Here is a 144,179-nt window from a genome sequence, read left to right on the forward strand (position 1 = left end):
ACTTTCCAATGCTCAGCCTGTATTTGCTATCGTCTATCCCGTAAAGGTTTAATTTCTATGTGCTGGCCCTAAAGCTCGAAACCTAGTTACAATACTGCAACTCTTTTTTTAGTCTCAAATCTTCTTTTATGTAATTTATCTGCCATTTCAGGTTAGCTGCAATTAATAGCTCATTTAAGGTACTTGGATAAATTATAAGTTGAATCCTCAATGTGTTTACATCAATCGCTAGATAGAAAATGATTTCATTGTAATCTGTCTTATTAACTTACCAAGCAGAGGTGTATTTCTAATAAATTGTTGGTTCTCTTTTACTATTGTATATAACATCATGTGTGATGATGAAATCAAGTTGTCACTGTAATTAACCACATACAACACACTAAATAGTTGTTTTTCTTTATTCTATATAAAATTCACGTATTTGCAATGGCCGCAGCACACACCAGGACCAATTTAAAATGTAAAATGTCTGCAACTTACATTTTCTTAAAGAATATTGTCAGTTCTGAATTAAGATATATAAAAAGTCGGGGTCATGTTTGATGCAGGAAAATATTTTCAGTCAAACACTCAAACTACAAAATTAGCTAACAATGATCGAGACTCCAGATTGTAGAGGTGGTGTATGATCTAAGTATACATGGCAAATTCTGTAATGTTATTATTTCATTATGAAAAGGCTACCTACAGATCAAGCATAGATCTGTCATGTGATTTCAGCAAGAATTGAAAAGAAAATAATGAAACAAAACCTGAGGACTATTTGAATCCGCCATTATGCAACTATCATCTATTTCGCGCCATTTTTCTATTTAGTGAAAACAGAACTGTAAACAATTTCAATGTAATTTTTCTCAAAAACATGATTATCAGATAGGAAATGATCCTACTAAGAAAGATGGGAAATGATCCTACTAAGAAAACAAATAATTGTACTCATACATGTTTTGTTAATTAATAAGGAAGTTTTGTAACCGCTGCTTAACGACAATTTCTACTGCTGAATGACTCAAAAAGTTTGTCTGTATACTTCACTATTGCCCCGTATTGAATCTTCTGGCAGTATGTTATCCATCTTAAGCTGCATATAACAATAATCAACTTATTGTATGTAAAAGCAATGATATGGGACAATTTGACATAAAATCAATGATAATTCTGGTTTAAATGTCAATTTTTATGGCGGCCATATTGGATTTAGGACGCCATCTTGCTTTTTACAAAATTTCTAATTAATTTATATTTTGTACAATATAGTAATCTAATGTTGTGCCAAATTTGGATCTCTTAAGATGCATAATTCTGGTGCTATGGGTCGATTCCAGAAATCCACAGTTTCATTTATTTTTTTAACATTTTTACCCCAAAATAGACATTTTGCATCATGATACTCTCCTATACTTTTAATATGTTGTTACATACATCCTGTAAAATACTTACACAAAAAATCAATTCTTTGCGAGTTTTTTCTTTTATTTGGCATTTCGGCCATAAATGGCCTTTACTAAAATTGTACATTCTTAGCTCAACTATTCTAAGAGTAGGTAGAGCTATTGGTCTCGCCCAGGCATCAGTGTCCGCGTTTGCGTCCCTTTTTGCTTAAGTTTTTGTAATATATAAGCTGTATCTCAGTAACTACTTGTGGGAATGGATTGAAACCTCACACACTTATTCACTGAAAACTGACTTACATTGCACAGGGTCCATAACACTGTTTTACTTTTTTACAAAATTATGCCCCTTTTTGACTTTAATATTCATTCAATTGACAAGGCTGTGGAATAGTCAGGTGTTGCTGTCCTCAGACTCCTTGTACATTCTTATGATAACAAAAGGACAATGAATGCCAGCTGGCAGCATGCACTTCAGATTTTTTTTACTTTCTTTGAGGTTTAAGCAATGTGTATTTTGACTATGCATTTCCTTTTGCTGGGATGAAGTTAAAACTATGTTTATTTTGACCAGCATTTCCACTTGTCCATTAGTTCAGATAAATGATACAAGGCCTACATGGCCCCTTGTTTTTAGCTCACTTGAGCACAAAGTGCTCAAGGTTAGCTATTGTCATAATTGTGTCCATTGTCTGCCGTGTCGATATGGTCAACAATTTGATTATAAACACTAGTGGTCACAAATTTTGTCTAATTTTAATTAAACTTGGTCAAAATATTACCCTAAATGAAATCTTGAATGACTTTGTTACTAGGTCACATGGGATCATAAACTAGGTCACTATGTTAATTAATATGAAAATTTTGATAACACTTGGTTTCCAGATGTTAAAAACTAGGTCAATAGATCAAATCACATGAAAACCTAGTTAACACTCTAGAGGCCAATTTTTCTGGTTGATTTTTTTAAAACATGTCAGATCAGAATGTCTCTATGAAGTCTAGGTCAAGATCAAAACTGCTTTACCTTTGGTCAAAAACTAGGTCACTATGTCAAATCATGGAAAACATTGTTAACACTCGAGAGGCGACAATTTTTGTTTGATCTTCTTAAGACTGTCAGAATGTTTGTCTCTTTATATCTAAGTTCCCCTCAGCCACCTCTTTGCCCTTGTATTTTATTATAGTGGACGCAACTTGACCCCGATGGTTGACCTTTGTATTATAATACATAATGAGACACAACCTATTATTGAAAAGGAGTGTACGTAAAACGCGAGCTGCACGAGAAAAAGGAAATATTAATTTGTGTAAATATAAATTAGTGTATTGGAAAGCTTTAATGATCAAATATAAGTATATGTACTTTGATAATGCTCTGTAAACAAACTAATACCATATAAATATATACGGCTACCCTAAGCACCCTTGATTTCTAAAATGAAATAATCGATATGAATAATCAGCCTAAGGTCAACCATCGCGGTCAAGTTGCGACTACTATAACTACTGGTTACTACCCTATTGTTTACTGCCCACTCCCATTCTGCTTGCGCACGTGCGTATTATGTCCCGTTAGGCGGAGCTCTTGTTAAATCAATATCTCATTATCTGCAGCACTATTGGGCCTTCTGACTGTCATCAAACTCCATTGATTGGTTGACTGCGGTCTGTATATGACCCGTGGGCCTCTGTGACCGAGTGAGTGAAGTCGCTGACTTCGAATCACTTGCCCTCACCACTGTGGTAACAACTGGCTTGTGGAAACTCGGCGGTTCTAACCAATGCTAGTCGAGTCTAAAGTAAGGACCGGAGGGGTAACCGGGTCTTCCTTGGAAAGTCGCCTTATGACCTAAGTTCAAGTTGAGCCAAATATACAGACAGAAGACGATACCTTTTTTGGGGGTCAAGTCATGAGAAATGACCCGAGATCGTTTGATCCATCATTGGATGATTGCATGTGGTCAACAGCTGGCCATCCTTTGCAGATTATTATAGAAATCATGGTCATTTTTATCGTCTGCTTGTGGAAACGCGTAACATGAATGGAAATGACATATTTAGGCATTAAGATTACTATTTTGAGCATTTAGATTCTGTTCGGCTTTCTATTTCTAATTATAGCCAAAGACGTATTTAACATATCTATGCAAGGCATTAATGACAGGTTAAGTATTATACTTAATATATACTTTAATATAATGGTTTCAGGTTTATTTTACTTCTTCTATGGAATATAAAATTTATAACAAAAAATGTAATTCTGATATTATTGTAAACTCGGGCATGTTCGGAAGGATGGGACAAGACGAGAAGTTGATATTTGATACTGTATTTGTACATGTAGGATTTCATTCAGCCTTAGGTACAAAACTATGCATGCTAATTGCCAAATATTAAATGCCAAATAGCTAGAATTAAATGCTACATAGCATTAAGTTTAGCATTATGTACTTGTAATTTAGCATTACATGTTTGTCATTAAGCATTTGGCAATTTAAACTAGATTTAGACCTGTACGTTCCTAAGATACTTGCAAAACCGGGATCAGAAGAGTAAAACGTATAGACTTTTAACCCTAGTCAACCGACGAGAAAATTCATTGTTTGACGATGGCGATATGATATTATTCAAAGCATCAGATTCTAAAATTCAAGAAAATGCAATGCGCGCGCTGTGCTCCTTTCTCCCAAGTTTCTCAACTTTGAAGATACTTTGTTTACTTCTTTTTCCGATTTGAATGATATGTATGAATTAGACTTCGTACACATTTGAGCCGTGCCATGAGAAAACCAACATAGTGGGTTTGCGACCAGCATGGATCCAGACCAGCCTGCGCATCCGCGCAGTCTGGTCAGGCTCCATGCTGTTCGCTTTTAAAGCCTATTGGAATTGGAGAAACTGTTAGCGAACAGCATGGAGCCTGACCAGACTGCGCGGATGCGCAGGCTGGTCTGGATCCATGCTGGTCGCAAACCCACTATGTTGGTTTTCTCATGGCACGGCTCATTTGATTTGGTTTGATCGATATTTGAAACGTTCGTCTTCTTGACAAATGAATGATGAATGTACTAATGGAAACATTTTTTCTCACTTTTTCATGTAGTATAATAAACGTTAATAAGTCCATTTTACTGACTATGTTGCAAGAGCTTCAGACCAAAGATATACTTGTGATGCCGTCAAAATTTGTAGCTTATTTCAGCCGCTTCGTTTACGTAAGAAAAACTGATTAAGAACAGCAGTGATGCGCGACTGATGTCCACATTTTACTTATAGGAACAACTTTTCTGTCACTTAGCTGTGTACTTACAGGTCATAAATAAATCATTCCTCCGCAATGCTAATGGTCAAAGGATTACAGTGGACTATGGCAGATCGTTTATTCTGTCTTTGTTATTTCCAATGAACATGATAAACATAATGTAAAAAAGGCCTTGCTTTTGTTTTGGTTTGTTTTTAAGACGTAAGCTAGATAGATTTTTACAAATAGTCTACTTGGGGAAAATATGGTGGCTTAAAATGAAGTTAGAAAAAAATGTTTCTACACATCTGCCGTTTTTTATAAATGAAGGGAGATAAGTAGGTCTTATCATGCTTTCACGTTTTGTTGATTGCCCCTGTTTAGTTTTTGAAATCTAATTGCGGAAGAAATAGATTAGTGTTTTCGATAATTTCATACTTTTATCATTTGTAGAAGTTTTATTATCTTTTAGTCTACTCTGAATCAATCGAAGTGATCTTGAATACTTAAATGAGTCTGCAGGTCAAACCTCCAATTAAGTTCCAAGATTGTGAGAGAACTATTATCAAAAATAAATTAAAATACTTAAAACGTTACTGTTAAACTTCTTGGTTTGTATATCTGCTTAATACAATACGTCTTTAATTGAACATCAAGCATCATAAAGTAATGGAAATTTGCAACGTTGTGACGTATGCATATGCATGTGCTGCCCTGGAAGTGGGGTTGGATGATGGTTGCAGTGAAGACATTAGTTTCTAAATTACACGGCACCATCTGACTTTTTTTTATAAAGTTTCGATTAAAGGGTTCAATGATTAAGGACATGGTTCTTTGTTGGTTTTCTTTTTTTCTGGAAACATGATTGCAGAAACTAATATCGATAAACAGACTGGTCTTGTCAGAAATTCTCCAGTCTATTACGTAAATACTGACCACAGTTACTATAAGCGTATAAATATGTGGACAAAAGTGGACTTAACTCCACCAGGAAACACAAGTATTGACAATTACACAATTCACTACCGCAAGTACACTCTCTTTAGTCGCCTGATTAGCTATTACTCAAAGTTTGCGGACATTTTAATTATGAGATTGTGTTTCTATCTCAGAATGTTATCTGAATAAATATATGTGATTCACATGTATTTGTATATTTATCAAAAGATAATCATGCATGCACGTTTACCAGCTGATAGCGGTTGTAACATGTTTTATATTGGATAACATGCGGATTATACTGCACTGAACCGACATTTGGAATATGATAGGTGGTAAATATTATTATTTTATATTTGATGTTAAACCGTAAATAGTTATTCAAATTTTCAGAAAACATATGAGCTGTTCCTATGATCTGAATCGGTTTCACTAAAACACCTGCGTTCATCTCCTTCCTTCTTCTGTCGCTTGATGAAGGTGGGGTTCTCTTCTATCTCAGTTTCACGACTCGATCAATTCCTTTGATTGACTCGATCATTTCCCTTGATTAGCTCAATTATTCCCTTCAGTTGACTCGGTCTTTTCCTTCAAAGTGGAATTATGCGCATTTTTCAATTAAAAATACAGCCAAAATAGATGTGTGAAGAATGGAGAAAATTATAGCTTTTAACCCAATATACCAAACTCTTCCTGTTTCCAGTACGAAATAATAACTTTCAAAATATGATTTTTCTTATTTTAACTGGGGCAGTCTTTTTAAGAAAAGTCACACTGCACGCAGGAATTGCTTCCCTTCAACTTCAATCACTACCTATCATTTCCTTTAATTGGCTCGATTTTCATGGTACTTTGATTGACTCGATTGTACCTTGTAGTTGGTCAATTCTTTTAAGTGACCCGATTTTTTCTCTCACAAAAATTGCTTTGCTGTCCTTTCTATACGATACGTATGTCCCGATCTTGCCTTTTACTTGCCTCAGCCATGTCTTCTCCGCTTGACTCGATCGTTTCCTTTCAGTTTTACGTACATGTGCTTACTTGACCAATCGGTCTTTCATTGATAAGCAACACAGTGACCTAATAGAAACATTTTCGGTTCTAAATCTCATTAGAATCGAGCATGTGATTAAACACATCTGCGTAGACACCATATGGAAAAGGGCATTAAAGTTTGGAAATTAGTCAGTTAACGTTCTCGATGATTTAGACTTTGTAAAAAAAGAACCAATCACATCCCTTTCCTCAACAATGATTTGTAAGGGATTCTAAGGATACATGGGTACATGTTCTGTTTCATATGATAAAGAAGTCGCGGGTTCGAGTCCTATACCTGCAAGGAAATTTTGCCAGCTAGCTTTCAAAAATCCCCATTTGTGTAGTTGTTTTGAGTACTAATCAATATACAGTTATGTCATTGAAAGCAAGTGAGTGACAGTACATTGTATGTAGATAAATATATTAATCCTTAATGTAGGTGAACAAACATGTTTGGAGTGAGATAACATAGCGTGTAACATTTATACCAGCCATTTCTATTATTTGTGGTACCGTATATATTACAAATATCAATCAACAAAAGTTTTGGACAAGTTTCAGTAATTTGTTTAAAAATTCATTATGAAAAAATCATTTGAATGTCTGAATATATCAATTTATGGGGAAGACCACTGAAAAATCGGTTTATATACTTTTCATCTCTTGTTTTTAATCAAAGAAGACATTTCTCACCTGACCTGTAAAGTTCTATCTTGGGTCAATCAAATGGTCGTATCTCAGTGACCATCTGTATAAACGTGACTGGACACAATCATGAAATAGCTAAATAATGTTTCAAAAAATTTATGCTTAGTTCCCAAGGGCGACTTCGGGCTATATATACTAGTCCATGTTATAAGGTATATATTTTATTTCTACATTTTTTTTATAATTGGACAAATATTCGTCTAATTACTTTAATACAAGAAATGAATCCTGAAAAATTATACTATGTTAAACATTTTTCCGACTGATACTACGGTTTAATCAAACATCATATTCATTCCGGTTTCTACGAGAAAAGTGTCTCAGGAGTGTCTTTTTCTGTGCCCTTTTAGCACACCTTGTAAGATATATTTCACGTGCTTTCTCCATGTGTCTAGCTGACTGAATATGTGTCTTTTGCCACGACACATTTCACTTAGTATCGTGTTTCTGGAGACAGTAGCATTGTCATTCATGAATAATTTGTTTTTCTCTGCGTGTTTTGATATGTATTTTGTCTGGGTTTTGTTGTTGTTGTTGTTGCAACTTTGAGTGGTTGTATAGTTTCTGTTCTTGTTCTTGAGTCTGTATTTCGCTGCGACTTTTAAGTGACTGTACCTTTCATGTTCCTGTGTCAACTGCTGTTTTGCAGCGACTTCTGAGTGGCTGAGTCTTTTGTTTGCTTCTTCCTGAATTCCCACCTGTCACAGAAGGTGGTATATACGTATTTATGTACGTCTTCTTGTTTGTGTCGAAATTATTTAAAGTCAGAAGAATGCTAGTCATTTTAGATTTTATCTGTTTGATACACAGTCATATTCTAAATACTATTTGTATATATGCAGCCTCTCATTCTGCTACTGAGAAGGACTGTGGAGGACTGCTTTTTTCTTTGTATGTGTCCCCTAATTCTTGAACGTTTTGTTGAGTTTCATTAATACATCTCTCTGAATTTTGTGTAATGTAAGACATATCTAAATGAGGATTAATACGACTCTTCCACGTGTTCTGATTGTCTTTTTTTATTTCAGTGTCTCGGTGTGTTACATTCTACATGTCTATACGACTTTTTTTCTCTCTTGTATTTCGGTCCATGTGTTTGTATGTAACATTTCATGTATCATTCGTCGCCAGTGTAGTCAGTACGGCTGCTGACGTGTGTTCAATATGCCTTCGACTTCCAGCTTTATTCGTTCAAAACTGTGCAATATTGGCCGAGGACTAACTGACTTTTGGGAAAACGTTAGATAACCCTTTTAAAACCAAGTTTATTTTTATGATACGTGAGCAATCAAGAGTAACCTTGAGCGATATCTTAAGTGTTTTCCGTATAAAACATGCGCAGTATACATTTTATATCAAACAATATCAAAGTATGAGATACATTTCTATATATGGCTAAATATTGTACGCTAGGCGGTTATAAAACAATGGATCAAATAAAACAAACTTCCTCATGATGATAACTTGTAGAAAATGTTAGGCCAACTATATTCTGTTTCTTGTTTCTGACAAAACTGAAACAGATTTTATAGCTTTTTCCCCCTTTTTTCAAATAAAGAAAACCATCGCTATATAGTTTACTGAAGTGTGTTTTTATTATATCACGTTTGTATCACTCTTTTTATGCATAAACTGGTTCGAAGAGATAATACACTCACTATTTTGCTGTTGTTTTTGTTGTTGTTGTTGTAAAAAAGGAAGTCCTCTCACATTTTGTTAAGAATTGTATATTGTAACAGTGATCTTTGTTATCAGCTTCTTGACATATGCATTGTTTTGCAAAGTACCCAATGCTACAAAATAAGTATAGGATATCTTAGATGTTTTTGCAATGATAAACAAATTTAATTGAGCAAACGTCTGAAAAGGAGCTAGAAACAGGTAAATATAAACTATTCTCAGGGACAAGGGATCTCACAAACCATTATAATCAAGTTATTTTTATGGAAAGAGTATCTCTCAAGACAAATACATAAACATAGCCTTTTTGCACGAACAAAGATGCCAACAATGGATTCACAACAGACAACACTAAGCATAGGCGTTAAATCTCACAAGAGATAATATGCAAACGGACAAAGAATCTCATCCAAAGTAAATATGCTGTTTTCTCACGAACAAAGAATTTGATCCAAAGAAAACGTACTGTTTTCTCACGGACAAAGAATCTCATCCAGAGTAAACATACTGTTTTCTCACGGACAAATACTCTCATCCAAAGTAAAGTTTTCTCACGGAAAAAGAATCTGATCCAAAGTAAACGTACTGTTTTCTCACGGACAAAGAATCTCATCCAGAGTAAACATACTGTTTTCTCACGGACAAATACTCTCATCCAAAGTAAAGTTTTCTCACGGACAAAGAATCTGATCCAAACAAAATATACTGTTTTCTCACGAACAAATAATTTGATCCAAAGAAAACGTACTGTTTTCTCACGGACAAAGAATCTCATCCAGAGTAAACATACTGTTTTCTCACGGACAAATACTCTCATCCAAAGTAAAGTTTTCTCACGGACAAAAAATCTGATCCAAAGTAAACGTACTGTTTTCTCACGGACAAAGAATCTCATCCGGAGTAAACATACTGTTTTCTCACGGACAAATACTCTCATCCAAAGTAAAGTTTTCTCACGGACAAAGAATCTCATCCAGAGTAAACATACTGTTTTCTCACGGACAAATACTCTCATCCAAAGTAAATATACTGTTTTCTCACGAACAAAGAATTTGATCCAAAGAAAATGTACTGTTTTCTCACGGACAAAGAATCCGATCCAAAGTAAACATACTGTTTTCTCACGGACAAAGAATCTGATCCAAAGTAAATATACTGTTTTCTCACGGACAAAGAATTTGATCCAAAGAAAACGTACTGTTTTCTCTAGGACTGTTTTCTCACGGACAAAGAATCCGATCCAAAGTAAACGTACTGTTTTCTCACGGACAAAGAATCTGACCCAAAGTAAACATACTGTTTTCTCACAGACAAATACTCTCATCCAAAGTAAAGTTTTCTCACAGACAAAGAAACTGATCCAAAGTAAATGTACTGTTTTCTCACGGACAAAGAATTTGTTCCAAAGTAAACGTACTGTTTTTTCACGGACAAAGAATCCGATCCAAAGTAAACGTACTGTTTTCTCACGGACAAAGAATCCGATCCAAAGTAAACGTACTGTTTTCTCACGGACAAAGAATCTGATCAAAGTAAACATACTGTTTTCTCACGGACAAAGAATCTCATCCAAAGTAAACATGCTGTTTTCTTATGGACAAAGAATCTGTCACGAGACAATACATTGTAAGCCTTTTTCCTCGCAAACAGTGCGTCTCTTAAAAGACAGCACGTAAGCAGAGTCTTTTCTCGCGAAAACAAAGCTCTCATAAGAGATAATACGTATAAATATAGCCTTTCCGAAGAACATAGGATCTCAGAAGAAACAATACGTAAGTAAAACTTTTCTCACGAGCAAAGAATCTCGTAAACAAGCAATACCATAGCTTTTTTTCTCACGAACAAAGAGAAAACACGTATTTTTTTCTCACGGATTAATATAACGCACAAATAATTACGGATTACTTTTTCTCAAGAAGCAATGCGTAAGGAAAGTGTCTTACTTATGCACAAAATACCAAGACGTATGCATGGGTTTCTCGTCGTGGGGACAATAAACTATAGATCTAGCATTTCTTTCTTTCGAAGTGAAGGTGTCACACATTGCTAAACAAATACTTGATTTGTATTTAAAGAATGGAACAGTTTAATTTACCTTTTCATGTTGTATCTGTTACCAACCAGGCACCGTCTTAACATGAAATAAACCTGTTAACATGATTTTGTTAACATTACACCAGTACAGTTAATGTAAAAAGAAACCATTGAGAGAAGAAAAAACACGAAATATCTATTCTTTAACACATGGACATCAATTTAGTTGAAAGAAATACATATTAAAGTAATCTTTAATGGATATATATTGTTTTAGTATGAAAGTATGTGATGTAGATTCGTTTTTCCTTTTTTTTAATGGACTTAACTCATGATGTTTTTTCATCATCTTCGTCATCATTATTATCATCATCATCATCATCATCATCATTGTCGTCATTGTATCAAACATGTTCTAGATTGATTCCCGTTCGGAAAGCAAAGTCACTGTTTTTATTTTTTTTTTCAGTAGGCTCGTTGCACAAGAATATAGATCGTACAGTTAAACGAAATACACTACTGTGAACCTGAAACATTTTTTTCTAAATTTGTACAGTTCAAAATTGTTTTAATTGTCCTAACACATTGTATTAAGAAAAAATTTCAAAGCTTTCCGAAGTGGAAACTTATTTCCCAATTGAGAAACTGAGATATACAATTTAAGCCGGTTCTAGGGGGCATGAGAGGTGTTGCAAACTTCATTACCTCTCATGAACAGACTCAATCAAACCGAGTCTGCTATCATTCTCCTTGGTTGCATTCTTTGCTTCCAAAGGATCTTTTTACAGATTTTATTATAAGGATGGGACCGAATATTCCAATATTTGAATATTCGTATTTCTGAGTATTCAACTGCGATTTTCGAGTGTAAATATTCAAGTTATTTATTCTCGTTTTTTTTCTCCGTCCTTTTTGCACTTTCAGTTTTATTAAATCTGCCTGTCAAGAAATTAATTGCCTAATATTCATCTGTGTCGGTCAGACATAAAAAACCTACGGTATAATAGTCTGTACGAATATTCAAATACTAGTTTTAGTATTCTTTCCCAGCTATAATAATTTACATTAAAATGCATGCAAATTCCCAGTTCAGAAAGTAGGGAAAACCCCTTACATTGTTTCCGGAACGGGAATATTTTCGTACTCACTGAACAAAATTACCGTATTTGACTAAAATGAGTTTATCCGTGACCATACTGTTTGTTTACAATTACTTCGCGTGACATATTGCTCTATACTATACATTTTGGGTCAGTAGTTCAAAGTGCACTAACCTTTATCTGATATGTATACTCACGTCAAAAATGTCCCTCCTTTAATAAATGTGTGAATGTACCCGGTTCGCAATGGCATGGCTGCTTACATTTAAAGGAGCCATTAAGTATTGTATTATATACATGCCGTTAAGTTTATCCGCATTGTATTCAGATATTGTTTCAAAATTCATGTTTATTTTGTATTTAAGTTAACTAATTTTATCTACATATCATATGTTACAATTTCGTCACTAAATAATATTATTCTAAAACACCCTGACTGTCCATAAAGCCCAGAATGCTACTTTTAGTATTGCACATGAAGTTGTACAATTAGAACCATAAAGGGAGGTAATCAAAACAATGGACTGAATACATTCTACTTTTTGATTTTATATTCAAACCTTAGTTAATTTAACGACGAAATAATTATCGAAAATAGATCGAAAATGAAATTAATGTATTTCATGTTTATATTAAAAACATGTGGCAGTCCTATTATAATCAAAGGCGTCATGGGCAATATTACAATATAACTTTAAAGGGCTGGCCTCCAGGACGTTCGAAAATAACAAATTGTTTTTTTAGATATCTGGAAATTAATGCTTTATTTCTTAAGACTGTTTTGAAACTTAATTACTGACAGACTATATGTTACGGAAACACCTGAGAATTTGCTGTTTTTACTACTTTTTACGATGAAAATCGAAAAGCGTTTGTAACGCTTTTTTCAATTGTAAGTATCTATATTTCAACTAATTCCGCTATAGCGCTATTGGTTACGACGACGGGAAATTGCCTTTATTGCCGCGGCGGTCCGGGGTTCGATTCCCGACGCGGTCATCTTTTTTTTCTTGATTTGGAATTTTTAAAATATTTAAAAAACAAAAACTCATATTCTAATGTTCATGATATGACCAAAATTCAATTTAAAAGAAAGATCATTTTTAGCCAAGTCTGGAGGTCAGTGCCTTTAAATTACAATATAATTTTAAATATAAACACGCGAGGTGAAGTATGTTTGTAGTGCAGTGTAAGTCACAAGTGTTATGATACGTTTGATATAAACACTACCCTGTGAAACTGTGTCAATTAAATAGTATAAGTTTGTGATACTGTGTTAAAATATTAACCACACAATGTCTGACACTACAGGAATGATTTCACCCACCAAGGAGCACAAGGGGCCGGGGTTCGGGAGCAAGCAGCTACACAAGATCCAGAGTATGCTACATCATCGCCCGCGAGCCGGATCTCTGGGGAAAAAGGACAAACCCGAGAATATTCCCGGTAAGACATTTCTTGTTTAATGCCATGCGTCCGTGCCGCACGACAGCCGCGTACAAGATTTTACTCTGATCCTTTCTAACAGTTATTAGTACATGTGTAATTGTGATATTTTGATTTCGTGGGAAAACATGTATGACTGGTAAAACTATTGATTATTGTTACCACTGCAGTCGCTGTGACGTGTATATTAAATAGATTTAAATAGATGTTTAATTAAACAACTTCCGCGTGACTTGCACTCACGACACTTAGAATTGTTATATGAGCTTGAATTTTTGCCCATATCGACGCATCTTTATTTTCTCGGAATACATCCACAGTTCCAGTATACAAAGTAAACATTTATACAACAACGTAAAATTATGTATACATACGTAGATACGTGGTATATGTTTAACAAGGCCAAAGCAAAGTTTTAAAAGATACTTAAAAATGAATTGATATAACTACATGCAGTTAAAGCCGTATTAAGATGAAAAAATATGGCTGATCATAGTCTGCACTGTTCGCCATTCAGTCAGTATCTTTTTGGTAAGCACCCCTTTTAACTGTTAATGGTACTGTCCAAATTGAAAGATGGACAACTTCATTATAGAAATTTAGCAGGGTTAGGGTTAATCATAGTTTGCAATCCTGTTCTAATCGCAAAGAAATCATTTTAGTTTATTGAAAGCTTTCTGCGATATTTTTAGTTCTTGGTCCAGCTTTTTATGTATTATTTGTATACACATCATGATAAAATGATTAACACACATACTGTTTTAGTAGTTGCCTACTTATCTATTAATAAAATATGTATATCACCAATGTAAACATGTGTTATCAGCGTTAGTCTATGTTTAACATGTTTTAATATTAACGTGACTTAAAACACATAAGGTCAAATATATGGGTGTCTTGGAAACAAAAATGTGACAGACGTGTATGTTGACCTGACGTAAAATGCCGCATGATACAAGTAACCGAAATTGAGCCTGGTAGGTAGTCACAGAAAAATGTGTAAGAGATATATTGTTTATGAAAAAAAAAATCCAAAAAATAAAAAATAAACAAAATGTGATAGATTGACCTGAGACTGATAAGGCGTAAAAAAATGTTTGTTTGTGGTATCCCGACCTACCCTAAGTTTTTGGCCCGACCCTAAATGTTTTTATGGCCTTGGAGAATATTTTTTCAACTTTTTGTTTTGCAAAACTGCACTTTTTATGCTTTAAACATGGTCAGTGATGTTAGAAATCAACTTACTGATGCCCCAAAGGCATAACCCCTTATTTGTATTCATTTTTTGACACAAAATTAATTTCCCAAAAGTCTCACTTAATAAAAAAAAACAAAACGTTCCGACCTTTTTTTAGCATGTTACCGGAAACAAAGATTTTTTTCAGGCCTAAGTGAAATCGATACTGCCAGATAGTCACAGAAAAATGTGTTAGAAAATGGGGTTTGTATACTAACAAGTCTATATATTTTAAACAAAATGTGACGGTCGTGTAATGTTGACCTGAAGTAAAATGATACTGGTGAGAGTTATTTTGACAGGATGTCACAGAAAAATTGTGTAGGAGATATTTATGGTGGCTGATTTCTGCCATTTCGCGTTTTCGCCCCGCGACCCCGCCGAGCGAAAACACGAGAATTAACAAGTTAAAATGGCGGGGGCGCGGGGCGAAAACTCGCTATTTAGCGTGGGCGCGGAGCGAAAACTCACTGTTTAGCGGGGTCGCGGGGCGAGATTTAGTATCTGGTATGTCGGGGGCGCGAGACGAAAACACGATAATTAGCGCTGCTTAAACGTCGAGTTTTCGCACCGCGTCCCGACATCCAGTTACTAAATCTCGCCCCGCTCCCCCGCTAATTATCGTGTTTTCGCTTCGCGCCCCCGCTAAATAGCGTGTTTTCGCCTGGCGCCCCCGCCATTTTATCTTGTTAATTTTCGTGTTTTCGCTCGGCGGGGTCGCGGGGCGAAAACTCGCTATTTAGTAGGGGCGCGAAGCGAAAACACGATAAATAGCGGTGTCGAGGGGCGAGATTTAGGAACTGGAATGTCGGGGGTGCGGTGCGAAAACTCGGCGTTTAAGCAGCGCTAATTATTGTGTTTTCGCCACGCGCCCCCGACATACCAGTTACTAACTCTCGCCCCGCGACCCCGCTAATTATCGTGTTTTCGCTCCGCGCCCCCGCTTAATAGTGAGTTTTCGCCCCGCGCCCCCGCCATTTTAACTTGTAAATTCTCGTCTTTTCGCTTGGCGGGGTCGCGGGGCGAAAACGCGAAATGGCAGAAATCAGCCACCATAGATATTGTTTATAAAAGAACTCCATAAAAACTGTTAAACAATGCTTATATTTAAGCATGAATGTATTCAAAATGTTTGACCGCTGGTTTATTTCATAGATATCAAATTCGTTTTGCAATAAACAGATGTCCGTGTCTATATACCATACTTTGAACCAACAGAAAACATTTTAAACGCACGAGAATGAAGTCACATACTCCCATGTCAGACATTTATTTTTAGCTATAGAAGTCCGAGCTATTGTACTCACCCTGGCGTTGGCGTCAAACCTTGGTTAAAGTTTTGCATGCATGTATGTATAGCTATCATTTAAAGGCATTTAGCTTGGAAACTTTTTTTTTTCTTTTTCTAGGTCAATAACTAACCTCACAGGATAAAGTCACATAACTCTGACATGTATTTTAGGGTTAAAGTTTTGCACGTAAGTTACTATCTCTAAAACTAATGTAGCTATTGATTTGAAACTTCACATGTTTCTTCAGGGTTATAAAACCAGGTGATATCGCCAAGTCCCATAACTCTGACATGCATTTTGGCTAAATTATGCCCCATTTTGGACTTAGAAAATCCTGGTTAACGTTTTGCATGCAAGTAAATTTAGCTATTATATGAAGGCATACTGAGTATAGCTTTAAAACTTTTTTTCTTTTTTTTTTAGGTCAATAACCAACCTCGTATGATCAAGTCTCATAACTCTGACATGTATTTTGGGCAAATTATGCCCCTTTTTGGACTTAAAGTTTTGCATGTAAGTTGCTATCTCCAAAACTAATGCACATATGGGAAAATTAGACCAATCGTGAAAATCACCACAAAAGCCGATAATACGTTTGGCCAGGTAAATCGGCTGTCGAGACTGTTCGCTAGTTTTCGGCCTACTCCGTATTTCACCTTCTTCGCCAATGTACCGTTACATTAATACTTTTGATCATATGGATTTAGGGATATTGTTAAGTCTAATTTACAGTGATTGCAAAGATAGATTAGAAAATAGAAACCTAAATGGCTGTTGGTGGTTTAATCAGAATACCATTTATAACGGTATTCTCAACAAACATATTATTATAAAACCAAACAATGACTTTCCAAAAGTAATTTCTACTTTCTTACAATCAGATGGAAACTCGCTTTTATAATACTTTCTTTGATGTTCATGATTATGAAATAAAGATTTTAAGTAGTTTTTTATGTAATCAAATAACTGCACATTTATTATTATGTCGTGAGCGGTGTCCAACTAGCTTAGAATCTTATGCCAGCTCGAAGATCGAAATTCAACTTCATAATTTATCGAATTTTGATCCTAAGCTACACCTGAATATCGAAAAACGTCAAATTGCAAAATAGCTTTTAATTTCGGGCCAGCTCTATGATCGAAATGTATAATATTCCAAAAGCCAACTTGATTTCGATCTCGTATTGAATGAACAGCCTGTTCCAAGATTGATATTGAAACGAAAAAGTCAAATATCGAGCAAGCAATTAGTGTCGAGCCATCTCGAAAATCGTACTTCAAATTTTGAAAAGCTGAATTTCAGTATAATACTGAAACTGCGATCTGCTCAAGATTCAAAGATTAAAAATCGTGCAAGATCGGATATATCGAAATTCAAGTTTTTATGCCCCCGGCGTCCGTCCGTCCGTCCGTCCATCCGTACGAGGTTAACCAAATGGGACCGTTTCGTCTAGCATCCATACCCCTTACTAAAATGACTTGATACTAATGCAGATGTAACCTGTGACCATTCCTCATCTTCAGACATCACCTGACCTCAGTTTGACCTTGACCTTGACCTTGAACTTGACCTCGTTTTGGACTTAGGTTGCTTTGTATCGACAAGGATGCCACCGGGGGCATCAAGCGTTTATTGAACACAGCTCCTTGTTAAAAATCTAAATAGATTATTCTCGGTATTATATTTCAAGCATGCTCGAATTTTCAAAGCAATCGAATTTAAAACTGGTATTGAATGTGAAACTATCTTTTAAACAGCCAGCTTCCGGAAAAACCCAGTACTGGTGTCATATGAGAAGTCATGGTCGTAACCCCTTTCACGGATGCTCGAGCCCACGACCCCTAGGTTGAGCGGCCGACATATTATTCACTGGACGACCACTCCCCTCAGAATATTTGAATTTCGGTCATCCTGCTGGATCTAATTTCAATTCTGCCTCGAAATTCGACGTATTCTTTTTATTTTAATTTCGATTTCCGAGTCTGTGCGAAATTCAATGTAAGCGAAATTCAACATCATCCTTTCAAAATTTGAATTTTGAATTTGATTTTCTACTTCGAACTTGCCCATAATATGCCGCCTAAAATTTCAACGTTTCTTTTTTAAATTTTGAACTTCGATCCTCAAGCTGTTTAAAATTGACTATTGGCTGTAAACAAATCATATTATGGAGCGTCCACTAATTCAAGTTATAAATCCGTACGTGTGTGCTGTTTAGCGGGTGAGAAGATATCAGTCTTTACCGTTAAGAAGCTTAAATTCCGTAAGAATTGACGGAAACATACGAGAATGTTCGCGTCTTGCCGATAAGGAAAAAAGACCTATACTCATCTGCAAAATGCTTAAAAAAAGACCATTTTCTTCTTCACCTAGAAAACTGAAATTAGTATGAAACAATAGCTAAATGAATATAGATTACTAAGTCGTTTGCAAAGGTCTTTAAGCGCACATAAGAATCTATTTTTCTTTGTTAAACAGAAGAAATTTCAGCAAATTATCCATATTTTACTATATTTCTAATTGTAGATAGACAGACATAAAGTATACGCAAAGAAGACCATTTTCTTTTAAATTCATTTTTAAAATAAAATATTCATAAGAAAGACAATGCATTGAATATTATCACATCGTTTGCAAAGCTAAAATACCTATAATACTTTTTCCATGATTTTAAATAAAGTAATGGGCTCCTTCTTTGCGCTATATAAAATATTTTCACTTGTGTGAAAAATCGATGGGTCTAATTTTCCCATATGAGATACTGATTTGAAACTTCACACGTGTCTTCGGGGTTATAAAACTAGGTGATAGCATCAAGTCCCATATCTCTGACATTTGTTTTGCAAAAGTATGCCCCGTTTCGAACTTAAAAACTTCTTGTTAAAGTATTACGTCCAAAACTAATGCAGATACTGGATTGAAACTCTATGGATATTTTAACATTTAGGGTAATATTCCTGCTTCTGGGACAACAATTTGAATAGTCGAGTATTGGCTGTCTTACGAACAGCTCTTGTTTTATCTGCACTGGAACAGAAGTGATGAAACCAAGGGATGGTTGGGGCGGACAGCCAATGCTGCCCATATTCTCTAAACAACAACAAAACAACAACAACAACCTTCTTTGACAACAGGCGTACAAAATCCTTACCAGTACGTCAAAACATTATTTTCATGCATTTATTAGTATTTAGTGTTATTTCTGTGTAAAAAATCCGTTTTTCCAAAACGTTTGAAGGCCAAAGATGTACTTCCTCACTCTCAAAGTTAGTGGTGGGTGGGCAGTCTCTGGCCTCTTGTTCCTGCACCTATTATCTGACGAGAAATGGATGGAGCGGCTAGTGGAGTCCAGTCGAAATAGGTAAACTACAAATCGTGCTATGGGCAGAAGACTGGCAGATTCCATAAACACAACGGTTATTGTTAGAATTAAACTTCTTGACTAAGACTTGCACAATTTTCCTAGAAAGGAGAAGAAGTTAGCGGATTTGCATCCGCGCACTCTGGTCAGGATCCATGCTGTTCGCTTTCAAAGCCTATTGCAATTAGAGAAACCGTTAGCGAACAGCATGGATCATGCATCCGCGCAGTCTAGTCTGGATCCATGCTGGTCGCAAATACACTATGTTGTTTTTCTTATGGTGCGGCTCATTTGGTTTCAAAAACAAAACCAGCAGCAAGGAACGAACATCTCTAAAACCAAACAGGCTCAATTAATATAGGCTAGCGACAGTAGGCACGGTCAGTTGCGGACCAGTCTCGCTTTTTTTCAGGCATAATAAAAACTTATTGCTTTGTTGTCAACCTTTGCGCAAGGATACTGTCACGGCAAAGACATTTTTTTTTCAAAATATATTTTTATTCAAAAACTAATATAAACACGATATGTATATACGTTCTGTATTGAATCCGTAATAACATTTAACAGCTAGATATATAGGCACATCGTACTAGAGCCGTTTCACGCAGTAAATATATTCATAAAACGTAATGATTGTATATCTCAGTATTTATCATATAAAGAGAATTGAATAAATGTTTTATAGGCATACAGACACTAAATAGAAAAATGGCGCGAAAAAAAAAATGGCGGACACAAATAGTCCTCAGTTTTTTTGCTGTGTAGAGCTATTTTCCTGATTTTCTTTGCAACTTTTTGGTAAAATCACATGACAGATCTATGCTTGACATGTAGATAGCATTTTGATCATGAAATAACAACATGACAAAATTTTTCATGTAAACTTAGATCATACACCACCAGTATAATTTGGGGTCTCATTGTTTAGCTGATTTTGCTGTTTGTGTGTTTGACTGAAATTATTTTTCTTGCATCAAACATGACCCCCACTTTTCTTTTGATTTTTATTTAGCACTGACAATATTCTTCAAGAAAATGTAGTTTACAGACATTTAAAATGGGTCCTGATGTGTGCTGCGGCCATTGGAAATAGGTCAATTTTATATAGAATAAAGAACAACAACTATTTAGTGTGTTATATATATATAGAACATTGCTTTTTCTCCGTCTCTGAATTGATAAGGGAAATAACTAGTACTGTGTTAAGTAACCATTTGGTTACACGGTTATCTTCCCTTTACACAATACTGATGACAGAACATTAAGGTTGAAAACAAAAATTGTTATATCATGCAATTAGATCATATATAACAATATGTACCTTTAAATTCCATTTTTTTTTAATTCTTTAAAGTAGGTACAATGCCTAAGATATAAACTTCTTGTCTTGTACTTCTTTGATTCATATTTCAAATAAAAACAGTTTGATCCGAATAATAACTTCTTATTTTGACAACTTTCATAAACAATAACTGTGCTGATAATGTAGATACATTAGATATATCGGACAAAATGAGCTATCAGTGGTGTAGCCAGCCACAGATAGATGTTCAGGGACAAAGTAGGGGTTCGGGGACGCGCTGACTCAGAAAACAACAACTCTGGTGCATTTTGACCTATATGTGGAAATATTACCGTCCATACCTCTTTTTGAATTATTAAAATAATGGAATATATTCGGGGTTTTTTTTGTCTGCATTTGGGCCAAATAGGTTGCTATGTTAATGACTATCCTATACACATTTGTATGGCTAATCAGAGGTAAAATGCAAACATTTGATATAAGTTCACCTATAATTTTCATTAACTGCATAAATCTATCTAGAGCAGTCTTTTCTAACAAAGTGAAATCAGAGTGTATGGGCAGAAGCAAACGATGTTAGTAGAATACATGCAGTTTTTTTCAGTTCAGCTGTTCGTGTATATCGTAAGGCATATATATAATCAGACAACAGTTATGTCGTCCGGTCCCTTTTATATTATGTATACTACCACATGTAATACCTTGTTTTGCGGGCGAAGCTAGCAGAAAAAATCTTTTAGAATGATCTGAGGTCTGAATTTTAGGCTATCAAAAGTGTACGCTCGTCGGTTATTAGGGGTGTGTAGGTGCACCCCAGATTCAGCTAGTGGATATTCAGTATTATTTAATTTCAGTTTGATTAAAGTACTCGATCTTCCTAAAAGTAAGATCTGGTGACGACCCATTTGTATAATCGGATTTCCAATATTGCTATTTTTATTTTCACCAATATGTATTTTATTTCTTCGCGAGATGTTGTCGTCACAAGAATCATATACCCACGGTAATCACATCGAAAACTGGAAATATAGAATTATATTGTAGGGATAGGCCTAACGCATGTTTTTTTTTTTTCATGTTATAACATCTGCAGAATCCCGAGCACGGTAGGGCGAGGATACTAATGTATTCAGAGAGATTCTGAAGATGTTATGACACGAAATTACATGCGTCAACGCTGTTCTAGCATAAAACGTGTAAAAACTGATAAATGAATACATTGTCCCTCAACGTCATTGAATTTCTACAAAATGCGCGGGAATGTCGTTTTTTTTTTCACGTTAACGTCATTTCCTTTTGAATTATCCGTTTTAGAGCCGTAAAACGTTTACGCTTTCCCACGGAACGCGCATTTATAAAAAGATGTTTTAACAACACGTTACGCTGTTTTATCAGCGTTGAGAAAACACTGCCGTTACTTCACACCGCTGCTCGATTAACCGTAAAATAGTGATATTGGATATATGAAAATGTATTGTAATATTTGACCGAAGCGTGGGAGAGTAACAACACGTGAGCGCGAGAATCTCCCGTTAACGCACGTTTTCTCTTCTGTTAAAACAGCCCCCCAAAATGACAAGAACAGCAATTTTATGCTAGAATAAATATCACATATAGATTTTTTAACACAAAATGTTGAAAGCAAGGCTCTACTGAATTGGCTAGCAGAAAGGTCGTTTGAATGTGACCCCCTAACGGTTGACATCAGATCCTATGCGTAGCATGCATTTTTCCAAATGTATGGGGGGAAGAGAACCACTTTCTGCAGTTTTTACGGTGGTCCTCCCCGGAAAACTTTGATTTTTGAAACGTTAAATCCTGCATTCTTAAGAGTTATGAGGGAAAAAATCGCTATAATAAACTGAAATTGTAGCCTACAATGTTAAATGTTATTTTCACCTTAAAAAATGGTTATATTCTAAACAAGTATCTTACACTCATACACAGAATGTTCTGTTCTTTTCTGTTCTAACCCTTGACACCGTCCACATGTATGCGTCATATTCTACGGGTGAATCAACACTGTTGTCTTCTTAATAGTTGAAGACATGAGATCACCTAGTGTTAGTTACCTTTGGTAAAGTTATACGATCACCAGTCGTTGACGTTCTGTTATAATAACAGGATGAAAGAGAATATTAGGACCTCATATTTCATATGACTGGAAATTAATACAAAACATAATATCATTTAGCTAATTAAGGTACTGGAGTGTCTTGGAGAAAGTGGGAAATAAGCTATAAAACCAAACAAAGCATAAAAATATGTAATGTAATTATTATTATTTATTTTGCAATCACATAGATCACAAACATTAGCACATATTATATAGTATAACAAAATGAAATACTTTCAACAAATAAAATAGATTAGATAGACATTTATATAAAAGCACGAAAGCTTATTTCCAATGGGGTTCAGTTTACCAAAAAAGAATAAGATGGAAACAAAACTAATTTAGTAATTCATAAATCATATACGTATGACAATAACAGTCATATGAAACTAAAAACTTAATATATAAAAAAAATACGCTCTCTAGGTATGAGATGTTTAAATACTACAGACTAGTAACACTATCACAAAATGTTTATATTATATCACAATTAAGTTAAAAAGCAAGTGTCAAACAGCCATAAAATTAGAAATAAAAAAAGCAATCTTCAGTTTGTGTTTTCCATTTGGTTGCAAGGTGGCTTTTGACAGAAGATTTAAACAAGGTCGGAGTTCTAATACACTTTACACTTTCTGGCAAATTATTCCAGTCTTTTGCGCCATTGACAAAGACAGTATCAGTACAAGAACTATTGCAGTGTGTGAAGAAAATATTAAACCTATTTGATCTAATGCCATAGTTAAGAACATCAGATAGACGAACAAAATTTGTTTCATATACATAGGACACTTGTTGTAAAAAGATTTATGCATGTGATTTAGTCTTAATTGTTTAACTCTGTTTTTCCATATTTAGCATATTAACATCTAAAAGAATCTGAAGGAGTTAAACTAGTTCTTGGATGATACTCTTTAATAAATCTCACAACTTTGTTCTGAGTTACTTGCAGTTTTTTTTTCAGGCTTTTGTTTAAACTTTCATAGAATCTACAAAGAAGAGCAAGAATAGTCAAAGTGACACATATATATATATTGTATATTATCATAAAAGCGATTCACAAGGAATACTGAAAGTTAGCAATAATGAGAATGTAAACTGAAAAAGTTCGAACTCAACGAATATTTTGCTACCTTATGTATGGTGCGCGATGTATACAAAATAACAAGCAGCAAATATAATCGCAACTGCTGTACTATTAAATACGTCTAGACTGTGCCACCCCTACAATTTGGCAAGCTACGTTACTGAATAGGCAAAAGCAATCCAAATAGCAATTAGTTTCCTGTATCCGAAGTTACCGCGTAGGAAATATTGGGATGAAAGCGGGAACCAAGTGTCGGTTACGTCATTGAAAATTCTCAATAGCCATAGTGCGCCATTTTGAATCCTAGGAACTGAATTAGGTTGGGTAAATCCGTTTTCATCGCGGGTAATAAAGATGTAACTATCTCAGTCCATAGTACATACTTTGGTCCAGCTTATTTTTGGTTAGTTGAGAGGTTATACGTTTCCGGAATGGCGGGTAAGAGCAAATTTCATACTCTTGGATATTTTGCCCGTTTTACTATTTTTTTTTTAGCCTGTAAACTATGTCAGTGAAATATTCTTGATTTCTTTTTAGGCAGTGGTGGAGAAATTCAGTGGTGCTTCTCGCAAGTTAAAGGAACAATAGAAGAGGATATAACGGAGGGTAAGTTTGTACGCTATTATCGGCTCGACCCTGCAGACAAACGGCGGAAACGGTCAAACGTCCTTCCAAACTAGGACGGTGGGTGTTGTTACAGTTGTTAGGTCAGTTCAGGTTAGGCACTGTGCTCATTACAGAAGTATTGATCCTTATAAATTTATTACTATCTGTGTATATTTTTATCTATACATAATTTCTACTTTAATTACTGCATATATTTTTAAGTTTAACAATTTATTCACTACAGTATCAGTTTTGGCAGTGGCTACGATTACGGTACCGTAATCCTAGCCTCCGGTTCTAGGATTACGGGAGTTCAGTATTCCTAGACAACCCTATGAGAATAGGCTAGGATTACGGAAGTATTTAAGAGGCATCAAATTTATGTTAGGACATGCATAAATGACATTGTAAACTTACTCATTTCACTTAATTTCACTAAATATTTCGTGCTATCGATCGGGCGTTTTGGGTTAGTATAATCTTAATGGCGGTGGGCAGAAATATGGAATTATCTATGTTTCGTATATACCTGCATTTTTTTCATCAAGTCACCACAAATGGTCTTTAATAACATATTATATGGTTATAAATCATAAAATTCAAAGTATAGAATTTTTTTTTAAATCTAACTTTGACACTCATATTTCTAATATATTTCCGCGCGCCACCATTAAGATTATACTTACCCAAAACGGCGGATAGAAAACGCGAAATAATAAGGCAAGCATGAAACATTAAGTGAAATAAGTTAGTTTACAACATCATTTATGCGTATCCTAACATATACTTTATGCCTCTTAAAATACTTCCGTAATCCTAGCCTATCCTCATAGGGTTGTCTAGGAATACGGAACTTCCGTAATCCTAGAACCGGAGGCTAGGATTACGGTACCGTAATCGTAGCCACTGCCATCAGTTTTATAGTTTTACATTAAGAAGTTGAATTCTCTTGCAATGTACATGGTCTTACAAAAGTTTTTCAATGCAAAAAGTAGTTTTTGAAAGACCTCAGACAATGAAAGCTCTTGAATTATAATTCAATACTTGTTGGGTGCCATTATGTGTTTTATGTCATAGCATTAGGAAAGGTAACTCTTGCAACAGTGTACGAAATTCAGATTTGAATCCAATAGCCCGTTCGGGCTACCAGATTAAAAAATTTCCAAGCCCGGCACCAATTTCACTAGCCCGAACTTTAACACCTTAAAATACATAATTTTTGCACCATATAACATTTTGTTTTACAGACATCTCTATATGCATGTTTGAAGTAATAAAAAAGACATACAGCCAGTACATGTTTGCCATGTTTTTGAAAAATTTTAACTCGAAATACTCCAGTCCAGATCAGCATCGTCAGAGTCCAAAAGCATCGGACATGACACTCCTTGCCAAAACAAAATCTAAACTGTTATGCCCGATTTTTTAGGACCCGCACTCGCCAATTACTGCAACTCGGACTGTTGACAATTTTAAAGATGTAATACCGAGTGCTGAATACACATTACACACATGCTGATAGCATAATTTAAGCTCCACCTACTGCAGGTACTTGTGAGATTTTCGCGAGAAGTGTGAAAGCTAATCAAATTATCCGTTACGCTAGAGATGATTGTATTCAGCCAATTAGCGCTGCGGTTACGTCTTTGACACTGTGTTTGATTGTCAACCGCAAGAGTGCAAAAACCAATAATTCCATAAGCGTTTCTCAGTCTGGAAAATCACGATGCAGTACTCGTTTAATTAGCATGTTTTTTTTAAACAAATGAGAAAAATTCGGTAGCCCAGTCGGGCTTGTACCTGTGGAAAATCGGTAGCCCGAGCTGAAATTTGGTAGCCACGGGCTGTCGGACTACCGTGAATTTCGAACACTGTTGCAAACCGGCTGCCTGCAAACCCTTTATTCAGGATTTCAAAACCTGATTCCAACCTGTCGGACCAACATTAGGAAAGAGTCCTTCTACCCACGCATCATCAGGGAATGGAACACCTTACCTAATAGCACCATTTCAGCATTGAGTCTTGAGGCCTTCAGTGTGAACATCAAAACGCTGTTTGTTTTTAGATTAAGACACTGTAAATTTGTAAAGCACAAGTGTTAATGAAGAGTTTTTAACTTTTGGACTTCTATCTTTCGCTTACACCCTAAACATGGCAGAATAGTCAACTTATTCATGGAGGCCGTTAACTGGTAGAAGTAGAAGTAGAAATGTCTACCCCAAAAAAAAAAAAAAATGGAATCCACAAAATTGTATTTAAATTGGGGGCTCAAGCTGTTGAACCTTTTGGTGAATTTGCAATAATTTTTGCTGTGGCGAATAAAAATCTCAAGTGGTGAAAATGGAACATTCTACATAATTGTGTGTTCTAAATCGCAGTCTTTGAAAATTGACTGCTTCTGGTAATTAACCTACGATTTGGATTATAAAAACCAATTTTAGTTTAATCATATTTTATTGTATATATATACATATTCAATACGCACACATACAACAAGCATACATAAATACATCAATGTAAATATACAAAAAGGTTGGGCCAGAAGTTGTAACATTATTGGGGCCCTCCCCTGACAAAGCAGACTATATGTTATTTAGAAATACTGTCATTATGTGATATATGTGAACAATCGCTTATCAAATCAAGAATTGAAAAGAGAAAAAAAAAGAAAATATAGTATCATACTGAAAAAAACAACAGCAAAAAACATTTATATATTAAAGAAAAGCGATTGTCCAACAGGGAAAGCCACATTCCAAAAACCCAGTTTTCCAAAGCGGTAACCCACATGACATCACACACAGGCAAACCTGCTTTGTGTGACAAAAATAATTGAACTGAAATTCACACACATTTTGACACCTACATAAGATACTATGGTTGAATGTAGTGCTGATAGTTCTGTTTTATCCTTGGAACAGTGTTGAATACCAGTAGACTGGAAGGAGCAGTTTGTTTTCCTATATTTGACATGCGGAATTGAACATTAAAGAATCCTGTTTGAAAATACTTCCAGGCAATAAGTAGGTGATACCGGAAAATAGGAATAAGTAGAAAATTATGAACTGCTCCTATTAGATATTTAAAAATTAACCTTGAGAATGAAAATAATGTTGATGTTGCAAATGGACACATTAATGGCATTTATGCTTTCTACAGTTTTGGCTTGTCTGGGCAGAGATGTTGGTTGACACTGCTGATGGACCAGGCCACAAAGTTTCATGCTTGGCCCTTGGCTAAGTGTTAATTCATATCCCAGTTTCTGAGATGTTTATTGTCAATGTAGTTTTATTTAAGGAGAGGATATATTTATTCCGCTTCTGTATGTCCTTCCTTTATATAATTGTCTTGTGTTGTGTTGATTACAAAAAAGTTACTAATCATTTTGTGTTTAATCGTTTTTTTCCCCCTCTTTTTTGGATTGGTTCTGTTGCAGGACCTATTCCCATTTGCAAAACAAAAAGAACAAAATTCACAGACACAGTGCATGTTTTCTGCGAATTGCATTTTTTCAAGACTGAATTTTAGTATCATATTCTCCCAGAAGGGTTGTAAGAAAGACTGTGTGTTCATACTTGGTATCCTTTTTCCTTCAGCTGATATAATTTCTTGTGTGGAGTTCAACAGTAATGGACAGTTGCTAGCCACAGGAGATAAAGGAGGACGTGTTGTGATATTTCAACGCGATGGCAAGGTACTCTTTGAATTTAATATGCACAAACTTTGGCCTTACAAAAGCTGTCTTGAATATAAACTTGCTTGTTTGTGAAAATTGTACTTAATTGGAATGTTGATGCATTTTTAGCTCGACTATTCGTAGAATAGTAGAGCTATTGGACTCGCCCATGCGTCCGCGTCCCGATTTGGTTAAGTTTTTGTATGTAATCTGGTATCTCAGCAACCACTTGTGGGAATGGATTGAAACTTCACACACTTATTCACTGTGATAAACTGACTTACATTGCACAGGTTCCATAACTCTGTTTTGCTTTTTTACAAAATTATGCCCCTTTTTAGCTCGACTATTCGAAGAATAGTCTAGCTATTCTACTCACCCTGGCGTCGGCGTCGGCGTCACACCTTGGTTAAGTTTTTGCATGCAAGTACATACAGCTATCATTTAAAGGCATATAGCTTTGAAACTTATTTATTCTTTTTCTAGGACAATTACCAACCTCACTGGGTCAAGTCCCATAACTCTGACATGTATTTTGAGCAAATTATGCCCCCTTTTGGACTTAGAAAATCCTGGTTAAAGTTTTACATGCAAGTTACTATCTCCAAAACTAATGCAGATATTGAATTGAAACTTTACATGTGTCTTCGGGGTTATAAAACTAGTTGATAGCACCAAGTCCCATAACTCTGACCTTCATTTTGGCCAAATTATGCCCCCTTTTGGACTTAGAAAATTCTGGTTAAAGTTTTGCGTGCAAGTACATACAGCTATTACTAAAAGGCATATAGATTTGAAACTTATTTTTTCTTTTTCTAGATCAATTACCTACCTCACTGGGACAAGTCCCATAACTCTGACATGTATTTTGGGCAAATTATGCCCCCTTTTGGACTTATAAAATCCTGGTTAAAGTTTTACATGCAAGTTACTATCTCCAAAACTAATATAGATATTAAATTGAAACTTCACATGTGTCTTCGGGGTTATAAAACTAGTTGATAGAATCAAGTCCCATAACTCTGACATGTATTTGGGCAAATTATGCCCCCTTTTGGACTTAGAAAATTCTGGTTAAAGTTTTGCGTGCAAGTACATACAGCTATTACCAAAAGGCATATAGCTTTGAATCTTATTTATTCCTTTTCTAGGTCAATTACCAGCCTCACTAGGTCAAGTTCCATAACTCTTAACATGTATTTTGAACAAATTATGCCCCCTTTTGGACTTAGAAAATTCTGGTTAAAGTTTACATGCAAGTTACTATCTCCAAAACTAATGCAGATATTGAATTTAAACCTAACATGTTTCTTCGGGGTTATAAAACTAGTTGATAGCATCAAGTCCCATAACTTTGATATGTATTTTGGTCAAATTATGTCCCCTTTCGAACTTAAACTCTTTTGATATTTAACATTTTGGGTAATAATTTCCTGCTTCTGTGACAATATTTCGAATAGTCGAGCTTGGCTGTCTTACGGACAGCTCTTGTTTGACTTAGAAATTTTTGTAAGCTGGTATCTCAGTAACCACTTGTGGGAATGGATTGAAACTCCGCACACTTATTTACTGTGATAAAATGACTTACATTGCACAGGTTCCATAACTCTATTTTGCTCTTTTACAAAATTATGCCCCTTTTTCGACTTAGAATTTTTTGGTTAAGGTTTAGTATGTAAGCTGGTATCTCAGTACTCACTAATGGGAATGGATTGAAACTTCACACACTTGTTCACTGTCATGATCTGACATGCACAAAGCAGGTCCCATAACTTTATTTTGCTTTTTTACAAAATTATGCCCCTTTTTCAACATAGAAATTTTTGGTTAAGTTTTTGTATGTAAGCTGGTATCTCAGTATCCACTAACGGGAAAGGATTGAAACTTCACACACTAGTTCACTGTCATGATATGACGTGCAGTGCAAAGGGTCAATAACTCAACTTCGCATTTTACAAAATTATGTCCCTTTTTCAACTTAGGAGTTTTGGGTTAAATTCTTATATGTAAGCTGATATCTCAGTACCCACTAATGGGAATGGATTGAAACTTCATACATTTGTCCACTGTCATGAGCCGATAAGCACTATGCAGGTTCCATAACTCTGTTTTACTTTTTAGCTCGACTTTTCAAAGAATAGTCTAGCTATTCTACTCACCCTGGCGTCGGCGTCACACCTTGGTTAAGTTTTTGCATGCAAGTACATACAGCCATCAATTAAAGGCATATAGCTTTGAAACTAATTTTTTCTTTTTCTAGGTCAATTACCAACCTCTCTGGGTCAAGTCCCATAACTCTGACATGTATTTTGAGCAAATATTGCCCTCTTTTGGACTTAAAGTTTTACATGCAAGTTTCTATCTCCAAAACTAATGCAGATATTGAATTGAAACTTCACATGTGCCTTCGAGGTTATAAAACTAGGTAAGAGCAGCAAGTCCCATAACTGATATGCATTTTGGTCAAATTATTCCCCCTTTTGAACTTAAAACTCTTGATATATAAGGCCTAAAAAAAAAATATGTTTGTTTCCTGTAACCCGACCGACCGTAAGTTTTTACCGCCGACCGCAATTTTTTTATGGGCTGAAATTCGAGATTCTGATCATATCTTTATTGATTATAGGGATAATTTAGTTGTACCCGACCTCGTCGCGCATAGTCACGAACGTTCCCGGTTCTGTCGACATGAAACAACGTGGCGAAAAGCCTGTTTGTCGGTAGACTCGAGGTTCCGGGTTTTCACCCGCGAAAATCGAGAAGTTTTCTTTGATGCATATCGAGTTCAAAAGTTCTGCCACTTGTCAATCAAAATCTCGGTGAATTTCAATACTGTTCGCCGCCACAAGCGGAAGTATGGCAGTAGGCGGAGCGTCATATACTAATAAGCTACTGACAGATGTCAATCACGCCACGCGCCGACTGACACGTGGTTATCTCGCGGTTTGTATCTAGTACTTCATTATGAAAGGTGTTTATTGATCAAGGTGTAAACGTTAATTGCTAAACAATTCGTAGAAGAGCAGTCTATTATCATGTTTGTACCACTTGTTCAGGGGTCACGCTGTCGGTTGCACTTGAGCCATTGGCGACAAAAGATTAATTGTGGCCCCGAAAATCTCTAATTGGCAAAAACGGCCCGAAGCTATGTCTGTCTGCAAAACTATGAACTTTGCCTGTTACACAATGTTTACTGTAGAAAGGGAATCAGTGTAGAAAAAAAACTTGTATGAACAACATCTGTTATTGAAAGGCGGGAGCAAATTTTCAACAATTTTATTTGATTAGTAATTTAAACAGGCCTCGACCTTAGCGGTGGACCGTTGGACCGACGCAACCAAAAATATTGGCAGGTCCACTATCAAAAGTTGGGTAGACCGACGGTCAACCAATTTTCAGTCACGGTCTGCAAATAAAATAAAACCCTTAAAAGTGAAAAAATAGGGGTGGTGGGGGTGGGGGATCGTATCCATATCGGCGAATTCACAAAACGAAAGTTGATTTTGCCTTAGTACGGCATTCTACAGTTATAAGCATTGGCGAGTTGAAGTCAGGATAGCACGAATGGACTACTCCACCGATCGGGTGAGTGGTTTTTACGTGGTAACTTTACCAAATTGAGTAATTACATCAGGCAAAATTACATGGATTGACTGGAATTTACCCGCGAATCGTAAAACTATCAAAACGTCATGCTGGTAATTTTCCATTCCACAGCACGTGCGCCCTATCGTAATACTTAATTTACTTTTGACACAAAAAACGCGCGTAGTGCATTCATTTTTTAATATAATTGCTTCAGATATTCAACACCGCTTGAGAACTAATACAGTTTGAATTCTATAACAATTTTGATAAGATACCGACAGGAATGTAGGCAAAATTCTTTTAAAACGATCAAATTTTCATATAATGTTTTGTAAAATTTCAAACAGCGCGATCTTGATTATTTATTTCCTTTTTAAAGTAAATAAACGGTACATACTATGGTAATAAAATTCAGACTTTTGACCAGAAAATACAAAAAACACAATTAAAAAATCTTAAATAATGAAAAAGCGGCAGCAATTTAAATACATGGAGTAAAACGATTTTTTGGCAAACAGATTTCTGTTAGCACGGCAGAATAGGTTACGTGACCTCATGAACGTAAATAGAAATGTGGTTTTAAAATGAGGCAATATGATGTCGTTGCGATTTTTAATAAGTTTTAAATGAGTCTTCGTACATATATTTTTTGACACAACACTTTGTTAGATATTCTTCTCAAACAATAATGTAAATTTCTTGAGGCAAATAGGTCAGCATCGTTCACGTCTGACACCTTTACATGTCAGTTTATTCGGGATATTGCACATTCGCTTTTAAAAATTAAAGAAAAACTTTTTTACTGATTTCTTCTCAACAATTAAAGGAATCGAGAAAGTACGATCAGACAGCGATGTGTCACATGGCGTGAAAACATGACGTAATGCAATGACAATCTCGTGGAAACTATACCGCTTTGATCTCCACTGCAGATGCCACAATAACCGACATACTTCTTTTAGCTCTTTGAGGGGGTGTTAATTGATGATGAAAACGAGGCCAATTACTTAGTTTATCATCAGAATGATTACCGATTATTGTTGATGTTTTGTTTTTTTTTTCACTTTCAACACTGGTGCTGATTGTGTCCATATTTTGGGACACTTTTCAAAATAATTATTTTTCGGGATAACAGATTGCTACAGTCTTCCATTTTTAATTATTTAGAAATAAGTCCTGTTTCTTTGAGTCATATGAAGTTATGACGTCTACAGCATCACAATTTATGAGATAAAATTGGAGGTCCACTAAAGTCTGAGCAGGTCAACTAGATTTTAGCAGTTGGTGAACCTGCTGGCAACTGTTGAAAAAAGTTGAGGTTGAGGCCTGATTAGGCAGTTAATTGGCGATAATAAGGTTACTAAACACTGAAATGTTCTGACACCTACTAAAAAAAAAATTAAAAAAAAAAAAAAATTCCCTACCTACCGACCCCCATTTTTAGCTCATCTGATGTTTTGAAAAAAAATGATGAGTTATTGTCATCACTTGAGCGGTTGTCGGCGTCGGCGTCGGCGTTGCCTGGTTAAGTTTTATGTTTAGGTCAGCTTTTCTCCTAAACTATCAAAGCTATTGCTTTGAAACTTGGAATACTTGTTCACCATCATAAGCTGACCCTGTATAGCAAGAAACATAACTCCATCTTGATTTTTGCAAGATTTATGGCCCCTTTTGTACTTAGAAAATATCAGATTTCTTGGTTAAGTTTTATGTTTAGGTCAACTTTTCTCCTAAACTATCAAAGCTATTGCTTTGAAACTTGGAATACTTGTTCACCATCATAAGCAGACCCTGTACATCAAGAAACATAACTCCATCTTGCTTTTTGCAAGATTATTGCCCCTTTTGGACTTAGAAAATCAGTTTTCTTGGTTAAGTTTTATGTTTAGGTCAGCTTTTCTCCTAAACTGTCAAAGCTATTGCTTTAAAACTTGCAACACTTGTTCACCATCATAAGTTGACCCTGTAACAGCAAGAAACATGACTCCATCCTGATTTTTGCAAGATTTATGGCCCCTTTTGGACTTAGAAAATATCAGATTTCTTGGTTAAGTTTTATGTTTAGGTCAACTTTTTCTCTTAAACTATCAAAGCTATTGCTTTGAAACTTGCAACACTTGTTCACCATCATAAGCTGACCCTGTACAGCAAGCAACATAACTCCATCCTGCTTTTTGCAATAATTATTGCCCCTTTTGGACTTAGAAAATCATTTTCTTGGTTGAGTATTATGTTTAAGTCAACTTTTCTCATAAACTATCAAAGCTATTGCTTTAAAACTTGCAACAGTTTTTCACCATCATAAGTGGACACTGAACATCAAGAAACATAACTCTATCCTGCTTTTTGCAAGAATGATGGCCCTTTTTAGACTTAGAAAATCATGGGTAGGACAATATTTCTATTACACAAAAAAAAAATCAGATGAGCGTCAGCACCCGCAAGGCGGTGCTCTTGTTTTCAGCATGTTACAGGAAACAAACATATTTTTTTTTTATGCCTAACCTTTTTGGGTAATATTTTCCTGCTTCTGGGACAATACTTCGAATAGTCGAGCTTGGCTCTCTTACAGACAGCTCTTGTTTACTAAATTATGCCCCTTTTTCGACTCGTATTCATTCAAGCGACAAGGCTGTTGAATAGTCGAGTGTTGCTGTCCTCCGACAGCTCTTGTTTTATCTCCACTAAGAATAAGGAGGGCTATTGCACTTGCCCTGGCATCGGTGTCTGGCGTGGGTTAAAGTTTTTTTATGAAGTCCGCTGGTTACGTCAGATATTTAGTTGAAACTTGCTGTACTTGCACATAGTGAAAGTTTACGCTAGTGTGACAAAGACATGCAGATATATTGAATTGAAACTTTGTCAGTTTTTAAGATGAATAAAACATGGTGAAATGTGCATGTCCCATAACTCTGCATTGTATTTGGGCAAAGTTATGCCCTTTTATAGTAATTTTTACACCCATTATCAGGGGTGGCAAAATCTGATTTTGACTTGCTTGTTCGTTTTTGTCAGTTGCTATTTTGTACTTGTCCGTATGATAGTTATATAGTAAATTCTGGTCAAATTTCACTTGTCCGTACAAGCTTTGGGACAACCTGGACAATACGGACAATTGAATTTGCCACCCCTGCTGCCATTTTTGAAAAAACATACTTATTATGTGATGGTGCATGCGTCTGTCTCTCCATGCGTCTTGTCATAATTTGTGTCCAGAGCATAACTTTATAACAATTAAAGGTATTGACTTGAAACTTGGCATATTAGGTTGATGGCGATGAGACAATGTGCTGAGGGTTTTAACCAGCTCTCTAGGTCACAAATTGAGCTAAATAGTCAAAACTGTCTTATCATATTTCATGTCCAGAGCATAACTTAACTGTTGAAGAAATTTGACTTCAAACTTTGGATGAAGGTAGGTGATGGTGAGACAATGTGCAGAGTACATGAACTAGGGTGGTAGGTCAAGGTATTGACTTGAAACTTGGAATAAAGGCAGGTGATGATGAGGTGATGTGCAGTGTAACAATGTACATTACAAGCCGTTTCTCCCCCCCCCCCCCCCCCCCCCCCCCCCCCCCCCCCCATATTTGGACAAAATATTTCTGCTCCAATAAAAAATGTTTTACCTACAACCTTCAAACAGTGTGCCAACAAGAGACAGCTCTTGTTTATAGTAATGATGTTTTATGGACAGGTAAACTGATTTTGTGAAACCATTCGAAACACAAATTTAAAAAGAATAAGTCTAGGAGAGATCGTGTTTGTACACAAATCCGTTGTATATTCTATTTTTAGAACTGATAAGACCAAGATCGGGTGGGCAGACGCCGAGCGACTATGTTTTTTGTTAACAGTGATGTTTTTCTAACTGCTTAAATTTTCTTAAAACATGAATAATATCAATAATTTTTTTGATCAATGGAAAAGATATAAAACAAGCAATTTATTGATAACTTCTAATTATTATTTCGAAATACAATGCATTAATTATGAACGCTTAACTTACAGTGTTTTTTCTAAAAGTTTGGAGCATCGCTACGTTGCTATTAAAATCATATGTCATTTAAAACGGTAATTCATTTTCAAAAGATATTTGAATAAGAAAATATGAACATCGTAAGCATTTCAAAACTTTCTGAATTTTTAAAATCCATAAATGAATGAAAAAGTTATTAAAAATTAAAAATTCCGATCCCATACACAAACGATGTAAAAATATTTTGTTTTGCCCACCACCAGATAAACAGGTGTTGATGTGTGATGTCAAGGCGATCTCTCCTATTGCATCATTAGATATGGTAAGTGTGACTGTACACTACTACATAGCATGAACCATGGTGGAGTGTTAATTCTTATCCCTGGACTCATCAGTTAGCATCAATCTGTAACAGAACTGTTGTTAACTTCTGGAAATCCATGGTTTTGCCTTTTTATTTCAGGGTAATCCACAGTTTACCGGTGCCCGTGGGGAATACAACGTGTACAGCACATTCCAAAGTCACGAACCAGAGTTTGATTATTTGAAGAGCTTAGAAATAGAGGAAAAAATCAACAAGATCAGATGGTTGAAGAGAAGCAACCCAGCAAACTTTCTGTTGTCTACCAATGGTTTGTTCACACTTCATTGCTTAGGGATTGTCTTCCATAAAGATTCAAGCTTAATTGTACAGCCCTCTAGTTTTTTTCCCCATTTGAAGTTTGAATTCTTAAGTGGCCCTAACTTTTTAGCTCACCCAAGTACAAAGTGTTCATGGTGAGCTTTAAGGATAGTTGGATGCCCGTCATTGGTCTGTCAGTCCTCCACAGTTTCCATAAAGAACATCTCCAAAACCTCTATGCTCAAGTTTCAACAAAACTTCACAGAAACGTGCCTTGGAGTGTCCCCTTTTCAAATTCCTTCAAATCCGAAAGGAAAAACTTTAAAATCTTTAAAAGAAACTTACTACCATTTTGAGATAATTTTACAGAAATGTTCCTTTGGTGGCTCTTTACCAATTCCATAAAATCATTCTGTTTCGATAAAAAAAACATGGCCCCAAAGCGGGCTGAGCTAGTTTTCTCGATATGGTTGCATTGGAAACTGATCTGAAACTGCAGGTTCCTTTTCAAGTAATTTCAAAGCTGTGTTCTTTAAGTGGTGCTCTTCTAAATTCCTTAAAATCATGGTTTTGTCAAAAAGCATGGCCACCAGGGAGTGGGGCTAGATTATTTTATATGGCAGGGTTTTCACTAGCAATTTCAAGTTGCAGTCCTGGGACTCCCAAAGCTGAAAAAGTTGCAGTCCCAACTACTGACTAGACTTTTCGTCAAAACACAGGCCTCTAATTTGTACTGTCAGATTAAATGTAGACCGACAGACATTTTGTAATCACAATTCTTCACCGAAATATTGTTAAGATGAGATAAAAAGGTAAAGGTAAAATAAGTAAAATGTAGTCAAAAATTAATGTTGGACAACCTCCCCCCCCCCCCCCCCCCCCATCCCTGATGTTTTTGGTCTTCCTGGACGAAATCCTCCTGTGAAATTATCAAGGTGGACAAAATCCCCCTTGTGAAAATATCAAGTTGGACAAAATGCCTCGTGATAACTTTTTCTTAACCTTTTTATTTCAGAATGGAAACGTATATAAACATACAGTGAAAAGAAAATATATGAACAATTATTCTTATATTTTAATGCTTATTAAGAGCATAACGTTAAAACATTCGGTCTAAAATACATTAAGAATGCACAGTATGTCTATGATCAACATATTGATAAATGCTACTTCAGTAACATCAGCGATTTTGCAAAAAAATAATCACGTTACTAAGACCGACATCGACAGCATCTTAAAATTACTTGGACATTCATAATTAAGCGTAATTATCACATTTTCTAAAAAAAAAAAAACATCTTGAAAACTGCTTGGTAATTAGTACGTGAGAAAACAATCGAAGTTACTTCAAATACTACGTAATCCGTCGTAAACAATTAGAAATTGTCACCTATGCAATCATGCCGACAATCACATGTATATTCGAGTTGATCATACACATGCTATCTCGCGGTGTAGTGGAAACGGGCAACGCTGATTGGCTATACGCGCCTATCGGTGACAAGCGAGTAACTCCGCCCACATATTTTGTTTTCGAGTCAAACCTTGTGTATTCGCAGGTTTACGTAATCAATTAATTTTCATTGCGTCTTACTGCAGAAACGTGCGTCCGGGGACTCCCAAGCTGCAATAAACACGCGTATACCGGGACCAATTATGCGTACAGGGACGCCGATTTCGGCGTTTCCGAGAACCCTGTATGGCTATATGAAAAACAAAAAGTTTCTCCTCTTTTCTGAAGGTTCAATGGCAGCAATGTTTATTGGGTTACCCTGTACCAAACATCTTCCAAGCCATGAAAATCTTCTCTGAGACCACTTGGCTCTGAAGCTGCTGACCTAAATTAAGTATCCTACATCATTTGAAACCCTGCATTGGATGGAGAATCTTTCCATGCGAGGGATGTCATACAGTTAGCTTGCATTTGGTTGATACCCAGGTGCCTACAAGTACCTGAATTGCTGAGAGGGGCAATTTCATTGTTGAAGCTGGCAAGAGATCAGAGAGTGTCAGCCAACGAAACAAAGAAACAAACTAAAAACAGATTCAGGAAGAACCACATAGGAATAAAGTGTAATATTTATAATTATTTTAAGGTAATGGTAGTAGAGGAGAAATGGACGTAATGTGAACTGTTATTGTGTTCAGATGCTGACGTAGTAGTTTCGATTATATCATGACTTATTTCTATTCCAGATAAAACAGTGAAGTTATGGAAAGTAACCGAGAGAGACAAGAGACCTGAAGGTTATAACTTGAAGGATGATGCTGGTCTCTTGCGTGATCCAACTTCTATTACATCATTACGGGTACCCAGCTTCAAACCAATGGAGCTACTGGTTGAAGCAAGTCCACGACGTATTTTTGCCAATGCTCACACCTATCACATCAACTCAATCTCAGTGAACAGTGACCAAGAAACGTACCTGTCAGCTGATGACCTGCGCATTAATCTTTGGCATTTAGAAGTCACTAATCAGAGTTTCAGTATCCCTTATATTTGCATTTCTTGAGAAAGTTGATCGAAGTCCCTTGCCTTGTATATTCTGTATAGCTAAATTTGTCTTGTGATATTTTGTGTAGTGAGAATTGTTCCGTCAGTCCCAGGGGATTAGTTGAGGCCATATCCCATCAGCACTTCTGGAGGGATTCTGCGGATGCTGAGTGCTGTTCTAGCATGAAACTGGTGAAAAGTAAAATTGTTGAGCCTTTATTTTTCATCCTGCAGTTGTCATAATTATGAATTACATGGCCGTAAAACTTTCATGTGCCGTCACCAGGGTCAGAGAAAACACAAAAGGAGAAGTTTTAGCGGCATGTAATCTCTAAATACGGGTTTATATTTTCATGACAACAGTTACAGCAGTTTGGGGCTTTAAGTTTTGTTAAACATTTCTACAAATATTGGGTCTTCATTGCAAAGGTATATAGAAAATTATGAATTAATATATGTCTAAAGGTCTTTGAGTGGGAATAAATTCCTTAACCTTGTAACAGATATAGTAGATATAAAGCCAGCCAATATGGAGGAGCTTACAGAGGTGATTACAGCTGCCGAATTCCATCCCACTGAGTGTAACCTGTTTGTTTACAGTAGCAGTAAGGGAACTATACGTCTCTGTGATATGCGTGAACAAGCTTTGTGTGACAAACATGCCAAATGTAAGTATACCCATAGTTCTCCTACTTGTAAAACAAAATGAAGTTGTAAGGGTGGTAGAAGTTACCTGTACTAAAAACTCATTCATATCAATAGAAAAACATTGTGGAAGATTATCCAGGATAACTTAAGGTATTGGTTCTTTAACTTGCATGGGTGAAAGTTTTCAGGAATACTCCGGAAGTTCCGGATTTTCCATCTCGGCCGGGATCGTTTTTCGTTTTTCCAAATCGTCTAAATTCGGGGGGAGGGGGGGTGTTGGTATTGTGTCATCAATCAACAAAGCTTGAAAAATCAGTCGATCAGCGACAAACACAATCGACTCTGTTTATCATATTTGCCGTTTGCAGCGCATCTCGCATATCGTCAATATGTAACGACAATTTTGATTGGCCCGCATAGGCGCTGTACTTCAATGAAAACAGCTGTTACGTTTTTCATAAATTTTACATGCGCCGAAATGTTCCCGCGCGTCAGAATCTGCAGCATGCATTTCTCGATTTCTTGCATGCACATGTAGCCGCCTCGTTTATTGCGAGTTATGTCTTATACGAGTATTGGTGGGTTAAAGTCGGGATAGGGACGAGTGGACCTCTCTGTATGCTCATCCGATCGGACGCGTGGATTTTACCTCGTAACTTTACCAAATGCAGAAATTACATCCCTAAAAATAACCTGGTTTGACTGGAATTTACCCGTGAATCGTAAAGATATCAAAACGTCATACCAGTAATTTATCCACGAACACGTGCGACCTATCGTAATAATAATATCTAATTTAGGCCAGATCGCCGTTACTTTTGTTTATCGACACGTACACAAAAAACGCGCGTAGTGCATTCATTTTTAGCTCACATGTCACAAAGTGACAGTGTGAGCTTTTGTGATCGCGCAGCGTCCGTCGTGCGTGCGTCCGTGCGTGCGTGCGTAAACTTTTGCTTGTGACCATTCTAGAGGTCACATTTTTCATGGGATCTTTATGAAAAGTGGTCAGAATGTTCATCTTGATGATATCTAGGTCAAGTTCGAAACTGGGTCAACTGCGGTCAAAAACTAGGTCAGTAGGTCTAAAAATAGAAAAACCTTGTGACCTCTCTAGAGGCCATACTTTTCAATGGATCTTCATGAAAATTAGTCAGAATGTTCAACTTGATGATATCTAAGTCAAGTTTGAAACTGGGTCACGTGCCATCAAAAACTAGGTCAGTAGGTCAAATAATAGAAAAACCTTGTGACCTCTCTAGAGGCCATATTTTTCATGGGATCTGTATGAAAGTTAATCTGAATGTTCATCTTGATGATATCTAGGTCAAGTTTGAAACTGGGTCACGTGCTATCCAAAATTAGGTCAGTAGGTCTAAAAATAGAAAAACCTTGTGACCTCTCTAGAGGCCATATTTTTCAATGGGTCTTCATGAAAATTGGTCAGAATGTTCATCTTGATGATATCTAGGTCAAGTTGGAAACTGGGTCATGTGCGGTCAAAAACTAGGTCAGTAGGTCTAAAAATAGAAAAACCTTGTGACCTCCCTAGAGGCCACATTTTTCAATTGATCTTCATGAAAATTGGTCAGAATGTTCATCTTGATGATATCTAGGTCAAGTTCGAAACTGGGTCACGTGCGCTCAAAAACTAGGTCAGTAGGTCTAAAAATAGAAAAACCTTGTGACCTCCCTAGAGGCCATATTTTTCAATGGATCTTCATGAAAATTAGTCAGAATGTTAATCTTGGTGATATCTAGGCCGTGTTCGAAAGTGGGTCATGTGCGATCAAAAACTAGGTCAGTAGGTCTAAAAATGGAAAAACCTTGTGACCTCCCTAGAAGCCATATTTTTCAATGGATATTTATGAAATTTAGTCAGAACGTTCATCTTGATGATATCTAGGTCAAGTTCGAAACTGGGTCACTTGCGGTCCAAAACTAGGTCATTAGGTCTAAAAATAGAAAAACCTTGTGACCTCTCTAGAGGCCATATTTTTCCATGGATCTTCATGAAAGTTGGTCTGAATGTTCACTTTGATGATATCTAGGTCAAGTTTGAAAGTGGGTCACATGCTTCAAAAACTAGGTCATTAGGTCTAAAAATAGAAAAACCTTGTGACCTCTCTAGAGGCCTTATTTTTCAATGGATCTTCATGAAAATTAGTCAGAATGTTCACCTTGATGATATCTTGGTCATGTTTGAAAGTGGATGACGTGTGGTCAAAAACTAGGTCATTAGGTCTAAAAATAGAAAACCTTGTGACCTCTCTAGAGGCCACACTTTTAATGAGATCTTCATGAAAATTGGTGAGAATGTTCACCTTGATGGTATCTAGGTCAAGTTCGAAAGTGGGTCAAGTGCCTTCAAAAACTAGGTCATTAGGTCAGATAATAGAAAAACCTTGTGACCTCTTTAGAGGCCATATTTTTCAATGGATCTTCATGAAACTTGGTCAGAATTTTTATCTCGATATCCAGGTCAAGTTCAAAGCTGGGTCACATGAGCTGAAATACTAGGTCACTATGTCAAATAATAGAAAAAAACGACGTCATACTCAGTTCAAAACTGGGTCATGTGGGGACAGGTGAGCGATTCAGGACCATCATGGTCCTCTTGTTTAATATAATCGCTTCAAATTTTCAACACCGCTTGAGAAGTAATACAGTTTGAATTCTATAACGATTTTAATAAGATATCGACAGAAATGTTGGCAAAAGTCTATAAAAACGATCGAATTTTCATACATTTATTTGTAAAATTTCAAACAGCGCGATCTTAAATATTTATTTATTTCTAAAAGTAAATAAATACTACATTCTATGGTCATAAAATTCAGACTTTTGACAAGAAAGTACAAAAAACAGAATTAAAAAATCTTAAATAATAAAAAAGCGGCAGCTATTTCAATACATGAGTAAAACAATTTTTGGCAAACAGATTTCTGTGTAATGCGGCAGAATAGGTTACGTGACCTCGTGAACGTAAATAGAAATATGGTTTTAAAATAAAGCGGTATGATGTCGCTGTGGTTTTAAATAAGTTTGATAAGTAAATGAATATTTGTAGATGTATTTTTGACACGACACTATGTGAGATATTCTTCTCAAACAATAATGTAAATAAATTTAGGGCAAATAGGTCACTTATCGTTTGACACATTTACCTGTCAGTTTATACGGGATATTGCACATTCGCTTTAAAAAAAAATTAAAGAAGATACTTTTTTACTGTTTTAAAGAACCGAGGCGGTACGATCAGATAGTGATGTGTCACATGGCGCGAAAACATGACGTAATGCCATGACAGTCTCGGGCAACTTTGATCTCCACTTCAGATGCCGTGATACCGCACACTTCTTTAAGCTCTTTAAGGGGGTTTTAACTGATGACGAAAACAAGGCCAGTACTTATTTTATCAACAGAATATTTACCGATAATTGTTAATGTTTTTTCCGCTTTAAACAGGGGTGGGTTGATAATTATTTTTCGGGATTTTCGAATCCAAAGCAATCTAGATCAGATAGGATACAAGAAAAATAATTAACAGCTGCATACTGATAAAAGGAAGCAAGATTCCTGTTTGTTTCATATATTATGTTGGTCCCGGCAATGCAGGACCGAATGTCCGGCCATTTTTGGCAACTTTCGTGATGTCTGGATTTTATTATACACACCTTGTAAAGAGTTCCAATTATAAAACAAGCGTCAACCACGGAAAAGTCACTTTTATAAAAAATACTGCAGTGATGATTACTCGATCCCGTTACGTACCGAAATTTACTTCAACTGTTCGTTTTAAAACATCATTTTAGAGGACCGTTTATATAACTATTCACTCACGTTTTTCATGACTTTCACGTGCGCCTAAAAGTTGCCGCGTCAAAGTTTGCACGGACTTACACACGCATGTCTTGATTTCTACGGTTTGCACGCTTTTTATCTCCAAAGTATCAATCTTTCCACGAGGAACAGGAGGAAGATCAAGATTTCTTTCGGGGATTAACACGCCGTAATTAGGGCTGCACGGGTTAGTGCGTGAAAAATAATGTTTTTACCGCCAGCGTACAATACTTAGGACTTAGAAAGCAAACATGGTAACAAATGGAGATGGGCTTGGCTATCTGAATGTGACACTGATGGTGATGGATGGGGTCTTTGGCTACGAAAACCGGATATTGCAGGGTCTGCATTTTGTGAATGTTGTGCCAAAACATTAAAATATGGTGGCATGAAAAAACAAAAATGTTGCTAGAATTTTCAGGTAGTTTCAGTCTGAATCTTACAAAAATATGTTGAGGGTATATTGTTGAAACAAGTCCTTGACTTAGAAAAGTTACTGTTAACTGAAAATCATGCATTTTGTGCAATATAATAAGTAAATTTTTGGCACACATATAAGGGAAGAATATGGCTGTTCTAAGCGTTCAAAATCACTAATTCTCAGAAGCTTCCGGGGGGCTTGGCCCCCCTAGCGGCCCCCAAGCCCCAAGCAAATTTTTCAGGATTTTCAATATTCCATACTTTCACCCATGAACTTGCACTGTTCAGGTCTCCATTCCTAGTCTGTAGTCTATCTTAAGTCTGGAGTCTGACGCTATTCAGAAGTCCTTCCCTAATTGGTATAGTCTGATCATAGCCAATAGTAATAAAATAAAGGAAAAAGCTTTCTCATGTAGCCTAGCTTAAATGAATAGGTATAAACTTGTGGTTTCTTTGTTTTTTTTTCAAAAGTTAATTAAGTCTTCGTATCATTCTTAAAATATTTGGTCAGAATAGGATGTTTTGTGATTCAGTTTTAAATCGACAGGAATTGTAACAGCTGCGTGACTGAATTGTCAAAATGAAGTTGTTTACCCTGTTTAGACATTTGTGTGCATTGATTGTATATAGTCAGTGTGCAATGATAAATGCAGGAAAAGTAAAGTGTAGGTCCTGTGCAAGATGGACAGTTTGCCATTTTGCCCCATTAACTGCAAACACTGGCATTTGAACTTTAGAAATAGCCCAGTTTTAAAATACAGGTATGATCAAAAAGTAAAGTGCAAATTGCAACAGATTAGTATGTTGTTACCTGTTTAGACATTTGTGTGCATTGATTTTATTTAGTCAGTGTGCAGTGATAAATGCAGGAAAAGTAAAGTGTAGGTCCTGTGCAAGATGGACAGTTTGCCATTTTGCCCCATTAACTGCAAACACTGGCATTTGAACTTTGAAATAGCTCAAAGTATAGACATGATGAAGAAGTATAGTGCAAATTGGAACAGAAAAGTATGTTATAAAGTACATATACTTGTAACCTGTTTAGACATTTGTGTACATTGATTTTATTTAGTCAGTGTGCAATGATAAATGCAGGAATAGTAAAGTGTAGGTCCTGTGCAAGATGGACAGTTTGCCATTTTAGCCCCGTTAACTGCAAACATCGCTAAATTTTTCTCAAGAAATGTAAGTATATCTCTCAACCAAATGCTAGTCTGATGTTTGTAACTTATTATATACCTTAGTATGAATAGTAACAAAATTATATTGGGCATAATTCTGTCACCCAGGCCAGGAACCAAATACGGGAACAAGAACCAGTTATTGAACTGCCATGAATGACTGATTATATATGACATCACTGTTTCTAGCACTACCATGCCTACATGACACTGTGGCTACATTCTTGTGCAAATATAGCTTTAGTCATGCTAATTGTCATTGCAGTTTAATAAATGAGCACTTTCTTAGTTTGCTGCATTTATTCAGACAATTCAATTTGTAATCGGATACAAAATGTGCCATGAAGCTGAGATAGTATTGAAGAATTTATATAGGTTCAAAGATATATATTTACATGAAAGATGATTTGTACCTTATTGTGGTCTTGTTAGAAAGTTAATGTAATGTTGAACCTGACTAACTTTATTCAGTATAGCAAAAATGCTGCAGAAGACATTGTGCCTCAACCTTTGATTCATGTGGGGAGGTTGGCAGTTACTTGTGGAGAACAGGGTTGTACTGGGCACAGAATCCAGGGACACTGGTTCGGTTAACTGCCCGTTGTTACGTAACTGAAATACTGTTGAAAAACAGCGTTAAACCCAAAACAAAGAAGTACCCTGTTTAGACATTTGTGTACATTGATTGTATATAGTTGGTGTGCAATGATAAATGCAGGAATAGTAAAGTGTAGGTCCTGTGCAAGATAGACAGTTTGTCATTTTGCCCCGTTAACTGCAAACACTGGCATTTGAACTTTAGAAGTAGCCCAATTTTAAAATACAGGTATGATCAATAAGTATAGTGCAAACTGAAACAGATTAGTATATTGTTAACCTGCTTAGACATTTGTGTGCATTGATTTTATATAGTCAGTGTGCAATGATAAATGCAGGAATAGTAAAGTGTAGGTCCTGTGCAAGATGGACAATTTGCCATTTTTGCCCCGTTAACTGCAAACAGCTGCATTCGAAGTTATATAGCAGTATCATATCATGGACCTTAAAAGGAGATTTATGATCTCTGTGATAAATTGATAATGGCTTAATAGCTATTTATAAATTTCCCATTATATTCATATAGATATTGTTCTAAATAGTACCCAAAGTGAAAATAAGATACTAAAGATATCAACTTGCTTATGCTTTTGTTTTCTGTTTTCAGTGTTTGAAGAGCCGGAGGACCCTACAAATAGAAGTTTTTTCTCAGAGATTATATCTAGTATATCGGATGTTAAATTTAGTCATAATGGTCGTTACATGGTGACACGTGACTATTTATCTGTGAAGGTCTGGGACCTGCAGATGGATTCTAAACCTATAGAGACATTTCAAGTGCACGAGTACCTACGTAGTAAATTGTGTTCATTGTATGAGAATGACTGTATATTTGACAAGTTTGAATGTGCTTGGAGTGGAAATGATAGGTAAGAATGCCTATGGTATTAAGGATTTGATAAATATTTGACACTTAGAAAATTGAATATCACCAAATCATAGAGATAGAAAGTTGTTTTACATGAAAATTGAACAGCATATGAAATAGGTATATTATTCTAAAAAACTGATTGTCAGTTTACTGATGTATGCTTTTGAGTAGCAGGGCCTCCTCTGCCATTCGCTAATGTAGCCAAATGCTATAAATTCAAAGAACTGGCTACAGGTTTTTGAAAGTGGCGACAAGAATTTTATTAAAATGTGGCCAAATTTTAGCAATGCAGCTTCTATTTGGCAGTTTCTCTCAAAAAAAAAATGGCTACAACTTTCTGAGGCCCTGAGTAGGTCAGTTACCTCATTCAATAAGTAATTACCAATTTATCTGTTCATTACTAATCATAAGCAGGAGCTATTCTGGGTTGAGATAGCCGTCTAGCAGGAGTGCTGCAAGTAGGTGGTTCTATGCAGGTGCCAGCCCATACTAGAATAAACGCCTGGAGGAGCACATGCGTTTGTCCTCCCATCATTAAAGCTGGAAAGTCCCAGTATTACATAAATTATGTTTTGATGACTTGAAACATAAACAACTAAGCTGTCATTTAATGGATGTCCTGCTTTCTCCAGGTTGGATTTTCAGGTGAAAAGATTACAGATGTAATCCAGTTTTGATTATCATTTCTTGGTCATTGTGTTAAAAGTGGAATTATGCAGATTTTTCTAGTAAAAATCTAGCTGAAATAGATGTGTGTAAAAATGATGGAGGAAATAATAGCTTTTAACCCAACATACCAAACTGCCTGTTAGCAGTACGAAATAACTTTCCAGATTTATGACTTTTAAATTGCTTTTATAAAAGAGTCACCAAAAACACACAATGTGCAGTAAGATGCACATAATGCCACTTTATTTAACAATTTACTAACTATTTATTTTGTTTTTTCAGGCATATAATGACTGGATCGTACAACAATTTCTTTCGTATGTTTGACCGTGATTCAAAACGTGATGTGACATTGGAAGCCAGTCGTGAAAACGTTAAACCAAAAACTGTCCTAAAACCTCGTAAAGTTTGTAGTGGTGGAAAACGAAAGAAGGAAGAGATTAGTGTAGATTGTTTGGACTTCAATAGGAAAATTCTCCACTCAGCCTGGCATCCACAAGAGAATATACTGGCTGTAGCTGCAACTAATAATTTGTATCTATTCTGTTCAAAGGAATAGGTCAATAATTATTTTTGTTACCCCTAGGATATTTAAATTATACCAGTGTGCGGATGATGTTCATCTGAAGAAAATACCTGGTGTATATATAGAACTGTGTTTGATTTTTGTAGGAAACAAAGAAAAATGGTAATGTGTTCAATACTTCAGACATTTTCTGAGAATTCTAGATTGATGATACTTGAGTGTTAACTTGTAGGGATTGGCTAAGCAGGTTCATGCCAGAATATGGAAATGTAATAGCTATAGAAAAAGAGGATTTGCTAAGAAATACTGAGAAAACTTTTGAGAACTGATCCTCTACCAAATTGAAAGAAAGATGCACACTATAGGAGAAAGACGGAATTGTAGCGGAGGCCGGAACAAATCATATCATATATTGATATTCCAGTAGTACAGTTATTCCTTGTAAACCATTGCACACTTAAGTGCATACTGTTAGAAGAATGTGACAGTTGTAGAAAGATAGTGTGGTAATTGTTGTTAATTGTTACCTTACACAATTCTATATACTGTAAAGTCATTTAATTTCATGAGCATGACTTTTTGTGGTTTTCATGTTTTGAAGATGAATGGAAATTTTGTTAGTTCTTTGGAATTAAATTTTTATGAATGGACGCAACTAGGAAAGCCACGAAAATTATGTTTCCTATGAGCATTCATTTCACTGTCTTGTGATATTGATAAATATAGTGCTAAAGGCATATCAGTAATGCATTGATAAATCTGTATACTTAAATTAACAAATTAATCAAAGGAAACTTGAAAATGAATGCGATAAAGTATGACACCTGCATGAATAAATTAGTACTCTTAAATTAATTTGAGACGACTGGTTTGGAACCATTTTCCGGACAGGACTAGTTTCCGGACACATGTAATATCCGCTTTATTTCGTTGTTATTCATGTAATTGTTTCATCTAGATCATTTAGATGTTTGTTCTTCATGTCTACAGCAAACCACTATTTTATAAGGCTGTATAATTTTGGGTTTTTGATGATAACTCACCTGCGTTTACAAAACAACTTTCTATCTTAACGGGGCATGAAGATAGCATTGGGCATGCGCAGTAGTTCACACATGCCGAGGTATCAAGTGGGGAAGAAATAATCAAACTACATAATGATTGTCTACTGATAACATGTTCTACTTTTAATTTAACGCTGAAAGTTACGTAAGATGCAGGGCTGTCGATTTTTGCACTAATTTTATTCTATATCTATTGGAATTATCAAGAATTTGTATAAGACGAAAATCGAGTTTTTTATAGTCAACCTTGGTTTGCTTTCGTAGCTGCTATTGAAAGTCGAGTTATGTTTCGTGCGCAACTTTGAAGAGATGAATGATAAAGAAATGTGTAGAAGTAGTTTAATTACTTATTTTGATATAAAATTAACAACAAAACACTGTCAAAATATTTGTCCGGAAACTGGTTTACCTGATGGGAAAAATAACTCATTTTAGTGACCCCATTTGAGGCCCCATGGAATACATATTTTACATCACAACGCGATGCTGATTACAACATCGGATGTGGAAGGAGCTGAAGTTTGTGCAGTGTGAGCTTTATTTATGTCAAATATTTTTTTAGGGAATAATGGAGCCGAAATATGAAAATGTGTCCGGAAAATGGTTCCCAACCAGTAGTGTACTTAAATTATTCCGGTACTAGTACACTGACTTTCAGTAGACTGCCAAATGTATTATTTGATATAAAAACCTACAGTTTTCACAGTTTTGATGTCATTATATTAAGATGTATGGACAATTTTTAATATTTCAGTAAAAATGTTCTGTAGACATAGTATGGATATGAATATATGAAGTATCAAATCTGTTCAGTAGATTATTGGTAAACTGCTTGTAAAGGTCACTGTCCCTAATATTTAAGGAATGCTTAGCTGTGTTTCTTACAAGTTTTGTTACGGGCTAGAAGCATCAAGCAGGCGATAGTATTTGTCACACTAATAAATATTTACATCAAAACATGCAGTTTTGCTCCGAGTGCTGTGCAAAGGGCATATATCTCACATACTTGATTTTTTCTCCATAGAAAGTTTGGTTTCCATTTAAAGCTGAAGTTTACCAACATGCTTATTTGTTAATGTTTTCAAAACGTGTAACATGATTTGTTAATTGAAACATGTGCTGAAGGTTAACGAGTGCTAAGATATAATAGTGTTACAATGAGTAGGAAGATGCGGATTCCAGTTGTTTTTATGTACAAGTGAGATATCTGTATAGTATGTCGAAATTGTTTTGAGTGAACCAAAGAGTTTTAGTTATCAGTTGCGGAAGTGTCTAGTGTCTAGGCTGAACTCAAATATTGTTAATATGTTTTTGGATGATTCCTTAATAGCTGAGGTTTATTTTTGCTGGTATTAAGTCTGCAGAAATTTGAAGTGGCTGAAAATCTTGACCGTTTACCAAGCTACTTGTGAAAGGATAGAATTGATCAGCTTTTGTAACATTAAAATAAACATATTGCCATGTTAAAATGTACATGATATCAAGTGATGATGCAGGTAAACTAAGTTTTGTTTATAGGTAGCTGCTTACATCTGTTATAGAGATTATTTGTCTACAGTAAGCAAACCATACAACCATTAGTCAGCAGTGGTATACTAAGTCCCATTTAATTCTATAAACCACAAGCTGCCTTGGAAGAGGCCTAAGTCTTACTAGTAAAATCGTCAACATGACATACTGAATGTGTTTCTTATTTGTGATTTGGTGCAACATGTATATGTTTCTTATTTGTGATTTGGTGCAACAACATTTTATGTGGTGTATTTGTGTGCAAACTGATGTATTTACTGTTATCATTCCAGTGGTATTACATTAGGTTCTTAGTTTTCACACATCACTGAATATTTACCAGTACATTATTAGTGTGATCGAAACATGAGTTTTTGTTGCTTACTCCAGGTTATAGAATAATGATTTAACCCTTACTATGCTGGACACGACTGATTCTGCCTTTGCAACCAGTGTAAATCATGATCAGCCTGCACATTTGTGCAGCCTAATCAAGATCTGCACTGTTTGCCATTCAGTCAGTATCTTTTTGGTAAGCACCCCTTTTAACAGTTGATGGTACTGTCCAAATTGAAAGATGGACAAGTTCATTATAGAAATTCAGCAGGGTAATGGTTAAAAGATCAGGAACATCTTTTTTCTATCAAATTAAATCCCTTACCTATATATGTTTATATTTTATGTACAAAATATAACAATATCATTGTTATATTTATATGTTTACAGGTTCATAAAAACATACTCTGTTAAACAGTTTATTCAGGTGTTGTTTTTTTTTGTCATTATTTTAAATAATAGTAATTAATGTGTAACAACTTACATTTTTGTTGCAAGGAAGTATTGATCCCAAGAGATCTAGTGTATACTTCAGTTGGTCCTTGGGGGATGCATGAGGGCTATTACACATTTCATTATCTCTGTTGAACAGACTCCTTAAAAAAACTTATTTTGATGGGTTGAGTTACATTTTTTTCCACAGGATCTTCTAATAAGATATGTTTATACATAACTTAAATTTACATTATCATTTGGTATGAACATAAAGCCTTGTTGTTTAGTGCAATAGAAAAAACTTCTGTCTAAGTCTGAAATTACAAGTATTGTTAAACTGCAGGAAAACTATACTGTGTGTGTGGTGAGAGGGACTGAATGAAATCTAAATCAAAACAAAACTTATCCGAATATTGTGATATTTTTATATTTTAATAAGTTACCCAGTGAAGAACCTTCAAATTACCAGACTCGAGTTCATTACAAACAGCTGCGTGTGAGTAAAAATTGGAAAATGCAATCATGGTTTCAAAAATAACTTATTTAGAAGTAAATCCTCAATATTTCATCAGGGTTTTTTTTTTTGTATGAAAAGCAAATGTGTTAACTATATTTTCTCCCATGACTGGGATTAGACCTTAAGCCATTCTATTAATGATGTTTAAACATCTTCCATTACTTTTTCACTTGGTATGAATGACTGAATTCAAATAAGTCTGCTTCCAAAAAAAGTGCATGAACATATGCTTACCTATTTATTTATTTCTCAGCATGCTCATTTATAGTACTATCAAAACACATCAAATCCTTTATAGCCTTTGAGGTAAAGAAAAAGCATATGCAATGGTGCCAACCACAGATCTTACATATAAATGTATGGCATGATAGCAATAAACTGCATGCTATAACAGCAAACAATGAATACTATGATTACAGATTGCATTGTTGGACCTCTAAGAAGATCTCACTGTTAAGTGTATGCAATTTGTCACATTCTTGTCATCCAAAACAATGATGGTCTGTTTGTGTAAAGATGCATCAATTTCAGGCTATTATAGAATATTTTCGTGTTACATATATGTCTGAAATTTTCAAAGTACATTATACAGCTGGGATTCCATCATATGTCTAAAGTTTCAAAGTGCATTTGTCATCGAAAGTGTAAAACCTTTCCAGGGTTTTGTGGAGTATTATCTATATAAATTTGTGAACAACAGTTTTCCAATTTTGTACAAATTACATCACTCACTAGTGCCAAGTAGGGACCACAGATAGTCATTGTGCCAATATTAAAGTGAAAACATTTCGTCTGTTTGTCTGTACCAAAATAAAATGTTTGCAGTCCAAACAAGTGGACTTTCTAAAGTGCTATGAGCTATTGTGCAATAAGATATATTATGAAGAATGTACCCATTCGCCAGTTTCTGTATTTTTACAGTGGGAGACATTTTTTGACTCATCATTTGAAGTGAAAATATAATGTGAATCAAATATATCTTGCCTAAATTTTAAATGGCTAAAGAAAATTTTATGTAGATAGAATATTCTTTGCTTAGTTTAAAATATTGCTCTTGTCGGTATGCTCATTAAGTTACTATATGCTCAGATTGTATAGTATAGCAAGTAGAAATGTTCCTTTTATATAAGTGAAGTGATATACTGGGAATATAAAAGTTCAGATTCAAGGTTAGATTTCTATTTCGTGAAGGTTTTGTAATGATGTTTTATTATGCCCCCCTTCGAAGGAGGGGTATATTGTTTTGCAGATGTTGGTTGGTCGTTATGTAGACCAATCGTTTCAGGATGATAACTCAAGAACACTTGGGCCTAGGATCATGAAAGTTGATTGGGAGGTTGATCATGACTGGTAAATGACCCCTACTGATTTTGAGGCCAGTAGGTCAAAGGTTACAGTGACCAGGAACAGAAACGGTTTCTGGATGATAACTCAAGAACTCTTTGGCCTAGGAATCTAGGATCATGAAAGTTGATAAGGAGGTTGTTCATAACCAGCAGTTGACCCCTATTGATTTTGAGGTTAAAGGTCAAGGTCACGGTGACACGGAACAGTTCAACGGTTTCTGGATGATGACTCAAGAGCGCTTGGGCCTAGGATCATGAGTTGATAGGAATGTTAATCATGACCAGCAGATGCCCCTATTGATTTTGAGGTCAGTAGGTCAAAGGTCAGAACACGGTGACACGGCACAGTTCATTGGGAACTGTTCCCGATGATAACTCCAGAACGCTTAGGCCTAGGATCATGAAACTTAATAGGAGGTTGATCATGACCAGCAGATGACCCCTGTTGATTTTGAGGTCAATAGGTCAAAGATCAAGGTCACATTGACCCAGAACAGTAGAACTTTTGTATACAGTGACCAAATAATTTCTGTTCCTAGTGCAATTACTGAATGCATCAAGGGGGGCATTTCGTGTTCTATGAGCTCTTGTAAAGTAATTAAAATGTTATTATATTCAGAGGCTCGAGTGTATTCACTGAATACCCAGTGCAAATACACGGTTTCCTCAAAATTATGTTTACTTGTATTGATAAAAGTATGCTTTTCCTCATGATAATGTCTACTTTATTGATATACCGTTAGTTTTCATATCAAAGTGTGCAAGTATTATTAAGATATACACAAACAGTTTTCACATACAAAACTGTATACAAAATTTGCAGCACCAATTTTGTTAACAGCAATTTTTGTTTACTCAACAACCATTGATTGTATGCCTTCTGTTAGCTTTGACATAATGTAGTTGACTCGTAATAACAATTGGCAATTCTATGCAGTTACATTTTTTTAATGCTTCGGTTGTAAGTAGATTAGCAAGCAAAGGACCGAGGCTCAGTGATATATGACCTTTTTGTGTCGGTTTGCCGTAAAACCCAACTCGTTCATTCATTCATACGGACCGAGGAATGTTGAAATCCTGTAAGTTTCCTTATAAGAGATTGCCGATTGTCATCATGGGTGCATTACCTTAAAGCTGATAATGTTTGAATGTTACAAATATCAAGTGTCTGTGAATTTCAAGTGCTAGGTATTTATTGATGTATAATTTTCATGTCATGAACTTTGTTACCAATAACTTAACATGTTACTTTAATACATTTATATATGTACATAAAATTGCCATGTTATTGTTGTCATGTTGATACAACAATGTCAAATAAAAAAAAAATAAAGCAATATAATAACTTCTGTATTATTAGTTCTTTGCTATGGTTCGCAATATTGCAGGTCTGTGTCCTGTTAAAACTTGGCAGTATAGAAATTGTTCATGTGGAAGTGTTGTCTTATGACAAATTTGTAGCCTTCAGTTTGCAACTTGCAAGCAGTTCTACATTCTTGCAAATGAAGCTTTTTTTCCGTCTAGTGGATTTTTCCAAGATACTAGTATGTTATATAGTTCTGTCCTTGCTTAAAATGTTAGCTTACCAAAAGGTTCAAGTTGAACAATTATTTAAGGTTGATGGTCTGTTGTCCACAGTTTCAGTTCTTACAGTTAGGTCAAATCTTAATGAAACTAAGAATATGTGTGTTTCAATTAATGTCAAAACTAGCTCGATGCGGGGTCATCTAGGGTCAAAATCGACGACATTGTTTGGGTTGTCTTGGTAAACGGGAATGTTTGTCGTTACGATATCCAGATCCAGTTAGGTTCGAAAATTAGGTTATTTCTTAACATATACAAACTTGTGACTACAACCCGATTTACGTTAAATCTTGTCAGAATATTTCTTTTTATGAAATCCATAGCAAATGTGAAACTTGTCACCTGCATTATATTTAGGTCATTGGGTTAAACAATGGAAAGCATTACCACAGTAGAGAAGGCAGAATCTGAATCTTCAAATTATTTTGATGTCCTTCCAGTTCTATTCTATACACATCTGTTACCTTCCACGACACCCAAGAGTCAAAACGGTCGAACACAGTTCAAATACTTAGGGCTTTATTTGATAACTGAGCTGCTATAGCTTTGAAATTAAAGACTTGTTTCTCATTAGAAAGTGTCACCTAATGTTGGGATCTATCAGTATGATCATTGAACCCAATGGTGGTGCTTTTGCTTATAAATGTAGAACTGTAGAATAATACGGGCCTGTGTTATCAACCTCTGTAGGATGGCTGTCTTTGTGAGATAGACGGTCCTTATTGCGTCCCCAAAAACGTTACTGGCCCCCCATTGCAGGATAAAGAAATGACACAAATGCTTGACTAGGTACGTTGCGACAATTTTTAGCTTACCTGTCACAAAGTGACAAGGTGAGCTATTGTGACCGCTTGATGTCCATCGTCCGTCAACAATTTGTAAAAAAATCTTGAAAACCACTGGGCCGAATTACACCAAACTTCACAGGAATGATCCTTGGGTGGCCCCCTTTCAAAATTGTTCAAAGAATTGAATTCCATGCAGAACTCTGGTTGCCATGGCAACCGAAAGGAAAAACTTTAAAAATCTTCTCAAAACCCAGAAGCCCTAGAGCTTAGATATTTGGTGTGAAGCATTGCCTAGTGGACCTCTACCAAGTTTGTTCAAATCATGACCCCGGGGTCAAAATTGACCCCGTCCCAGGGGTCACTTGATTTTACATACGAAAATGTTAAAAAATCTTCTTCTCAAAAACCAGATCCCTAGAGCTTAGATATTCGACATGTAGCATTGCCTAGTGGACCTCTACTAAAATTGTTCAAATCATGACCCCGGGGTCAAAATTGACCCCGCCCCAGGGGTCACTTGATTTTACATAGGAAAATCTTCAAAACATTTCTAAAAATAAACCAGAAGGCCTGGAGCTTAGATATTTCACATGTAGCATTGCCTAGTGGACCTCTACTAAAGTTGTTCAAATTATGACCCGGGAGTCAAAATTGATCCCGCCCTAGGGGTCACTTGATTTTACATAGGAAAATCTTCAAAAAATTTCTAAAAATAAACCAGAAGGACTAGAGCTTAGATATTTCACATGTAGCATTACCTAGTGGACCTCTACAAAATTTGTTCATATCATGACCCCTTGCGTCAAAATTGACCCCGCCCCAGGGGTCACTTGATTTTACATAGGAAAATCTTCAAAAACTTTCTAAAAATAAACCAGAAGGCCTAGAGCCTAGATATTTCACTTGTAGCATTGCCTAATGGACCTCTACAAAATTTGTTCAAATCATGTCCCCGGGGATCAAAATTGACTCCGCCCTAGGGGTCACTTCATTTTACATAGGAAAATCTTTAATAAAATTTCTAAAAATAAACCAGAAGGCCTAGATCTTAGATATTTGACATGTAGCATTGCCTAGTAGACTTTTACAAAATTTATTCAAATCATGACCCCTGGGGTCAAATTGACACCGCCCCATGGGGTTACTTGATTGTACATAGAAAAATCTTCAAAATTTTCTAAAAATAAACCAGAAGGCCTAGAGCTTAGATATTTGACATGTAGCATTGCCTAGTGGACCTCTACAAAAAGTTTTCAAATCTTGTTTTAACTATATTTTCTCATAATTCTTTTGATTGATTTTTATTATGATCTTTTGACCTTGAAGACTTGTCCTTAAGTGCAATGATAACAGGTGAGCGATATAGGGCCATCATGGCCCTCTTGTTGTGTAAGGCCAGTCATACGGTAAGATCATATTTTGTGACCACCCTATATCTTTTGTCCCTTTGGAGATTTTAAAAATAGAATGCACTTTCAGTCATGTTGGGTCAAGGTCGTGCGACGAGTCCAAAAGGTCACATAGACAGTATTTCTTGCCCTTCGAATCTTTTAAAGTCTGCTTATTATCAAATAACTTTGCGCACATATTGACCCAAAGAACGCTACTGTCAGTCAAGACAGTTCGAGCTCAAGATCAAAGAAGATATATTATGACCTTTAAAGGATTTCAGACTACTTGATAAATGATTTACAAAGCCTTCAGTCATGTCGGGTCAGTGTCGAATATGCTCCTTATCATTTTAGCTTTGAATGGTTTTTAAATAATTTGGCACTATGGCAACTGAAACGACATGCAGAACTAGAGGCCATAGTCCTCTAAAAACTTTCCAATCATATGAAGAACACTTGCTCCAATGGCCATCCGACTTCATCCAAAGATTATTTATGATCAGAAAATGACCAGTACAGTTTAATGGCCGGTGGGTCGTCACAAAGGCCTTCAAATTGAAAACAGTTTGAGTTTCCAACCAACAACTAGAGAAAATTGACCACACTTCATATGGCAATGGTTTGTGGTTAGTACATGACGGGTTCAGCCAGTCAGATGTTACTGAACACGGTTTCCCATCATTAACTGGATAACATTAGGGCTAATGTCATCAATCTTTGGTTGGTAGACAACCCCTAATTTCAGGGGTCATTTGATCAAGAGTCCATTTTCGGCTACGGGTATGTTCTAAACGTGTTATACAAATAGCTCATTGCTTCCCGTAAACTGCTTGTTGAATCTTCACTGAACAGTCTGCAACTTCCTTACATGCGCTACTCTTATTCGTTAAGTTTGTAAAAAAGGATCGGTGCTAAAATAAGGAAACATCTGTAGCATTACCTGCTGGATGATTCTCCGGATCTACGTACACTACAATTGGTCTGTAGCAACATTGGATGTACCTCCCGCAAGTTCATTTAGTTTACCATCATTTTTTTTATCGTTCTATGGTTCCAAATGTACTTCTGACAGAAATTATTAGGTCTAATATTCTGGCTTTAACTTTTTTCGACGATTTATTATCAGTTGAGCTGCAAATATTTCGTAAGAAGTCTTTGTACGTCCTCATAATCCGGACTCAGAAAGGTTTGGCGGAGTTTAATATGTTTCCCACATGTTCTCACTTGCTTTTCTGCTGGTATCGTAGTGGGCCTCACTTAGTTCTACTGGTTAGAATTTCCAATATCCACTCTCCGATTTATGTAAGTTACTTTTGAAGATCATTTGAGGTTTATATAGGTTAAAGAATGTCAGTGGTTCTAACCAAGTTTCCGTCCATGCCCAGAAACAATGCCTGGACGGCTCACTATCAAAAGCTGGAAAGTTGCCACGTGACCAAAATTGTGTCCGGAAGATTAAATATAATGGTAATAATGAAAGAGACATTTAACTTTTGAATCTACATGCCCACCGTTGTTTCATTTTTAGCTCATCTGATTTTTTGAAAAAAAATGATGAGTTATTGTCATCACTTGAGCGGTTGTCGGCGTCGGCGTCGGCGTCGGTGTCGGCGTCGGCGTCTGCGTCGGCGTTGCCTGGTTAAGTTTTATGTTTAGGTCAGCTTTTCTCCTAAACTATCAAAGCTATTGCTTTGAAACTTGGAATACTTGTTCACCATCATCAGCTGACCCTGTATAGCAAGAAACATAACTCCATCTTGCTTTTTGCAAGATTTATGGCCCCTTTTGTACTTAGAAAATATCAGATTTCTTGGTTAAGTTTTATGTTTAGGTCAACTTTTCTCCTAAACTATCAAAGCTATTGCTTTGAAACTTGGAATACTTGTTCACCATCATAAGCAGACCCTGTACATCAAGAAACATAACTCCATCTTCCTTTTTGCAAGATTTATTGCCCCTTTTGGACTTAGAAAATCAGTTTTCTTGGTTAAGTTTTATGTTTAGGTCAGCTTTTATCCAAAACTATCAAAGCTATTGCTTTAAAACTTGCAACACTTGTTCACCATCATAAGTTGACCCTGTACAGCAAGAAACATAACTCTGTCCTGCTTTTTGCAAGATTTATGGCCCCTTTTGGACTTAGAAAATATCAGATTTCTTGGTTAAGTTTTATGTTTAGGTCAACTTTTTCTCTTAAACTATCAAAGCTATTGCTTTGAAACTTGCAACACTTGTTCACCATCATAAGCTGACCCTGTACAGCAAGCAACATAACTCCATCCTGCTTTTTGCAATAATTATTGCCCCTTTTGGACTTAGAAAATCATTTTCTTGGTTGAGTATTATGTTTAAGTCAACTTTTCTCATAAACTATCAAAGCTATTGCTTTAAAACTTGCAACAGTTTTTCACCATCATAAGTGGACACTGTACATCAAGAAACATAACTCTATCCTGCTTTTTGCAAGAATGATGGCCCTTTTTAGACTTAGAAAATCATGGGTAGGACAATATTTCTATTACACAAAAAAAATCAGATGAGCGTCAGCACCCGCAAGGCGGTGCTCTTGTTATCTACATCTAATACAGTCAAAACAGAGTTGTTGGCCCGACTGTGTGTGATGTTGTTTTATTATATGAAACAACATCCCCGATCCACTTCATGACAGACGGACAAAATGACTCAATAGGCAAAGATATATCGTTATAGATGTATATTTGATCATTGTTCGGTGTCCAGTGATACACTTTCTATGCGCTTCGGTTACAGGATGTGATAAGATTTCGTGAAAAAATACTATGCCCAGCCCGATGCTCTCAGCATTTTCAAAGCCTCCAAGAGGAATTTCTCTGTCATATCAGAAACACCCATTGACCTGCATGTTGGCATGGACACAAAGACGATGTCCTTCGTATCGTCTCTACAGAAGGCAATGCTATAATTTGATGTTGTTTTCACAGCAATATGACTTTCGAAACCTTAAAAAGCTTAGAGGCTGTCGATGCCATAGCAAACTGTACCCAAATAGCTGAGCAGTAAGCCTACTTAAAGCAATGTTAACAAAGCCGGTATCAACCGCTTGTGCTGAAAGATCATTTAGCGCTCTGTAAAGCGACCAAAACGTACGTCCGCTGCAAAATGACTGAACAACTGCTGCCTGTACTTGCGATTGATGCCCCACACACACCATGAGCCAGTGATTAATATTGTCCAAGTTATAAACGATTTGGAAATCGCACTTTCGCACCCATGATCTCGTGCTTCGCCTTCGTGGTCCCACCCTTCGCATTTCACAATTGTGATCTTCCCGTATCACTATCTAGAGCAAGCGATACATGAAGCGCGAGAGCGCAAATGCGGAGCGTAAAATCAAGATGGCGAAACTGCGAAATAATTTCTGGCTTTGCCGTCATAACTTAACGCTTCGCCATGTGAAGCATCGCAAGTAAGGATAGTGCGCCATCGGGATGCCATGCATCGCACATGGAGGCGATTGCCCTTACGGAACACCGTAGCGACGTCACTTGTTTCATAAAGCATAATATTCACGCACCTGCTAGAAAAAAAAAACAATTAAAAATGGAATAGAGGGAAATAAAGGGGGTAAAAAGAGATAGACTCCCAAGCTACAATCTGACTAAAGTACATCTCCTATTACGTTACGCTTAGGAGATCAAGTACTTTAGGCAGATTGCCCAAGCTACTTAGTCCACCCAGGAGGACAATGGCACCTAAAATAGCCTTAAATGCCTACATCTGTGCAGCTAACTATGTATAAGGTGTAATAGGAGCGGAAAAATGTGCAGCCCGATACAGGACTCTTCACCTTGCAAGTCAAATGCTCTTCCAGCGGACAACCGATAAAATTAGAAAAAACGAGTACTTGATATAATCTGATGGTGAGTGTGGTATTTGGTATGCCATATGGTGGTAATGGCGTGACTGAGTCTGTCTAGTGCAAAGAAGTTTTAGTTTTTATATCTCTTTGTTTAGTGTAAGGGGTTAAGTAGTGTGTAGGTGTTATATCTACAAGCCCATAATGAATTTTATAGAAAAAAGTGAGACGAGCATTAATTCTGTCTTCTACGTTCATGTGATTCCCAGTTCAGCTGGTTAAAAATATCTGTGATAGTTCCAGGTTATTTACAGTAGTTAATAGTTACAAATGTATAGCTGCTCTTTTTTGAACACTTTCTAAGATCTGATCTGATACGTGAAATGAATCCCAAACTGATGAGCTGTCATTTTCAATTGAGTTTTACGAAGGTTTTGTATGCTGCTGCTTTTATTTCAGGTTTTGGCTGACTTTACTATAGTAGGCTTATTTATTTGAGGTGTCCAGGCAATAAAGATTTGACAGGGGACTACCATGAAGAGAGTAGGCCTAATTAGTCAGGACTGCCTGCTTAGATTTTGTAATGTGCACGTCTGGGCTACATTGAAGGACATCCTCCATTTCCTCTCCCACTCTTCCAAACTATTTGAATCATCTGTCTCTGACTGAAAGAATCTCACGATATAGCTACTATGCAATCGTCAGCAAAATGTCGGACACTAGAACGTACAGTGGTAGGGAGATCATTTATACAGAGAAGAAATAGAGAAGGCCCAAGAACAGAACCCTGGGGTACTCCAGTGTCTGCAGTAGTCTCTCAAGAAGCTGTCCCATGTCCGTACTACTACTTTCTGGGATTTGTTTATAATGCTAGATTTTTTTTCTACACAAACGCACATATAACTCCGAAATAGAATCTATACGTATAGGCATACTATTGACATTTTCACCAGACCAAGGTTTCTAAATAGTCCAACAAATTTGACGCGATCCTAGGAAATATTGTTATTTTGTTATTTTATCTCCAGTTGCCCGTCACAAATATAAAACAATCTGACCGTCGACTTATTTTGACTATATAGATCTAGATGTTTTATGCAACAAAATGCGTCTCGGTCTAAGTCTCCAAAATTTTCTGCAAGATGCCCCCTCCACTAATTACCAGTCTGGTAGGAAAACCGGCCTGACTACGCCCTTGCCTTTCCTCTTTGTCTCCCTTAACAGATACTCTTTAAAACGGAGAACTACACGTCAGAAATTTTTCTTCCGGTTTCAAAGTGACAGCTGTTTTGCAGTTTTAACCATATTTTAACAATTAATCATGTTATAATGTAAAAAAATATTAAAGAATTTTGAAGCATGGGTACTACATTCATTATTTTAGGTAAGAATCTGTTTACTGTTTTTATTCGTTTATTTTTTATGTGAAGGTAGATAGCCGGTTGGACCAGCCACTTTCCGCTTTTTTTTGTCTAATTCAATTTCATAGAGACAAAAGCCAGTCTATTTGAGAGATTTTCACAGAGGAATGATGTTAAAATTATCTATGATATTGCAGATATACATAGACTGGCTCAGTTCACTAGGCCTACATAAATTATTTCAATAATAAAAATGTAAAAAGATATATCATAGTCTAGGGTCCGGTAACTGGACGTTATCTACATCTACAATGCAGTCATACTTGACTATTACACATTGGTGGTGCTGGGTCAATATCTTCACTCATTTGGCTTATCGGGATGACTTACTTTATGATCTGATGTTCTATAGTTGTCATCCCTCTAAGCCTTACCCATGTCTGCATTTTACTGTCATTAAAATATTATACTGGTCAGCCTTATATACTTGCTTTAATAAATTAAACATTTATATTCATGTAGAAACTTAAATGGGTTGAATTTAATTCATATTTTTAAATAAGAGACTTAAATCTTTGAAAATATGATGTGACAGGTGCGAGAAGATATATCTACTCTGACACCAGTATCAATAAAGAGCAGACTGCCGATGACTAAATTGCAGAAACAAAACAGATTCATAAAATGTCAGCAAGTCAAGTTTATGCTTTAAATTTAACATAAATTCATTATCAGAAAATTCAAATTTAATCATTACAAATACTTTGTATATGTACCAGAAAACGTTCCCAACGGATTTCATTGGGGATTTCCTTACAGAAATATGTAGAATAAGTTTGGACGTGACGGAGACAGCGACAGTCAAAAGTTATCACACTGTCCCGAAACGTCCTATTATTTGGACTAGGTCAAGAAAACATAATGAAAAAAAAGTAAGTAAGAAGAGGTTGGACAGATTAAAGGGTTGGAAATAAAGAATTAAGTTTGGCGAGTTACATTTTCGTCTCTTCAACACAGACCTCTCCGGTTATGGTGCCCATGGCCGGCATAGCAATAGGAATCACTAGAAAGTTACTGTAACTGGACCCCTTAGGACTAGAATGAAAGTAATATATACTAATAACAGCCCCTGCTTGAAAGATGCCTGCCGATGTTGCAGAGGCCTCTGACTTGCCTGCCGATGTTGCAGAGGCCTCTGACTTGGTAAGTATAGTGTTACTTTGCAACATCGGCAGGCAAGTTGTTTCATGATGTAAATTGTAATATATCTTGGGAAGAAGGACTTCTTGAATAAAGATTTAGATGTAGATGGCTGGCAGAATTTGGAGTGGGAGAATCAGGTGTGACTCTGGGCTGGGATGATGTACTGACTGACTGGGATGTCCACAAGATCGTTGATGATCTTGTACAACCTGGTCATATTGATTGGAATGACCTATTAGACAGACAGTTACCAGTAAAAGTGGTATTATTACACTATGGTTGTGCTAGACATGTTAATCTTATGAATGCTTATCAATAATTGGAAAATTCTTGAGCATAGGACCTTCAGACTGTGGTCAGAAGGTTTGGGGGTAACGAGTACGTTGAAGGTATAGTGACCTTGGAAGGCCCTTTAGAAGAACAAAAATGAAGTACCATTGAATAAGCTGAACATTGTTTATGTGTACAATGCACTAAGGTCAGAAATTGTACAAAACTAAGAGAAATAAATTGAATGAATTTATATGGCAAACATTGAATATTTGTCAATTTCTTTTTTCATCAGATTGGAACATATTATGATTTCTAGTGAATTTTGAATTAGAATGGTTGATGCAAGAAATATTGTTGGTCTCCATTTGCCTGGACGACACATACATTGTAGTTACAGGTCTGCATGCTTCAAGACTGAAAACGTTTCTGATTAACAACTCCGGGTGAACACTTGAGCCTACACAGTACTCCTGCCATTTTTCATAGGATGATTAATTGCCTATGGTCATTTGATGTCTCTCTGTTCTTTGGTGTCAGTATGACAAGGTCATAGCAACCTCAAGACTGGAATTAGATTCCTGAGAACATTTGAATATTGGAACTACCCACTTCATAATCATATAGTCAGTGGATCCGCTTATGATTTTGTGTGTCATCAAGTCAAAGCATGATACTAACTTGATACTGAAAACTACATACTGTGTTACCTGCAACGTGCCATCATAGGGGTATATTTTGTATTACAATAGTGAAATGAAGTTTGATTTTATAATTTACTGTTGTAGGAACATCTATCCTTGCTGTTTTACTTGCTGGCTACTTTGCACAGAGATACCTTCCTCCACCCAAACCTAAAATAGTCGGAATTGATCTTGGTAAGTTTATCTCAATCAATAAAAAATTATATTGTGCAGTCATTTAATTTCACACGCATGATATAGAGTGGTTTCAGCCACTAAGCTATTTCATGGGTCTGAAATTTTCGTGGTTTCAGCCACTAAGACTATTTCATGGGTATGAAATTTCATGGTGTCTGTCACAAAGGCTATTTCATGGGGATTTGAATCTGTGACTTTAAAATCTTAATGATGAAATAAATGGAATTATTATTTTGTTTGTTTAGATCTAAAGGGAATGGTCTTTCTTTAAAACTGAAGTTTAGTCATATTATGAACATTAGAACACAAGTTTTTTTGAGTTGGGAATCGAAATCGCGTTGCCTTTGCAATGAAACCTTTTCTACCATTTTGACCAATACACTGCAGAGGAATTTGTACTTAACATACATTTATTGATTAAACTTTATAATTAAGAAAAATTTCCTTCAGTACTCTTTGACAAACATTTCTAGCTAGACTGAAAAATTTTAAGTACATACTATCAAATTATTATAAATGCAGCAATTTCTTTTTTCACACATGTATTCCAGGAACAACCTATTCCTGTGTCGGGGTATACCATGCTGTTCTGGGAACAGTAGATATATTAGAAGTACAGGATAAACACAAATGCATACCAAGTGTGATAGCATTTAGGTAAGAACAGTAACATTCTATTAGTCTGTCTGAGTTATATCAATAGAACTTTTATACCAAGTGTGATAGCATGTACATTTGATAAGGGTGATACATGTAGCTTCTCAGTATATGACTGTGTGTGGTCAGTTTTGATGAGGAGACATGGGGGTCTGTGCCTGGTTCTCAGTTTTAAACGGTAATAAACCAGCATCATGAATTGATCAGTCACTTCTGTTGAGAACTTTGAGTTATATATAGTTACAGCATACTGACAGGCAATGAAATCAACTGAACAGTCATGTTTTAGATATATTGTAGCATAAAAATCTCAGATTGCTTTGAGGGAAGCAGTACATTTCGTTAACACGAGGAGAATACTGTCCACTATGGTTGAGCAGAGACAATATTACTGTTCTATGAAAAGCAGTGTGATATTTTGTTTTATTATGCAAAAAATTCTTTTTTAAAAATTTAGTATATGCGATCAGCCATTCACATGACAAGTGACACAACTGAATAGCTGTTACATAAAAAAGGTCTGTTAAAGATGTGTACACGTTACAAAAAGCATGCACATGGTGCAGAAGCTTCTGATAGTAAAATCTGTAAAAGTGTTGACAATATTATATTTTACTTAATATTGACCAAGAGAAATAAAAGATATAATTCTGATAAAAATAGCAAGAATACAGTCAATGACATAACATTTGTTATATGGAAGTTTTGCATTGATAAAACAATACTATACACATTTCTGTTTTGTTTGTCCAGTGTTACAGGTCAGGTGTTGGTAGGGTATGATGCAGTAGCCCAGGCTGAGCACAACCCAGACAATACCATCTACGATGCTAAAAGGTTCATTGGTAAAACTTTCACAGAAACAGAAATTGTACAAGCACAAAAACAGTATCCATTCAAGGTGAGTGATAGATAACTTCATCAGCTTGACTATGTGAAATTAGCTTTAAGTTGTCACCCTTTTGTTGGCTTCCATGTAGATGTCTACATCAGCATCACAAAAATTTTGCATATTATAAACAAGTTTCTCAGTCACTGTCAGAGCTGATACCTTCAGGTCTCAAATGTGTCTTTGACCTAATGAGAACAAGATACAATCATAACTATAGATTTCATTTTTGTTTAAATTATGCCCTTTTGAACTTGAAAAATTTGGTGAAAGTTTTGCTGGTAAGCGGGTTTCTCAGAATTTGAGAAACTACTTAATCAAAATAATGTATTTTAACAATGCACAAGTCTTTGGCATCAGAAGATAGCTTCACAGAGCAAGTTGTATAAATCTAGCTTGCATTTTGTGAAAATTATGCCTTTTTAGCTTGTCTGATTTTTGAAAAAAATCTACGAGGTATTGTCGTCACTTGATAGTCGGCATTGGTTAAAATTTTTGTTTAGGTCGACCTTTTCTCAAATAACATAAGAGCTACAGCTTTGAAACTTTGCAGACTTGTTTATAATCAATAGGTGACTTAGTAGGCCAAGAACCATAACTCTGATATGCATTTTGTCAAAATTATGACCCTTTTTGTACATAGAAAATTTTTGTTTCTTGGTTAAAACTTTTGCTTACCGGTAGGACAGCCTTTTCTCAAAAACTATCAGAGCTACAGCTTTGAAACTTTGCACACTTCTTTATCATCATTAGATTACTATGTAGGCCAAAAACCATCCTTCTGATATGCATATTGTTAGAACTATGGCCCTTTTTGTACTTAGAAAATTTGAGTTTCTTGGTTAAAATATTCGTTTAGGTCCACCTTTTCTCAAAAACTATAAGAGCTACAGCTTTGAAACTTTGTTTATCATCATTAGGTGACTATGTAGGCCAAGAACCATAACTCTTACCTGCATTTTGTCAGAATTATGGCCCTTTTTGTACATAGAAAATCTGAACTAACTTTTTTCCTTACAAACTGACCAGTACTTGCAGACGAGCGATGGCATCAGTAGGTGGTGCTCTTGTTAACATTTTGGAGTGACATGAATTATAGGACTGCATGCTTTTAAGCCCTTTGGCATCATGAAATGGTCATTCTTAGCCAGCTTCCATAAATCTGACTCACAGTTTACAAAGTTATGCCCCTTCTAAATTTTTGTGTGTAAGCTAGCATTATGAAGACGAGTTTCAAATAATCCAGTGCACTATCAGATAGCCCTTGTTGTTATATGCATTTTTTTTACTCATTTCTTGAAGAGCTTTACTACTTACCTAGTCAGTAAGATATTTTGCTAGTTTTTAGTTGAAAGTGTTGCACTATTTATCCAAGATGAAGTCTTTTGGCGTAGCATCAAGAAAAACGTTCTTGTAAAAAAATGTGAAGATAGACTATTTAAGCAATTTTATGACACATTAAGGTATTGTTTCCTATAATAATTTTTCTGTTTATGTAAGTAATCTACAGAAACACAGTAAAGATGTCAATTTTGTAAAATAACAAATCTATTTTCCTTTTAACCACAGCATTATTTTGGTTACCCTTTCAAAGGTAAAGATTTTAAACTAAGTCATACTCTGTAATGTTGTAGTTGCCAGTTTGTGACATCTTTCGGTTTCAAACACACATACTTTGAAATCATTTTTATTCGTGTAGGACGAATTTTCACATATTTTGGGCTAGGACCGATGGGCGAATTTAAGACCGCGCTATTATTATTTTTTAATTTAATTTTTTCATTTATAAATTTAAAATGCGCAAATTAAAGCTCGCGTGAAACAGTCCTTTTTCACGTTTGCGCGAAATTTCATGCCAGGGAATTTAAATGATTTCACAGTAACTGCTCTTAATAGCAAAAATAACCTAAACAAGAATTTATGCAAGATATTAATTTTTTTGCAGATAGTTTTGATGTACCAGTCTACTTGCAGATAGTTTTGATGTACCAGTCTATTTGCAGATAGTTTTGATATACCAGTCTACTTGCAGGTAGTTTTGATGTACCAGTCTACTTGCAGATAGTTTTGATGTACCACTCTATTTGCAGATAGTTTTGATGTACCAGTCTACTTGCAGGTAGTTTTGATGTACCAGTCTACTTGCAGGTAGTTTTGATGTACCAGTCTACTTGCAGGTAGTTTTGATGTACCAGTCTACTTGCAGGTAGTTTTGATGTACCAGTCTACTTGCAGATAGTTTTGATGTACCAGTCTACTGCAATACTTCACTTAAAATTCAATATGTTTTTGTGCCCTTTAACCTTTAGCTCACATTTTTTTGTTTACTAATTGTGTAGTTAGAGGGAGATCAGGATGGACTAGTCCATTTTGTAGTGAAGGTAAATGAAACTGTGAAGATTCTGTATCCAGAAGATGTTGGAGCGATGATAATTGGGACGTTACGCGAGGCGGCTGCAAATAACCTGAGTGCACCTGTTACTAAAGCCGTGTTATCAGTGCCGGCAGAATTTGATGCCAGGCAGAGAAATCATACAAGGAAAGCTGCAAACTTAGCTGGTAATGATAGCTAGAGATTTTAGTCCATCATGTATGTTTGGTAGAAAAATGTAGAACAAAGTGCCACATTCAATCCCCCCCACCCTCCCACCCCTGTATAGATTTTCCCCTGTTGCCTCCTTTACTTTTGTCTTCATGAATTTGTCAGGGCAAGTCTTCCAGTATTGTTTGTTTGGTGTACAGTTGGCAGAATGTAAGGTGATACATGTACTGAGCTGGATTGTTCTGGACTTTGCTTGAAGCCAGTAGAACTTCCCAGGTTCATATAAGATAAATGCTGTTAGCTAGATTGTCAGTGTTCTTTAGATTAATTTAATGAACATAGAAGATCACAGCCTCTAAAAGATTCGCTTGTCCATGGCTGTGCTTGGCAAATGTTCATTCTTCAGTTACCATTGATATGTACCTTAGCATAATATTTAACATAAGGTAAATACATAAAAATATATTTATTCATTAGTCTGTGTTGTAAATTTTAGGAAAAAGTACTGGCAACCATACTGTAATATTATGTTCATAGAAGTATAAAAACATTTTACTTTCCTTTAGGCCTAGAAGTGTTACGAATCATCAACGAGCCTACAGCAGCTGCTTTAGCTTACGGATTACACAATAAACTAGGACTGGAGAATGTGATTGTGGTTGATCTAGGGGGAGGAACTCTTGATGTCTCATTGCTAAATGTTCAGGGAGGAATGTTCCTTACACAAGCTATGGCAGGTCAGTTGTTTGAAAATTTGTGTAACAGAATACTTCATTTCATATATTGCATGGATAACGTGAATTAATTTAGCTGCTAAGTGGTTTAGAATACTGGTACTTGGTGATCTGGGTGATGCCGTAGAAAGAATCACAATTGAAAAATTTTAGTATAAAAAAACCAGCATGACTACTGGAAAATAATTTCAGTTTCATTTAGCAGTTATATACATTCAATTTTGAAACATGTCTAACTTTTGAAAAGAGGATGTGTGTTAAAAATGTTAACTGGTTACACACTTAGTTATAGAAATTAACCAGTGACTTTTATACAAAAAGCTGTTTTGCCGGATTAGATTTATACTTTAAATTCTTTATGATAATTATGCACCCAATTCTTTAAACATTGATGTTTTTGGTAAATCTGTAATCATTACTTTTACTAGAACTTATGTTGTAGATTCTAACCCTTACACTGCTAAATTTCTATAATGAACTTGACCATCTTTCAATTTGGACAGTACCATTAACTGTTAAAAAGGGTGCTTACTAAAAAGATACTGACTGAATGGTGAACAGTGTAGATCATGATCAGACTGCACAGACGTGCAGGCTGATCATGATCTACACTGGTCACAAAGGCAGAACCAATCGTGTCCAGCATGACATAGTAATTGATTATCATCAATAGGAGAACAAACCCTTGGAGATTTGATAAAAAAGATTTGCATGCCAAAGTACTTATTCATTTTATTTGATACGTTGACATCTGAAGAATAAATATGGAAATTTGTTTAAAGAAATAACAAGTTCTTTGCAGTTGTATCGTTGATGATTTTACAGAAAAACATTAACTATTGGATCATTAATTAACCAGTATCACATACCAAAAATAATTGGTTTAAATTATGCTAATTTATATTAGGCTGATTGTGAAACAAGTTCTACAACTTGTATTAATCACTCTTTACAACTCATTCCTGATGGAGTCCATCACCATGAACGTATGAGAGAAAAGAAGCCAGTTTCCCTTTAAATGCTGTGTTGAAAGTGAGGGAGCTACTGATACCATTTTTCACATTGGTATAAAGCTGCTAGGGATCGAACCTACTTCCTCCCACATTTAAGCAGAATGCTTTGCTATGCACTACAGCCATTTTACGTGCAGTTTAAAAGTTTGGAAAGTAAGAATTTATAAAAAATGTACTGACACATTCTATTAAAATATTGTTTAAATGTTTCTGTATTTACCAGGAAACAACAGACTTGGCGGCCAAGACTTCAACCAGAGGCTGATGTCACATTTGCGTAAAGTTATAGAGCAAAGATACGGTAAACCATTGACTGATAGAGAAGACCTCCAGAGTTTGTTGTTGCACATTGAGGACCTAAAAGTCAACTTGACACAGGAAAGCGACAGCGAAATTACATTACACTTTCATTCGTTGACCGAAAATAATAAGAATAAAGTGTTCAGTGAAAAAGTTACAAGAGATTTGTTTGAAGATCTGAATAAGGATTTGTTTGAGAAAGTTCTAGAACCTATTGAAATAGTGTTAAAAGCAGTAGATTTGACTATAGAAGATATAGACGAAACCGTTTTAGTTGGAGGATCTACTAGAATACCAAAAATCCGAGAACTGATCGGAGAATTTTTCAAAAAGGCACCAATTACATCAGAGGACCCAGATCTTGCAGTAGCTACGGGTGTTTCTATACAGGCGGGTATATTAGGGGGCATGTGGCCCCTTACTGTTAGTGCTGTGGAACTACCAACACGGGTTAAAAAGATACATGTCTAATGCTCGAAGCTTTAAATGTTAATAGCTAGATTTTCAGTTAATAGTATAATATTTCATTTTTTTAATGGTTTGCCTATTTTTTAAAATTATTTATCACAAGCATTTAATCAAAAAGTTTTATTTATTTACCTCTTCTTAAAGTTCTTTTTAGGTTAAAGGAGATTTTGTAATTTTCAGATAATCAAGGCCTACGAGTGGTTTATTGCCTGTTTTATTGCGGTTCAGAGTTGAGATACCCAGGAATTGAATCACTTTGGCGTTAGCCTGGGTGGTAAAATATATGTTCCCAAGCTATTGAACAATGAAACTTGGTAAATTGGATAATAAACCACAAGAAGGCCTTGATTGTTTTCATTCTAACTTGCTTATTGAAAGATTTTGATAAAAATTACACAGGACTTCAGGTATCATAATTTGAGGACATAATTGAGGTCATAATGTTCTCTTACCAGTCCACGTGTCAGCTGTTGTTTTTTTTTATCACAGGATACCGGTATACATTGCTTGACCATCTTCTTTGTTTAATTTGCTGTAAGATTGAGCCATCTTAGAATGAAAGTCAAATTTAATAATCATAACATTGGCTGGATGGGATAATTTATAATTTTCAGCTTTGATGAAACTGTAGCATGTTTCTTTGTAATAAACATAAATTATAGTTTTAGACAGCAAGTTCAGTGCCAGATTCCTCCAATTATTGATGATGATACTCTAAAGAGATATCTGTATTTTCCAAGCCATTTAAACTTAGCCTGAATGTTGTTGTATCTTTCAGATATACAGGTACATAAAAGTTACACATTTGCTGGTCCAAATGTATTATAGTATTTTAAGTTATTGTTGTAAGGATGTTGTGTGACCTATGAAAGTTAGTATAGAGTTTCTTTTCTCAGTTTCTGACATACTTTTTTTCAGTCAGCTGAGTACTCTGTTTCGGGGAAAAAAAAATACATTTGTACTTGTTATACATTTTAATTACTTAGAAAGTCATAGTTTTTTCCCCATTTCAGTTTGTAAAACAATATTAATTTTGTTATTGTTAACAGTTAGCTACAGAAGAGTATTAGTGCCAGGTGTATGTATTTCAAGAACTTGAATATTTGGCTTAGTACATTTGCTAACATTTTTACATCGTGAACTTTTCCACTTTTACAGTGTACAGTGGAGCAGCTAAAATAGAGTAAAGAAACACTGTAAATAGAACAGCTAAAGTTATTTAAAGAAATGCTATAGATGAATAATGTAAAGAAATGCTATAGATGAATAATGTAAAGAAATGCTATAAATAGAACAGACCAAGTTCTGTAAAGAAATGTTAAAAATAGAACAGATGAAGTACGGAAATGCAAAGAAATGCTATAAACAGAACAGATGAAGTAATGTAAAGAAATGCTATAAATAGAACATGTGAAGTAATGTAAAGAAATGCTATAAATAGAACATGTGAAGTAATGTAAAGAAATGCAGCTGGTTGATGAGTTTGTATTATCTATGAATGGCAGTGTCATTTAACTTACACATGGTGCTAATTGGTTGTTTAGGATTTTTAGTGCATTTATATTACCATGTTTTAATATCTCAAGAATATGTATCTGATCTTTTATATTAAATTTTATAGTAGGAGTAGGTAGTTTTATGACAAGCCTTTAATCTTTGTAGACATATAGATTGAACATATTTTATTTTTTCATGATGAATTATTTAAACAAGTTTTTAAAAAGGACATAACTAGATGAGATGTTAGAAAATTTGTTTTTAATAACAAATTAGTATTATAAGTGCACATGGTGGCATCAGGACAATGCTTGTGATGTTGCCAGAGTATAATCAGTAAATTAAAGTTAAAATTATTATGTGAACATCAGATTGCCGTGAAAAAAAAAACTGCATCTGCTGATAAATTAAAAAAGTCAAATACAGACCATACCGGTACTGATGATAAACCCGAACAGAAAATGAGGTTTTTTACCTGTAACTTTTTTGTTTCTGCAAATTGTAATCAACGGTCGGTATCAAAATAAAGCTTAACCTTTGCTGAAAACTTTACATAATTCAAATTTTTATTTAGTAAACAAACTCACACGAAGTGAGGCCCTGAAAGGGGTATGTAAAAAGGGGACTGTATGAACGTTGACTGATGATAAATTAGAACACTTTGTCATTTACAAAATTTTCTTGGTATTATTATATTGAAACTTTCCCCAAAAAGCTGCAACAGTCATTCCTGATCAAGTAATGAAAAGTTACCAAATGTCAGGCCTTCATGTTTCGACAGTGAGCATGCGCAAAAAACACCCTCTTCCCCAGTAATTTTGGATAAATATTTTTTATACAAATTTATGTAAGTCATTTATTTATACAGAATATTTACCAATTTTGTTTTTATTTACACCAGTTGGTGTTATAAGTGGAAACTATTAGATGGTGTGTTCAACTTTATAAATAACTTTATCATCAGTACCAGTACTACAAAATTATTGATTTATGGGGACCTAAATCTATGAAATGAAGTCCCAACCAACAAATAAAACTCCTATAAATTTAATCTTCAAAGGTTGAAATCCATGAACTCAAATCCCTGGGGAATAGCCATTTTGCTCAAAACCATGAAATTTTGTGTCTACGAAGTTAGATGATTTCACATTATAAGCCAAGTTATTGTAGAAATTGTTACTTTGTAAACTAGTAATATATTAATGTAAATCTAGCAGTGAGCTGCTGAAACATCTTATTAAGTTTATTCTTTTTATTACCATTCATGTGAAATGCTTATGTTCATAGGGGCCCCATTTGTCAAATGGTTATGGTTACTGACTTTGAATCACTTGCCCTTCACTTCTGTGGGGTTGAGCCCTGGAAGGATCGGCATGTGCGTAAGCTCCACAACTCACTTGTGGAAGGTCACTGGTTTTACCCTGGGGTCTTTTGCCATCTGTAAAAACTTTTTTATTACAATACATAAAATTGCAGGTTTTTTTTTCTTCTTTATAACAATCTAATTAATAGGAGTAAATAAAACAGGTCTAAGTTTTAAAGCCTTTGTTTAAAATTATGGATTTTGATATTTGTTATTAATGTTATGTTGTCTTTGTAAACATCAGTTGTTTTGTAGCCCGCCCGCTTAGCTCAGTAGGGAGAGCGTTGGTCTAAGGATCGCGGGGTCGCATGTTCGATCCCTGGGCAGGGCGTATGTTCTCCGTGACGATTTGATAAAAGACATTGTGTCTGAAATCATTCGTCCTCCACCTCTCATAATTCATGTGGAGAAGTTGGCAGTTACTTGCGGAAAACAGGTTTGTATTGGTACAGAATCCAAGAATGTTGGTTAGGTTAACTGCCTGCCGTTACATGACTGAAATACTGTTGAAAAATGGCATTAAACCCAAAGCAGAAATAAATAAACAGTTGTTATGTAAACTAATCACGACTGTATTCTCTTAGTGACAGTATTTTGATGTGTCAGTGTTGAATTAGGTGATATTAGTTCAGGGTTGGCAAGCAATTACTCAGGGTGGGAAAACCCACCTGGAAAACACAGGTTTTCTAGAGCTGGACAATACCCACAAAAGTGGGTAATACTGGGCAGTAGTGGGTAATAAACATAAAATCAAAAATAAATTTCTCATTTTTACATGATATTGATTTAATAAGTCTTCTGTACAGTATATACAAATTTGCTGCCCACTAAACACATGCTTTACAAAGTCACATTAATTTTTTAGAGAAGTTCCGCACTGGGTCCTTTGGTTTCATTGTTACCACTTTGAAACCCACACAAAGAATGAAAAATGTACCCAAAATTTTTGCCAACTCTGTTGTTAATTGTCTTTTAATTGAAGGATCCAACCTTTGATGATGTTATTTTCAATGTTTTAAGATTGGCAATAACTAGTTCTTTAAAGGTATACTATTGAAAAGAGGACTCTATTATAAAGAAATGATTTTAATAAGATTATAACATGACTGTTGTTTTTGTCTTTTGTTGATACTTGTATATATATTTGTTGTTGATTATATTTGTTATTGTTATATTTTCCAGAATAAGATATGTAATTTTGTTAGCTTTATAGAACACCATGGTGATAGGAAACTTCCATCCTGCTTAATATATCGGTATTTAATTGTTTCTTTTTTTGGTGCCCTCACTCAGTATGTGAAGTATTGCAGTTTTTGACTGCTGCTAGATATAATGTATACTGCTAAATATAGTGTATACCAATCAGTTTACACGAATTGGTGATCAATTCATATCTAGGTAAATCTGTCACTGTATTGGATGAATAGAATAATGTAAACTCAAGCTGTGAACTTTAAAATGCTGGCATGCATTTTTTTATTTACAAAAATCATAATAACAGGCAGTATTTCACCGGAATTTTGACAGATTTTCAATAATGCTGGCATTCTTTTTAACTCACCTGAGCACTGTGTCCTGAGCACATGTGCTCATGGTGAGCTATTGTGATCATGCTGTGTCCGTCGTGCATCCGTAATATTTTATTTTGCATAAAGCTTTACATGAACATTCTGGTCAAATTTTTAGCAACCTACCTGAAACTATTGATTAACCTTTAGCCTGCTGGCAGCAAGTGATTCTGCCTTTGCGACCAGTGCAGACCAAGATTAGCCTGCACACCAGTGCAGGCTGATCATGGTCTGCAATATTCGCTATTCAGTCAGTAAATTTTCAGTGAACACCCCTTCGATTAATAAATAGTATTGCTTAAATTTAATGATAGACCAGTCCATTTTAGAAATTTAGCAGGTTAAAGGAAGCATACCAGGTATGTCAGGTATTACACTAGTTCATTAAATGAGAATTTTTTAAACCAGTTTTCAGTATTTTCTTGACAAGTATTTTGTCCTACAGCCAGCCATCCATTTTTATGGGTCATTTTCAAGATGATGCTGAGAAAGAAAATACATACAGATACATGACAAATTAAAGTTCTTAAAACAATTTTCCTATAGACATATTTCCACACTTTTGTAAACACAACTGCAATTTCTGTATTCTACACAACTTTTTTAAAGTACTCATAAAATTCACATTTAGTAACAGTATGTCTTATGAAATAAAAAACAATTTTGTAAGTTTGTAAAAAAAATGAAACAGATTTATAAATGTCTACTGTTTCTTGTCATCATTGATAAACTGAAAAAAATGAAAGCTTACACCCACTACTGTAAATGCAGAAATGTACAGTATAATTGTAAAGTTTGTGTTTTTAGCTCACCTGTCACAAAGTGACAAGGTGAGCTTTTGTGATCGCGTGGCGTCCGTCGTCCGTGCGTGCGTAAACTTTTGCTTGTGACCACTCTAGAGGTCACATTTTTCATGGGATCTTTATGAAAGTTGGTCAGAATGTTTATCTTGATGATATCTAGGTCAAGTTCGAAACTGGGTCACGTGCAGTCAAAAACTAGGTCAGTAGGTCTAAAAATAGAAAAACCTTGTGACCTCTCTAGAGGCCATATTTTTCATGAGATTTTCATGAAAATTAGTCAGAATGTTCACCTTGATGATATCTAGGTCAAGTTCGAAACTGGGTCACGTGGGGTCAAAAACTAGGTCAGTAGGTCTAAAAATAGAAAAACCTTGTGACCTCTCTAGAGGCCATATTTCTCAATGGATCTTCATGAAAATTGGTCAGAATGTTCATCTTGATGATATCTAGGTCAAGTTCGAAACTGGGTCACGTGGGTTCAAAAACTAGGTCAGTAGATCTAAAAGTAGAAAAACCTTGTGACCTCTCTAGAGGCCATATTTTTCACGAGATCTTCATAAAAATTAGTCAGAATGTTCACCTTGATGATATCTAGGTCAAGTTCGAAACTTGGTCACGTGGGGTCAAAAACTAGGTCAGCAGGTCTAAAGATAGAAAAACCTTGTGACCTCTCTAGAGGTCATATTTTTCAATGGATCTTCATGAAAATTGGTCAGAATGTTCACCTTGATGATATCTAGATCAGATTTGAAACTGGGTCCAGTGTGGTTAAAAACTAGGTCAGTAGGTCTGAAAATAGAAAAACTTTGTGACCTCTCTAGAGGCCATATTTTTCATGGGATCTTTATGAAAATTGGTCAGACTGTTCACCTTGATGATATCTAGGTCAGTTTCGAAACTGGGTCAACTGCGGTCAAAAACTAGGTCAGTAGGTCTAAAAATAGAAAAACATTGTGACCTCTCTAGAGGCCATATTTTTCAAGAGATCTTCATGAAAATTGGTCAGAATGTTCATCTTGATGATATCTAGGTCAGGTTCGAAACTTGGTCAGGTGCAGTCAAAAACTAGGTCAGTAGGTCTAAAAATAGAAAAACTTTGTGACCTCTCTAGAGGCCATATTTCTCAATGGATCTTCATGAAAATTGGTGAGAATGTTCAGCTTGATGATATCTAGGTCAAGTTCGTAACTGGGTCATGTGCGATCAAAAACTAGGTCAGTATGTCGAAAAACAGAAAAACCTTGTGACCTCTCTAGAGGCCATATTTTTCAAGAGATCTTCATGAAAATTGGTGAGAATGTTCATCTTGATGATATCTAGGTCAAGTTTTAAAGTGGGTCACGTGCCTTCTAAAACTAGGTCATTAGGTCAAATAATAGAAAAACCTTATGACCTCTCTAAGAGGTCATATTTTTCAATGGATCTTCATGAAAATTGGTCAGAATTTTTTATCTTGATGATATCTAGGTCACATATGCTCAAAAACTGGGTCACTATGTCAAATAATAGAAATAACGAGGTCATACTCAGTTCAACACTTGGTCATGTGGGAATAGGTGAGCGATTCAGGACCATCATGGTCCTCTTGTTTTTGTAGTACTATGTATTGGGAATTAACAATATATAACTTCCAGAAATATATAACTAATACACTTGGGTATGGCTGTCTTATAAAAGGTTAAAATGTATACAGTCAAGTCTATTGGAAAACCTGTTTTTTGAACGTTAATTTGGCACATTATGTACCGGTAGGTTAAAAGGATGGGCCTTTGGTTGTGGGGATGTAGCATATGTTTGAATGGCAAATTACCTGTAGTTGTACATACAGTCAGACTTAGTCCGCTCGAACTTGGATATATCGTACACCACCCTTCGCTCAACCTCATCGCCAGGTGCATGCAAAATATCTATATTTTTTTATGTCTCGAAAAACCGGTGACTCAAATAAATTTTGCTGTTGGGTTGAGTTCGAGCGAACGCATTTCGACTCTATATTATACTTGAACTTGTTACCTCTTAGGTTACCAAGTGAGAATATTTCCCTCTAAAACATCTTTGTTATATTTGTTTTCTAGTCAGTATTGTAGTATTGTCTAATTACATCATTTTGTTTTTCAATTTCATATTTGTCGAAATAGGTATTTGGTATGTTATGCTTACATTATTTCTCATCTGAGACACTTTTAAGATTTCCTCTACTGCTTATAAATGTGTTCAGATGTCTGTGATTCAGATATTTATTTGACATTCCTGAAATAAAGATCACAGTTTCCTATTTCTGTCTTTGTTGTATATAGTGTATTTCCCACTGGACATCATTTGGTGTACTAGTATTTATTCTAATTATATGAATTAGTACAGATCTTTAGTTTGAAATATGACTTTAAATGTCTATATTTCTTTGATAAATGAATCCATAAATTGGCACTTTTCTATGGCCAGATGTTCAGTATTAATCCTAAAATTTGTGATGTTTAGGTATTAATTTACTCCTAAAACCAGAGATGCTTTTGAGAAAAGCGCATGTCTCCCACAACTGCCCCTATGAAAAATGTTAGTTTCTCTAGATGTTTTAGACGAGTGGATCCAATTAGATGGTCTGGATGAGTAGATCCAATCAGTAATTCAATGGCCATAAATCAAAAGTGCCTGGGCGGATTTGGCTAGTTATTGAACTTGGCTAAGGTCTTATGGCCAAACACATTTTGTTCAAGTTTGGTGAAGATCGGATGAGAAATGTTCGACTTAGAGAGCAGACAAGAGTAAAAAGACAGATTTTTTCGGTAATTCTAGGGCCGTTACTCAAAAATGCCTGGACGGATTTGGCTAGTTATCGAACTTGGACGAGGTCTCATGGTCAAACACATTTTGTTCAAGTTTGGTGAAGATCGGATGAGAAATGTTTGACTTAGAGTGCAGACAATATTAAAAAGGCCGATTTTTCGATAATTCAAGGGCCGTAACTCCAAAATGCCTTTACCGATTTGGCTAGTTATCGAACTTGGCCGAGGTCTTATGGTCAAACACATTTTGTTTAAGTTTGGTGGAAATCGGATGAGAAATGTTCGACTTAGAGTGCGGACAAGCTTTGCGACAGACAGACAGACACACACACACACAGACAGACACACACACAGACTGGAGTAAAGCAATATGTCTCCCACACCACTGTGTGGTGGGAGACATAATTATTACTTTATTTATTACTTGATTTATTGCTATATTTGTTATGCCCGCCTTGAAAGAAGCGGGGGTATATTGCTTTGCATATGACGGTCTGTAGGTTGGTCAGTCCATCTGTCTGTAGAGAAAACAGTTTCCGCTTACTTAATAACTTGGGAACCACTTCACTCAGAATATTCAAACTTGGTAGCATGATTGGGCTTACAAAGTAGATGGCCCCTATTGTTTTGGAGGTCAAAGGTCACAGGAAGCATTTTCCGATCAATAACTTGAGAGTCACTCAAGCCAGAACCTTCAAACTTGACAGTAAGATTGGGTTTATGAATTAGATAATTCCTGTTTTTATGGTGGTGTCAGCAAGTCAAAGGTCGATGTCATAGGGGTCTGAGCATTGAAAATATTTCCAGCTCAATAACTTTAGAACCGCTTGACCCAGAATGTTCAAACTTGGTAGCATGATCGAGGTTTTAAAGTAGATGGTACTTACTGTTTTTTGGGACAATAGGTAAATGGTCAGTATCTCGGGGGCCTGAACCTTGAAAACGGTGTCTGCCAGATAACGTGAGAACCATTTAACCCAGAACTTTCAATCTTGATAGCTTGACTGGTTTATGAAGTAGATGACCCATATGGTTTTAGAAGTCAATATGTCAATCAGAGGTCAAGGTCACAGGGGACTGAAAACGGTTTCTACTCAATAACTCGAAAACCACTTGACCCAGAACATTTAAACTTGGAAGCATGGCTGGGCTTGTGAAGTAGATGCAGTGTGCCCTTACCACGTGACTTTGACGTCATTTTATGGCTAATACGGCAAGCTGAATTCCGTCGATTCGAGTCTTCAAAGTAGCGTAAGTTCTTTATTTCTTGATCAAATATGACCAAATAAAGCGGAGGCTAAGGCAAAAAGTGAGTACTACACTCACAAGTAATCGTTTTTATGAACAGATGAACAGTTTTGGCATGAAAACGGGAAAACTGTTTTATTAAGTGAAAATTAGCATGCTAAGACGGCAAGCAAGTGCCCTTTTTGACAGAAGAACAGATGATTATGGATACCAAAGGTGATGTACATATTACCGATTCACAGGGATTTAATGCCGGCACTGTACGAGACCTTAGTTGACAAAAATGTAGCAGAATTATTGAAAAACTGTAGAAAATGCAAAATATGCTAAGACGGCAAGCCCGCTAATACGGCAAGTCATTTTTATAAAAGATATATTGTTGCACAAACTTAAGCGGTATTCAACTTTATACCCAGCCTTGGTAACGGGAAATAGAGATGTCTTCGCCCGTCCATCCGTTACCCATCCGTCCGTCCGTGTGCAGTCATTATCTTCTAAACTCCATATCAAATTATCATCAAGTTTGGGTCTGATATTCATCTCATCAAGATACTGTGCAAAACCTGTGTTCCCGTTTGTTGATTCAAGATCACGAGGTCATTTTGAAGATTTGGACTTCTTTCTTGTTTGGATCATATGGCCTAACCCCTAGTGGGATATTCACAAAACTAGAGCAATATGTTTTCCTCATCAAGATCATGTCAGGGTCACAAGATTAGATTTGATAAAATACTTGTGAAATAAACACTTATATAAAACTTCAGCGACATTCATTTATCAGCTCCTAGAATCACTAGTGCGGAGATAAGGAAGTTGAAAAGGTTATACAAATGGTTTATACAAAAAAATCGTGAGCTAAATGTTTACCTATTCGTCATGACCCGGAAGCATAACTCAAATATGAAATATATGTTTTAATGGTCGCTCCAGCTTAATTAAAACCTGTTGACATCTGAGGAAAAATCTGTCCCGCCGAGTACTTTGTTTTCACATTGATAGAGAAATCTTTAAAACTTTTGAACTCGGCCAGACGTTTCAGAATCACAGTTTCAAAAGTTATATGACATCCCAATGAGCCACATGAATAACTGAGATACACTTGGTACAATTTCATATCTAGTTTTTATGCTACCATTTTATTCTGACGTGGGTTCGGCATATATTACTGGACTGCAATACTTGGTACAGGATGGTCGCTGCATTGTTCTAGTACTACTGGTTCAGGTCAAGGTCACGTTGAGGGATCAACTATCTTGTGACTGTTAGTGTAGGGCATTTGGAAATTATTTTGAAACTCTTCACAGTTTTTTCATTTCAACCTGGCAATCCAAGATGTTCTCCAAACAGTGTATGTAATAAAAGTAAAACATATATGATGCTTCTTTTTATTTTCAGAACGATGAAGTCGACAAGAAGTAAACTTAAACTTTGAAAGCCTTGTGGAAAATGCCAGCAGCAGATCAGCACAGCCTTTTCATGGATACGAACCGAAGATGAAATATTCAATAAAATATTGTACGCCTGTTTTTCCAATAAGCATTATTCGCATGGAATTCCGTCTGTTCAAAGAATTAAGGAAACTGTTCAAAAATCGCCTTCAAAAAACAATGACACCAAAAGGTTTGCATGATTGAGAAGCTATCAAAATCACCAAGTGCCATAAAAGTTCGATGTTCATTTTACATTCCTGAATCGAAATTTGAAACGGGGAAGCTGAGCCAGATATTAATCCACTTACAGGCTGAAATTTAAGAACTAACTAAATTAGTACCTTCTGTTATGGAAAATTTGTTAGAGGACGGTTATGATCAAAACATGTTGACATTTCAAAGACAAACAAAGTGTTTAATTCCGGTATTGTTTTATCAGTTGCAGCGTAACGTTACGACTTTTTGATAAAATAAAATTGTATCTTATCTAGACAATCAGGAAAAAAGTGGAACTGTCAACGTATTTGATTTTGATTTCGTTTTATGAACTTAAATATAAATTATTACATAAACCTTCAACATATATGTAGTTCGCAATACGTCATATACAGCACGAGAGTCATCTTACACCCCGGGTTGTAAGACGGATTTTTCCAACACTGGTAAAAATACCAGAAATCCCCTTCTGGTATGCAAGAAAAAGATTCTGTCACTGGCTGTAGATACAGATGGAAATATCCGACTATCGGGTAACTGTTTACGTGATAACTCGGCTGTGCCGTGTTACCGTCGAAACCGTTGTCCTCGAGGCTGAATACTCCCTTCCGCACCTACAAACAGTGAAAGAATCTTACATTATTTTCAGATGGGCAAAACAGGGAAATCTGTCAAGAGAACAATTTCATATGTAATTTTCATGCTACCATTTTATTCTGACGTGGGTTCGACATATCTTACTGGACTGCAATACAAACAATATGTACTTACTTGTACACTGTTGTATATAATGCAAGTTCTTTACATTTGTCTTAAATAGAAAAGAAACAGATAAAATGACAAATTACTTATTTCATTTTGAAACGTTACAAATTATAAAATGAGTTAAAAAACAAAACAAAACAAAAAAAAAAACATATTTGTTATCAATTTGATTATCACAATAAATGCAGTTCGAAACAAGCATAAAGTTCGCACAATGTAGCTGCAGCCATCAGTTCAGCCATCCTTGTGGTCTTGTGACCAATAACGTCACACAATAAATTCTTGTCACTTTTTCTGGCGTCGTGCTGTACCTAGTCGTCCCTTCTGCTAAACTTTTCCGCAAGTTGAGCATATGTGGTTTTTGGTAACACCATGTACGGTGCATCTATGGATTAGATACTTCAACATTAATGTATGTTTATGGAAGAAGTGTGTGCAAAAAAGCACTATTCGCTTAATTAATGGTGTCATAAGTAAATATTATTGGGCCTGAACCCAGTTACAACTTTTTGAGCGGCTTATTCTGCTGGACTTTAATTGTTAGTTTTAATGTACATACAGTAAGCTTCTAAATTTTTAGTTTGATACATACAATTAGATATGACTAGATAGCAGAAGTGTTGTGTGAAAAGGCATTGAAAGGCATTGAAAAATTCCAAACTCATATCGGGTACATATTTCTAAAGAAATATTGTTGAATTTACAACTACAGAAAACTATACCTATGCCTTTGTAGGAGCCGCCTGCTTGAGAAACCCTTGCCACAGCGTGTGAAAAGTTATGTTTCAGCATGCGGTTAAGTTCCTCTTGTGCTGGTAATCGTTCCCACATTGAGCACATATATACTCTGCTTTTGCCGCTGGCGAAGCCATCATACTGAAACACATTAAACATAAAAGTGTACTATGTCTATTTATTTCTCAAGGAAGTGAGCTGTTTTTGTGTTTATTCATTTATTTAAAATGTATTTATTTATCTATTTGTTTATTTTGTTTTATTTTTTGAGGGATGCACATTTACCCTAGCTATTTCGATTAACAACCAGTAGCCTAAAACCGAGTCGTTCTTTTTTTTCTTTATTATTATTATTATCATCATTTATTCTTTTGCAGTTTGATTTTCAAGTATTTCATTCTTTTGAAATATATATTCTACATAATAACATAAAAAGTAAAATGTTGCTTCAAGCTTTCGTCCAGCAGAGAAAGCGAGAACCAGCAGGTACCAGCGTTCACCTCGCCTATTACGTACAAAGTGGGCAAGCCACAGTTTGCTTTTGTAAATGGAGAGAAATTTTTGACGCAAAAATTCTCACGTATTCTGTTGACAGCAGTAAAAATCCAGTACTATCACGATTTTCATTATGAAAAATAATATAGATTTTTACTGCATTGAAGAAAACAGGAAATCCTTCGGAAAGTTGCAAAAAGAATAAAACACGAGATGACTTTAAAGCTTTCTATCTTGTATGGCTTTAAAGCAGTGAGAGATTAGTTCTGATAACTAGCTTTGATACGTTTACATATGCTAATGATAAATATCTGCTTTGGGATATACAGCGATAATGAAAAAGATAAAAAAAAATAAATAAGAAATAAAGGTGCGTATTAGTTGGGGTTGGGGTTTGGCGATCAGAAGTGTCAAGTGTTGCAAAACCTCGCATGAACACTTTGTGACTTGAATTACATAACGATTCTTTGACGTTTTTATGTAGTTTTGACAAGATGTAGAGTGATCTACTCTTGATAAGCATCCGATGACTGTTTGGAAAGAAGTGCGACTTCATAGACGAGATTTTCATGAAAATGACTTGCCGTATTAGCGGGCTTGCCGTCTTAGCATATTTTGCATTTTCTACAGTTTTCAATAATTCTGCTACATTTTTGTCAACTAAATTCTCCTACAGAGCCGGCATTAAATCCCTGTGAATCGGTTATATGTACGACACCTTTGGTGTCCATAATCATCCGTTTTGCTGTTAAAAAGGGCACTTGCTTGCCGTCAGCATGCTAATTTTCTCTAATCAAAACAGTTTTTCCGTTTTCGGGCCAAAACTGTTCATCTGTTCATAAAACCAATTACTTGTGAGTGTAGTACTCACTTTTTGCCTTAGCCTCCGCTTTATTTGGTCATATTTGATCAAGAAATAAAGAACTTACGCTACTTTGAAGACTCGAAGCGACGGAATTCAGCTTGCCGTATTAGCCATAAAATGACATCGAAGTCACGTGGTATGGACACACTGTTAGTGAACTGTATTCAATGCGCTGTGACCACTACTCGATGACAAGTACTCGCAGCTCCGCGAACACTGCTAAGAAGGCAAGTGCTCGCAGCTCCTCAAACACTACTTAGTGATCAGAATGCAATGCGTTGTGAACACTACTCGGTGACAAGTACTCGCAGCTCCGCGAACACTACTTAGTGATCAGAATGCAATGCGCCATGAAAACTACTCGGTGATTCGTTCTCGCAGCTCCACGAACACTACTAAGTGAATTGTATTTAATTCGCCATGAACACCACTGAGTAGTATTCGAGGAGCTTCGGTGATTAGTACTCACAGCTCCTCGAACAAAACTCAGTGAACTGTATTCAATGCGCCATGAACACTACTCGGTGATAAATATTTGCAGCTCCGCGAACACTAATCTGTGAACTGTATCAAATGCCCTGTGAACATTACTCGTTCATTAGTACTCGCAGCTCCGCGAACAATGCGCAATGAACACTGTTCGGTAATTAGTACTCGCAGCTCCGCGAACACTACACAATGAACTGTATTCAATACGCTGTGAACACTTCTCTTTGATCAGTACTTGAAGCTCCGCAAACACTTCTCAGTGAACTGTATTCAAAGTGCCATGAACACTACTCGGTGATTATTACTCGCAGCTCTGCAAACACTACTCAGTGAACTGTATTGAAAGTGCCATGAACAATTCTCGCTGATTAGTACTCGCAGCTACGTGAACACTACTCAGTGATTAGTATTCAAAGCGCCGTGAACACTACCCGGTGATTAGTACTCGCAGCTCTGCAAACACTACTCAACGAACAGGTTTCAAAGTGCCATGAACAATTCTCGCTGATAAGTACTCGCAGCTACGTGAACACTACTCAGTGATTAGTATTCAAAGCGCCGTGAACACTACCCGGTGATTAGTACTCGCAGCTCCGCGAACACTACTCGGTGAACAGGTTTCAAAGCGCCGTGATCACTTGTCTATTATAAGTCATCAAAGCGCTATGAACACCGTAAGTACTATTCAGAAATGCCAGACTGCTCAGTAATTAGTACTCACAGAACCGTGAGCACTATTCAATTTCTGTGAGTACCAAGAGCGCTATGAATACTGCTCAGTTATTAATACTCTAAGTACCATGAACACAACTCGGCAATATTAAAAACAGCGCAATCACTTCTCAGTGATTAGCACACATAGTTCTGTGAATAGTCCAAATAGTTCAAAGACCCTGATCACTACATAGCGATTAGCACTCATAGCGAGGCGAACACTACCCAGTAATTAACAATATTCAAAAGGCCGTGATCTCTGCTCAGTGATAAGTACCCACAGCGAGGCGAACAGTATACAGTGAGCATTTTTCAAAGGACCCAGAACAGTGCTTAGTAATTAGTACTCACAAGCGAGGCGAATACACCAAATTGAGCAGTCTTTAGATGACCGAGAACACTGCTTAGTGATTAGTACCCACAACGAGGCGAACACTACCCAGTGAGCAGTTTTCAAAAGGCCGAGAACACTGTTTAGTGATAAGCACTCACAGCGAGGCGAATACTAAGTGATCAGTATTCAAAGGGCTGTAATCACTTCTCAGTGTAAGTACTCACTCTGTTGAAAAATTGAGAATAAGTAAGTCACTCACAGCGAGGCGAATACTAAGTGATCGGTATTCAAAGGGCTGTGATCACTTCTTAGTGTAAGTACTCACTCTGTTGAAAAATTGAGAATAAGTAAGTCAAAATCAAGAATAAGTAAGTCAAGTTAATTATCTAGTTGTTTGTCATCGGCCAACAATGTCTTAGAAAATTGTTGGAACAGGTTTTTTTTTATTATTATTAACCTCTATTACTCTCTTAATGGAAAAATCTTATTTTTCAGGTGTTTTTTTTACATTCAAAACATAAACTAATTGTTTGGACGTACATATGATATGCCATATTTTTCCAGTTCATCTGTATTTAAAATTATACATTTCCTTATTGATAAGACGTCCGAGGATATCCAAAATGTTTGTCTATTGAATACACTTGGTTTGTCTTTGATGCGTCAGAAGTAGTTGTTTAACGTACATAGGCCTATGGCAGTACTTTCCGGTTCTTTTGTATTTACAACAATTTATTGCCTTATCAATAAGGTGTCCGAGGATGTCCAAATTGCTCGGGGGAGAGTAACAACGCGTCACCAAGGCAGGTACATTGTTCTGTCCCACTTACGCAACCGATTCATACCCGCAACCGAGTCAGCGAGGCAGACCGTAGATACACAAAACCGTCATGTCGCCCCACAGACCATCCGTAATCGTCTCAGGGCCGTCGGTTTGCGATCCTATCGTCCACGGAAGGTTCCTGTTCTCGCCCCTAGGCACCGACGAACAAAGTAAGAATGGGCAAGGCGTCACTTAAGATTTACCAGGGCTGACTGGGCAAGCGTGTTGTTTGTCGATGAGGTTCGGATCAAAATCCGTGGTGCCGACGGCCGAACACGCATTTTTCGCCGGCGGGGAGAGCGGGATAGCGCAAATTATCTAAGAGATCGATCATTTTGGGGGAGGATCAGTTATGGTGTGTAAAACAGAAAGGCATAGAAATTAGATATATGGTGTGTTGCATTACCTAGCGGTCTTCTAGTATTAGGGATGACTACCAGTTGCAGGCCTCAATTTCACCAAAAGGGTACATACATCTTGATAATGTAAGCTTTGGAAATGTCAAAGGATAGAAATAAGGTGCATATTGCATCAAATCAAATTTAGTTTATTGAATAAATCAAGGCCCAACTGGGCATGTGATATGACAATAAACAACAAACAGAATATCATATACAAATGGCAAGAAAACAAAACAATAATGATCAATATGAAAAAAGAAGAAAACTTATTTGCATGATATAATATGACAAAATACACGAAGTTGAATGGATCACAGTAAAACAAATGATGAATATTGGAGAATGAGAGTCTGTATTACTGGTTAAAAAAAGAAATAGTTTTCTTACAAAATATTGACAGATTTAACATTTTGCCTTATCATCTATGTTCATTAACTGAGAGAACTTATAAGTATTAGGATATGAAAAATATTCACTATCAATATATTTATTTCTAAAATTATTAAAAAGGGACAACATATTAGATAATGATACTCATCGCCTAATTGCTCAAGATCGCATAATTCACAGATTCTATTATTCCGATGCAAGTTATAAAAACGACCAGATTCGATAGGCATCTTATGATTGTTACAACGAAATTTTAGAAAGGAAATAGCTAAATCCTGAGGCAAAATATTAAGATAACTTTCAAATCCAAACTGATTCTTATACAGCCGATAATTTAAACATTTACTAGATTCATGTACAAAAGAGCTCCAGTTTTGCATAAATTGGTCTTTAATTCTTGTTTTACATATATTTCTGAACTGATTAACAGAAACAGTATCTAATGGAAAATTATTCCAAAAGTTTGTAAGACCCAAACTATCTAAAGTAGTATGAATATATTTTAGCCATGGAAATTTCAAGTTATGGACATCATATAATTTTCTAGTTGTGGAATACAATACATGACAAATTTTATCAGATTTAGAATGCAACAGTTTACACCAAAAATTTAATGCACGACTTTTTATTTGTAGAGATATAGGTAAAATACCCAGCTCCCCAAAAATCATAAAAGTAGGAGTAGATTGTTTAAGATTGAGGATTAATTTTATATACTTTAATTGAAAACGGTCAATTATATCAATATTTTCACAGCCCCAAACTTCAGACCCATACATGAGAATAGGGGCAACCATGGTATCAAATAAACTTAGCTGCATGTCAACTGGTAAGTTGAGCTTGCGACTTTTTGAAATCACAGCAAACATTGCTTTACGAGCTTGATCAACAATATCTTTTTTATTAACATCAAACCTACCATTATAAGAAAATTTAGTACCAAGATAGGAAATATAATCTACAAATTCAAGTTCGTTACCTTCAAAAACAAAAGAAGGTAGATTATTGAAACCTCTTTTGGATTTTGCAAAAACAACAACTTTAGTCTTGTTCGTATTAACTTTTAAACACCAGGTTTCACAATAATGAGACATCGCATCTAAAGCTAATTGTAAATCAGAGGTACTTTCCGCCAAGATTACTGTGTCATCAGCATACAAGAGCATAAACAATTTTAAATACACATCAACAACATCATCACTTAACATTTCTCTAACATTATCACATAAATATTGAAGACCATTGAATTTTTGTGACAAGAAATTGTTAAGGTCATTTAAAAACATAGAAAAAAGAATCGGTGATAAGTTTTCACCTTGTCTTACTCCGGTAGAGCTTGAAAAAAAGTCTGACAAATTATTATTCACTCTTACACATGACTTGATATTGGAATACATACTGTGTATTATTTTAAAACATTTACCATCAATATTTGAATTAAGAAGTTTTTGCCAAAGGGCTAATCTATTTACAGAGTCGAAAGCTTTTCGATAGTCCACAAAAGCACAGAATAGTTTCTTGTTTTTACTCAAATACAAATCTATTATACATTTTAAAGAAAATATATGATCAACTGTACTATAGCCTTTTCTAAATCCAGCTTGTTCTTCGCATAAAATATTTGAAGATTCGATGAAAGTATTAATTCTAGCATTGAGTAAGGCAGTAAACAATTTACCAAAACAATTAAGTATTGTAATACCTCTGTAATTATCAGGATCGTTTACATCACCCTTATTTTTATATAATGGTAATATGACACCTTTGCTCCATTGTTCTGGAAAAATACCAGAGTCAAGAATGATATTAAATAATTTACAAACAATAGGTAACATACAATCAGGCATGAACTTGAGATATTCATTCAAAATGTTATCAAAAGGAGATGAGGATTTATTATTCTTCAATGACTTAATAATTTTACATAACTCTGGCTCGGAAACAGTTATGTAGTGACAGAAGTTCTCAAACATTTCCTTTAGATTACCTCCCCTGATAATTTTGGTTTTTCATGAGTTATCTCCCCTAAAAACTAGAAAAATATTTTTATCCTTTTCCCTACGGGGAATTTTAGATTTCTTTTTGATATTTGTATCAGAAGCATATAATGCAGCTTTCTACCGCAAAATTGTCTCGAAATTCAAGTTCAGATTCTTATAATCAAAGAAATCATATATTTCCCATAGGCACCAATGTTAACTTCAATACCGATTATCTCCCCAAAAATGATAAAATTTGAAAAATCTCTCGGTTAAACATTTTTAATTTTGAATGTCTTTAAAGTGACTGAATTTCATTTAGATATTACCATCCAGTTAAAAGATATGAAATATGGCTATTACACCATGTTATCCTTAAAGGTATCAAACTTATGCCATTGGATTCAAAATTATCCCATCCGAGGGACAGTACTTTAAACGGACTTATAAAGGAAAACCTTTTTAAAATCTTCTTCTCTTACAGTATATTATACTCTACGATATTCATTCAAATTACGCCTCTGAAGTCAGAAGTAACTCAGCCATAATCATTATTCTACTTCATTATGCCCAATCTCGGTAATTCCAGGTTATTTTAAAAATAGAAAAGAAACGCCCGAAAAAGACTTCACACTTCAAACTTCAGACTTCAAACTTCACATTTCAAACTTCAGACTTCACACTTCCAACTTCAGACTTCAGACTTCACACTTCAAACTTCAGACTTCGAACTTCAGACTTCACACTTCATACTTCATACTTCAAACTTCAGACTTCACATTTCAGACTTCAAATTTCACACTTCAGACTTTCCTATTATTTGTATGTGTATTAAGCATTATATATATGAAGTGTGAAGTGTGAAGTTTGAACTGTGAAGTATGAAGTTCGAAGTTACCACCGGTCTTTCGTAGATTTTACATGCATCTGCAGTTTATTTATTTCTGTTTTATCTTACTGAAAGAAAATTGAATGTTATTTCAATATTTTTATGAAAGTAGTTTATAAAAATAAAGATAGTAAACTGATAATTGTAATAAAAGAAGAACTTAACTTTTTTTCTTTCTTTCTTTTTTAAATATTTTATTTGTTCAATTTATAATTTTGATCACATTCTTTAAAGTCCCGTGTCAAGAAAAATTTTAACTGTCATTATGTTTGAAGGTAGCGGTCGGTCGGCATGAAAGTTAAAATGAGTGGAAGTTGGCGCCATGGACGTCGACGTTGATCTTGTGGGCATCTATATCACGCCTTTTCTTTGATGACCATCTTCTTATAAAACCAAAACAGCCACGCGTCTTTGAGTCGTCTGCTGTTTCTAATTCTTCTTCTTCCCGAATATCTACATTTTTCTGACCGGGTTCTCTCTAGAAAAGTTTTATTAACAGATAAGAAATTATTTATTTTATAACGCCAAATAAATCACTAGCAATTACAAGTAATAGTTTAAAAAGAACGAAACAATGGATGGATTTGATTTGGCTGGTTAGATAGCGACAAAAAAAAAAAAAAAAAAAAAAGAGGAGAGAGAGAGAGAGAGAGAGAGAGAGAGAGAGAGAGAGAGAGAGAGATTTATGATTAACTGCATGAAACGAAGAATTCAAAGAAGCTAAAACAAAGAGACAATGTAATATTTCTTTAAACAGATTTCAAATGTGCTCTGTTAAAAACAAAACAAAAACAAAAAAACAAAAAACAATAACATGAAAATGACACTATTCATATGAATTAATGTAGGGCATACATTTTGTACGTTCAAAATTACACCTTGTATACATGGACTTGCCTTAATAACATTTTTGGTCTTCTTTTTCTTTTTCTTTTCGTTCTTCATCTCATTTGTTGTCACATTAAAACTTCTGGTCACAGCATTTTTGACCTCTTGACCTCCTAGCCGGACCAGGAATATATTCGTTATTCTATTATAATTTTCTAATGCCGCATTTTCATTGCTGTCGTCTTCTTTGGTACTAGATCTATTTTTGACAAAGAATGAAGGTATGTGTATCTTTTTTATTCCCCGTGGTTCCTTGCCAGCTGTTTTATTAGCGCGAATAAGTCCACCATCATCATATTTTGGGTTTCCATTTTTGTCGAAGAACGAAGGAAAATGTATTTTCTTCGTCTCCGGAGGTTCCCAGTCAGACATTTTGCTGTGAGTAAACGTCTGCCGTTGTCAACCGACGTTTTTATGTAATCTAATTGTGACGTAATCAATTGCGTCATCAACGTCGCTCTTAATAAAAGGCCTGGGAACAATTACTTTTAGGATCTTCTTGTAATAAGAATGCAGTCGTATAAAGGTAGTAAAATACAGTGTAAAATTACTTTTCTTTTTAGCAACCGCAATTGTATCCTGTATCAGTACCATATTTTTAGATGAATTCTACGAATATATACAGTTAACAACTGTTTGAAGCCATTTAAAAGCCTCTGAGTCTGAGTTATTGAGGACAAATGCTGACCAAATTTACATCATGATAATTTTCTGACATCTCGAGGGCTTAGAGCGAAACTGGTCTCTCTGCTTCTATTTCTATTTACAGATAGACCAGTTTCGCTCTAAGCCCTCGATCTGTCATTTGCTCAAGTACTGATATTCTATTCGCTTTTTATATTTGCAATTTATGGTTTTTCTCCATATGTCTATAAAGTACTTTTTTTATTTTAGTGTATGAGGGCCGTTCAAGAACAATGTAGATTTTTGCTGTCAAAAGTAATAAACAACGTTTAAATTAAGTGAGTATTGTTATTTATAACGTACGTAATACCGTCACTGGCTAGCATAGATAATCCGACATTTCCTTAGCTATGTAGAAAATTTGGTAAACACCAACCACAACAATATTCGGTCATCTGTGATCAAGACCAATTACTCATGGCGCGCACCCTATATAAGATGCTTGACAACCTCTTATGACTTGTAGACCTATGCGCTTTGTATTCTTCGACGTAGCTATCAGACAACGGATGTAAGCACAAGAAGTACGTATCAAGCATAATATGAGCCGCGCCATGAGAAAACCAACATAGTGTATTTGCGACCAGCATGGATCCAGACCAGCCTGCGCATCCGGAGAAGCGTGTGTTCGGACTCACGACTCCGGGTTTCCTAGTTAAACAGTGTTACCACTCGACCACTATGTCCGCTCTTGATACTGTCGTGCTGCGTGAACTAGCTTATATACTACAGTCACGTGGGAGAGTGTCCACCTTAGCCGTGAGCGGTCTCGGATTCAATCCCGGGTCAGGGCTGAACTGTTTGCAGTCTATTACATTTATCTATTAAAAACTTTCATAGGTTTAGGTAACACTTTCATACCTTAATAATTGTCAGTTTGTGTGCTACTTTATAAGCGTCCATGTGTACATGTATTAAAATTTAAAATAAACTACACTTTCTGTTGACCAGTTATGAAAATGTCATTCCACAATTATCCAAAAACTGTACTTCATCTAGATTACATGTATAGTAAGTTTCATTTTCCCCCAATGAAATTACATTTGCCGTATTTAACAGGCGTTGTTGACATTTCCAGACTGATAGGAAGAAAATCCAATCGTGCGACATCGGGCATTTCCGTATTCTCCGGTAAATCTATTGCGTAGCATAAAGGCCGAGGTGATCAGATTGGAAGAAAAGCCTCCAAACATTGAAACTTTTCGAAACGTCTCGAGTGTGGCTGCTTTAAAAAAAATAATTAGACATTTCAAAGGCATCTTATGAACTTTTACAGAATACTTCGTTTGTTTCAAATGTATTTACATCTTATTTTCTAGCATTTTGTCATGTTTTATAACTGGGCGGAGGGTTGGCGTACATTGTATTTCTGTTTTCTATTGTTGATGATTGAAGATTGATCCAGCTGAAGGTATTTGCAACGTGTTTGTTTTTCAAAGGATTCAGACTTAAACTGTGTTCAGTCTGTTTTTTTACACAGGAGCTGTAGTGCCAGGTGTATGTTATTTATTAGTTACTAACTACATAGTTTACGGCGATGTATATTTTCTAGCCAAAATTAGGTAATTGGTGTATCCATCGGGTAGCCCTGCAGGGTCATATATGGTAAGAATGACCGAGCAGCGTTTGCTCATAAAAATATCACTATTTAAACCATGTTTAAGTCTGGAAGGTTTTCGACCTAGTTCAAGCCCCTATCACCTGAACATACTCTACATGTAAAAGCTTAACATTAGAAATTTTAAGAGCTTTGTGTCATGACATCAATGCCATAGTAATAAGAACACAGCCTTGATGCAGCTGCCTCAGTATGCTTGCTAGCATTCACTGCCATACTGCAGTTGTGCCGCGGAGATCTCTGATGTGTTTGCCACTATCCACTGTCCTATTGCAACTGTCTTTCTGCTGTCCCCATGTATTTGTCAAGATTCAATGCCCTATTACAGCTGTCCTGCTGCGGCCTAATTGTGTTTGCCAATATTAACTGCCCTAATGCAGTCCAGATAGATTTGCCAATATTCACTACCTTATTGCAGCTGTCTTTCTGCTGCCCAAAGAGATTTGACAGTATTCACTGCCCTATTGCAGCTGTCTTTCTGCTGCCCAAAGAGATTTGACAGTATTCACTGCCCTATTGCAGCTGTCTTTCTGCTGCCCAAAGAGATTTGACAGTACATGTATTCACTGCCCTATTGCAGCTGTACTGCTGCCCAAATTGATGATAACTTTTCACTGTCCTAATGCAGCTGCCATGCTGCTGCTGTCCCCATGGGTTTACCAGTATTCATTTTCCTATTGTAGCTATCATGCTGCTGTCCCCATGTGTTTAACAGTATTCATTTACCTGTTGCAACTGTCCTTCTGCTGTCAAAATAATTGTTGGCCAGTACTCACTGCTCTATTGCAGCTGTCCTTCTGTTGTCCCCACGTGTTTTCCAGTATTCACTTCCCTATTGCAACTGTCCCGTTGTCTCCACGTGTTTTCCAGTATTCACTGCCCTATTGCAACTGTCCCGTTGTCTCCACGTGTTTTCCAGTATTCACTGCCCGCCCTATTGCAGCCGCCTGCTGTCCCCATGTTTTTGCCAGTATTCACTGCCCTATTGCAGCTGACCTTCTGTTGTCCCCACGTGTTTTCCAATATTCAATGCCCGCCCTATTGCAGCCGCCTGCTGTCCCCATGTTTTTGCCAGTATTCACTGCCCTATTGCAGCTGTCCTGCTGTCCCCATGTGTTTTCCAGTTTTCACTGCCCCATTACAACTGTCCTGCTGTCCCCACGTGTTTTCCAGTATTCAATGCCTGCCCTATTGTAGCCGCCTGCTTACCCTATATTTTTGCCAGTATTCGCTGCCCTATTGCAGCCGTCCTGCTGTTCCTATGTGTTTGCCAGTATTCATAGCCCTATTGCAGCTGTCCTGCTGCTGCCCCAGTGTGTTTAACAGTATTTACTGACTTTTTGCAGCTGTCCTATATTATGAAGAAATCTATTTTACAATGTGATATCTTCCCTTGTACATTTTCTGATCACTATTTTGTGTCATTAAAATTAAAAATGAATGACACAATTACATTTGGTAAGTCATACAGTATGATAATAACTTTTTTTCAAATTTCGAGTTCTGCTGGCAAGCCGTTTCAAAAACAGACACTTATCTTGATTGGTAGGATAATATGAAAAATAGATGAAAGAATTTTGCATTAAATTCTGTAAAAGTGTTCAAAAATTAAGGAATTAATAAATAAATGAGCCGTGCCATGAGAAAATCAACATAGTGGGTTTGCGACCAGCATGGATCCAGACCAGCCTGCGCATCCGCGCAGTCTCGTCAGGATCCATGCTGTTCGCTTTCAAATCCTATTACAATTAGGGAAACCGTTAGTGAACAGCATGGTTCCTGACCAGACTGCGCGGATGCGCAAGCTGGTCTGGATCCATGCTGGTCGCAAAGCCAATATGTTGGTTTTCTCATGGCAAGGCTCAAATAAATAAATATCAGAAATTAAAACATTTGCAAGAAAAGCGTGAAATTTTATAGGAAAATAGAAAACAAAAATGCACAGGGCTGCCGCAATGTTTTGCAGACGCAATGCGTTTAAAAGTATATGTATTAACAGACTTTTTGCAGCTGTTCTGCTGCTGTCGCAATATGTTTGTAAATTTACTATAGAAGCCTCAGTTTATTTGCTTGTACTAGCAGCCAAGGTACAGCTGCCAGAGGTATTGCGTATTATTTTGAAGTAACTTTAATTAAAAAACACTACTGGCATTTCTCATAAAATTCCCAGCCCGCCCGCATAGCCCAATAGGAAAAGCGCTGATCCACGGATTTCGGGATCGTGAGCTCGTTCCCTATGTGGGCGTTTGTTCTCCGTGAAGATTTGATTAAATACATTGTGTCTGAAATCATTCGTCCTCCACCTCTGATTCATGTGAGGAAGTTGGCAGTTACTTGCGGAGAACAGGTTTGTATTTGTACAGAATCCAGGAACACTGTTTAAGTCAACTGCCCGCCGTTACATAACTAAAATACTGTAGAAAAAACGGCGTTAAACCCAAAACAAACAAAACAACTCTCCCCTGTCTGTGGATTATAAACTTTGTGTTTGTTTTATTTCAGACTATTTAAGACGTGTAAGTCTCTCCAAGAAATACTGGAATAAAAGTTTTGTGAGCTGGAGATGACAATGACTGAGAATACTATAGAAATATATTCTACATAATAAAAATTGAAAGGGCCATAACTGCGGTAAGATAGTCACAGAAAAAACACCTTCTTTTATGGTCATCTATATCTGTTGGAGGCATAAAAACGGATGGAGAATAATTTTATGTCATTGATTTGTGTTTTCTTGGACAACAAGACACATGTTTCCAGTCACTTTATTCTATCATTCATTATATTTTTCATTTAGGCCAATATTTCTTATTTTCTGTTTTACTGGAGAGCCGTGTAGGGTGAAATGGGTGGACATGGAAAAAAGTGGACACAAGGTCAGTGTGCGCATGCGCTAATCTATATATAGTTAACAGGCGGAGCACGCTAAATATAATCTCAGGATACATCTCAAAACCTAATATGATTGGTTTGCCGATTGATAAAAACGGCCAGTAACAAATAAATTTCCTCTGGATTCAAGACATTTAAGTTTCCGTGTATAAATTGGGCTATTATACTATAGCTGACTTATCTTAATACGACGGACATTGGTATCATCATAAGGTCTAAAAATAGTTCCTGTGTTTTTCCCGGTTATATTTTACCTACATATAATGCGCAGCATGAAATCTCCAGGGAATAGTGATAGTTGTTGGTTCGAGTCCAGTCAGATATATTTTTTTCATTTTGTCTTTTACTTTGTAATTGTTTCATGGTCTTATAATAACCGAATTATGTAATGAGTATATTTACAGCATATATTCGGTTAAAAGCAATAGTAATTTTGCCCATTTTGTTGTTTACTTTCTAACTGTTTCATGGTCTTATAATAACCCAATTATGTAAAGAGTACATTTACAGCATATTCGGTTTAAAGCAATAGTAATTTTGCCATGCGGATATCTATATTTAAATGCAATTTCTCTTTATTGTTTGAAAAGTTTTAATGATATTGCATTTAGATGAACAGAGTAATGTGAGAATGGCATGCAGCTAGAATATAAATGTACAAATAATATACGTGAACATGAAAAAGAAGCACAGCTTAGGAATTAGTAGACACACAATCAACTGGGATATTAGTAGATATAGGTGGACGTGTGAGACAGAGATGAGAAATTGGTAGATATACTTATAAATTCCTTGGAAATATGTGGACACAACACATATGAGACACAGCTCATAAAATGGTAGACACAGGAAGAATCTCATGGGAAAGAAGCGGACACGACATTGAAACACAGCTGAGTAACTTGTACACATAATAAGAATCTTCTGTGAGATAAGTGGACACGACATATATGAGACACAGCTGAGGAATTAGAAGACATACTAACAATCCACTGGGAAATAAGTGGACGTGTGAGGCTGAGATGAGTAATTGGTAGATATACTAATATTCTCCTGAGAAATAAATTGACACAACTCACATAAGACACAGCTGACGTAATGGTAGACATAGCAAGAATCTTCTGGAAAATAAGTGGACACGACATATATGTAACACAGCTGAGTAACTGGTAGACATTATAAGAATCTCCTATGAGATAAGTGGACACGATATATAGGAGACAGATCTGCGGAATTGGTAGACATTATAAGAATATACTGGGAAATAAGTGGACATCATATATACGAGGCACACCTGAGGAATTGGAACACATAATAAGACTCTCCAAGGAAATAAGTGGACACGATAAGAAGCTTGTGGGAAATAATGGACATATGATACAGAGCTGAGAAAATGGTAGACAAAATAAGAAACTTGTGGGAAATAAGTGGACATTTTAGAGATGGCTGAGGAATGTGTAGACAAAATAAGAATCCCTGGGAAATAAATAGACATATGCGACAGAGTTGATGAATAGCAAGACAAAATTAGACACTTCTGGGGAAAAAAACGTACATATGAGACAGAGCTGAGGAATTAGTATACAAAGTAAGAGACTTATGGTGAAATAAGTGGACATACAGAACTGAGAAACTGGTAGATAATGTAAGAAGCCTCTGGGATATAAGTGGACATATGAGGCAGAACTGAGGAACTGGTAGACAATAAAAGAATCCCCTGGGAAATAAGTGGACATATAAGACAGAACTGAGGAACTGGTGGACAATATAAGAAACCCCTGGGATATAAGTGGACATATGAGACAGAGATGAGGAACTGGTAGACAATATAAGAATCCTCTGGGAAATAAGCGGACATATGAGACAGAACTTAGGAACTGGTAGACAATATAAGACACCCCTAGGATATAAGTAAACATATGAGACAGAGCTGAGGAATTGGTAGACAATATAAGAATCCCCTGGGAAATAAGTGGACATATGAGACAGAGCTGAGGAATAGGATGAAAAAATTAGAAACTTCTTGGAAAAAAGTGGACATATAGCACAGAGCTGAGGAAATGGTAGACAAAATAAGAAACGTTGGGAAATAAATGGACATATGAGACTGAGCTAAGGAATAGGAAGACAAGATTAGAACCTTTTGGGAATAAAGCGGATATATGAGACAGAGAAATTAGTAGACATAATAAGAAACCTGTGGGAAATAAGTAGACATAAGAGGCAGAACTGAGGAATTGTCAGACAATATAAGAATCCCCTGGGAAATAAGTGGACATATCAGACAGAACTGAGGACTTGGTAAACAATATAAGAATCCCCTTGGATTTAAGTGGACGTATGACGCAGAACTGAGGAATTGGTAGACAATATAAGAATCTCCTGGAAAAATAATAGGACACATGAGACAGAGCTGAGGAATTGGTAAACAATATAAGAATCCCCTTGGATTTAAGTGGACGTATGACGCAGAACTGAGGGATTGGTAGACAATATAAGAGTCTCCTGGAAAATAAGTGGACATATGAGACAGAGCTGAGGAATTGGTAGACAATATAAGAATACTCTGGGAAATAAGTGGACATATGAGACAGAGCTGAGGAATTGGTAGGAAAAAATAAAGTCCAATGGACGAAACTTGTTAGTTTTAAGGTAAAAAGTATATATCTAGTGTTTGTTCATCTCTGTTATTGTAGACAAAATAAGAAAGTTGTGGGAAATAAGTGGACATCTGAGACAGAGACGAGGATTTAGTAGACAAAATAAGATTCCCTGAGAAATAAATAGACATATGATACTGAGCTGAGGAATAGGTAGACAAAATTTGAAACTTCGGGGAAAAAAGCGGCCATATAAGACAGAGCTGGGGAATAAGTAGACAAAATAAAATAACTTTGGGGAAATTAGTCGGCATATGAGACAGAGGTGAGGAATTAGAAACCTGTGGGAAATAAGTGGACATATGACAGAGAGCTGAGGAATTGTTAGACAAAATAAGAATCCCCTGGGAAATAAATAGACATATGAGACAGAGCTGAGGAAAAGGTAGACAAGATTAGAAACTTCTGGATAAAAGCGGACATACGAGACAGAACTGAGAAATTGGTAGACAATATAAGAATCCCCTGGGATATAAGTGGACATATGAGACAGAACTGAGAAATTGGTAGACAATAAAAGAATCCCCTGGGATATAAGTGGACATATGAGACAAAACTGAGAAATTGACATACAATAAAAGAATCCCCTGGCATATAAGCGGACATATGAGACAGAACTGATAAATTGGTAGACAATATAAGAATCCCCTGGGAAATAAGTGGACATATGAGACAGAACTGAGGAACTGGTAGACAATATAAGAATCCCCTGGGATATAAGTGGACATATGAGACAGAACTGAGAAATTGGTAGACATTATACGATTCTCCTAGGATATAAGTGGACATATGAGACAGAACTGAGAAATTGGTAGACAATAAAAGAATCCCCTAGGATATAAGTGGACATATGAGACAGACCTGAGGAACTGGTAGACAATATAAGATTCTCCTAGGATATAGGTGGACATAAGAGACAGAGCTGAGGAATTTGTAGAAATATCAAAATACCCTTTGAAATAAGTGGACATATGAAACAGAGCTAAGGAATGTAAAGAAAAGATAAGAATATTCTGTGAAATAAGTGGACATATGAGACAGAGCTGAGAATTTTGTAGACAAAATAAGAATCCCCTGGGAAATAAGTGGACACGATATATATAAAACACAGGTAATGAATTTGTTGACAAAATGAGACTCCTCTGGGAAAGGTGGACACGACATATATGACATATATGACACACAGCACAGGAATTTGTAGCTTTTGGACATAAGATGACATATGAGACAGAGCTGAGAAATTGGCTGGCCAAAAAAGGAACTTATGGGAAATAACTGGACGCGATATATATGTGAGATTCAGCCGAGGAATTGGTAGACCTAATAAGAATCCACTGGGAAATACGTGAACACGATATCCTCGAACAAGTGGACATGGTATACATAATACATAGCTAATGAAACGGTTGACATAAGAATCCACTGGGAAGTACGTGGACACGATATTATAAGAGACACAACTGACGAAATGGTAGACATAATAAGAATCTTCTGGGAAATAAGTGGACATGATATATATGATACACAGCTGATGAATTAGTCGGCTATAACACGAATCCACTGGGGAATAAGTGGACACAATGTTTATGAGACGCAGCCGGGGGATTAATAGACATAATATGAATCTTCTGGGAAATAAGTGGACACGACATATATAACACACAGCACAGGAATTGGTAGATATAAAATAAAAAAAATATAATCCCCTTGGAAATAAGTGGACATATAACACACCGGTGAGGAAACAAGAAACTTCTGGGGAAATGTGGTATGATATAAAGCTGATAAATTTATTGACATTTTATTAATCCGCTGGGAAATAAGTTGACAAGAAATATATGACACACAGCAGAGGTGTTGATAGATATTATAGGAAGCACCTTGGAAAGTAGTGGACATATGAGACACAACTCTAGAACTGGTACACATAGTAAGAAACATCTGAAAAATAAGTGAACACGATATATATGAGACACAGCTGAGGCATTGGTAGACATGATAAGAAACTTCTATGAAAAAGTGGACACGATATACATGAGACATAATAAGAATCTCCTTGAAATAAGTGAAAGCGATATATATTAAAGACAGCCAGTGTTATGTACTCGTTGCTACAATTGGCTTGGTTATGGTGTTGATTTCCTTGTGGTGCTCACTTCTTCTACAGTTTTTGCTGTATTTTATTCAGACGTCAAAGAAGTGATTGACATGTTAAGACGCAGTGTCAGACATAACATTTTTTGATCGGATACAAGATAGCCAACTGGCAGCCGTATTAGATTTTATACTTTCCTTGTGCTGCGAACTACTTCTACAGTTTCACTGCATTCTCTTCAAACATCACAGAAGTGACCGACATAATAAATGCGCAGCGTGAGACATAAAAACGTTCTTAAAACTGTTCTCTTGGACATAGACAGAATGTGTTTTCTGGTATGAAATGTCTTTATCTGATGCAAGATGGCCGTCTGTGTCAATGTGCCACTTCGTGGGTATTTGTCATCTTCCATGACTGCTCTAATGTCTGCTAATTCCACATCTGTGCCTAATATATATTGTGTCCACTTATTTCCCAGAAGATTCTTTTATGTCTTCCAATCGTTCAGCTTAGTGTCATATATATTGTGTCCACTTAATATCCTGTATTCACTTATTCACCCGGAGATTCGTACTGTATCGACGATTTCACTTATTTCCAAGTAGATTCTTATATCTACCAATTTCTCAGCCGTGTCACATATATCGTATCCACTTATTTCTTAATGAATTCCTTTTAAGTATAGCATTTCCTCAGCTGTATCAAAAACATTATGTCTTATTATGTCTTCCCGTTACCTATCTCTATCTCATATATTTCGTGTCTCCTTATTTCCGAGGAGAATCTAACTATGTCTCTCATAATATACATATATCTTTAACTTATATTACCGGTAGTCTCCTTGGGCAAAGCTTGTATCATGGCTTACCTGCATTTTCATTATAACTGTTAACTTCTATCTGTAATATTCTTCAACTGAGGAAGAGGCGTGGCTATAAGCCGTACTCTAACTAAGTTAGAGAACATTATGTCCCGCCTACATATAGAATACTGTAGGGAAATGTTGAACTTTCTGAAACCGTTCTCTATTTTAGCTGGAGAACGCTTGTCACGTGATAGTTCCAATGCTTAAAATGGAATGTTAACTTGTCAATCAAAATTAGTAGCCGAATGCGTTGTTCATATTGGCGGACCATGGTACAAAACAGAAAGCGTAGGAGCCACTCAAATAATGAGCTTATTCTCGTGAACCCCTACTCTTTCTATTATATATCAGTTATATCATAGTCATCCGTTCAACTCTCTGGTCAGCAAACTTTGATTTCTCGAGTAATAATTCTATTCAGTTGACAAATACAACGTAATTAAAGTGCAGTTGTTTGAAATTTATTTACTTTGGTACTTTTTGTTTGGAAACTCCCTATGAATTTAGCGACTATAAAACGGCGACGCGATTTTTAAACTTCCCGAATTCAAGTATAAAATAGAAAAAGTGGAAATCTTAATTTTCAAGGATTATTCACGTCAGTTTGTGTCAAGGGGGAGTACGTGATAATTTCTAAATATATTTTATTACTCTTCCTTCTAATGGTATAAAAAGTATCTTTGTTGCATTGATTTCCTGTCGAACATCTTACCACTTCGTGACTTTTTGGTGACTCTTGGCGATTTTACTAGATGATTCGGAAAGAAAATGCGATGGCAAACAAATAAATGTTTTGAGAAATATTTTAGCCTCATTTATGTTAATGGAATAACACAAAGCAATGGAATAATCCAAATCAGCCAGATCGCTACGTAATTTGCTTAAATTTATAACTTACAAATGCATTAGCTATCAAGTCTTGTACAAAATGAATAACACAACAATAAACAAGGATGCATTGCTTGAACAGCTTAACAACAAAAAAGCAGTTCTGATGATACCTGCTTTTGTGTATTTGGTGGTTTTAATGCTGGCTGGAATAATTGGCAATGTTTTAATTTGCTACTACTACGGTTTCAAATCGAGAAGAAGTTCGGATAATATGTTTATTCTCAGTGTTGCGATGTACGATCTTATTTCATGCACTTTGTCCATTCCGATTGAAATTGTGGACATAAGATTCTTCTGCAATTTCCCTTACGCCGGTGCATGTAAAGTTATGAGATTTGTGAACTACTTTGCGGCAATTGGAAGTGCCTTTACGCTAATAGTCATTGCTATTGACAGGTACAGAAAAATTTGCAGACCATTCAAGAAGCAGTTCAGAAGTAAAGAGGCTAAAATAGCATGTGGAATTTCTATACCGTTTTCGTTGTTGCTGTCTTGGCCTGCAGCAGTATTCTACACGTCTGTACCTGTGGATGTATTGACAGAGGATGGCATCGAGCTGCAAGGCTTTGACTGCACAACTACAAAAGAAGCCTCATACAAAATATATCTGTGGATTTTCAATGGATTTTTTCTCCTTTGTTTCATAATTTCGACTTTCATTCTTTTTGTGTTGTACGGTCTTGTTGGAAGAGCTATATTATTTATATATAAACACAACAAATCACAAATTAAGTACACTCGACCAAAATCGTCAATCTCCCATACCGTCGAAAGTCATGTAACCGATAACAACAGTCCAAATGTAAACGTAAACAAAAGAAAGACAAATGGTGAAACAGAAGGTGTCAGTGAAGCTCATTCTACCAGAAGTGAAATTCACACTAAAATCGTTCCTAACAAACCAAACGAACATGCTAGCATCAAAACTATGAAATTTACAACAGTAATGTTTGTAATAACGACAGTATTTATTGTTAGCTTTTTGCCACACCTGGCTTTGTCGCTGTGGTTAGCCTTCCAAGGCACATATGACTGGGAAACTCTTTCTGGTTTAGTTGCCCTTCAAATTGGTCTGCGATCATATTTTCTGAATTCAGCGATTAATCCTTTAACCTACGGATTTTTTAACTCGAAATTTCGATCATTTTTCTACATGACGTTCTGTCCATGTTGCAAAAGGTTAACTGATAGGCGCACGGTTTCCTCGAGCTCTGGCACTCTATGACCTCCCATTCAAACTCTTTTATCGAGAACGTTCACACATATCATACATAATATGTCTAATTATCATAAATTAATAAGCCCTAATATCATGTCAAATTGAATGTAGTTTAAGATACAATATGTAAAATGTATGTGCTGGTATTAAATACTATATATGAATGAGTATAAAAGTTGTAAGTATCCTTGTTTATGACCTTGGCCTTAGGACCTAAATCTTTTATGCGACCAGAGATTCCCAAGTAGGTGAGACATTACTTCACATATTGTTTAACATATTTATCAACCATTTTCGCTAGAATATCTGAAATCGGTTAAAAAGTAACATGTATGTCTGAGCCACGTTTTAATGCATGTACATATACTGGTATAGATATATGAATGTACAAGAAAGTTAAAAGTTTTCTTGTCTGTGACCTGACCCGTGGACGTACAAACATGCCTCTTGCGGGCAGCTCACCTCAAAATGCATTTTACAAGCTATATCATACTAACCCATTTTCCACCTAGAACGCCCAGTTCGGCATATGGGTACTCTTCATTTTAAAGAATTGGTAATTCATTTTGCATCGTCCAGCAGTCTCATTTTCTCAATGTTCCTTATTGTAGAGATAATCCAGGTATTTCATGTTTTCGTCAACGTTATAGATAAAATTAGTTGCTCAATATGCACTGTACCAACTGGCTGAACTCTATCTTTTAGGTGAAAAATACGCGTATGAAATGGGCTATTATATCTTCCCGTTTAGTGCCAAGGGCCGATTCGGGCCGATCTGTACAGAACAGTTACACCATTCATTTGATTGAGCTGAACTCTTCTTCTCAACGCAGAAAAGTAATATTGTTCCTATGGACATGAAAACATAACAACGGTGACGTCATTTTTGATTCACAAGAGATGTCAACGTTACAATAATTCCCACGAAATAAGAAATAGATTTCAGTCGTCCAATCGAAGAAATCTTCATACAGTAGACTTCGAATTTTAACGAAGAAATATCAAATATATAGAACAAAGAAACAAAAGAGTATAGCGATGGTTACCTAGTTTATATTTAACGTAGCATGGAATCTTTAAAACTAAAATATTAATTAAGTTCACATATATTTCTAATGAATGGCAAACTGTCGGATCAGTATGTTCACAGTATGAAACAATACAACCATGTTCTTTTTTAAAAAAAAAGAAACCGGACAAAATAGATATCTTGTTGAAATGTTTTCCTTTTCATCGTCTTTACTCAAGGAATGTCCTAAACTGTCGTAGACTGCCTTTGAATCTTTTTTTTTAATTTGTTATTATTATACAAACACGAAACCTACATTTGTTTGTTTGTTTTAATATAAAATTTGGTGTATGTATATTACAAATGTGAAAAAGAAATTTGATCGTGAACTAAGTAATACCCGCAAGAATTTGTTGTTATGGTTACCAGTGATGTTTACCAGTGTCTGCAGTCACGGAAAATCTAGCTACATGTAACATGTTTACTTCAGGCATTTTAACAATGATATCGTGTAGTCGTCATTTCATTTTATCCAAATTTACTACTCAGTAAGAATTATTGACTGTCTAAATTATTTCCAAAGCTAGAAATTTTTTTTTAAAATCGTTTTCGAGCAAAATCGTTAAAACATACTGCCTATAGAAACCGGTTGCTGGAATAGAATCCCTTTGGAATTAAGAAAATGTACATTATGTAATCAAAATATTGGCGATGAGTTTCATTATCTCTTAGATGTTCAACATTAAATATTGCAAGAATTTTTTTATTAAACCACAATACAAAAGGAACCCTAATATCATATCATTTGAAAAATTAATGACAACCAGTTTTAACAATCATTTTTGAATATAGAAAGCTACGTATGTTTATTAACGACATCATTAATAATATTTGATCACAGTGATTTATGAAAGTGGTGATATATAAATACTTTCTTGTCAGGCATTATTGTCATTACTATGAATGAATTATTTCTTTTTGTTCTATAAACTATTGAAAGGAACATCTGCCTTTGTATAACCATGTTAAATGTATAATATTTAGCCTCACTGATATTATATGTCAATACTGTATTTTGCCTCATATCATCATGTGTATCATGAAATGAGAGTAATAAAGAATTGAATTGAATTGAATTGGAAAATTGCAAGTCAAATGTGTTGGATAGGAAGCAGTTGTTTGATTGAAGTGTGACCATTCATTGAATGTATCAAGTGTAGTTGATTACTTGTTATTGAATATTCATAACTTAAATTGTATTTCTCACTTCCAAGTGTTAGAACCGAACGAGTTTTCCGATCATTCGGGTATTTCGTTTAATATATTAATAAACAAGAATCTCATCAACAAACACGTAATGAAATTTTAAAAACAGAGATGATATTGAAATGGGATAGTGAAAAAATAAATTATTTTAAACAAATTTTGAATAGGGAAGAAAATAAATGTTCAACCCTTACTGATCGTATGCACAGTCACGAAAACATCGATGAGGTGACAGATTCTTTCGTTCGCACATCAAAAACGCCTGCCCAAACAGTATTTAGACAAGAACGTATTACACTCTGAAACGCAGGGTTTTACTCCAGCCGTGGTTTAACGCAGATTGTTTTACTACACGAGCGAATTTTAAGAAATCTAGAAATTTATTTTTAAGAAATAAATCTAATATTAATTTGAGACATAATTTTGTACGTTCTAAATACGAATGTAATCGCGTTTTACGTATTAGCAAAACAAATATAAATTACAAGAAGGAAAAAAGTTTACGAATTTAAGTAAATCACAGCCACGCAGGTTCGGAAAGGAAATTTAAAAAAAAAACAGTATGTAAAAGTTTCTACAAATTCAAATGAATTGAACATATCAAAACTATACAATCACTTTAATAATATAACACTGACGCAGTATTGTGTACTTATTTTCTTGGAGATTCTTATTATGCCTACTGTTTCTTCGCCTGTGTCTGGTATATATCGTTCCACATAATTCCCAGCAGACTCTTATTAAGTATAGTATTCCTTAAGAGTGTCTCATATATATCCTGTCCACTTATTTCCCAGCTGGAGAGTCTTAATTTGTCCACCATTTTCATAGCTTGGTCTCACATATATCTTGTCCACTTATTTCCTAGGAAATTATCATGTATACGAATTCAACAGCTGTGTCTCATATTTATTGTGTCCAATTATTTCCCAGGAAATTCTTATTATGTCCACCACTTCGTAAGCTGTGCCTCATAAGTATTGTGTCCACTCATTTCCTATGTGATTCTTATTATATCTACTGTTTCCTCAGCTGTTTCTCATATTTATTGTGTCCACTTATTTCCCAGGAAATTCTTTTTATGCACACCACTTCGTCAGCTGTGTCTCATATGTATTGTGTCTACTTATTTCCTATGCGATTCTTACTATATCTACCGTTTCCTCAGGTGTGTCTCATATCGTGTCCACTTATTTCCTAGAAAATTCTTACTATGTATTGAATTTCGTCAGCTGTGTCTCATATGTATCATGTCCACTTATTTCTCAAGGAAATAAGTGGACACAATACATACGAGATACAGCTGACGAAATGGGAGACATAGTTAGAACTATGTCTCCAATTTCATCCTTATTATGCCTATTGTTTCCTCACCTGTGACTGGTATATATCGCGTCCACTTATTTCCCAATAGCCTCACATAAGTACAGTATTTCTCAACAGTGTCTAGTATATATCGTGTCCACTTATTTCCCGGCTGGAGGGTCTTATTATGTCCGCCATTTTCTCAGCTGCGTCTCATATATATCGTGTTCAGGGGTAGGGGGGTGGGGGTGCTCATTGACTGAGTGGTTAAGGTCACTGACTTCAAATCACTTGCTTCTTATCGATCTGGGTTCGAGCCTCACTCGGGGGTTGAATTCTTCGCAAGGAAGCAATCCAGCTGGCTTACAAAAGATCGGTGGTTCTGCCAGCTCGTGATGAAATAAGGCACTGTGGGATACTTGGGGTCTTCCTCCATTATCAAAGCTGGATGTCGCTATATGATTTATAATTGTGTCGGTGCGACGTTAAACCCAACAAAATAAATAAATATATATCATGTCCACTTATTTCTTACTGGAATCTTATTATGTTTACCATTTTCTCATTTTCTCATCAGTGTCTCATATACATCGTGACCGCTTATTTTCTTGATAATAATTATGCCTTCCAATCCCTCAGCTGTGTCTCACATATATAGTGACCACTTATTTTCCAGATGCTTCTTGTAATGTCTTCCAATCCCTCATATATATCATGTTCAAATATTTACCAGATGATTCTAACTACAATGTATGTCTTCCAGTTCCTCAGCTGTGTCTCAAATATATCTTGTCCACTTCTTTCTATATTCTGTCCACTACTTTCCCAGAAGATTCTTATCATGTCGTACAAGTCCTAAGCTGTGGCTCATATGTCAACTTATTTCTAAGGTGATTCTTATCATGTCTATCAGTTCCCCGGCTGCGTCTCATATATATCGTTTCCAGTTTTCTCCGAAGTTTCTTATAATGCCTACCATTTCCTCAGGTATGTCTGCTATATACATGTATCGCGACCACTTATTATTTTCAAATAGATTGTTATGAAGTATAGGATTTCTCTGCAGTGTGTCCACCTTTTTCCCAGGTGATTCTTATTATGTCTATCATATATATACCATAACTGTGTCTCATATATAATTATATTATATGTGGACCGGTAGTCAAGTGTTAACACACTTGACTGTCAATCCAGAGACCCGAGGTTTGAATCCTGGTCCAGACACAGGACATTTCTGAGATGCTCTCGAGTGTCTCCCACATAACTAAGACGCCTGTACTGGATCTTCGCAGGGAAGACGGCTTCGCGTGAACTTGACTGTCTATTCGCAAAGAGATAGACAGGCATGTATCTAGAAATGACTTCTCTCTATCTGTTCTGGGGGCTTTATCTCACTCTGTCCCTCTGTCAGATCGCTTTCTGTCTGTGCCAGTAGAGCATGAATTTCGCACCATGTGCGGCTGCGTTTGTTTTAGGTAAAACGCCTTTGAATGTTTTTATCATGAAAAGGGCGTTATATAAATGTAGTATTTAATAATAACATCGTTTTCAATCATTTCCTAGATGATTCTTATTTTGTCTAGAAATACCGCATTTATCTCTCATAGTATTGTGTCCACTTATTTTCCAGGGGAATCTTGGTATGTCTATTAATTACCATGCTGTGTCTCTTATATGTGTATATGTATATTTCATATCCTTGTATATTCCTGTTGCATGTCATTCTTAGACACTAAAAAATGGCATATAGCTCTTAATGAACACCTGATACCCACAGGGCAAAATCAGCATTGTTTGAAATAAAAAAAAATTTCATGCAAAATGCCAGCGCCCTAGACCACTCAGTCACAAAGAGTATGTAAAATACAATGTCGATAAGAAAATATGTCCCGAAAGAAAATCAAACAGAAACCATTTTAGTCAGTCATACCAGTATATTAGCCCAATTTATTCACGGAAGCTAAGATAGATATCATTAATCCAGCGGAGGCATATTATCAATCGGCGAACTAGTCAATTTAGGTTTTGAGATGTACCCTGAGGTTATATTAAGCGCGCTCCGCCCATTAGCTATATATAGGTTTGCGCATGCGCATATGACCGCCTGTCCACTTTTTTCATGGGTCCACTTATTTCACCCCACAACGTCTCAACTTTTTGGTAAAACAAGATAAAAATAAAAGTCAGTTTCATTACTATTTTTTCTCCTTTTGTCCATCATACGTCTCTCATTGTTACTGCCGAAAATAAAAGTTTAATGGTTGGTAGAGTCATTTGATTAAAGTCTGACTGTGAAACGGCGGCCAACTTGAATAAAAATTATATGTGGAATTAAATTGAAAAATGCACGTTTAAAGACAGCAATCCTTGTTATGTGTCTGCAGAGATAAATGTATTGTACACATGACTCGACTTAAGCCACAGACTTAAAGGGATGCCAATGCACCAAATACCAATAGTCTTACACCCGTGATTCATGCGGAGAAGTTGTGAGTTAGAAAATGACATAAGAACAAACACACTGATACAGATTTTAAGATATAATCATATATATATATACTGGTATTTTACATGATTTAACCGTAAAAATTTGCGTCACGTGAAACATGTAACGTATTTAAATAATTTAGACAAATGCCGACTACCACCATTCAACAGTAAACCAGGGCCTGAAAAATACAGAGTTAAGTCACGTGTTCAGAATTGAACTATATCAAATAGTTGGAGTTCTAGATGATTAAACACATGTTTTGAGCGGTTTAATCGTATAAGAATTTAGTGGCACTAATTATTAAGCCATGCTACATCTTATTTTGTCTCAAACTTTTATTTATTTATGAATTAGATATCATCAAATATAAAGCAAGAAAAGAAAATAATTGTTTGGTTTAATATATCTTTTGCAATATCTGCAAACAGCAAAATACATGTATCTGATTTTGTTTTGGCATTTTGAGATATCGTTTATCGTTTCCATATCAGACGACCATCCACTATCACAATGAAGAGAGTTGATGAATGATGATTTTTTTTTCGGCATTTCATGATTATTTTTTAGATGATGACAAATCATGGTGATAATGGTAATGATTGTTTTGATAGATGCATCGATGGATACATTTTCATTCATTGTCACAGTGGAGGCGGTCGATATGGGGAGACGTTTTGGCTATACGTATCGAGACTTTTTATTTCTTTTCTTTTTATATAACTGAAACAAAGATTGATTTTCATAATTATGTATGTATTAACTTAGGCCATTTCCATGTTAATATTTTTGATGTTTCATTTTAACGAGAACATTTTTGAACACAATTCTATATGGTCTTACTTATGCAGCATGGGCAGTAATTAGTCTAGAAAACTTTGAAACGATTTCTGTTTGCATTAAATATTTTGATTATTTTTTATCAATTTATTATTATGATTCTTATTTCTATGATAATGCACTTTCTGTCACGTGACTGACAAAATTTCAATAGGCCTACTGTTTGGAGGTGGCAGTCTTTCGGCATAAAATTTAAAATAGGCGGATGTCGACGTCATTCACGTCGACTTGGTTCTGGTGGGCGTTTCCGTCATTGTCAATTGTTGATCGCGGATCACTAAACCTCACGCTCTTTTTCTTTTTCTTTGACTTTGAGAACAATCTTCGGATAAAACCAAAACATCCGGGTGTCTTTGTATCGTCTGCTTTCTGAAATTCAATTATTTCGTTATTCTTATTATTTATTTCAGGCTTTTGGATCTTCTTCCCTAATATCTTCATTTTTCTGATCTCGTTCCGCCAGGAAAATGTTTGTTTATGGATGAGAGAAGATTTATTTCGAGTTGGCAAATAAATAACTAGAATTTAAAAGTAACAGTGATAATAAAACAGGGTCCTATAACTGGTTGTTGTTATGTTTGATCCGACGAAATCCAGGTATCACCGAAGCATATATATGATTAACTATATAGCAAGAGTAAGGCCCGCCTATTTGCTGATGATACCATAGTATAATTAACAATCAGCTCAGAGGCCGACGCACAGACCCTACAAAAGACCTTTACAAACTAGAAGAGTGGAAGCGAGACTGGGCTATTGAGTTTAATCATGACAATAGTGAGGTCCTTCAAATAACCAGGAAAAAACAACCGGTAATATTCTATAATATACCTTGCACAACACAACACTCAAAACAACTGACTCTGCAAAATACCTAGACTGGCATCAGTCGTTAGAGTCATTGAATGTAAAGCACCTGGCCATAAAATCAATCCTCTCTGATACCACTTTCTAAAAATTTACATTATCTCTTGCCTCTGTCTCGAGATGAGCCTAGAGAGAAAATGTTTTTCTGAGAAAATAATTTAGTGTCAGTGTGAAGAAATTAATATTATTACAGACTATTTGATCTCAATAGACTTTGTAAGTCTACAAAATACCTTGGGGTTACCATTTCAAAAGATTTAAACTGGACACAGCATATAGATAACATCACCTCCAAACCAAACAATTCACTTAGATTTATTAAACGTAACATCAAAACGACAAACAAAAAGGTTATTAAGGAGGCTGCCTACACAACTTATGTCAGACTCCAGGTGGAATATTGTTCAATTGTATGGCATCCCTGGCAGAAACATCTTGCTAGTAAGTTATAAGGTAGAAAGTGTACAGATAGCTGCGGCCAGGTATGTAACAATTATGATTTCACGAGCGGTGTTACTCAGATGTATAGAACTACACTGGAAAACATTATATCAAAGAAGGGTCTATAACTCAGAAATATTCCTTAATAAAAAACAACACCAGCTAGTTTTTGTTGATCATGATCAGCTGACCCCCACTAGAAACCTGAATTTCCTCATACCAAAATCTCGAACACAGTACCATCTCAGCTCTTTCTTCCCTAGAACTTTCCGCTACTGGAATACTCTCCCAGGTCACATCCAAGCTAGTCCAAGCCTCAATATCTTTACAGAGGGGCTGGCGACGGTCAGTCTCTAGTGCATTATCTGCATTTTAATATTAATTTTGCACTCTTCTTTTTATCTTATTATCTTTTAACTAATGCACTTAACTATTTTATTTTAGACCAACACTGTTTCCCTGACTAGCACCTCCCAGGCATAATCTTTGTTGAGTGTTGGGGAGTAACCCGTAGAAGTAGAAGTAGCTTTTAAATAATAATAATAATAATAATAATAATAATAATAATAATAAGAAGAAGAAGAAGAAGAAGAAGAAAAAGGAGAAGAAGAAGAAGGACAAGAAGAAGAAAAAGTAGAAACAGAAGAAGAAGATGATGATGATGATGAAAAAGAAGTGGAGGAGGTGGATGAGGAGGGAGGAAGAATAGTAATAATGATGACGCTAACGATATTCAAAGAAGGTATCGCAACTTTTCTAAAATCATATTACAAAGCATATTTAAAATCTTAAACAACAGCAAAAGAACCTCTGAACATACAAAAGCATCAACATAGAATTAAAACTATTTATGCTATATGAAATAATGTCTTATTTCTGATTCTTACTCGAATTATATTCAAAATTAAATCTTGTATATGGACTTACTTTTCTCTCTTTCTTCATTTTCTTTTCCTTTTCCTTTTCCCTTTTCTTTTCCTCCTTCATCTCATTCTCTATCGCAAGGAGAGCTTTGAATTCTTGAGCTGCTAGTCGGGCCATGAAAAACTGCGTTATTTTATTATAATTTTCTATTTCTTTTGCCGCATTTTTATTTCTGTTTTTTTCTTTAGCACGTCTATTTTCCTCAAAGAAGCATGGAAAATGGATCTTTTTTGGTCCCTGTAATTCCTTGCGAGCCTTTTTCGATGCACGAACCGATTTACGGTCATTATATTTGTGGTTTCCTTTTTTGTCGAAGAATGGAGGAAAATGTATTTTTTTCATGTCCGGAGGATTCCTGCCAACCATTTTTGCTGCGATGAAATATCCGCTGTCGTCAAGTTACTTTTTGACGTATACTTACTGTGACGTTATCAATTGCGTCATTGACGTCGCTCTAAAGGCCTTATGGGAACATTTATGCTACCGTAATAATAACCATCATAAAGTAATTAACGTCATTCAAAATGTATTATTGATCTTGAAAATACTTTCTTAATGGAATTTCTAATTTTTGCTGATATAACGGAAATGACGCGACAATCTCGGGGCTAGCAAATATCGCGAAAAGCTAAGGATTTGACTACATTCATCGGAAATATCGCTGCAAGCTCAGAGTTTTGACTTCATATATTAAAAATACCGCTAACACCTTACAGTTTTGACTACATATATCGCAATTATCGCGATTTCAGGGGTTTTACCACATATATCGAACGTATCGCTAGCACCTCGGGGTTTTGACTGCATATATCGCAAATATAGCAAAATTTCAAGGATATACATGTATAGCTTGACTACATATATCGAAAATATCGCGAGAACCGCGAGTTTTTTTACTGTTTATGCAAGCAAGGGTTTAGACTACATATATCGCGACAAGCTCTAGATTATGTCCACTTTCAAATCTCTTATAATTGTCTGAGTTGGAAATACGAATTTTCAAGTTCTGTAAGTCAGTATCATATCAAGACATGAAGGATATTGCAATTTGCAGTTGCGGAAGTCTGTAGCTTTCTACACTGCGTTTAGTTTTTTTTATTATATTTTTTTTTATTTATTTTTTTAACAGGGAAAGTCAATCGGACTAGAATAAACTTGCAATGAATTCGAATGAAAAAAAAGAAAAAAAAACAAACAGAAAAAACGACAAAACATTATTCCTGTTTGTTTAATAAATACAGACTGTTTTATGACTTTTGATAACCATGAATAATGATAGTTGAAAAATAAAGTGTGCTTAAGTGGTCCATGAAAAAAATAGAATAAATAGTTATAAAATGCCCTGTTTTATGTTTTTTATTGAAATGCGAAAGTGCACGTGAATAACGCGCACGCCAAGTTTGTCTGTTAATTTTTTCCCTGGAAAAAAAAAAGTGGCTATTAATTTATAATGGCCAGGGCTAGCACCGAGTCCATTATAGAAATTTAGCAGGGTAAGGGTTAAGACATTTCCAGCAATATGGTTTATGTCGGCGCAACCTTCTGTTTTTGTTGTTGTTGTTTCTACTGTTGTTTGTTTTTTTTTTGTTCCAAAATCCTCTTGTTGTTCCGAAAATACATATCAATTAATACATACCTGGATCCATGGAACAACTCTTGAATGATAGAATAACCACAAAATTTGATGCATACCTAGATCCATAAAAAGGCTGTCTAGAACGTAGCTATCTTTCGTTATCCTGAGCTGCCTTATGTTGGGTGACAAACAGAAAGTTGCTATGTCCTGGGACAAATTATATACAACTTGTCATGGGCGGAGTCGTTAGCCTTAAGTCTAGGAGGGCCCGAACTTGTGCATGCTGCGAACTTATGTCTACGAGATTTTAAGAAAATACGCCTTAGTTTTTAATTACCCTCACCCAACTGAGCTCGCGTGCCTTCGTTTATTATAATCCCGCCGTGAAGTAGCGGAGTTTGTGCGTTCGTGCAGTTATATATAGGTTCTTGTCCCTGGTATAACTTGCCCATGCATTGTCAGATTTTCAAATTATTTCGGGTACAAATGATCAGCATGGATAGAATGTTTGTTGCGATCATGATCCATGTTGCTATATCCAAGATGAATGTCATAGCTTTGAACTTAGATTTGTTTTGTTATTTTGCTGTAATATATACGTTTGTGTCCGGATCATAACTCGCTTTAGTCAGATTTCCAAATACTTTGGTACAAATATCATATTACGCATATTACTGCAAAAGACTCAAATTTTGGCACTCTGTAGAATGGTTTTGATGAATATTATGTTTGTTTGTTGGATTCAGAGCGCCTGTTTTCAACATTATTTAGGTAATAGAGTTTAGGGCATTTAATCTTACCATTGATCCTATAACGGACCAGTCCAAGAGGATGATGAGGATTTTGATGATGATGATGATGATAATGATGATAAAAATGTCAAAAATATTAAAGTCAGTACAACAGTATCTTTATGTTAGTAACAGACAACTTCCCAGCTGAAAACAGCAGCGATAGGCGAAAATCGCAACAGATACGAGTAGATATCACCCGGTCTCGAACGTGTATCCCTCGACACTCTAGGCGATGGTTAGTTCCTCCCATTAATATTAACTGAAATTATACCCTGGCTCATATACGAGTTTACACTCATACAAACGTTTACGGGTAACGCACCGATACACGTAAAGTCTTAACTGGGTGGATGAGAGACACAATATTTCTGGAAATTCCGGCCCTGACTGGGAATTCAACATGCTCCGCTGGTTTCGTAATCTGCAAAACTATCCACTGCACCACCCTTACCGATGAAAATACTTGTGCCGTTCCTACAGAGATACAAAATAAGAGTATTTCCATACGAATGCAGACACCAGGCCAGGCAAGAAAACTGTCTTAGTAAATATAATCCAATAAAGTTCACGTCAGGGTTTTGAATAGGAATATTTCATGTGATGTATCCATTGCCGTCAGATTAAGTTTTTTTTTTGTTTGTTTGTTTGCTTTTTGTTATGTTCAAAGCAATGCGAATTGACAAAGATAAACGAAACGAAAACGAAAAACCTATCTTGCAGCGAACCCGCGCACGTCGACGACATCAGGATCATAACAATAACATTGAGCAGTCTTCGAATAGTCAAGCTAGTCACTATTTAAAAGTATACATAAATGTATATACACCCGGTGTTCTACGAAAACAAGCTTTTACAATACTTTCTATGTTATATTAGTTGAGACTGCATTGATCTTGTTTCTAGTGCATTTTCTTTGTTGTTGAAGCGATACAACCAGCGATTTGCCGATTATAAAAGTAAAACAGGGATTGCATATGGTGTGCATCTTTCCCTTTAATCATACATGTTCATATAATTATTCATGCATTCAGTAAAAATGAAACCGCGAACGACAAGAAGAAGAAGTAAAAATGAAATCTTACAAACCAAAACCGATATGGGAAATTTATAAGTGTACCACGCTACTATGAACAGACCAGTCATGATAACGGTATTCTTTTCAAGTTTAATTGCCAGATAACGAGCCAGTATCAAGATATTAACCTGGTCGGAAATATCCCTCTAATCAACAAGAGGGTAGTCATGGCCCACTATCGCTAACATGAGTAATACTACACTAAACATGTTATTAAATCTGCGTTTTTGCCATTTCAGGGGCCATAACTCTAAGACAAATAGCATGATGTGGCTACTCTTAGAGGGGAAAAAGCAAGATATTACTGATATATAATTTCAAATAAGGGGCCATAACTCCAGGACAAATGGTGCTGTATAGCTGCTTTTTCGCAAGGAACCGTGATGATATATGAGCCGCGCCATGAGAAAACCAACATAGTGGGTTTGCGACCAGCATGGATCCAGACCAGCCTGCGCATCCGCGCAGTCTGGTCAGGATCCATGCTGTTCGCTATCAGTTTCTTCAATTGCAATAGGCTTTGAAAGCGGACAGCATGGATCCTGACCAGACTGCGCGGATGCGCAGGCTGGTCTGGATCCATGCTGGTCGCAAACACACTATGTTGATTTTCTCATGGCACGGCTCATATAATCATATGCCAAACCTGAAGGAAATGAACATGTTGAAAATTTTCACCCAAACTGGGCGACCAGCTTTAAAATTGGTAATGAGTTCCGAGAATATGGCATTAGTAGCATTATCAGCAGGAACGAAAACTTAGAGGGTCATTCAATAAATGAGCCGCGCCATGAGAAAACCAACATAGTGCGTTTGCGACCAGCATGGATCCAGACCAGCCAGCGCATCCGCGCAGTCTGGTCAGGATCCATGCTGTTCGCTAACGGTTTCTCTGATTGCTATAGGCTTTGAAAGCGAACAGCATGGATCCTGACCATGTTGGTTTTCTCATGGCGCGACTCAAATGATGAATTGCCTAATTGATCGCGGCCGATGAGGCCGCGATCATTTTGAATAGGACAAGTATATACGTGCTGGGGAAAATATTTCATGATGGACCTGTGAATTCTTTACTTGTGGGTGAAACAGGTCTCATAAGCGTAAATACGACTAGCTTCTATTGGTTATAAAACATACCGTACGATTTGTTGTGAATTAAATGTTGTTGTACTTTTAGTAGTTCAACCGCCACCCTTGTTTAAGAGCAACATTTAAAAAACACGTTTTTTTCATCCTCAAGTAATAAGTAAGTAGACTTGCCCAGTTTAATCAATCTAATCGCATACATAGAGCGCTTACTTCACCCGATTTACATTCGGAACATTTTCACGCGTTTCGGGCTTTATCGTATGTTTAACATGGGATTTTTGAACCGTCCAAAGATGTTGGAAATGTTTGTCTCATTGTTTATTTTTTTTAATAAAAATGTTACTGCTTTCATTTTCTACCATTTTTTTTTCCACCCTTGCCTGAAAAAACAGTAATGAGTTTGTACACTGTTCAGACAATTGTGCTCTGTTGAAATAAAAGAAACTAAGAATTTTACCTTCAAGAAAGCTTGATTTTATCATTTTTCCCAAATTTAACAGGTTAGTCCATAAAACTGCCCCAGAATGCAAAAAATGAAGTGCTAAATTTCAAAATTTCCAGCGGGGGGGGGGGGGGGGGGGGGGCAGGAAACCCTCTGAGAAAATTGGCTGTGTCCGTGCATGGTCACTATACCTGTCCAGTACTGGACATTATGGTAAACGCTTCTTTCCTGCACAAATGACAATTTCGCAACTTCTGTCCGGTTTGTACAGATTTCTGGCCGCGATAAACCCATTTGACTTGTTATCTTAATGGAACTAATCTAACTCTTATACATCACATTGCGTGGACTTTCCATTGGTATATTTTTCGCACTATGTCCACCCCAGTAAACACCTGACGTCGTACCGACGTTGGTTAGACGTTGGTTTTTGGTCTCGACGTCGGCGACCTGAATCCAACGTCTAACCAACGTCATATCTACGACGTCTAATAGACGTCAGACTTAGACGTCTAGAAGACGTTGGAATTAGGTTGGATAGAAAGTCTGATAAATGTTTTTAGTTATAAAACTAACTGGTATAATTTTGCTAGTATAGTTTAAAGATATTTACTTGTTTTCATAAAGGCCTGGACATGCGCTTATTAATAATAGTTCATTCTCACAACAAACATTATATTAATTATGTTACAATATCGCATGAGATTGTCTATTTTCGGAGACGGATTTTTTCACGAACTTTAAACTGTTCAAGATAAAAATGCATTCTATACACATATATAAATTATTCTAAATTCACACAGATCTTCTCTTCTACACATGTTGTCTATTAGTCACACATTCGCGAGATAAGCCTGCATCGGTTTCCACAGTCTTCCTGTAATTTGATATTTATTGGGATAAGATAGAGCAAGTTTATAAATACTTTACACAAAGGGACGGATCCGCAACGTGAGTAACAGATTTTAAACATTATACTTATTTTAAAAGTTATACTGATATATATTCCGTATTTTTTTTTTTAAAAAATGACTTATTTTTGTTTGTTACTTTAAAAAAGCAATTTCATTTAATTACATTTTACGAAGTTATAGAATATTTTTTTCATAGAATTTAAAATATTACATATTTGTTTGGCACGTATGAATTATGCTCTTAGTAATAGCACTAGTATATTTGTATATGTTAAATAATGAAACTGTCAAATTTTATACATTTCAGGTGGAAATGTTGGCGGAGTTGAAGAATCATGCAAAAATGACGAAACTTGAAAGTTTCAATTACTGCATTACTTTTTGGACTATTGTATTAGACTTACGTCGCCGTAATATGAAATAAAGATGATAAAATACATGTGTTGATTATTTGTTTGATTGCAAATTACGTTGAAAATTTGGTCAGATTTTGGTTGAAAAGTGGTTAGATTTAGGTTGGAAAATGGTCGGATTGCGACGTCTAGCCAACGTCAGGATCCGACGTCTAAACGGTTTGCAAATCCAACCAAAATCCAACGTTAATCCGACGTCGGGGTCCGACGTCTATACGACGTCTAACCGACGTCAAATGCCTACTGGGACAGCTTGTATATTCTCACATCTAGTCAGAAATTAGAGATGACTGATATTGCTTTATTAATTTTTGATAAAAAATCATCTTTTATCCTTTAACCGAAGTAATACAACAAAATGTTCAAAAATTATGACAATTTCTATACATTACATTTTAAGGCGCACGTACATTACTAGACACATTTGCATTTCTACAGAAAAATGAATATCTCGGTAAAATATCCTGCAATTTAACTTTAAATGTTGTTAGAAGGACATAATACAACAAAATGAGTAAATATAAATTATTGTATTGGAAGGTTTTAACTGATCAAATGTAAGTATATATACTTTGATACTGCACTGTATACAAACTAATTCCTTATAAATATACACGGCTACCCTAAGCACCCTTGATTTCTACAATGAAATAATCGATATGAATAATATCAGCCTAAGGTCAAACATCGCGGTCAAGTTGCGACTATAGTAGTCGCAACTTGACCGCGATGTTTGACCTTAGGCTGATATTATTCATATCGATTATTTCATTGTAGAAATCAAGGGTGCTTAGGGTAGCCGTGTATATTTATATGGAATTAGTTTGTTTACAGTGCAGTATCAAAGAATATAGAATTACATTTGATCAGTTAAAACTTTGCAATACAATAATTTATATTTACACAAATTTATATTGCCTTTTTCTCGTGCAGCTCGTGTTTTACGTACACTCCTTTTCAATAATAGGTTGTGCCTCGTTATGTATTATAATGCAAAGGTCAACCATCGGGGTCAAGTTGCGTCTACGTAAAGGAGAAAAGCCGAAAACTGTCCATTATGTGAAAGAATGGACAAATCGAGGCGCAACGCGCCGAGATTGTCCATTCTTTCACATAATGGATAGTTTGAGGCTTTTCTCTGACTTAAAACACGGTCCTCACGAAAAAATCAAGATTGTCGTGATATTATATAATGTCTCTAATATTGTCCTCTTTGAGGCAAAGACAAATCATTGATTTGTGTCTCTGTGCTAAATAAAAATACCAAGTCAAATGGAATTTAAATTAGATTGCATATAAATGTTTATTGCAATTAAAAGTTTTTAAACACTAATGATATTCAGTGCTGATTCTTAGGAAAGTTTCGAACATATCTCGTTTTGTCATATTTATGAATGATTTGAAGTGCCTTTACAAAAAGTAAAATTAAACTTGGCCTTATGATGTATGTATTAATAGTTGCCCATGCTTTGTTCGTGCTAAGTTTGCAGTTTTATATAAATCAAGTAATTTAATAAATGACGGGTCCAGGTGAAGACATTCTAAAATGTATGTATATGTATTTTATATCGTTATTAGAAAAAAATCGTTCTTATCTCGTAATTACGAGATATTCTTTCAATTTTATTAGAAAAAAATTACTCGTATCACATGAAATCTTTACTCGTTATGACTCATATGTCGTTAATATTTCGTTGTTACAATAAATAGCACCGTTATTGCAAGACAATTGTACTCAAGTTCAATGTAGATCATTACGGCCAAATTTTCTGGTAATACCGAAATGTGCAGTAAAACTTTAGGGAAATTGACGTTGTTTTTTGTCTTTGTAGTAGAAAAGTAAAATTGCACATTTCTGGGTAGGACTGCAACAAATGTCAGTTATGTTACAAATTTAACCAATTTTACATGAACACTGCATGAGAAAGATATGTCTGCAGCATTTGAAAAAAAAGGAAAATTATGTGTTTTAGCTCGACTATTCAAAGAATAGGTGGAGCTATTGGACTCCAGTTTGTTTAATTCTGCCCACTGTTTTCTTGTTTAGGGCACAGCCATTATTTTATCTGGGGACTATACGCCACTTTTCATGGGTTTGCACTCTGTGCATCATTGAAGGTTCCATGTGCACCGTCGTATGAATACATCTGCGAATGTCTAAATTACATTCTGGTACTTATAACATGTGTAAATGTTGAGTTCTGCTCAACCCGGGGCTAGAGGGCGTGGACGGTAGCTTGCACTTCCACTACCGTCCATGAACAGGCTCAATCAGACCGAGCCTGCAACATTTGCGGTTATGTCGTGTTAGGCGACCTGTGGTTTTCCACTTTTTTATTTCATCCCTGTGTCGATGCCCGCGTCGGCGTCCCGATTTGGTTAAGTTTTTGTATGTAAGCTGGTATCTCAGTAACCACTTGTGGGATTGGATTGAAACTTCACACACTTATTTACTGTGATAAATTTACTTACACTGCACAGGTTCCATAACTCTGTTTCGTATAATTTTTTATTAAGGTTTTATATGTAAGCTGGTATTTCAGTACCTACTAATGGAAATGGATTGAAACGTCACGCACTTGTTCATTGCGATGATCTGACATGCATTACTCATGTTCCATAACTCTTCTTTGCATTTTTACAAAAGTATGCCATTTTTTCGACTAAACAGTTGTTGGTTAATTTTTTGTATGCAAGCTGATATCTCAGTACCCACTAATGGGAATGGATTGAAACCTGCACATTTGTCCATTGTCATGAGCTGATATACTTTGTACAGGTTCAATAACCCTTTTTGCAATCTTACGAAAGTATGCCCCCTTTTCGACTTAAATATTCATTCAGTTGACAAGGCTGTTGAATAGTCGAGCGTTGCTTTACTCCGACAGCTCTTGTTTTTACATAACGTTGCCTATTTTTATCTATTTTTGACTGAAAATGCCATACCAGGTGTATATCTGCGATACATTTCTATTGCGATTTAGGAGTACACAAAGAGAACATTATTACTTTCTAACGGTTGAAGATTTAAACTAACATTCTGTAATTACTTTTGGCACACTGTTTGATTTTCATTTGACTGATAATTTTGTGGGCGATTTAGGTTAAAGTCATACGTTCCTCTTCAGGTTTTTTTTTATTTCAGTTACAAGTTCTGTAAAACGTTGTAGTTTAAATTTCGAAACTTTCGAATTTCTTAGGTTAATGTACTCACACCTCTCAACGCACATGGTTGTTACTATACCTGTCCGTTATTTACCTGTACCTGTCCATTCTTAAAGTATCCATTATTTTAAGAATGGACAGTTACAGGTTAATAATGGACAGGTATAGTAAAATAATCGTGTGTATAGAACGGTGTCGGTACAATAACCTATATAGTAGACAAAACTAACAAAGGATTACATCACAACCGTGTTTTAATATACTATATACTATGCCCCAACGATAACTTGATATTTACAAACATGACTATAAATAGATTAAAATGGAACATAGGGAATTCAACATTTTCCTAACATGTTACGATCTAAATATTTCTAGATTTTATACCAGTTACGAATTAGCTCAGTGGTAAAGCATACAGTCCATGTTCAACAGATCCTTTGCCGTGTGGGTTCGAAACTCAGCATCGACATTTATTTATTTTTTAAATTTTTATTTCACTTTTGCATAAAAATTAAGGGGACGCATATTGCTACATTCACAGTTCATACAGCAATGCGGAAGGGGTGCATATTCAAGAAATCGATGGTGGGAAAATAAAAAACATATTCCTAAACTGATATAATACTGATGGACACCTGTAATATTCAGTATTTTGTGGATAAGGATGTGGTACTATGAATGTAATAGAAAAACAGAGGTGTTTGTGAAAGTACATTCAACACAAAATGTTAAGCTTTTGTATAAGGAAAAAACAAGTTTTTTACAATAACAGTGTTCCAAATAATGTTGAAGGGATGAGATTTTCTTTCTAACACACCAGGTTTGCTTAAACATGTAAAAATTTAAGGCCACGTCAGTTCATCTCGGGATGGACGCCATATTTCTCATTGATAAAAAATGTAAACAAAAAAATCAGAGTGGGATTAGCATTGCAAGGGCATAACATGACATTCTACACAATGAATACCTTAGAACAGATATCTAAGATGCTACACAGGTCAGGCGGGTTAAATGCATAATGTCGATCACTTGAAATTCATCTTGAAAAGGTGGTTAATTTTAGTTTGTTTACATGGTTTTTAATTTTCCCACGACTTCTCGGCGATTCACTGCAAATGTATTACTGCGCCGGACGAAAGGTAACTCTAATAAACAACGGGAGACAACTTAGGTGTCAGCACGTGTACGATTTTTAAAAAAAAACATGTCGATGATTATAATTTCTTATCAAATATTGAATCCTATTCAGATATTCGTCTTTAATATTAGAAAATTATTAATTTCTGTGGGCATTTGTCAAAAAATATTACCTACAGTGGACTACTTTGCGCATCAAACTGGTTTCCGCTTCAGTTGTGAGGCACTTCCGTTATACTTTTGACAACAATAACAAAACACAAAATTAATCAATAAAGTCACTTGTAAACCGACTGCTACTTAAATCAGTGTAAGTAAAGTTGTTGTTAAAACATTATACATGTTCGTTACGTTATGAGATAAAGTTTATCTTGAACTGCATAATCCATTAACTACGTTTACATGATTTTGCATTTACAACTTATTTGACCCCATTTTTTTACGTGAATGACAGCATTCTCGTGCAACTCGTGCAAACAGAGTTATGAAAAGTATGGTGGAGAATTCAAGGACAAATTATAAATGACATTAAAATGAGGATAACTGTATATTGGTCCAGTTTTGATCATTGACATTTCTGCTGTGTATTAGTAACTTTTGTGAACAAGATTAGAATGTTGCTTTTGCACATATACACATTGATTGGACCTCTCAACCAAATTTCATACCTTATCTTAGGGATTTTTAAGACAGTACATTTTCAAAAGTTTGTTGAATGTGTTTTGATATTTAAGTGCATTGCAATTCATGAATACCAAGTTAAAAATTAATAATGGCAACATTTCTAGGCCTTTATTGTAAGCCACTAGACTTCTGTAATGATAAATGTTTAATGTATTAGGGGGAATATACTCTTTTAGTTTTGTAATGTGGCATTCCTTGACCACCGTATCTTTTCTTATGCACTACTTTGTAAACAAACTAAATAATGTGTTTTAGCTCACATATGCCAAATGAAAAGCAAGACAGTGAACTTATTTCACATTCTTTCTTTAAATTAGAATCTATAGGACATTGGTAAATGTTTGGACAAAGTGAAGCACTATTATTTTCGCACCAAAAAGTCTTAATTGTTGACTTTGAATGTACACAAGAAGTCTTATGTAATTCAACAATAACTTTCTTGTTTCAGTTTTTCTCATTTTTATTTTAGTGAGCAATCCTTTGTGTACTTATATCAGTTGAAACAGTATTCATTTCATTTACCAAAACCTTGTACTTTTTTGCAGGTAAATTTTATCATACCCCACCCACTTTTTTCTAATTTCAAAGTATGCGTCCCCTTAAGATTCCTTCATGAGCTCTGTGACAACACGACAGAGAGGTATCTATAGGCGACATGGCAGATCAGAATAGTTTATTATATAACAAAGATGATATTGATTAATGCAAATAATGAACATACTATTGTGTTATATAAAGACATATATACAAATACAAGTATGCCCACGGGCAGAATGTCGAGCCCACCAGCACCTTTGACCTCTGAGTGTGACCTTGACCTTGGACCTAGGGACCTGCTTCTTACGCATGACACTCCGTCTTATAATGGTGAACATTCATGCCAAGTTACATCAAAATCCTATGTAAGAAGGAGAAATGCTCCGGACAGACTTCAATTTGACCTTTGAGATAGGAACATGGGTTTGCACATGACACGCCTTCTCATTGAGTTAAACATTAAAAATATAAACAAGATTGGTCTATGCATGTCAAAGTTATGATCCGGACAAAATCGGACGGACGCACACACACACATATACCGAAAGTGGCGACCGTATCAGCTCACTGCAAGCGTGCTCGACAACAAACCATCAAAGAAAGAAACAAAAATACGGAAGCAAAAATGAAAACGAATCCGAAAACGAATAGGAAAAACAACAAAAAATTCTGGAAAAAAAAACCCTCAGGATTCGAACCCACAAAACGATCTGCTTACACCCAATTATTGTCTGCATTTTACCCAACTGAGCTATGTTGCCATATACTTAGTGGATATTTAAAATGAAAGAAATACTTATATTTGCTTGTCAAGTAATGTGCAAGCATTATGAATGGTTATTTCATCAGTTATCATGACTTAGACTCGTCCTCGCGTTTCGGCGGGAATCACGTTATAATTGGGGATTAGTATAACACTTTGTCAATATTTGTAAATATTACAAAGTTTAAAAGATGGAACGTTTGCTGTCGGTATAAAAGTAAGCGAAATCTGTCACGTTTTATATTGTGATTTTTGAATAGTTAGAAATTTCTTGTGATTTTGAATCTTAGGTGAGTTTTAACAGTAACTTTGCTTAATAGGCCTGCTAGTTTGTACGTAAATATCACACATTTTAATGAAGATGCATAGGGTGGTTCTCGAGGCTAGAATTTTAGGTCATTTTGCAACAATTACTTAGAATGATAATGATGATGATAAAGAATTGCATTAGGTAGTGGACCGTTAATAAATTGGCAAATTACGTAATCTACATATTGCGATTTCGGCATGCGATTTTTACATTCGAGCCGCGCCATGAGAAAACCAACATAGTGGGTTTGCGACCAGCGTGGATCCAGACCAACCTGCGGATCCATGCTGGTCGCAAACGCACTATGCTGGTTTTCTCATGGTGCGGCTCATTTACATATTGCCTCACGAGAGTACGCTATGATACGGAAAATACCGCGTGTCTCATTAAGGGTCCATGTTCACTCAGCGGCGTAGCTAGGGTAAAATAATGTGTACGCAAAGCGGTTTGAGCACCGAAGGTTCGAACGTTCTAGGGGGGTCCGGGGGCATGCCCCCCTGGAAAAAATTTAAAATGAGGAAGGCCAATGGTGCGTTTGAAATTGATTTTAAACCGTTTATTATGAGTCGGATTTATGTAATATTGAGTCATACATCTATTAATTTTCAAGTTTAGTCAAAATCAATTTGCATTTTTATTGATATATAGTGTACAGTACTGACATGTACTCAACATTAAGGTTTAGTTTTGAAAAAGGCGTAAATGGTAAAACCCTATTCAAAGTAAATACTCTACACATTTTCATTGATTATGAAATTCCATTTCCTATCTTTTTTCCTGGGAAAATATGTCAAGTACTGTCTTTGAGCATAGTTGTTTTTTCTCTGTAAATGTTCAGGAGGAAGCCATCCAGCTGGCTTACGGAAGGTCGGCGGTTCTACCCAGGTGCCCGCTCGTGATGAAATAATGTACGGAGTGGCACCTAGGGTCTTCCTCCACCATTAAAAAGCTGAAAAGTCGCCATATGTCCTAACATGTTTCAGTGCGACGTTAAATCCAAAAACAACGAAAAAAATATTCAGGAGCCCTAAACCAGAAAGCCTCTTAGTTATCATAGTGCTCCTGGGGTAAGTCTTCACCCGACACGTGGTGCTAAATGATCGCTCAGCTGTAGCAGTTGACACTGGCATGGAAGCAAACACGTTCAGAATTGTATAAACGTTGGGATAAAAGTCCATGATTATACTGTTCAGAGTTTGGGTGATGTTGGACGAGGCCTTATTATTTCCAAACCATCGTGTTTTCCATCGTCTAGTCTCTGCCAGATGCAAGGTTACATAGACCGACAAGGCCTGATAGAACATGTTCAGTTGTAACTAATGTCGCAATTAAGTCAAACTTCTCAATGGTGCATTGATACGCTCTAACCTTTGAATCCCAAAGTTCTGCGACCAACTGTCCGGAAGTTGAGTAGGCTACAGAAAAATGCCGATTTAAACGTGTATAATGCTTCAGAACGTCCAGCCCATCGCGTTTCACATAATGGTTTCAGCTACTGACGTCTTTCCATTTGTTCCTTTGCCATTTCGAGACATTGACATTATGTTTGGATTAAAAAAAGAGAAATAATTTACATCTACTAGCTACTCTCTTATCATCTGGTTTTATCTTCGGATAAATTACCCTACATCCCAACCCCCAATCATTTTTAGTCCATTTTTGGACTTTCTATTTTTTTCATATTTCAAACGATGTGTACGCAACTGCGTTTTTGCGTACAGGTAGCTACGCCACTGTCACTCCTATAGTATTTTGTATATTCGCTTTTCAATTAGTTTCATTTTTTTATTTTAAGTGTGTCCGTGGTAACCAGCAGGTATATACAAATGATAACAATGTTGTTACTGACTGCCATTCTTGCAGTAAACGTTGTAAATTGCTATCTGTCACTTTATTGACCTGTCCAGCTAGTTTACGAAGGTATAATGTGGCTATTTTACTGATATAACGGTGTGTGTGCTTTTTTTTTCAGAAGGGACATCATTGTAGGTATTTAATTCACAAAATGGATTTTATGCAACTGTTGTTAGATCCTGTTTGTGTTGTGGCCATTGCTCTAGCATTGCTCAGCATCCTGTATGTACTCAAGGGAACAGGTACAATGCCTTGCCACCAGGACCAAAACCATGGCCTATTGTAGGTAAGATATGTTCTATATTTTAAAACATAATTACTTGAACTGCTTGGCATAAAGTTTTATACAACAACTTAGTCAATAATGTAAAATGTTATATAAGGATTTTAATGATGTCTTCATTTACAGTGACCATTTAGATACTACTGAGTAAATAAGGTTACAAAACGCAATCTTTAATGTTTACAAACATGTTTATGAAACCGAACTGTACCTAGTATATATGCACAATATTGTGTATACAAACAAACTTTACGTAGATTTTGTTTTGTAACCTCTTATTTCCAAATATGAAATTAAGGCATAATTAAGCCTGTATTTGTCTTATTCAAACGTGTAACAGCACACCATTCATATGCCTTAATCTTCTCACGATTTTCTGTGATTACTAGAATACAAAGATAACATTGTCTGTGGTTGACATTCATACCAAGTTAGTTTGTACCAGAAGTATATGTGAGTAATCCGTATTAACAGGTAACATTCCGCATATGAGGGGAGGTGGAGCTATCTACGAGGTAGCAACAAACCTGAGACAACAATATGGAGATGTGGTTCGGCTGAAACTTGGTCCAATAAATAACGTGATATTAATCATGGGGAAAGACAAGATACATAAAGCTGCGGTCACCATGAATGATAAATTCAAATACAGACCTACAAATTTCTTTGCCACGAATTACATATCTAAGCAGAAAGGTAAGCTTTCAGGTTAGACAATACTAAATTTTCTCCTCTGTATATTTCACCTCTATTCTCATATCGAATAGAGAAGTTGCGAAATTGCTTTTATTTTAAGAGATTTGCCTCAGTATAACTTAAAAATAGAAAGAATAGGTGTCTAACGCATAGCCACAGTTGTCCCGTATTTCGTTGCTGCGGCTATAGATGAAGTGACAGGGTGCGCAGAACATTGCAATTCCTGATCGTACTTTGAGAAGACTTGTTTACATTGAAGTTGGTTGAGCCATTATTTAGCTCATTTGTAACCCAAGTTGCTTTAACAAATCACAAATCTCAATCAGGGTAGTAAGTAGTCAGGGTAGTAAGTAAGTAGTCAGTGTAGTAAGTAGTCGATGAAACTTGTAGCCATTGCGTGCTCAAAGGTCATTTGAAATTTTCTTGAATATCAGCATTATATGTTGATCTTTATTTAGGAATCACTTTTTCAAATGGCGATGTTCATGCAGCCATTCGGAAGTTCACTCTTGGTACCATGAGGGATTTTGGAGTTGGTAAGAAAAGTCTCGAAGGGCGGATGCAAGAAGAAGCAGGCATGTAAGGAATAAATTTAAATACTTTAGCTTTTTTTGTTATACCCCGGTGTCCGTCTGTCTGTCCGTCCGTCCGTTAGCAATTTCGTGTCCGCTCTGTAACTCTTGAACCCCTTGAAGAATTTCAAAGAAAATTGACACAAATGTTCACCACATCGGGATGACGTGCAGAGCGCATCTTGTGGGTGGTTCGCTTCAAGGTCAAAGTCACTCTTAGGGGTCAATAGTCATATGAGTGTTTCGTATCCACTTTGTAACTCTTGAACTGCTTGAAGGAGTGTAAAGAAACTTGGCACAAATGTTTACCACATCGAGACGACATGCAGAGTGCATGTTCTGGATGTCTCGCTTCAAGGTCAAGATCACACTTTGGGGTCAAAGGCCATTGCTATGTAACTCTTGAACCCCTTGAAAGATTTTGGAGAAATCTGAAACAAATGTTCACCACATCGAGACGATGTGCAGAGCGTATGTTCTGGATAGCTAGCTGCAAGGTCAAGGTCACACTTAGGGATCAATAGTCCTATCTTCGGGCGTATATTGCTCCCCGCATTGCGGTACTCTTGTTTTACATTAAAGTGGTAGGAATGCCAAATAATAAGGTATTTCAGATGTTATAGTTACTGGAGATTTCAATTTGAATATTAACTCTCCTTCTTCCTTCCGTAAAGTACACGCACTTTGTCAACAGTTTGGACTTACCCAAGTTATTGAAGACTACACTCACTACACAGAAACCTCTTCTTCAACCATTGATCTCATTTTTACCAGCAATATCGAACATGTAATTAAGGCTGGTGTTGGTGATCCATTTCTCCAGCAGGAGGTTAGGTATCACTGTCCGATTTTTGCTGTTCTTAGTTACACTAAACCTAAAATAAAGACGTTTGATAGAACTGTGTGGCTGTATGAGAAAGGCGACTATGATTTGCTACGAAGTATGATGGATCAAGTAAACTGGGACGACCTTCACGATGAAAATATTGACATCTATGCAGATAACATTACCAAAACTATTCTTGATATATCTAAGCAATGTATTCCTAATAAAAATGTCAAAATACGCCCAAATGACCCTCCTTGGATGAATAATCGAATAAAAATGAAAATAAGACAACGTAAACGTGCCTATAGGAAGGCAAAATCTACACAAAGTATAAATCACTGGTCAAAATTTCGAAATCTAAGGAACGAAGCAGTGCAACTAGTTAAAGAAAGTAAAAGTAACTACTTTCTGTCACTTTCGAACAATCTTAAATCTAATACAGTATCGTCAAAAGATTGGTGGAAAATCCTGAAGTCTTTTATAGTAACTTCTTCTAAGAAAAGTGTCCCTCCTCTTGTAGACCCGGTTTCTAATTCCATTGTCACGGCAGATCAAGATAAAGCTGACTTATTAAACAATTTCTTTAGAGACCAGACAGTTATTGATGATTCTAATAGAGATCCTCCAAGATTTTCTGGCGCTGACAACCAAATGACTCTTGATATATTCATCATCTCATCTATAGAAGTTGAAGATGTATTAAAATTACTCCGGACTGACAAAGTATCTGGACCTGACACAATAAGTTATCGTGTTCTTCGTGAGGCTTATCGCCAACTTTCATTCCCCCTTCATCAGTTATTCAACTTTTCACTAAGAACACAGAAACTTCCAAACTCCTGGAAACTGTCTAATGTCTGCGCAGTCTTTAAAAAAGGTGACCCTTCAGTTATAAACAACTACAGACCTATTTCTCTACTAAACACTATTGAAAAAGTATTTGAAAGAGTAGTTTTAAACATATTTTTAACTTTTACACAGATACCTCCATTTTCACTCCCTCCCAGTCTGGATTTATGCCAGGGGATTCAACTGTGAATCAACTAACATACTTATATAACACATTCTGTAAAGCTCTGGATGACGGATTAGAAGTTAGGGTTGTATTCTTTGATATTAGCAAAGCATTCGATAAAGTTTGGCATCAAGGTCTTATAGTTAAACTTTACGATTCTGGTATTCGTGGAAATTTACTCCAATGGTTTTCTGATTATTTAACAAATCGTAAACAGCGTGTTGTTCTTCCTGGTACAATGTCGGATTCTGTAACAATAGCCTCTGGAGTTCCACAAGGATCAATACTCGGACCTCTTTTATTTCTCGTTTATATAAACGATATTGTTCAAGATATAGGTTCCAATATTAATCTTTTTGCTGATGATACTAGTTTACATCTGATAGTTAATAATCCAGTTGAAACAAATAGTATTATGCAGGCTGATATACAAAAAAATATCACGTTGGGCAGATAAATGGCGTGTTAATTTTAATCCAGCTAAATCAGAATCAATAATCATCTCCAGAAAAGTAAATCAGCCCAACCATCTTCCCTTTTTCATGTCTGATCAACAAATTCCACAAGTCTATGAACATAAACATCTTGGAATCTTCCTTGCTGCTGACGGATCCTGGCATTCCCATATTAATTACATAAAAGAAAAGGCATGGACTAGAATAAATATCATGCGGAAACTTAAATTCAAATTATACCGCCGTGCTCTAGAAATTATTTATATATCATTTATTCGTCCTATCATTGAATATGCTGATATAGTATGGGATAATTGTACAACCTACGAAAAGCAAGAACTCGATAAAATCCAGAACGAGGCAGCACGAATAGTGACGGGTGCAACCAAGCTTATATCTTTAAACGAACTTTACCGTGAAGTCAACTGGGAAACACTTTCTGAGCGGAGGAAAAAACATAAACTCATTCAGTTGTATAAAATGAAAAATGGTCTCACACCAACCTACCTTTCATCTCTTGTTCCTGATCTTGTTGGCCAGAACTCTACCTATAACCTCCGTAATTCTAACAATATTAATAATATCCATGCAAGAACAACCCTGTATTTTAACTCCTTTCTTCCCTCGGCCCTTCGAGAATGGAACTCTTTGCCAATAGAAGCTCGTCATTTGCAGTCTCTAAATTCCTTTAAACACTTTTTAAATGCTGACAAAACTAAAACGCCTCAACACTTATATTATGAAGATCGACGCTCTCAGATTCTTCTCACACGACTTCGAACGAAATGTAGTTTATTAAATCAGCATCTGTTTCATAAGAACATTGTTATTTCTCCACTTTGTAGTTGTGGCCTAATCGAGGACAATCATCATTTCTTCTTTGTTTGTCCACGTTATATTCAGCAAAGAGCAGAACTCATCGACACTTTGTCCCCAATTTCTTCTATTGATCTTCACACTTTACTTAATGGAGACGTCTCGAAAGACTTTAAAACTAATGTAATGATACTTAATGCAGTATTTAGGTTTATTGATCGTAGCGATCGTTTTCGTTAGGTACATTCTTCCTCAGCTGGACTAGTACTAAACTTCATTGTTTTGCTTCTAAAAAGGCGCATTGTTTCCTATTGAACTCTCTTTGATAAGTCTGGAATCCTAAACTATCTCAATATATTTTTTTTATTCTTATTCTTTTTTGCTGCTTAAATTTCTTAAACTCTTTATCACACCTGTTTTACTTCTGTTATATATATCAATGACACATCAATGAAAAGCTTGTCTTACTTTTCATTATCCTAATTCCATAATGAAATATACTTTACCTTATTTTTTTCTACTTTACTGTTTATTCAAATAAGATATCATTAAAAATTATCAACTTTTAAACTGAATGAAATGATAATCCGCCATTGATGTAAATGTGTTTGTTGTTATTTAGGGAGAGGAACTATATAAGTTCTCTTTCGTTCTTATCCCTTTCGTATTTGTGTTAAATATGTATACCTGTAAAAATTTAAATTGATGTATTTTCGAAATAAATATGTTTAAACTAAATAATAAGTTGATTTGATATGAAAGCTATGGCCCAGCAATTCATAACTCTGAATTTGCTTTTTAACTGGACCTGGATATGGTATTGTGTAAATTCAAGGAACTGGCAAACCAAGAAGGTAGCCATTTTAGTGTGTTTATGAGGACATTTACACACTACTGGCTTAAGTATTTATGATACGGGAGTATTCGAAATAGATTGATCTATTTTGTTCTTGTTGGAAAAAATAGAGAGATTATTTTACGTAACTATAAATGCAGTTTAAACAAATGTGTTATAAAAGTAAATGAAATCTGCAATTTAATTTTACGTTGCCATCATAACAAAATGACTGACATGTTTTAAAGGAATACTGAATGTTAATATGTTAATATATTTTTTTATTTCTCAGACGATTTTGCAAATTCTTTCGCTGCCTTGGATTATTTAAGAAGGGCTTTCAAACCATTTGTAATTTGAATTTGTACATGCATTAACTCCAGAAAAATATATTTATTCTCCGTTTATATGTACTTCATTAAAATGGCAGTGGCAAATATTATTGCAGGAATAGTGTATGGAAATAGGTATGCAGTAATAATATTAGAATAATGTTATAAGGTTATATATAGTTGAAACTCAGTACTTCGAAATAGCTTATCTCTAACTTTCAACTATCCATACTGACTATTGCAGGTATTGTTTGCGGAAGTCGCCGTGCACTAATATGATATATTCGCACTTCATGTTTTTCGTTACAAAAATGAGAATTGTGAAGTTTATACATTTCTTATTTCTCATTTCTTATTATACACAACATATAGAAACTATATATGACTTGAGTAGTGAGAAATGTGAATTTCGCATTTCACAGTTCTCACTTCCCGTTTTTGATATAAAAGTGAGAAATGTGAACTTCACAATTCATATGTTTTCTTTTTATTTCCCATGTCTTATTATACGAGGATTATTCAATAGATATGTAGACTGGCGCTACAACTGTGTATTATTACTCTACGTGCTATTTAGTACCGTTATAACCCAGGTCGTTTAAATGGGCCAACCGTGTTGTTGCACTTAAAAAATAGAATGGCCCGGTTTACAGGTTGGTCAGGGCTACGGATATGTATTGTATTTCGCCATCGGAATATTTCTATAAAATGCTTCTTCCCCTTCCGTCTGGATCCGTCCATGTTTACAAACATGTTTGTTTATTTTATGGACTGTAACAACCCGCTTGCAACTGTTATTATCAAAACAGAAAAACGTCACAGAATGCGCCAATATTATACAGTTATTTGATATTAAAGGTCCGTAAAACACATATTGACCGAAACATAAGTCTATAATTGTTATATTATATGCCCTTTTCAAATGCATTCATTTGACTGGCCCATATTCATACATATAAGAAAAAGTGATATCACAAGAGTCATTATCACTGTTGCAGGTCAATATCGCTTTTTGCGGACCCGCGCGTGCACTCATTTCGACCAATCAAATGAGCGCATTTGAGAAGGGTATATAATATTACTGTTTATAGTTTGCATTGAAAAAAATTGTTCAAACTAATAATGAGGGCAGGAATAGTTAAACGAATTAATTTGCCTTGTTGAGATCAAAGTCATTCATATGCAGCACCGTTAGAGTAAAACTTTCGCTAGAATGAGGTGTGTATTGTAATATTGTTTAAACATTACCGTTATCACAATCAAACAATTATACTGTTGGAAAAAGTAAGAAGGAAACTATTTAAAATAAAAGCATGTCATTGTCTGTATCAGCTATACAATACCAACGTTTGATTTCCTTGTCTGTTTACCAGGTTCGAGTACGACGATCCAGAGTTCCACGGGCTGATAGCAAAGATTGATAGAATCTTTAAAGACCCAAGTATATTTCTGCCTGAAAATTCCTTTCCAGCATTAAGATTTCTGCTTGGATCTAAGGTAAAGAACTTTATTTTAAGTGTTACAGGTAAGTTTGTGGTAGACCGGGGCGAGTTGATTCGTAATGTACATGGTGTGTGAATTACAAACATATTACTTCACCCTTGACGCAAGCGGACACAGTATTCACTGAACTTTGTCGGGTTTATTTTCTGTATAAGTTACCAGACCCTTTACCACATTCCTTCAGATGATTCCTCTTTGTCAAAACACACGACCTCTAAAGGGAAGGGTAGGTTTTCTTCTTATGGCTTTATTGAAAATATTTAGAAGCAGCTTATCTGATTTTAAAATAACTTCACGCAATTATTCCTTGATTGACCGCCACCAGTATTTTGTTTCTTTTGTAAGCTTTTTGTAACCAATATGGGCGACTCCTCCAGAAGACTGTTAGTAATGTTAGTGGGAGGATAGTGTATGATACAGAAGAAGCTCCAATTCCAGAAGCTTCCCTAGTTGTTTAGTGTGCCAGGTGTAAACACACATACACGGGACTCTTATCCATGTGATTAGTAATTTTCAGTTGGAAGAGCGGGGGTTCGGACTCACGACCCCTGGTTTCGTAGTCAGACAGTGCTACCACTGGACCACTGCGTCCGCTCTGCCACCATTATTGTTTAAATCGTTCCAATTTATTGGAAAATATGGCCACCAAAGGCCAACAAATCCTTTAATCCCTGGTTCCTGTTGAATAATTTCACAGGATTTTTTCTTTCACTCACCAAGAAAAAATATTTTGTTCTGATTCGTCAAAAAGCATGGCATCGAGGGCTAAAATAGATATATCTTTAAACGACATCTTCTCAAAATTTCTGGTTTGTTAATAAAATGAATGTTGCTTTTTATTGTGTGGCCCTCTAAGATTATTCGAACTACTTTGATTCCGTCAAAATGCATAGCCATCGGACCTAAGAACACAAAAATATTCAAATGCCACCGTCTCTTAAACAGACGGTCTGATTTTTTAAATAATGTCACAGAATATTCTTTCGGTGACCGATACCAAGTTTGTTAAAATTATTCAAGTTTTTCATAACATTTCCATTTATGTTTATGTACATAGTGGAAAGCACCTGCCCAATTTCAAATTGATTTCGCAGATATTTACCTTGAGGAACCTTCTACCAAGATTGTTTTGAAACTCAGGTGCGCGATCTAAGGCCATCATGGCATCTTCACTTCCGAATGTTTAGACCACTTTCCAGCTTCCACATTATTTTCTTATTGCACGGCCCATCTGGGCCGGGCATATAGAGGTGGTTTTAGAATGTGCAATGGGTTCGGATTTGACAATTTTTTCCCTTCGAGTCATATTTCTATTAAATTTTCGTTTGACACTCAGAACGTGAATATTCTAACGTGTAATCGCAACAATAATGGAATTTATATTATTTAATTTTGTTCCTTCTGGTTTATAGTTTGCAATATTTGCAGAATTTGCATTATATTGAATCGGATTTGATCAATTTCAGCCTTTCAAGTTATTCGCGCAAGGCCATTCGCGCATGCGCAGTAAAATTATGTCATTCTTGCTGTACATAAAGCGTAGTCAGTGTAACGTCCTTTTTTATTAAAATATTTTGAAGTGGATTTTGTCAAGAACAAGGTAAGTTGTTACCAACAATATTGTTTTTGATGACAATGCATTTTGAGTGCCAATTCACATGCGTTGATCTAAATTTTAGAATAAACCAAACTCATAGCGAGTCCCTAAGTGATGACCTACTTACAATGTACACTCTCAATAGGAAACATAAATAAATAACATGCTTTAGAAGACTTTTTGCTTAGTTACGCATTTTAATAGGTTTATAGAGGTGAGTCGCAGTCAAAGTATCATTTTTTAATGTGCATAAATGTGAAGTTTTTGAAGACGGAATAATGTAAAACAATAGACCACGTGATTTTTGGCGCGATTTTACTACACATACATGTACATATGCTACTTTTGGCAGGTGGCGCTGCGAAGGTTTTTCCAATTATTAAATGAAGCTATTTATAAACATATCCCAATGTCTGAAACAGTTACTGAAACATTAGGCATTTTAATTTATCAATTTGAGACCGCGTCAGAACTTTTGACTCGGTGTCTTGGAGAGAATTTTCTCTTGTACATACTTCCTGATAACAAGAGGCGCGAGGCAGTATGAAGAGATAGATAGTGGAAATAATCCGATGTATAAGCTTGTCTAAAGAGATAACAGGTCTAGGATTTTGTATGTTCTGTAAAATTATAGATAGAAAAATCTTAAAAATCGTGGATGGTCCTAGTCCTAAATATAAGACCTGACATGACTCATATCACTTTATAAGTTCATTTTAATTGATATTTTACATTTTTGGTTGCGGGTTTAACCCGCTACCAAAGTTAAGTGCATTTCTGACAATCATGTAACATCTTTATTTGATTCCAAATAACATCCAAAGGATGTTCATGTGCTACACAAAGTAGTCCCATTCATGAACGATGCGGATGAATTATCAATGATCAAGTGGTTCTTATTCATCCTCTATCCATTCACACTGGCCATTTAGATTGTATAAGATTTGTCAATGATTAGGTATTCCAGCCCATGGTTACATCACTGCTGACTTCCAGCTGTTCATGTAAGGTCAGGTAGAGTTTATCTTAGATATGAGGCACATTAGTATTTGTTTCTCATACATATATATTTATAGATTGGCATTTAAAATGAAAATAACACTAGCAAAAGCCGCAACCACCAGACATCTCAAGGCTTTGATTTATTTTCCATGTGATGTCAGGTCTTAACGTTGAACTGAAATAACGTACAGCACAAAAATCGCTTCAGATCTGAATTGTGATCTGAAGTTTTTTAACGACTTTCTGGCAAAAATGACTGAAACTTCACATTGAGTGTGAAGAATAATCATAAATGTGCTTTATGGCAGCAATTAAAAGTTATATTTTACCTTATTTGTTATCAATTATCCGATTAATTAATCCAGTATCCAGTCCGTTGAAAATTTTGAATAGTGGCACGGTAATAACCGACGGTGTTCCGGATGTAAACATGATTTGCATATCAGAATTATTTCTTGAACGAAAGTTACCTTTTCTCTATCCCATAGAGAAACTATAAATGTCAATAATATTTCTATTTTCAGAAGAGACATTTAAAATTAATAAAGATAAAAATAGAAAATATACATTTATGATGAAAATAAATCAAAATTACAATGAAAATATATGGCGGGAAATACTTTTTCGTCTACCGCCGATCAAGTTTAATTGGTACTTTCAATTTCGAAACAGGCACGTCGAATATAAACAGTCGATGTCAAAAAGATGAAGCGTCATTTCGTGGATAATAATGGATTGTAAATCATTTTAACCTTGCAGAATTGAAGCAAAGGTATTTTTGTTCCATCTAGGTACAAAGTTTACGGACTTTATAATGTTTTAGAAATTGAATTTATACTACACTTCTTTCATACTTAACGTTTAGACGTCGAAAAAGGCTTTGATAGTAAAAATGTAAAATGTCAGAATATTGAATGTTGAACTTTAAATGACAACTTTTCCACGTCTAATTGTTTGGACTAGGATGGTCCATATATGTACAGTTTTAGGCAATGCTACCTACCAAATATCAAACGCCTAGGCCAAGAAGAATTTTTCCCTATATAAGTCTATGTTAAATTTGGGTCCCCCAGGGCAGGGCCTCTTTTCATCCCAGGGGCATAATTTGAAGAATTTTGGTAGAGGACCACAAGGCAATGCAAAATACCAAATATCAAAAGCATAGGCCTTGCAGTTTCAGGCAAGGAGATTTTTAAAGTGTTTTCCTATATGTCTATGTAAAACTTGAGACCCCCCAGGGCAGGGCCTCTTTTCACCCCAGGGTTATAACCTAAACAAATTTGGTAGAGGACCTCAAGGCAATGCTAAAACTCAATTGCAGACGACAAGAGACGAAGTGGCATGGAGGACATGGAGTTAATTGTTGAAGGAAAAGTAGTGAAGACAAACAGCGGTCTACTGAGCTACAATTCAAACGTTTTCGCCACGCCTATTTCGAACGCACGTGTAACAAGGGCAGCAGACGAGAATGACGTCATGGATATGCTGACATATCGCAGCAGAAGTGAATCTCAGGGGAACCTGAAATTAGAGATGCCCAACCTAAAATACAAAGATGTGAACTAATGGTCGCGTGTCTACAATCATCTAGTTTTGCCAAAGAAGATATTACAGGTTAGTAGATCTTTTTAAAGGGACATGACTCTACAGTAGTTTGATCACACAAAGGGAAAAGCAATAAATAAAATCAAATCGTAAAAATAATAATTGTCTGTAGAAATTTCGAAACCTTTGACCAACTTTATGGAGGTATATATTCAATGCCACGCAATGACATAGCTCAGACTATTTTTTGTAATAAAAGGCATTCAGTGACATATCTCATTTCAATTTACACATCTACCGATGCATTAGTCAAAATAATTCGACGTTCACACATTGGTTCAGATTGTTTTATATTTGTGACGGGCAATCTAACATCAAAACTTTGAAGGACCAAAAAAATGGAGGATAAAACACAGTACACAGTCATGTATATGGGCGGCGGTTACCGCCAAAATTAGTAAATATACAATCTACTCAAAAACAAGTCAGTCAGTGCATAGCATTTTTTTTTTATCACAAATCATTTCTTGCACTATAAAAAGTGTTGTAGAAACACGAATTTGTCTTATTAATAAGTGATGTGCGCTTTAGTATGCAATGTATAAAATGTCATTAAGTAAATAACAGGTAACACTGGGTCAATATTTGCAAATATTACAAAGTTTAAAAGGTGGAACGATTGCTGTCGAAATAAAAGTAAGCAAAATCTGTCACTTTAGTATGCAATGTATAAAATGTCATTGAGTAAATAACACGTGATAATATTTGTAAATATTGCAAAGTTTAAAAGGTGGAACGTTTGCTGTCGGTATAAAAGTAAGCAATATCTGTCGCGTTTAATATTGTGACTATTGAATAGTTAGAAATTTCTTGTGATTTTAAGTCTTTTAACAGAATTTTTTAACAAAGTTAGTTTCCTTGTTAGTATATGTCAAACATTTTAATGAATATGCGAAGTAGTTCTAGAGTAATGAATATTTATAATTTAATACTTTTAGTTTTTATTTGCTTTCGTTATTAAGGTAGTGGACCGTTAATGACTATCGACAAATTACGTAATCCTCATATGCGATTTCGGCATTCTCCGGTTTTTACGTTTACATGCAAAGAATGCCGAATGGCCTAAATCATACGGAAATTTAATACTGAGTGTCATTACGGGTCCCAAAGTTACTTATCGGTCAAGCTTGAATATTCGCTCTTTTTAATCAGCTTTATTTTTTTTATCAAAATAAGTGTGTTCGTGGTAACCAGCAGGATATATACAAATGAGCCGTGCCATGGGAAAACCAACATAGTGGGTTTGCGACCAGCATGGATCCAGACCAGCCTGCGCATCCGCGCAGTCTGGTCAGGATCCATGCTGTTCGCTAACAGTTTCTCCAATTCCAATAGGCTTTAAAAGCGAACAGCATGGAGCCTGACCAGACTGCGCGGATGCGCAGGCTGGTCTGGATCCATGCTGGTCGCAAACCCACTATGTTGGTTTTCCCATGGCACGGCTCAAATGATAACAATGTTGTTGTTACCGACTGTCAGCCTTGCAGTAAACGTTGTATATTGTTATCTGTCACTTTATTGACCTGTCCAGCTAGTGTACATAGGTGTAAAGTGGCTATTTTACTGATATAACGGTGTGTTTTATTTTTCAGAAGGGACATTATTGAAGGTATTTAATTCACACAATGGATTTTATGCAACTGTTGTTAGATCCTGTTTGTATTGTGGCCATTGCTCTAGCATTACTCAGCATCCTGTATGTACTTAAAAGGAACGGGTACAATAACTTGCCACCAGGACCAAAACCATGGCCTATTGTAGGTAAGATAGGTTTTATATTTTAAAACACAATTACTTGAACTGCTTGGCATAAAGTTTTATACAACAAATTAGTTATAACGTAAAATGTTATATTAGGATTTTAATGATGTCTTCATTTACAGTGACCATTTAGATTCTAGTAATATAAGATCTATAAATAATAAGGTATATTGCAGCCCATGATTATGTCACTGCTTTCCAGCTGGCTATTTAGATAACTTCGTGTGAGGTCACGCACAGTTCATCTTAAATTTGTGGCACATTTGTATTTGTTTCTCATATATGCATTTTAATACTTTAGCATTTGCTTTGTTACAAATAGAGTGTTTCAAATAGATCAGAAGTATATTAATAATAATTTATAAGTAAGATATTTATAAAGTAAAGTTGATGAATGTTGATAATTTTCTGTGAAGTTTTGTTCTTGAAACCGTTTGTAATTTTTGTTGTAAAAAGTTAGATTTTGTACTTGTGACATTACATTTTTAATACAGTAGACAAAATGTAAATTTAGGTATTTAATATATGGCATTGTTGCAATAAATCAAACAATAAATCTACCAAAACCCACCCATCAAACGTCTCAATGCTTTGATTTCTATAATCTATTATAGAGTTTTATTTAAGGACTACATAGAGCGGGATACATATTAGCATTTATATTAGAGAAAGTATGTTTATACTTAGGTTAGAATAACTCTTGGTAAGGCAACTACGAATAAGCAGTACGTGTAAATTATCTCTTGTTGAATTCGAAGCTTCGAACAAAATCCTTTACCTGGCCAAAATCGTGTAAACCAGCTTTACAGACAATTTTCAGTCCTGTAGATGAACTACATATACATTGTATTTACTCAGTTCAAATACTTTATTTACTTACATACAAATTTACATGTAAATTACAGACTGTATTGGGTAGAGAGATTTAAATTTGTTTGTTCCTATACAGTTATTTGTCTTTCGTATTTTAAACCTAGTATACGCATAGTACTGTGTATACAAACAAACTTTACTTAGATTCTGTGTTGTAAATATGAAATTTAGGCATAACTGAGCCTGTATTTGTCTTGTTCAAAAGTGTAAAAGCACACCATTCCGATGCCTTACAACTCACGATTTTCTGTGACTTCCAGAATGCACAGATCACATTGTCTGTGGTTAAAGATTTCAGTTTGATATTCATGTAACAAGTTAGTTTGTACAAGAAGTATATGAGCGTAATCCGTAATACGTAATAACTGTTTTGTTCTTAACAGGTAATATTCCGAATGTGAGGGGAGGTGGAGCTATATACGAGGTAGCCACAAACCTGAGACAACAATATGGAGATGTGGTTCGGCTGAAACTTGGTCCAATAAATAACTTGATATTGATCATGGGGAAAGACAAGATACATAAAGCTGCGGTCACCATGAATGATAAATTCAAATACAGACCTACAAATTTCTTTGCCACGAATTACATATTTAAGCAGAAAGGTGAGGCAATACTAATTTTTTTCCCTCTGTGCAATTCATCTCGAATAGAAAAGTTGCGAAATTGCCTTATTTTCTTTTTAGATTTGCCTTAGTATTAAAATAGAAAGAAAAAACACCATAAGGTATCTAACGCATTGCGACAGTTGTTCCGGATTTCGATGCTGCGGCTATAGGTGAAGTTACAGGATGCGTCAGAACATTGCAATTTGGATATGCTTGTTTAAATTGCAGTTGGTTGAGGCATTATTTAGCTCATTGTAACAAAAGTTGCTTTAACAAATCCAAATCAGGGTAGTGAGTATTCGACGAAACTGGTTGTCTATCATAGCGTGCACAAAGGCCATCTGAAATTTTCTTAAATATCAGCATTATAATTGAGCCGCGCCATGAGAAACCCAACATAGCATTCGCGCAGTCTGGTCAGGATCCATGCTGTTCGCTTTCAAAGCCTGTTGCAATTACAGAAACCGTTAGCGAATAGCATAGATTCTGACCAGACTGCGCAGATGCGCAGGCTGGTCTGGATCCATACTTGTCGCAAACGCTCTATGCTGATTTTCTCATGGCGCGGCTCATATGCTGATCTTTTTTTTCAGGAATTGTTCTTTCAAATGGCGATGTTCATGCAGCCATTCGGAAGTTCACTCTTGGTACCATGAGGGATTTTGGAGTTGGTAAGAAAAGTCTCGAAGGGCGGATGCAAGAAGAGGCTGGAATGTAAGGAATAAATTTTGCTCTTTTTTTTAATTTTACAATTAAGTGGAAGGCATGCTGAATAAAAATTGATTTTATATGAAAGCTTTCGTCCAGCCATTCATAACATTGAAAAAGATACGGTATTTTGTAAATGAAAGCAGCCGTTTTAGTGTGTTTGGCGATGGCATTTACACACTACTCGATTATTATTTAGGATACGGGTGCATTTAAAATAGATTAATTGATTTTAAGATGTAAAGTGTGATGATCTATTTTGTTCCAGTTGGAAAAAATAGAGAGATTATTTTATATGATTAAATAAATACAGTTAAAACAAATATGTCATAAAAGTAAAATAAAATCTGCAATTTAGTTTACGTTGCCAT

General features: G+C 35.7%; 6 protein-coding genes across 9 annotated transcripts in view; 5 read left to right on the forward strand and 1 right to left on the reverse strand.

Moving 5' to 3' along the window:
• The first annotated feature begins 5,779 nt into the window (after positions 1-5,779).
• LOC123547328 (serine/threonine-protein phosphatase 2A 55 kDa regulatory subunit B alpha isoform-like) lies at positions 5,780-54,253 on the forward strand. Of its 4 annotated transcripts, none has more exons than XM_045334342.2 (9): positions 5,780-5,909; positions 13,449-13,583; positions 24,515-24,583; positions 28,180-28,277; positions 36,290-36,458; positions 38,645-38,935; positions 39,446-39,610; positions 46,239-46,500; positions 47,454-54,253. In XM_045334342.2, the coding sequence occupies exons 1-9, from the start codon at positions 5,903-5,905 to the stop codon at positions 47,728-47,730; spliced, it is 1,473 nt and encodes a 490-aa protein (XP_045190277.2). In that variant the 5' UTR covers positions 5,780-5,902; the 3' UTR covers positions 47,731-54,253. The 4 variants fall into 4 exon arrangements, with proteins under 4 accessions (XP_045190277.2, XP_045190276.2, XP_045190275.2 ...); XM_045334341.2 differs by having other exon boundaries at positions 5,888-5,912; XM_045334340.2 differs by lacking the exon at positions 5,780-5,909 and having other exon boundaries at positions 13,405-13,583.
• Positions 54,254-61,747: 7,494 nt separating this feature from the next.
• LOC123547329 (heat shock 70 kDa protein 13-like) lies at positions 61,748-78,326 on the forward strand. The gene is made up of 7 exons (XM_045334344.2): positions 61,748-61,886; positions 64,125-64,214; positions 64,769-64,874; positions 65,628-65,775; positions 68,103-68,322; positions 68,872-69,042; positions 70,276-78,326. Exons 1-7 carry the CDS (start codon positions 61,862-61,864, stop codon positions 70,821-70,823), a joined length of 1,308 nt encoding a protein of 435 aa, XP_045190279.2. The 5' UTR covers positions 61,748-61,861; the 3' UTR covers positions 70,824-78,326.
• A 12,438-nt stretch (positions 78,327-90,764) lies between these two features.
• Positions 90,765-91,911, reverse strand: LOC123548077 (uncharacterized). Its single transcript, XM_053552067.1, has 2 exons — positions 91,505-91,911; positions 90,765-91,085 (listed from the first exon to the last, which is right to left on the reverse strand). Exons 1-2 carry the CDS (start codon positions 91,865-91,867, stop codon positions 90,906-90,908), a joined length of 543 nt encoding a protein of 180 aa, XP_053408042.1. The 5' UTR covers positions 91,868-91,911; the 3' UTR covers positions 90,765-90,905.
• Positions 91,912-102,778: 10,867 nt separating this feature from the next.
• Positions 102,779-105,614, forward strand: LOC128559555 (cholecystokinin receptor-like). The gene has a single exon (XM_053551606.1). The coding sequence runs from the start codon at positions 103,241-103,243 to the stop codon at positions 104,426-104,428; it is 1,188 nt and encodes a 395-aa protein (XP_053407581.1). The 5' UTR covers positions 102,779-103,240; the 3' UTR covers positions 104,429-105,614.
• A 22,855-nt stretch (positions 105,615-128,469) lies between these two features.
• Positions 128,470-129,897, forward strand: LOC128559317 (cytochrome P450 2B1-like). Its single transcript, XM_053550620.1, has 3 exons — positions 128,470-128,560; positions 129,076-129,297; positions 129,756-129,897. Exons 1-3 carry the CDS (start codon positions 128,470-128,472, stop codon positions 129,878-129,880), a joined length of 438 nt encoding a protein of 145 aa, XP_053406595.1. The 3' UTR covers positions 129,881-129,897.
• Positions 129,898-139,605: 9,708 nt separating this feature from the next.
• The window catches only part of LOC123547345 (cytochrome P450 2B1-like), a 15,701-nt gene continuing 11,127 nt past the window's right edge, over positions 139,606-144,179 (forward strand). The window contains exons 1-4 of the mRNA XM_045334368.2: positions 139,606-139,867; positions 141,451-141,619; positions 142,876-143,097; positions 143,694-143,814. Of these exons, the coding sequence (XP_045190303.1) occupies positions 141,484-141,619; positions 142,876-143,097; positions 143,694-143,814 (479 nt within the window). The 5' untranslated portion in view covers positions 139,606-139,867; positions 141,451-141,483. The remainder of the gene's footprint in view (positions 139,868-141,450; positions 141,620-142,875; positions 143,098-143,693; positions 143,815-144,179) is intronic.

This window comes from Mercenaria mercenaria, chromosome 9 (genome assembly GCF_021730395.1).
Source record: "Mercenaria mercenaria strain notata chromosome 9, MADL_Memer_1, whole genome shotgun sequence".
In the NCBI taxonomy this organism is placed as follows: Eukaryota; Metazoa; Mollusca; class Bivalvia; order Venerida; family Veneridae; genus Mercenaria; species Mercenaria mercenaria.

Bases quoted from the DNA above. Each gene is read 5' to 3' on its own strand.
- LOC123547328 (XM_045334340.2), top strand. From the start codon at position 13,433: ATGTCTGACACTACAGGAATGATTTCACCCACCAAGGAGCACAAGGGG. The intron at 38,936-39,445 runs GTATCCCTTATA...ACCTTGTAACAG, and splicing joins AGTCACTAATCAGAGTTTCA to ATATAGTAGATATAAAGCCA. The intron at 46,501-47,453 runs GTAAGAATGCCT...TTGTTTTTTCAG, and splicing joins GCTTGGAGTGGAAATGATAG to GCATATAATGACTGGATCGT.
- LOC123547329 (XM_045334344.2), top strand. From the start codon at position 61,862: ATGGGTACTACATTCATTATTTTAG. The intron at 64,215-64,768 runs GTAAGTTTATCT...CATGTATTCCAG, and splicing joins AATAGTCGGAATTGATCTTG to GAACAACCTATTCCTGTGTC. The intron at 65,776-68,102 runs GTGAGTGATAGA...CTAATTGTGTAG, and splicing joins AAAAACAGTATCCATTCAAG to TTAGAGGGAGATCAGGATGG.
- LOC123548077 (XM_053552067.1), bottom strand. From the start codon at position 91,867: ATGTCTGACTGGGAACCTCCGGAGACGAAGAAAATACATTTTCCTTCG. The intron at 91,086-91,504 runs GCAAGTCCATGT...AAACTTTTCTAG, and splicing joins AGACCAAAAATGTTATTAAG to AGAGAACCCGGTCAGAAAAA.
- LOC128559555 (XM_053551606.1), top strand. From the start codon at position 103,241: ATGAATAACACAACAATAAACAAGGATGCATTGCTTGAACAGCTTAAC.
- LOC128559317 (XM_053550620.1), top strand. From the start codon at position 128,470: ATGGATTTTATGCAACTGTTGTTAGATCCTGTTTGTGTTGTGGCCATT. The intron at 128,561-129,075 runs GTACAATGCCTT...CCGTATTAACAG, and splicing joins GTATGTACTCAAGGGAACAG to GTAACATTCCGCATATGAGG. The intron at 129,298-129,755 runs GTAAGCTTTCAG...ATCTTTATTTAG, and splicing joins TTACATATCTAAGCAGAAAG to GAATCACTTTTTCAAATGGC.